The sequence below is a fragment of the Globicephala melas genome, chromosome 9 (assembly GCF_963455315.2).
Source record: "Globicephala melas chromosome 9, mGloMel1.2, whole genome shotgun sequence".
In the NCBI taxonomy this organism is placed as follows: domain Eukaryota; kingdom Metazoa; phylum Chordata; class Mammalia; order Artiodactyla; family Delphinidae; genus Globicephala; species Globicephala melas.
The window spans coordinates 57,380,025-57,524,203 of record NC_083322.1 but is presented as its reverse complement, the minus strand read 5'-3'; the positions used below and the strand labels follow the sequence as shown (position 1 = coordinate 57,524,203).

Below are 144,179 nucleotides of genomic sequence, written 5' to 3'. Positions count from 1 at the left end.
ATGGGTTGAAGATTTTCCTTGCTCAATTCTGCTTCCATCCCCTCTTTTCTTTCACAGCTTTGGCCCCAATAAACCTTTGCACTTGCAATTCCATTTCAGCATCTACTTTCCAGAGGCTCCAGTGGATCTCTATAGTATTGCTCTACATTCCCAATCACAAATGTGGATCAATGGTTCAAAAATGGTTCACTGAAGAAGAAAACTGACAACAATAAGCACACTATACCAATATGTACATGTACTATAATTCAAAATAATGCCATGAACATATGGAATGATTAGGGCTCCGACTGCAAATATAGAATATATGTCTCTATGTATGAGAATACATGATTTGGGGTGAGGATTTTACATAAGAGAAGCCCAAACAGAAAAGTGCTCATCTTAAAAAAGTGGATTTTATTGGATCAGAAATCTGTTCCCTAGTACCTCAGTAACTAGTTTGCTGTCTGTTTTTGCATCATTTTCAAACAATATGTAATTCCTTTTTTAATAAAAACAATTGGGAATGAAATTGATTGCTTTTATAGATAAATTCATGAAAGGTAGCAGTACCACGGAAGTATTGAATTAGTTTGGGTCCCCCCAGAATAGCTCGTTCATTTGGGAGGTAATCCCAGGAAGCCAGAGTATAGAAGCAGAAAGAGTGAGGCAGTCTGAAGGAAAGACAGTGAAGGTTATGTCATGCATCTGGCTATTATTCTGGAAAGCAGAACTTGGTCCTACTGCGGATTCTGTAATGAACTATGGAGCATAAACCTCAGAATTTTCCCTCCACGTGACAGAAGGTTTAGTCTTTCATTCACTGACTCACATACTTGTGGGCTCTGGCTGTGAGTAGGCTGGGTGAGATCTTGGTGCTCTGGAGAAAAACCTGGGGCAGAGAAGCTCAGAGATGCTATGGACACTTGAGACGAGAAGGAAAGAAAGAAAAAGAAAGAAAGCTGAATAAGCTATTAGCAAAATGTCTTGATCAAGGGGCAGTGCTGGATTTTGCATAGTATTATTGACATACAATGTTTAAAGGCAATTACTATCACTTGTATTTATTAGCTGACATTTCAGTCTGCAGTGAGATGAAATCATTGATGTACAGCATACAAGTCGACTTGTGATATACATGAGATTCATATATCAGGGAGAATGGCTTGATGACTTTTTTGCTCCATCATTGGAGTCTCATGCAGTGAGAGGACTGATCTTCATTTAGGGAAAAATTATGTTGTGAGCTGTGTTGATGCGACAAATGTATCCCTGAAATCACAGTGGCTTAATACAATGAAAGTTTACTGCTCACTAATATCACACTACAGTGCAACTATGTCAGCCTTCCTCCATTTTGTATACTATATGATTTGGAACACATGATATCCAGGATTTCTATGGAAAAGGAAATTAAAGCTGAAAGGTCATGTTGGTTGTTTTGTTTTTAAATTAATTTATTTATTTTTGGCTGCGTTGGCTCTTTGTTGCTGCGTGTGGGCTTTCTCTAATTGTGTTCTCTAGTTGCTGCGAGCAGGGGCTACTCTTCGTTGCAGTGCACGGGCTTCTCATTGCAGTGGCTTCTCTTGTTGCGGAGCACGGTCTCTAGGCGTGTGGGCTTCAGTAGTTGTGGCTTGCAGGCTCTGGAGTGCAGGCTCAGTAGTTGTGGCGCATGGGCTTAGTTGCTCTGCAGCATGTGAGATTTTCCCGGACAAGGGCTCGAACCCATGTCCCCCGCATTGGCAGGCGTTTTCTCAACCACTGCACCACCAGGGAAGCCCATGTTGGTTGTTTTTAAGAGATGGGCTTCGAAATGGCATCTCTCACTCTTATCTACACTCTGGTGGTTGGTAATGTCTTGTCACCCAGACATAATTGCCATGGATGCTAGGAAATGTAGTCTTCCTGTGTACTCAGGAAGAAAAAGTGGTGAACACAAGCATTGTCCCACAGATGTGGACTGGACAAAACATGTGATTGGTGCTTGTGGACTAATAGCTGTATGTGGAAATGAAGGACATAATTATGCAGATAAGTAGTTCTGTCATCCTCAATGACCTAATTTATCAGATAGAATTTTTAATTCAGTGGAATTAAAAACAAAAAAGAAAATGCCTAGATATAATAATTGAGCTAAATAAACACATTTTGGAGAAATGCTGCATTGAATTCTTGTAGAAAAATATATGATTTTAAGTTTACAGTCCCTTGTCTGCTATTTCCAAATCCAAAGATCTCAATTTTTTTCACAGCTTCATAGAAAATCCATTTAATGATAGAACTTGACCTGAACAAAAATGAGGATACTTATATTATCTTTCTTAATCCTACTTGGTATGATTTTTTTAATTTATTTATTTATTTATTTATTTATTTTTGCCTCTGTTGGGTCTTCGTTTCTGTGCGCAGGCTTTCTTTAGCTGCGGCGAGCGGGGGCTACTCTTCATCGCGGTGTGCATGCTTCTCATTGTCGTGGCTTCTCTTGTTGTGGAGCACAGGCTCTACATGTGCAGGCTCAGTAGTTGTGGCTCACGGGCTTAGTTGCTCCGCGGCATGTGGGATCTTCCCAGACCAGGGCTCGAACCTGTGTCCCCTGCATTGGTAGGCAGATTCTTAACCACTGCGCCACCACGGAAGCCCTGGTATGATTTTTTGCTATAGAAAGTTTAACATTGATTACAGGATATTGCCCTTACCTTATTGAATATGTTATATAAGGAACATACCTTGTATTAATTGCACTTACAGAATCTTAAAACAATTGAATATTAAAATATACCTGTTCTCAAGAGTTATCAGTAATGTATTGTGGACTTATGTTAGTAATTTTATAAATAATATATTTAATGATTTTTATATGACAAGCTTCTTTTTATTACCTAAATTTGGGCATCCATGTGTGTGCCTAAAGCAAATTAAGTGCTAAAACAATGAGGTAAGATTGAGATAAATTGGTCTAACAGAATAATATATCCCTGTTCCTTTTTTTTCCCCAAACCATCTCAAAATTTCTAATTGGATTTAGTATCAGGTCATTTTATTCATTCATGGAGTGAATATTTATTTAGAACCTGTTATGTTCTAGGCATTGAATTACGTTTGGTAAATAAAACAGACATAATGTGTTATGAAAGACAATAAACAAAGTCTAGTACAATGTCTGGCACTAGTTGGCGCTAAATAAATATTTGTTGAAGGAATTAATCTAATGTCAATAAGTAAAGGCTGTGAAGGTTAAACGAGTGTTGTAATAGGGACTGGAGAAGGGAGCTGCTTAGGTTAAATGATCAGAATAGGTCTATCTTAAGAGAAAACAAGGTAAAATTGGAAAGATGATCACTTGTCAGTCACCCTTAGCAATTTTGTCAGATGGAATAGCATGAGCGTGGACCCAGAACACCTTCTTGTGCCAGAAAAATTTAAAATGTCCAAAGAATAATGGAGGTTTACAAAAGAATTCAGGAGCCAGCTAGAAGGGGCTCACACTGGCCAAATATAAGACAATTTGGGTAACAAAATAAGTATAGTAATGTATTATAAACTGTAGATAAGAGTCCCTGAATCTGTACTGATATAAATGAATGAAATGCTTCCTTACAGTAGAATATCAGCTAATGTAGAAGATATGATGGAATTAGCAAATCATCATTTTGCAACCACCACGGAGAAAACTGTTTAACACAAGAATCATAAATAGATAATTAAGTAGAAACTAAGATCTGGGTACTAGATATTCTACAGTGTCATTGCTTCTAAGTCCTCCCAATAAACAGAGCTAGAAGATATATAGATGTATATATGTACACACACACATCTTCTATCTCTACAGTAATATAGGATATTTACATAGACTCAAAATATCTCTGTACAGTGTAATGATTAATTACTGTTTTAGTTTCCTAAAGCTGCTATAATAAAATATCATAATCTGGGTGGCTTAAAACAACAGAATTTACTGTCTCACAGTTCTGGAAGCTAGCAATCTGAAATCAACATGTCAGCAGGGCCCTGCTTTCTCTACAACCTTAGAGGAGAATCCTTGTCTTTTCCTAGTTTCTGGGGGTTTGCTGGCCATCTTGGCATTCCTTCGCTTGCAGTGGCAGCCCTTCTATCTCTGTCATCACATGGCCTTCTCTCCCTGTGTGTCTGTGTCTCTGTATCTCTTCTATTCTTCTCATAAGGATACCAACCAAATTGGATTAAGAGCTGACTCCATTTCAGTGTGACTTAACTATTACAACAACCTTATTTCCAAATAAATTAACTTCTGAGGTACTGGGAGTTAGGACTTCAACATATCCTTTTATTTCCCCATGTTTAAAGTATTTATATTGCCAAAATACTTTCAAAGAAGGTAATGTTTTCAATTTACATCCTAACCTATTCAAAGACAGGTTGTCAAAGATGACAAAAGTAATAATATTCATCGCTGGTACTGGTGGTTCTATTTAATACTTCTTTATCGCTAAAGATGAACATTTTTTACATAGTGTTCTGGCCATCCTGTTTTTTCTTCTTACTGTGGTAACAAAAACCACACATAACATCAAATTTACCATCTTAACCATTTTTAAGTGTACAGTTCAGTAATGCTAACTGTATTCACGTTGTTGTGCAAAAGATCTCTAGAACTTTGTCATCTTGCAAAATTGAAACTGTATACTTGTTAAACACTGATTTCTCCTCCCCCTTGTCTCAGTCCTTGGCAACTACCTTACTACTTTCTGTTTCTATGATTTTTGACTACTTCAGCTACATTTTGACTACTTCACTACTGTGAGTGGAATCATATAGTATCTGTCCTTTTATAACCGGCTTATTTCAATTAGCATAATGTCCTTGAAGTTCATCCATGTGGTAGTATATGACAGGATTTCCTTCTCTTTTTAAGGTGGCGTAATATTTCATTGTATATCTGTATCACATTCCTTTATCCATTCATCTGTTGATAGGCATTTGGTTTGCTTCTACCGCTTGGCTATTGTAAATAATGAAGCAGTGAACATGGGTGTGTAAATATCTCTTCAACATCCTGCTTTGATCAACATATCTTAACAATTACCTTGGCGAAAAACAGTAACTTTACTGTAAAGAAACCTGGAAAACACTACTTTAAGCAAGCAATCAAAGGTACCATCAGTAATGGGACAGGTTTATGCTACATGCCTCCTGTTATATGCATCAAAAGAACCACCATTTCTGTGATATTTCTGCCAAAAATGCATATCCTAAATCAAACAAGAAGAAACATTTGATAATACCAAACTGAGAGACATTCTACAAAATAACTGGCCTTATTTTTCAAAAGCATCAAGCTCATGGATCTATAGACTGAGGAACTACAGATTAAAAGAAACTAGAGACATTACAACCAAATGCAATGTGTGACCTTGAGCTGGAATTCTCAGCTCTTTTAGAAATAAATTGCATACATAGAGAGAGAGATATATAGATAGAAGTAAAAAAATCAAGTGTGATAAAATATTAACATTTGATAACTTTAAGTATATGGTACTAGTTGTAGTATACTTAAAACGTTTTGCAAGTCTGAAATTATGTGAAAATAAAAATTCTTAAAAATAGCACTCTAACAAAATATTAAGAATGGATAAAAGGGCAAGGAGTTAATGCAGAGGAAAGAAGAGCAACTTTTGAGAAATAGGATGAGGAAGAAAAAACGGATAGAACTATTTGTCTTTGAGAAATATTTTGTATATAAAATTGACAGGATTTGTTGATGGCTTGGAAATTTGGGGAAAGGAGGAATGAAAATAATTTCCAGAGTTATGGCCTTAGTTCCTGGGTATATTTTTGATCTATTTACTGAGTTTGAGAAGGCTGAGCAAAGAATATATATCAAGGATAAAACCAAGAGTTTAGTTCTGAACTTTTTTTTCCTAGTTACAGAGGCCAACTCTTACTAGGGCAAAGAGCAAGGTAGACGTGCAATCTGAGAAATTTTCTATGCCATTTGCCAAATTTTCGTGTATATAAGTTTGTGGTAAGCCTCTGAAACAAATTTTATTGGCTCCAACAGACAGTATTAGTAAAACATTAACTGGACATGTATACTAATGCGTGGTAATGTCTATATCAGTGCAGAGTGTTCAAAGGTTCTGTCATGGATACAGATAATGAAGTCCAGGGTTCTTGTTTCAGGTGAATGTGTAACACAGGGCTATCTTAGACAAACCTAAAGGAGAACAAACACATTTCAAAATAGAGTTATGGCCTAACTTATCTGTGGTGATTCCTCCTCTCTGAAAATTATTGAAAAATTGAAATGAATAATTAAAATTGCTTCCTCCTGTGTTCAGGGATCTGAATGTTGAGATTGTGAACTCCCAGGCCAAGCCAAATGAGTCAGGGTCATTGAGATAGAAGAATTCTTTATTGACTGCACATGGAATTTCTAGTGAGACATAACAGTGTCATTGGTGCTACATCTTTATAGTTGATAATCATGGATTAAACATGTGAGGTCTTTCTTAAAATAGCTTGGATCTATTATGTTGACACATTCTGCATCAGAGTGACTCACAAGCCTACTTGGTGAGAAATATTCTATTTTGTGAGAAATGCCAAGTGCCTAAAAAATTTTAAATTGGATGGAAGATGTATCCTTCAGCTAGATTATGCTAAGCAGCTTATGTCTTGATGTGTCATTTATCTACTGCTACAGTTCTGCTGTGTAACAAATTACCCCCAAAATAATAAGCATTTTTTAGCTCACGTTGGGTCAACCATTTAAGCTGGGTTTTATTAGAAGTTTCCTTCAGTCTCAGTTAAATTTCCTCATGTGTTGTGGAGTTGACTAACTGCTGATCTAGGGTGGCCTCAACTGGTATGGTGGGAAAACGTGGTTTCCTCCAGGTTTATTTCATTTAATTGGGCTGGCATGGGCATGTTCTTGTAGCATGGCAGAAACACAAAAGGGTTATCAGAAAATGTGCATCTTCTTTCAAGCCACTCTTTGTGACACAGTTGCTAATATGTCATTGATCAAAGCAAGTAAACTGACTGAGCCCTAAATCAGAGTAGGAGAAGAATATAAGATTACAGGTATACTAAATATGGGGCAGCTATTAACTGGGGCCATTAATTCAATCAGTCTACCATAGTCTGCACACTGGCCCTGATTGTTTATGTTCCTTCCACATGCAAAATACACTAAACCCTTTTCAAGACTCCAAATTCTCATCCAAACACAGCAACAGACTTAAAGTACAAGATTTTATGATCTACCTCAGGTTCAGATGCTTCTATTTGTGTGTGGTCTCTCTTGATATGGAGACATATACTAAACTATGAGTAATTTGCGTCATTCCCACAATTCCACATAAAATGATGAGATAGGTACTTGTTAAATAAATAGATACTTTTTAAAAGAGGGAAGCATTGGAGATGTATAACAGTCATTGATTTGTTTTCAATTGCTATGTAGAAATTATCACAAATTTAACAGCTTAGAACAACACAAATGTGTTCTCTCACAGTTTCCATGGGTCAAGTGGCTGGGTATGCATTAGGTGAGTCCTCTGTGCAGGGTCTCACCAGGCTGAAGTCAAGGTGTTGGCCTGAGCTATGATCTCATTTGAGACTCAGGGTGCTATTCCAAGCTCACTGGTTGTTGGAAGAATTCAGTTCCTTGTGGTTATAGTACTGAAGTCCCTGCTCTCTTGGTGGCTATAGGCTGGAGACAATTCTCACTTCCTAGACGTTGCTCTCAGTTCCTTGCCGTGTAGCCTCTTGCATAGTTCACAGCGTGGTATCTCCTTTTTCAAAGTCAGCAGGAGAATCTCTCTCATTTTGAATCTCTCCCTTTAGGAATGGCTCAGTCACTCTTTTAAGGGTTCACTTAATTAGGCCAGACTTGGGGACAATCTCTTTTTAATGAACTCGAAGTCAACTGATTAATAACCTAATCACCCCCTTTTCTTAGTCCCTTCTATACTCAATGAAAGGGGGTTATACAGGGTATAATTATACCAAAAGTTTGAATCGTGGAAGCTATCTTAGAATTCTGCCTATCACAGTCCTTCCTCTGATTCCCAAAGATTCACATCCTTTCCAAACATTTGCCCCTTTCCTAGGGGCAGTGTTCCCAGGAGTATCATCCTATTATGGCATCTGCTCAGAGTAAAAAAAATCTCATCATCTAAGTTTGAATTTCATGATATTATCGGCTCAAAGTCCAAAGCCTCATTGTCAAACATTATTTAAATCAGATGCAGATAAGGCTCCTGGGTGTCATCTGTTAAGTGAAGTTCTTGAAGTCTGATTTCTCTTAACCTGTGAACCTGTGATACTAAAGAAACAAGTTTTTCCCCCCAACATACCTTGGCTACAGTGGTGAGAGAAATGTAGGATAATAGTTACAAACATTCTGGTTCAAAAGGGGGAGAAAATGGTAGATAAAAAGGAAACATTGATCCATAACAGCTCTGAAATCCAGTTGGGCAACTGTTTTTTCCTAGATTAGGTTTCAAGGCTTGGGAATAATCTTACGTGACTCTTGGTTCCATCCTCTGAGTCACTCTCTCTTTTTCATGAAAGGTAGCATGTATCATCCTGCTTCCTGCCAGTAGATTTTGGGGGTGGGTGAGAGGTATTAAACAACGTCCTTTAATTTGTACGTTTGCCGTCATTTTCAGTCCCAGCTGGCAGAGTTTCCACTGGAACGATTTTCTCAAGAACTTTACGGGCTTTCTATGGATCTCACTGAGATCAACTTCAGTAGACAAAAGCCATCCCTAGATTTTTTGGAGATAATTCCTTCTCTGTCTCTGCCTCCTGCTGAGATGGCAGAGGGACAGCACCTTTATGTTTCTTAGAGGCCCTCTGGTTTGATTGGGAAGATCTGGGAGGCACACCCTTAATCTCTTGCCATGGTCATTTATGTGACTGAATAAATTAAATTTTAAAATTTTTAATTATTTATTTATTTTAGGATAGCAAAGGGAGGCGGTGTACCATGTAGGAGAGCACAAGACTTGGAAGTAGACACATGAGCTTAACGCTTTTTGGTTTTGGCCCGCCTCGTCACTAGCGGTGTGAGCTTCTATGAAATAGGCTGTGGGTCTCTGTGTCCTCAGCTGTAAAAGGGGCAGGATGAGCATCCTCTAGGGTGAAGAGGGAGGATCATTTCATGTAGTGGCTAAGAGTATAGACACTGGAGCCTGGTTCCCTGAGTTCATATCCCAGCTCAGCCACCTATTAGCCATGTGACCTCAGTTTTCTTACCTGAAGGGACAAGTTCCAACGAACAAAAGCCCAGGACCAGATGGCTTCACAGGCGAATTCTATCAAACATTTAGAGAAGATCTAACACCTATCCTTCTCAAACTCTTCCAAAATATAGCAGAGGGAGGAACACTCCCATACCCATTCTATGAGGCCACCATCACCCTGATACCAAAACCAGACAAAGGTGTAACAAAGAAAGAAAACTACAGGCCAGTATCACTGATGAACATAGATGCAAAAATCCTCAAGAAAATACTAGCAAACAGAATTCAACAACACATTAAAAGGATCATACACCATGATCAAGTGGGGTTTATTCCAGGAATGCAAGGATTCTTCAATATACGCAAATCTATCAATGTGATAAACCATATTAACAAACTGAAGGAGAAAAACCATATGATCATCTCAACAGATGCAGAGAAAGCTTTTGACAAAATTCAACACCCATTTATGATAAAAACCCTGCAGAAAGTAGGCATAGAGGGAACTTTCCTCAACATGATAAAGGCCATATATGACAAACTCACAGCCAACATCATCCTCAATGGTGAAAAACTGAAACCATTTCCACTAAGATCAGTAACAAGACAAGGTTGCCCACTCTCACCACTCTTATTCAACATAGTTTTGGAAGTTTTAGCCACAGCAGTCAGAGAAGAAAAAGAAATAAAAGGAATCCAAACCGGAAAAGAAGTAAAGCTGTCACTGTGTGCAGATGACATGATACTACACACACAGAATCCTAAAGATGCTACCAGAAAACTACTAGAGCTAATCAATGAATTTGGTAAAGTAGCAGAATACAAAAGTAATGCACAGAAATCTCTGGCATTCCTATACACTAATGATGAAAAATCTGAAAGTGAAATCAAGGAAACACTCCCATTTACCATTGCAACAAAAAGAATAAAATACCTAGGAAAAAACCTACCTAAGGAGACAAAAGACCTGTATGCAGAAAGCCATAAGACACTGAGGAAAGAAATTAAAGATGATACAAACAGATGGAGATATATACCATGTTCTTGGAATGGAAGAATCAACATTGTGAAAATGACTATACTACCCAAAGCAATCTACAGATTCAATGCAATCCCTATCAAACTACCGATGGCATTTTTCACAGAACTAGAACAAAAAATTTCACAATTTGTATGGAAACAAAAAAGACCCTGAATAGCCAAAGCAACCTTGTGAAAGAAAAACAGAGCTGGAAGAATCAGGCTCCCTGACTTCAGACTATCCTACAGACTACAGTAATCAAGACAGTATGGTACCAGCACAAAAACAGAAATATAGATCAATGGGACAGGATAGAAAGGCCAGAGATAAACCCATGCACATATGGTCACCTTATCTATGATAAAGGAGACAAGAATATACAATGGAGAAAAGACAACCTCTTCAGTAAGTGGTGCTGGGAAAACTGTACAGCTACATGTAAAAAATGAAATTAGAACACTTCCTAACACCATACACAAAAATAAACTCCAACTGGATTAAAGACCTAAATGTAAGGGCAGGCACTATAAAACTCTTAGAGGAAAACATAGGCAGAACACTGACATAAATCACAGCAAGATCCTTTTTGATCCAGCTCCTAGAGAAATGGAAATAAAAACAAAAATAAACAAATAGGACCTAATGAAACTTAAAAGCTTTTGCACAGCAAAGGAAACCATAAGCAAGATGAAAAGACAACCCTCAGAATGGGAGAAAATACTTGCAAATGAAGCAACTGACAAAGGATTAATGTCCAAAATATACAAGCAGCTCAAACAGCTCAATACCAAAACCACAAACAACCCAATCCAAAAAGTCAGAAGATCTAAATAGACATTTCTCCAAAGAAGATATACAGACTGCCAACACACACATGAAAGGATGCTCAACATCACTAATCATTAGAGAAATGCAAATGAAAACTACAATGAGGTATCTCCTCACACTGGTCAGAATGGCCATCATCAAAAACTCTACAAACGATAAATGCTGGAGAGGGTGTGGAGAAAAGGGACCCCTCCTACACTGTTGGCAGGAATGTAAATTGATACAGCCACTATGGAGAACAGTATGGAGGTTCCTTAAAAAACTAAAAATAGAAGTACCATATGACCCAGCAATCCCATTACTGGGCATATACCCTGAGAAAACCATAATTCAAAAAGATACATGTACCACAATGCTCATTGCAGCTCTATTTACAATAGCCAGGACATGGAATCAACCTAAGTATTCATCAACAGATGAATGAATAAAGAAGGTGCGGCACATATATACAATGGAATATTACTCAGCCATAAAAAGAAATGAAATTGAGTTATTTGTAGTGAGGTGTATGGACCTAGAGTCTGTCATACAGAGTGAAGTAAGTCAGAAAGAGAAAAACAAATACCACGTGCCAACACATATATATGGAATCTTAAAAGAAAAAATATTTTTAAAAAGGGTCTGATGAACCTAGGGGCAGGACAGGAATAAAGACGCAGACGTAGAGAATGGACTTGAGGACATGGGGAGGGGGAAGGGTAAGCTGGGACGAAGCGAGAGAGTAGCATTGACATATATACATTACCAAATGTAAAATAGATAGCTAGTGGGAAGCAGCTGCATAGCAAAGGGAGATCAGTTCGGTGCTTTGTGACCACCTAGAGGGGTGGAATAGGGAGGGTGGGAGGGAGACACAAGAGGGAGGGTATATGGAGATATAAGTATACGTATAGCTGATTCAGTTTGTTATACAGCAGAAACGAATACAACATTATAAAGCAATTATACTCCAATAAAAATGTTTAAAAAAATAAAAATCCAGAAGTCATAAAGGAAAAGACTGACAAAATCTTATATGTATATAAAACATCTACAAAGCAAAAACACCATAAGGAAAGCAAGCGACAGACTGAGAAAAAGTATCTGTATCTTATAGAAAAGGGCTACTCTCCCAAACGTGTAAAGAATTCCTTGAAGTTGATAAGAAAAGGACCAACAATAGATAAATGAGCAAACAGTATAGGCAAAGTATTCACAGAAATGGAATTAGTAACTGCTTTTAAGTATATGACAGGATGCAGTTTGATAACACTCCATCGGGGCTGTGGGCTGTAGGAGACAAGCACTGATGCGTTGTTGGTTGGAAGTATAAATTGCTAGGATCCCTAAGGAAAGCAATCTTGCTGTAAATATGAAAATTAAAAATGCATATACCCTATGACCCAGTAATCCCACATCTGGGAACTTATATATAGATTCATACTGGTGGAAAATGACCTTATAAATAAATCTATTCACTGTAGTATTATTTGTAATAGCAATTGGTTGGAACAAATTAATAAGAGAATGGTGGATCAATATGGGAATCAATAAAGGGATGGTAGATTGCTGTTGCCATATAACCCTATGCAGGCATAATAAACAGTGGGAAACTATACACTGATAGGGAAAGATCTCCAAGGAATATTGCTAAGTGAAAAAAAAAGTACAGAAACCTAGACAGGATAGTATATTTTACGTTAAAGAAATGGGAATATATATTTCTTTGTGCTGTATAAAGGGACTTTGTAAGAATACATGAAAAGCTAGTGTAAGTGGCTACGTGTCCTGGGGGAGTAGCAGTCATGAGAATTAGGCAGATGACGGACTGTGGAGGAAAAATAAAACTTTTCTTTTAATATTTTTTGAACCATCTAAATATATTCCCTATTTAAAAATAAATACATGAAAATAAATAATGAACGAAGTTGACCTTGAGAGAAGATGCTAGAGGACACGGCTGGCACCAGTATACATTCCTATTTCTGTTATCTCCACATATCTCCCCTGGTATTTTAAAGACGAGCAGAATGCTGAGAGAGAGGCTTACCAATCCTCTGGTGTCTTCTTTCTGATCTCTCCTTATAACTCCATTGGTATTTTCAAAGCTAGCACCTTGCCAAAAATGAAGTGTACACATGCTTCATGCGGGAAGTGATGGGCAATTTTAATTTTTGTTCCAATAATATGCCTGTTCCTTTTACATGTCCCCACTCAGATAAAATTAGAACTCTGAGGAAAGAAAGATAACCAGGGGTCTGGTAAAAGCAGGATATCAAAGGTTTAAATCTGTAGAAAAGAAAAAAAATTGGACGACTGCAATATGTTAGAAAAGAAAAATCAATCACAACAATAAAGAGTAATAAAATAATACAAAACAGGATAGAAGCAGTAAGACTAAAATTACAGTTAGCAGAATAAATGGGAAAGTGTAAAACCCCTCTGTCAATATCTGGCGTACAGCTATTCTGTCTGGTTGATTCAGAGTGCAAATTTAAATAGTAGCTGGCAGGGGACAGTGGGTTAAGGGAAACATTCTCTCTGCATCTTGAAAACCAGAAGAACCATGGTCGTGCCGCACCAGGATGAGTGGTGTGTGAGGGGTAGAGACTGGCCAAGATGCTCCTCAGGAACAAACTTGGAATTTGCTCTTAATCACAAACAGATGGGCCATTGAGGACCCAAGTTTCTGCTCCATATAGCACAGACTCAATAATTTTATTCTGTAGAATGTTTAAGGAAGGCGTAACCAAGAGCCCACTGTGGCACGTTGGAAAAAAAAAAAAAAAGGAAAAACTCAATAAAGCTCCCATAGAATGACCTGCTTTGAGCACTGTTGCTTCCTGATGTACCCTCCAAGTTAAACTATTTATGTAATGTAGCCAAAGTAATGGAATGTAGTGATATGCCACATGAAATCATAAACTACAAACCAGCCATCAGTTGGAGAAAATCTGGCTTTAAAAAAATAAAATTGTAAAAGTTTTTTTTATATAAGAATATTAAAAACAGGTCTACTCATTTTTAAAATATTTTTTTCAATTTGCCTTTCAATTTATTTATGGCATTTCTTTTGACCAAGAGAAATACTTCTTTTTTATAAATGAGTATCCCAATCCTGTGCATTTTGTTTTCTTCTTTTGGGTATATGTTTAAGCTATTCTTTCTGTATCAGAGAGTAGATTAAAATTAAGTTGTATTTTTTTCCCCTCCTTTCCTTGCTAATTTAAAATTCTGTGTTCACTATATTATGAATTGTCCTGTATATAAGACTCTATTCCCAACTTTTTCTTCTGCTCCTTTGATGTAGCACGTGAATTTAGTTGTAATTTTCTGGGTTTCTTTATTACTGTTGAGTACAACTACTTCCCTCATTATTCTTTGGGGTGACCATGGAGGTGTGCTGCTCAGATCTCCCCTCAAAACACATGAACCAGCATGTAAGAAGAGGAGTCACCATTTTGGAAGGGACAGAGGATCCTAATCAGCAATAGGAGGCGGGACTGCTTTTACACAACAGCGGATGGAAAGAATGTGTGTGGAACCCAGCCTGATAAGAGTATGATTACCAAGAACGCAGACCCTTCCAGAAGGAGAGTTCGGATCGCAACTCCAGGTAAGCCACGGAGAGCTGCATGGCTGGGGGCAAAAGGGATTTAGAATTGGCAGCGGAGGAGGGAGGTGTGAGCATCAGTTGTGGCCCGAAGGCTAACTGCAGATGCAAGGACTGTATTTTGTCCTACTCACCTCTCTTTTGAAAATTTATCTTTAGAAAAAGTGGTGGAAATCATGTGGGACAAATTTCCTGGAAATGTGTGGATACGGATTCATGTCCAACACCAGGGGTGAACTGTGATGGCTGTGGAGGTGCCCTGTTCACATCACCCTTCAAGAGAACCCGATGTGAAGGAGGCCATAGTGGACAGTCTGCAGATACAGCACCTTTGCAGCTGCCTCATTGTTCAGGCTGAGGTCTCCATCTCCCTGGGCTGCCCCCAGCCAACAGCAAGCATGGTGGGTGTCCATTAGCCGAGCTATTCCCCTCTGACACAGGACTCCTCTGAATGGGTGATCCTTGCTCCAGGTCTCCTCAACAGCCTGCCTGAGACTTCTCAGGGTTTCATGCACTCTGCAGCTCCTTACCCAAATTTCTATCCTTTCTCCTTTCCTTTCACAGGTATCACAAATGCATCATGGTTTGAGGGAAAGAGATGAATAAAAATGACATAAATTTTGAGCTTGAACATTTTTATGTAAAAAATTATAATCAGTCAAAATAGAAGACGAATGGCAACCAGGGAAAGTATTTGCAAAACTAGACAAAGGGTTGTCATCCTATTATACAATGAATGCTTACAGATTACTGAAAGGCAAGCTTTTAGTTCCATATGGATAAAGGAAATGAATAGGCACTTTATTAAGAAAAAAATTGAAAACTGAAAATAAATAATTATGACTTGATTCTCTTATCGGCCCAACCATCAAAAAAAAAAAAGGAAAACCCAACAAAAACACCTTCCCTCAAAGAATTCTTTAGCTATATATGAGTTTACCAGAGCTTAAATATGATCTTCTCAGAGAGGCCTTTTCTGACCTTTGCATGGAAGAGGCCTCTTTAACACTGACCCCTTTTAAAAAATATGGAAAAGGTAATAAGGAGGGAAGTAGTGTAACCTCCTATCTTGAATGGTCTACTCAACACCTCCTCCAAGTGCCAGGTTCTTCTTCCTCCTCTCTTCTCTGCCAAGGGTCACTCCTCACTTTGACACAGACTACAGATTGGGAATTCATGGGTTAGAGTCCCTCTAGAGATAATACTGCTATTTCTCTCAAGGCCCCTGTGTGTAGGGTGGGGATTGAGCATGGGGCAGACCTTACTCTCCTTTCAGTCAACATCACATCAGGTCGTTAGGGTGTCTTAAATTTTTCTGAAGGGCCAGGAAAACTAAAGCTACAAGAAACAGAGGAATCTTCCTGAATCCTCCAGCATCCTCTGGGATACAGGAAAAAGGGGGCAGTTGAGACTACATTCTAGTGGGGAGACAGCATCTGATTTATGGTTTAAAATGAAGTCACTTGGCCGGGGCCAGATGCTGTCAGAGCAGTAGCATAACGATGTTACAGTGAGAAGCAAGTTTCCACAGAAGAGGTCACTGCCCTTTCCTGAGGGCACATGTGTACCAACATCTCGAGGCTGTGGCCTGGCATCTGGTCCTCAGAGCAGTAACCTCCAGAAGGGAAACAGAGCTGGGAGTTAGGAAAGGAACCAGCACAGATACCACTAGAATTTTTGGTAATTAAAAAAAAAAAAAAGAAACAGTATTGGCTGAGAAGGAAGAAATAAGGTAGAGGGAACAGGAGGAGAACTCTCAGCCTTGTTTTTATGAAGAGTTAGATGGAGAACTGTGAACGCTTTGTGGAACATTTTATGAGCTGGGTATGCCTCTATTGCTATCCTGGGTGGTATGGTCTGAAGACAGTTATGACCACCACACTGCCTTGTTCGAAGAAAGGACATAAGATGGCTTACAGGGCTGGGCAAAAGTATAGTCAGATAACATCATTTGAAGTAGATGAGAGGGAAAAGGGGCCAAGAATGAGGCTAATATAAATAACAGAGACCAAAGTGCCCTGTATTCTGGGATGGAGCACAAATTTAGCTCTAGTTTTTTTATCAGCATATTTGAAAAGCCAACTCACAGTGTCCATAAGATAGTAGCAAATGAACTAACTGTTCAGGAGAAGCACAAATATCCAGTGCTAAGGCCAGAATGAAATAACTCTTGAGAGTCCATAGAAAGAGGCCATTGTGTAACGTAATCAACAACATTCTTACAGTGACGTGATGATAAATTTCATGTAATGGTTTTGTAGCGTGTCCTGCAATGCTGACCAAGGGCTTCAAACCAAAGGCAAATCCTGGGGGTACAGAAGGAAGCTACTGCACTGGTGGTCTTTTCTGGGTGCTTGCCTGACTTAATTCTGAGGTACCTTTTAAAGGATCTGAGGAAGTGGTAAAAACCAAATCTTTAATATTCCTTTACACACTTGGCCCAAGCCAAACCCATAGCTGATAGGTATTAGATAACTGAAAGTTCAAAACTGGATATCCTACACCTGGAGTTCTACTATTCCAGAGATCTAGGGAAAAAGTAGTAGCACAATAGGACATCGAGTAAGTGTAGGAGCGACACCTTTTGGGATAATTTAGGAGTCTAAGGATCAGGAGTTTCTGAGGGAGTACTCTAAAGCTTGGCCAAGATTCTCTTTAGAAAAAAAGAATGGAATATGTACTCTCAGACAGATGGGCCATTTAGGTTCCAGATTTCTGCTCAATATAACCTAGTCTTAATTAATATTAGTCTGCAAAATGTGTAAGAAAGGCAAACTAAATATAGTGGCCATTAAAATTAATCCTCCCCTCCCTCAACTCCCAAAAAACATCCATAGAAAGCCTAGCTTTGAGTACTGTGATTTCCTGATGTTCTTCCAAGTTAAATTATTTGCGTAATGTACATCAAGGTATCTGAATGAAGTGACCTTCTGTCTAGAATTAATCAGGAACCAACTGAAATTTGGAAAATATCTTGGTTTTTCAAAACTTTAAGAGCTCTATATATACACAGGACATTAAATTTTTGTCAAATACTCATGTTCTAAAATTTTCTGGCTTGTGTTTTTTCTATTAATATCTTTTGGCATATTGGTTTTAAATTTTTATGTAATGGGATGTAACAATTCTGTTTTATCTTTTGTTTCATTCTTAGTAGATCTTTTCTCATCTTGAAATATTTACTTGTAGTAGGGAAGAAACTTTGTATTCTATTGCAAGTGAATCACTAAAGGGATGTTGCCTATAAGCTTAAGTTATACATAAAGGCCCATATCTGGGAACCCTGCCTCCCAGGTAATACGCATTTAGCTAAAATACCTTTGTTTAGCTCAAACTAAACATCCTGACCAGGCCCACCTGTGAACAGCCGCAGGAGGAATAAATTAACACCCCCTCTGGGTTCTGCCTGGAACCAGGACGTTAACCCCTCCCCTTTCAGTATAAAAGAAGCCTGAATGCTGACTTGGGGAAGATGGTTCTTTGGGACGCTAGCCCGCCATGTTCTCTGTCTGCTGGCTTTCCAAAAAATTCGCTATTCCTTGCCTCAAGAGCTCATCTCTTGACTTATTGGCTGGTCGTGCAGTGAGCAGTACAAGCTTGAACTTAGTGAACAAATTTTGACGAAGCTAGCTAGGAGCCTTGCTGCTGGTGGGCAGCCATCCCCAGTTGGGGAATTTTCAGGTAAGGCCCTAGCAGCTGCCAGGACCACTTGTCCTGAGGGTCTTCCCTTCAAAATTCCCCGAAACGGAACTGGCTGACCCAGGGCTTGGCAGTTGGAGCAAGGAATCGACATCTGGAAGCTGATGGGCTCAATACAGTAGGGTAAGTCACTCTGGTTTGTACATCCAGAAACTCTTTTTCCTCTGTTTGGGGCTTTTTCCTCTGGAATGAGCTAATTTGTTTTGTATTTGAGTGAAGTACCCTGTTGGAGAGAGAAAATAGTTCTTGGAATTTTACCCGATTTGTGAACAAGTTTGTTTGTTTCTTTGAGTGCTAGCATCTGTGTGCACCATTTGTGTTTTGTTTGTCTTGTATTTCTGTCTTTAAAAAATGGGGAGGGGCTTCCCTGGTGGCGCAGTGGTTGAGAGTCCGCCTGCCGATGCAGGGGACACGGGTTCCTGCCCCGGTCCGGGAGGATCCCACATGCCGTGGAGCCGCTGGGCCTGTGAGCCATGGCCACTGGGCCTGCGCGTCCGGAGCCTGTGCTCCGCAATGGGAGGGGTCCCAGCAGTGAGAGGCCCGCGTACCACAAAAAAAAAAAAAAAAAAAAAAAAAAAATGGGGAATGTTTCAACTATTCCTAAAGCAAGTTCTCTGAAGCACATTTTGGTTAAGTGATGTGATTACAGCTATGAACCCATGACTGAGCGGAAGATTTTTTATTGTAACGATGTGTGGCCACAGTACCTGTTAGGATCTCCACAAGGGGTTTAGGATAGGTTACCTTGGGACCCTGTGCACCATGTACTGTCACCCTTGTTGTGTCAAGTACATCGTCTGTGGTCTCCTGTGTTGTTGGTCTGGATCCAACAGCTCTCCAAGGAGTCACATTGCCTTGGGGTTAAGTTGATGTTTCTTGTGATATGTAAAACCCTGAGACCAAACTTGAGGGTTTGTTGAGGGTTGTCTGTTTGTTCTTCGGGTTTTTCATTTCATTTTGTCTTGGTACCGTTTCTCCACTTACAGACTGATGTCAGTGGAGGAAAGGAACAACAAGAACAAAAAACCTGTCTGTTCTTGTCTGAAAGCGGGATATTCTCAGGGAGAAAAAGTTTCCACTGGGTTCCTAAAATCACCAAAATCACCATTCCAAAATTCAGCCTGGTTGGCTAATGTCAAGGGAAGAACGCATTCTTTTAATGGTTAGAGATGATCAATTGCTATTTATGGTTTTACGGTGGACTTTGAATGGCTCTGTAGCTATTCTGTGAAGGAGCCGGGAAGAATGATGATCCTCTGTGTGCAGCACTTGTGCTATTACATCAGGGTGAGGAAAAGTCAGACAGTCGTCACCTTTATGGTAAAAGAAACCAAGGGAAAATCTGTCATACAAGACGAAAAGAAAGGGAATGAGGGTGAGGATATGTTGCTCCAACCTCTGGTGGAGCTGACTGTCCCAGCTGCTCCAGCCATTATACTAATACATCCACCCCTTCCACTGCCTCTTGTTCCGACCCAGCCCCAATTCCCGGTGCTGGGGATCAGGAAGTGGTCAGACTGCCCCACCTTCTGATAGGGGCAACTAGAAAATCCTGTGTTAGTTCCTTGGGCGCAGGGACCTAGTCTGGTATTCCCATCTAAGCCCTCCACAAGGCACTCAGTTTGAACCAGGAGCCGCTTCTGGAGCAGGGCAATTTCCCTTGTGCCGATAGCCTCTAGGAGGCCTTAATGCAAATGGAAACCAGCTGGGTTTCCGTGGATCCATATTCCTTTCTCCACCTCAGGCTTATAAATTGGAAAGATCGCAACCCTCCTTAGAGGGAGGACATGCTTACAGGAGATGAACGAAGAATGGTTATTGATAAGGCCAGGGAAGAAGAGTACCATCTCTACCTAAGAGACTCAAATGATACACCTGAAGCCCACTTGGCAGTACCCACAGCTGAGCCAAATTGGGACCCCAGTGAGTGAGGAATGCCCTTATATGAGCTCTACCGTAAGTGCATCTTGGCAGGGCTTTGAAAAGGGGTACCAAAGCAAGAGTTTGAACAAAACTCAAGAAATTCAGCAAAAACCAAATGAAGACTCCTCTTTTTTTTTTTTTTTTTGAGAAAAGCCAGCATAAAAGCACTTTTATTGCAATAATAAAACTTGAAACATATGTAATGCAGGGGGTGGGGATAGGGGTGGGGGAATAGGCATCAGTTTCTCTCACCAAATCACCGCACAGGACAGCAAAGGTGAGAGAGGGGGGAAGCTGAGCATTAAAAACCAGGAGCTGCTGAAGCTGTGATGGCCAACATCACTTTCTTAAGACGATGGGATTTGTCATGGTGGCTGGGCTTTCATGGGTGGTAAGTGTCTACAAACAGCACCCTCAATTTAACTTTCAATTACAGTTTTTAAATTTTGGGAAGTGGAGCTTGTATAGCTGTGAGATTACAAGAGTCCTGAATATCCATTAGAAAAATCACAGGATGGGGGAAAAAAAACCAAAAAAGCCAGGCCATGAAGGTTTCAGAGGTCCCTGATGGCCTGGGGACAGATACCTGTAGTGTCCACCATCTCAGTGAAAACGATCTGCTGTCAAAGGCACAGGGTTTAAGGGGAGGGCAGGGGTGGGGCAGTGGAGGCACTGGGCATCCCATTTTAGTTTTGGGTAGGGCTTCTAATTCAACCCAAGGACATCTCTCAACTTGGAGAATAATTTGGCCCTTAAAAGCACCTCAAATCTGGTATGGCTTTGCAGCGCAGCAGCAGCAAGAATGTTTAATATATAATAGATAAAACTTTCATCCCCCAAAATAAAATAGATTCTTGAACACACTCCACCCCACCCCCATGCACCAGTTCCTATTCTAAAGTTAATCTATAACTTGTGCTGTTAATACTTGACTGATACTTAAATGGAAACCTAGATCCAAACGACTGAAACTCAATCTTCACCCCAAAACGAAAGCAAACTAAAATGAGTAACTTGAGGTTTATGGCGTATAGTTCAGGTCAACGTACATACGAGGAGAAAGGGGAAGAGCAAAGCCGGTGACAGAACACATTCAGTCAGGGAAGATGTTTACACAAAGAGTGTAGTGGAACATCAGGGAAAGCTCCCTGCAGACTCACTGTGTGCATCTGGAGGCACCAGATCCTTCCATGGCACATCCAAGGATGGGGAGCCATTCCTGTCATTCCAGTTTTAGAAGCTCCACTGGCACCGTAGGCATAGTCTGGGGAGATAGCTTGGCTCTGTGACCCACACTCAACTGGGCAACCCCTTCTTCCCAGGCTCAGACCACCTCCTGCTTGCCCAGCACAAACTTAAAGGGCTTGTTTAAGGGAGGAATCGAATTTCTTTCCATCTTCAAGCATCCCCGTGTCGTGCACCATGCAGGTCTGCCTGCACTTCAGGAAGGTGCACCGGACCCTGGGGGAGATGGTCTCCACCTGCACTCCCATGGCAGCGGGTGGCCGGCGCCACGGGCTGTGTGGACCGAGAGTGGGCTGGCAACGGTTCCACTGGTCTGCCTCTCTGAATTTTTGGAAAGGATTTATCAGGCCTACGGACGTTATACTGATGCAGATCCCAAGGCCCCTGAAAATATGAGAATGGTAAATTTGATCATTTTTTGGGCAAGGTGCCTCAGATATCAGGAGAAATTTGCAAAAATTAAATGGTGCATTTGGAGTGAACAGTTCTCAATTGGTAGATGTTGCTTTTAAAGTGTTCAGCAACAGGGAACAATGACAGAAAAAGGAAATTGCAAAGCAAAATGCAACTTTTTATTTTTTTCTGTTACTTTTTAATATTGAAGTATAGTTGATTTACAGTGTTGTAAATGTTTTCAGGTGTACAGCAGTGATTCAGTTATACTTCTATATATCTATTCTTTTTCAGATTCTTTTCCCTTGTAGGTTATTACAAAATATTAAGTATAGCTCCCTGTGCTGTACAGTGGGTCCTTGTTGGTTATCTGTTATATATACTAGTGTGTATATGTTAATTCCATCCTCCTAATTTATCCCTCCCCCTCCCCTTTCCCTTTGGTAACCATAAGTTTGTTCTCTATGTCTGTGGGTCTATTTCTGTGTTGTGTATAAGTTCATTTGCATCTTTTTTTTCCAGATTCTACATATAAGTGATATCATATGATATTTGTCTTTCTCTGGTTTATATCACGTAGTATGATAATCTCTAGGTCCTTCCGTGTTGCCGCACATGGCATTATTTCATTGGTTTTTTATGGCTGAGTAATAGTTCATTGTGTATATATATCACAACTTCTTTATCCATTCATCTGTCAGTGGACATTTAGGTTGCTTCCATGTCCTGGCTATTGTAAATAGTGCTGCAGTGAACACTGGGGTGCATGTATCTATTCGAATTATAGTTTTCTCAGGATATATGCCCAGGAGTGGGATTGCTGGGTCATATGGTAGTTCTATTTTTAGTTTTTTAAGGAACCTCCATACTGTTCTCTACAGTGGCTATACCAATTTGCATTCCCACCAACAGAGGTAGGAGGGTTCTTTTTTTCTCCACACCCTCTCCAGCATTTATTATTTGTAGACTTTTCAGTGATGCCCATTCTGACCAGCGTGAGGTGATGCCTCATTATATATATATATATATATATATTTTTTTTAACATCTTTATTGGGGTATAATTGCTTTACAATGGTGTGTTAGTTTCTGCTTTATAACAAAGTGAATCAGTTATACATATACATATGTTCCCATATCTCTTCCCTCTTGCATCTTCCTCCCTCCCACCCTCCCTATAGCACCCCTCCAGGCGGTCACAAAGCACCGAGCTGATATCCCTGTGCTATGCGGCTGCTTCCCACTAGCTATCTGTTTTACGTTTGGTAGTGTATATGTGTCCATGCCTCTCTCTCGCTTTGTCAACAGCTCACCCTTCCCCCTCCCCATATCCTCAAGTCCGTTCTCCAGTAGGTCTGTATCTTTATTCCTGTCTTACCCCTAGGTTCTTCATGACATTTTTTTTCTTAAATTCCATATATATGTGTTAGCATATGGTATTTGTTGTTCTCTTTCTGACTTCACTCTGTATGACAGACTCTATGTAGGTCTATCCACCTCATTACAAAGAGCTCAATTTCGTTTCTTTTTATGGCTGAGTAATATTCCATTGTATATCTGTGCCACATCTTCTTTATCCATTCATCCAATGATGGGCACATAGGTTGTTTCCATCTCCGGGCTATTGTAAATAGAGCTGCAATGAACATTTTGGTACATGACTCTTGTTGAATTATGTTTTTCTCAGGGTATATGCCCAGTAGTGGGATTGCTGGGTCATATGGTAGTTCTATTAGTAGTTTTTTAAGGAACTTCCACACTGTTCTCCATAGTGGCTGTACCAATTCACATTCCCACCAGCAGTGCAGGAGTGTTCCCTTTTCTCTACACCCTCTCCAGCATTTATTGTTTCTAGATTTTTTGATGATGGCCATTCTGACTGGAGTGAGATGATATCTCATTGTAGTTTTGATTTGCATTTCCCTAATGATTAATGAAGTTGAGCATTTTTTCATGTGTTTGTTGGCAGTCTGTATATCTTCTTTGGAGAAATGTCTATTTAGGTCTTCTGCTCATTTTTGGATTGGGTTGCTTGTTTTTTTGTTATTGAGCTGCATGAGCTGCTTGTAAATTTTGGAAATTAATCCTTTGTCAGTTGCTTCATTTCCAAATATTTTCTCCCATTCTGAGGGTTGTCTTTTGGTCTTGTTTATGGTTTCCTTTGCTGTGCAAAAGCTTTGAAGTTTCATTAGGTCCCATTTGTTTATTTTTATTTCCATTTCTCTAGGAGGTGGGTCAAGAAGGACCTTGCTGTGATTTATGTCATAGAGTGTTCTGCCTATGTTTTCCTCTAAGAGTTTTATAGTGTCTGGCCTTATATTTAGGTCTTTAATCTATTTTGAGCTTATTTTTGTGTATGGTGTTAGGGAGTGATCTAATCTCATACTTTTACATGTACCTGTCCAGTTTTCCCAGCACCACTTATTAAAGAGGCTGTCCTTTCTCTACTGTACATTCCTGCCTCCTTTATCAAAGATAATGTGACCATATGTGCTTGGGTTTATCTCTGGGCATTCTATTGTGTTCCATTGATCTATCTTTGTTTTTGTGCCAGTACCATACTGTCTTGATTACTGTAGCTTTGTACTATAGTCTGAAGTCAGGGAGCCTGATTCCTCCAGCTCTGTTTTTTGTTCTCAAGATTGCTTTGGCTATTCGGGATCTTTTGTGTTTCCATACTAATTGTGGAATTTTTTTGTTCTAGTTCTGTGAAAAATGCCAGTGGTAGTTTGATAGGGATTGCATTGAATCTGTAGAATGCTTTGGGTAGTAGAGTCATTTTCACAATGTTGATTCTTCCAATCCAAGAACATGGTATATCTCTCCATCTATTTATATCATCTTTATTTTTTTCATCAGTGTCATAATTTCCTACATACAGGTCTTTTGTCTCCTTAGGTAGGTTTATTCCTAGATATTTTATTCTTTTTGTTGCAGTGGTAAATGGGAGTGTTTTCTTGATTTCACTTTCAGATATTTCATCCTTAGGGTATATTAATGCAAGAGATTTCTGTGCATTAATTTTGTATCCTACAACTTTACCAAATTCATTGATTAGCTATAGTAGTTTTCTGGTAGCATCTTTAGGATTCTCTATGTATAGTATCATGTAATCTGCAAACAGTGACAGCTTTACTTCTTCTTTTCCGATTTGGATTCCTTTTATTTCCTTTTCTTCTCTGATTGCTGTGGCTAAAACTTCCAAAACTATATTGAATAAGAGTGGTGAGAGTGGGCAACCTTGTCTTGTTCCTGATCTTAGTGGAAATGCTTTCAGTTTTTCACCATTGAGGATACTGTTGGCTGTGGGTTTGTCATATATGGCCTTTATTATGTTGAGGAAAGTTCCCTCTATGCCTACTTTCTGCAGGGTTTTTATCATAAATGGGTGTTGAATTTTTCGAAAGCTTTCTCTGCATCTATTGAGATGATCATATGGTTTTTCTCCTTCAATTTGTTAATATGGTGTATCACATTGATAGATTTGCGTATATTGAAGAATCCTTGCATTCCTGGAATAAACCCCACTTGATCATGGTGTATGATCCTTTTAATGTGCTGTTGGATTCAGTTTGCTAGTATTTTCTTGAGGATTTTTGCATCTATGTTCATCAGTGATATTGGCCTGTAGTTTTCTTTCTTTGTGACATCCTTGTCTGGTTTTGGTGTCAGGGTGATGGTGGCCTCGTAGTATGAATTTGGTAGTGTTCCTCCCTCTGCTATATTTTGGAAGAGTTTGAGAAGGATAGATGTTAGATCTTCTCTAAATGTTTGATAGAATTCGCCTGTGAAGCCATCTGGTCCTGGGCTTTTGTTTTTTGGAAGATTTTTAATCACAGTTTCAATTTCAGTGCTTGTGATTGGTCTGTTCATATTTTCTATTTCTTCCTGATTCAGTCTTGGCAGGTTGTGCATTTCTAAGAATTTGTCCATTTCTTCCAGGTTGTCCATTTTATTGGCATAGAGCTGCTTGTAGTAATGTCTCATGATCTTTTGTATTTCTGCAGTGTCAGTTGTTACTTCTCCTTTTTCATTTCTAATTCTATTGATTTGAGTCTTCTCCCTTTCCTTCTTGATGAGTCTGGCTAATGGTTTATGTATTTTGTTTATCTTCTCAAAGAACCAGCTTTTAGTTTTACTGATCTTTGCTATTGTTTCCTTCATTTCTTTTTCATTTATTTCTGATCTGATTTTTATGATTTCTTTCCTTCTGTTAACTTTGGGGTTTTTTTTGTTCTTCTTTCTGTAATTGCTTTAGGTGCAAGGTTAGGTTGATTATTCGAGATGTTTCCTGTTTCTTAAGGTGGGCTTGTATTGCTATAAACTTCCCTCTTAGAACTGCTTTTGCTGCATCCCATAGGTTTTGGGTCGTCTTGTCTCCATTGTCATCTGTTTCTAGGTATTTTTTTATTTCCTCTTTGATTTCTTGAGTGATCACTTCGTTTTTAAGTAGTGTGTTGTTTAGCCTCCATGTGTTTGTATTTTTTACAGACCTTTTCCTGTAATTGATATCTAGTCTTATGGCGTTGTGGTCAGAAAAGAAACTTGATAGAATTTCAGTTTTCTTAAATTTGCCAAGGCTTGATTTGTGACCCAAGATATGATCTATCCTGGAGAATGTTCCATGAGCACTTGAGAAAAATGTGTATTCTGTTGTTTTTGGATGGCGTGTCCTATAAATATCAATTAAGTCCATCTTGTTTAATGTATCATTTAAAGCTTGTGTTTCCTTATTTATTTTCATTTTGGATGATCTGTCCATTGGTGAAAGTGGGGTATTAAAGTCCCCTACTATGAATGTGTTACTGTCGATTTCCCCTTTTATGGCTGTTAGTATTTGCCTTATGTATTGAGGTGCTCCTATGTTGGGTGCATAAATATTTACAATTGTTATATCTTCTTGGATTTACATTTTACATCTTGGATACCATTTACGTTTAAGGTAATTATCGATATGTATGTTTCTATTCCCATTTTCTAAATTGTTTTGGGTTCGTTATTGTAGGTCTTTTCCTTCTCTTGTGTTTCTTGCCTAGAGAAGTTCCTTTAGCATTTGTTGTAAAGCTGGTTTAGTGGTGCTGAACTCTCTCAGCTTTTGCTTGTCTGTAAAGGTTTTAATTTCTCCATCAAATCTGAATGAGATCCTTCCTGGGTATAGTAATCTTGGTGGCAGGTTTTTCTCCTTCAACACTTTCAGTATGTCCTGCCACTCCCTTCTGGCTTGCAGAGTTTCTGCTGAAAGATCAGCTGTTAACCTTATGGGGATTCCCTTGTGTGTTATTTGTTGTTTTTCCCTTGCTGCTTTTAATATGTTTTCTTTGTATTTAATTTTTGACAGTTTGATTAATATGTGTCTTGGCATATTTCTCCTTGGATTTATCCTGTATGGGACTCTCTGTGCTTCCTGGACTTGATTAACTATTTCCTTTCCCATATTAGGGAAGTTTTCAACTATAATCTCTTCAAATATTTTCTCAGTCCCTTTCTTTTTGTCTTCTAATTCTGGAAGCCCTATAATTCGAATGTTGGTGCGTTTAATGTTGTCCCAGAGGTCTCTGAGACTGTCCTCAGTTCTTTTCATTCTTTTTTCTTTATTCTGCTGTGCAGTAGTTATTTCCACTATTTTATCTTCCAGGTCACTTATCTGTTCTTCTGCCTCAGTTATTCTGCTATTGATCCCATCTAGAGTATATTTCATTTCATTTGTTAAGTTGTTCATCATTGTTTGTTTCATCTTTAGTTCTTCCTGGTCTTTGTTAAATGTTTCTTGCATTTGTCTATTCTATTTCCAAGATTTTCGATCATCTTTACTATCATTATTCTGAATTCTTTTTCAGGTAAACTGCCTATTTCCTCTTCATTTGTTAGATCTGGTAGGTTTTTATCTTGCTCCTTCATCTGTTGTGTGTTTTTCTGTCTTCTCATTTTGCTTTTCTTACTGTGTTTGGGGTCTTCTTTTTGCAGGCTGCAGGTTCTTAGTTCCCATTGTTTTTGGTGTCTGTCCCCAGTGGCTAAGGTTGGTTCAGTGTGTTGTGTAGGCTTCCTGGTGGAGGGGACTAGTGCCTGTGTTTTGGTGGATGAGGCTGGATCTTGTCTCTGGTGGGCAGGTCCACATCTGGTGGTGTGTTTTGGGGTGTCTGTGGACTTATTATGATTTTAGGCAGCCTCTCTGCTAATGGGTGGGGTTGTGTTCCTGTTTTGCTAGTTGTTTGGCATAGGATGTCCAGCACTGTAGCTTGCTGGTCGTTGAGTGAAGCTGAGTGCTGGTGTTGAGATGGAGATCTCTGGGAGATTTTCGCCTTTTGATATTATGTGGCGCTGGGAGGTCTCTTTTTGACCAGTGTCATGAAGTTGTCTCTCCCACCTCAGAGGCACAGCACCGACTCCTGGCTGCAGCACCAAGAGCCTTTCCTGCACACGGCTCAGAATAAAAGGGAGAAAAAGTAGAGAGAAAGAATTAGTAGAAGTAGAAAGAAAGAATGAAAGGAGGGAAGGAAGGAAGAAAGAAGGAAGGAAAGAAAGATAGGAGGGAGGGAGGGAGGGATGTTGGGAGGAAGGAAGGAAAAAAGAAAGAAAGAAGATAAAGTAAAATAAAATAAAGTAAAATATAATAAAGTTATTAAATTAAAAATAATTATTAAGAAAAAAAATGGACGGAAGAACCTTAGGACAAATGGTGGAAGCAAAGCTATACAGACAAAATCTCACAGAGAAGCATACACATACACACAAAAAGAGGAAAAGGGGAAAAAATCATAAATCTTGCTTTCAGTGTCCACCTCCTCAATTTGGGATGATTTGTTGTTTATTCAGGTATTCCACAGATGCAGGGTACATCAAGTTGATTGTGGAGCTGAGGCTGCTGGGAGAGATTTCCCTTTCTCTTATTTGTTCTCACAGCTCCCAGGGGCTCAGCTTTGGATTTGGCCTCGCCTCTGCGTGTAGGTCCCTGGTGGGCGTCTGTGTTTTGCTCAGACGGGACGGGGTTAAAGGAGCCGCTGATTCGGGGGCTCTGGCTCACTCAGGCTGGGGGGAGGGAGGGGCGCGGAGTGCAGGGCGAGCCTGCGGCTGCAGAGGCCAGCATGACGTTGCACCAGCCTGAGGCCTGCCGTGCTTTCTCCCAGGGAAGTTGTCCCTGGGTCCCGGGAACCTGGCAGTGGCGGGCTGCACAGGCTCCCGGGGAGAGGGGTGTAGTTAGTGACCTGTGCTCGCACACAGGCTCCCTGGTGGTGGCAGGAGCAGTCTTAGCGTCTCCCGCCTGTCTCTGGGGTCCGCACTTTTAGCCGCAGCTCGCGCCCGTCTCTGGGGTCCGCGCTTTTAGCCACGGCTTGCGCCCGTCTCTGGCGTTCCTTTAAGCAGCGCTCTTAATCCCCTCTCCTTGCGCACCATTAAACAAAGAGGGAAGAAAAAGTCTCTTGCCTCTTTGGCAGCTCCAGACCTGCCCGGACTCCCTCCCGGCTAGCCGTGGTGCACTAACCCCTTCACGCTGTGTTCACGCAGCCAACCCCAGTCCTCTCCCTGCGCTCCGACCAAAGCCCGAGCCTCAGCTTGTAGCCCCGCCCGCCCCGGCGGGTGAGCAGACAAGCCTCTCGGGCTTGTGAGTGCCGGTCGGCACCGATCCTCTGTGTAGGAATCTCCCCGCTTTGCCCTCCGCACCCCTGTTGCTGTGCTCTCCTCCACGGCTCCGAAGTTCCCCCCTCCGCCACCCGCAGTCTCCACCCGCGAAGGGGCTTCCTAGTGTGTGGAAACCTTTCCTCCTTCACAGCTCCCTCCCACTGGTGCAGGTGCCGTCCCTATTCTTTTGTCTGTTTTTTCTTTTTTCTTTTGCCCTACCTAGTACATGGGGAGTTTCTTGCCTTTTGGGAGGTCTGAGGTCTTCTGCCAGCATTCAGTAGGTGTTCTGTAGGAGTTGTTCCACGTGTAGGTGTATTTCTGGTGTATCTGTGGGGAGGAAGGTGATCTCCGTGTCTTACTCTTCTGCCATCTTCAGAACTCCCTCATTATAGTTTTGATTTGCATTTCTCTAATATTAGCGAAATTGAGCATCTTTTCATGTGCCTCTTGGCCATCTGTATGTCTTCTTTGGCAAAATGTCTTTTTAGGTCTTCTGCCCATTTTTTGATTGGGTTTTCTTGTTTAGTTTTATGAGCTACTTGTGTGTTTTGGAAATACATCATTTGCAGATATTTTCTCCCAGTCCATAGGTTGTCTTTTAGTTTTGTTTGTAGTTTCCTTTGCTGTGTAAAAGCTTATAAGCTTGATTAGGTCTCATTTGTTTATTTTTACTTTTATATCTATTGCCTTTGGAGACTGACTGACCTAAGAAAACATTTATATGATTTATGTCATAATGTTTTGCCTATGTTCTCTTCTAGGAGTTTTATGGTGTCATGTCTTATATTTAAGTCTTTAAGCCATTTTGAGTTTATTTTTGTATATGGTGTGATGGTGTGTTCTAACTTCATTGATTTACATGTGGCTGTGCAGCTTTTCCAACACTTGCTGAAGAGACCCTCTTTTCTCCATTGTCTATTCTTGCCACCTTTGTTGAAGATTAGTTGATTGTAAGTGTGTTGGTTTATTTCTGGGCTCTCTATTCTGTTCCATTGATCCATATGTCTGTTTTTGTCCAATACAACACTGTTTTGATTACTGTAGTTTTGTGCTATTGTCTGAAGTCTGAGAGGGTTATGCCTCCTGCTTTGTTCTTTTTCCTCAAGATTGCTTTGGTAGTTCTGGGTCTTTATGCTTCCATGTAAATTTTAGTATCCTAGTTCTGTGAAAAATGTCATGGGTAATTTGCTAGAGCTCACATTAAATCTGTAGATTGCTTTGGGTAGTATGGCCAATTTAACAACATTAATTCTTGCAGTCCAAAAGCATGGGATATCTTTCCATTTCTTGGAATCATCTTCAATTTCCTTACTGTTTTACAGTTCTCAGCATATAAATCTTTCACCTCCGTGGTCAGGTTTATTCCTAAGTATTTTATTTTTTTGATGTGATTTTAAAAGGGATTTTGTTTGTTTGTTTTACTTTCCCTTTCTGATATTTCATTGTTAGTATAAAGAAATGCAACCGATTTCTGTATGTTAATCTTGTATCCTGCTACCTTGCTGAATTTATCAGTTCTAGTCATTTTTGTGTGGAGTCGTTAGGGTTTTCTATATATAATGTCATGTCATCTGCATATAATGACAATTTTACCTCTTCTCTTCCAGTTTGGATATGTTTTTACTTCTTGTCTGTTTGCTGTGACTAGGACTTCCAATACTATGTTGAATAGAAGTGATGAGAGTGGGCATCCTTGTCTTGTTCCAGATTTTAGCAAGAAGGCTTTCAGCTTTCCACCATTGAGTATTATGTTGGCTGTGGGTTTGTTATAAATGGCCTTTATTATGTTGAGATATGTTCCCTCTATAAGGAGGGAAGAGTTTTTTTTTTTTTTAAATCATAAATGGATGTTGAATTTTATCAAATGCTTTTTCTGCATCTATTGAGATAATCATGTGCTTTTTTGTCTTTTGTTGATGTGGGGTAGCACATTGATTTATGTTGAACCATCCTTGTGGCGCTGGGATGAATCCAACTTTATTGTGGTGTATGATTTTTATGTGTTGTTGGATTTGGTTTGCTAATATTTTGTTGAGAATTTTTGCATCTATATTCATCAAAGATATTGGCTTGTAATTTTTTTTTTTGGTATTGTCTGTCTGGTTTTTGTATCAGGGTGATGGTGGCTTCATAGAATGACTTTGGGAGTGTTCCCTCTTCAGTCTTTAGGAAGAGTTCGAGAAGGCTCAAAAGAAGTTCTTTGTATGTTAAGTAGAATTCCCCAGTGAAGCCATCTGGTCCTGGACTTTTGTTTACAGGGAGTTTTTTTTTTTTTTTAAATTACAGATTGTATTTCACTTCTAGTGATTGATCTGTTCAAATTATCTATTTCTTTTTGATTCAGTTTTGATGAGCTGTGTGTTTCTAGAAACTTATGCATTTCTCCTAGACTGTCCAACTTCTTGGCATATAATTTTTCAAAATTTTTCATAGTATTCTGTTATTTTTTATTTTTTTTGCATTTCTGTTGTATCGGTTATTTATCCTCTTTCATTTCTTACTTTGTTTTATTTGGGTCCTCTTTTCTTCTTGATGAGTCTGGCCAGAGGTTTGTCGATTTTTGTTTACCCTTTCAAGGAACTAGCTCTTGATTTTATGGATTTTTTTTTTCTATTTTTAAACCTCTATTTCCTCTCTGATCTTTATTCCCTTCCTTTTGTTTACTTTAGAAAAAGAGTGACAAAACCTAATTCTTTTAGGTGGTAGGTTAGGTTGTATATTTGAGATTTTTCTTGTTTTTTGAAGAATGCCTGCATTGCTATTAACTTCTCTCTTAGGACTGCTTTTGCTGCATCCCATAGATTTTGTATTGTTGTGTTTTCATTGTGATTTGTCTAAAGGTATTTTTAAATTTCCTCTTTGATTTCATCATTGAGCCATTGGTTTTTTCAGTAGCATGTTGTTTGGTTTCCATGTAAGTATTTTTTCCCTCATTTCTCTTTCTGTGGTTGATTTCTAGTTTCATGCCATTGTGTTCAGAAAAGATGCTTGAAATAATTTCTATCCTTAAATTTGTTGAGGCTTGTTTTGTGTTCTAGTATGTGGTCAATCCTAGAGAATGTTTCATATGCATTTGAAAAGAATGTGTATATATCCAAAAAATGTCTGAGATGTCTTAATTGATATTTTTAAGTCTAACTATTCTATTGTGTAACTTAATATCTTTGTTGCCTTATGGGTTTTCTGTCTGGAAGATCTGTCCATTGATGTGAGTAGGGTGTTAAAGTCTCCTATATTACTGTATTCCTGTCAACTTCTCCCTTTATGTTTGTTAATCTTGCTGGGTAGAGTATTAATAAATATTATCATTTAGAATAGAAAGTGAGAATTTCTCAGACAAGCAAGAACTAAAAGAATACAGCAATACTAAACATATCCTAAAGGAAATAGTGAAAGGTCTTCTCTAAATAGAAAAGAAGCAAGAACCTATAGGAAAGAGAAAATAACAATTGGAAAGTAAATGACTTAAATAAGCCAGTATACAGATTTAAAAAGAAAATCAAAAAAGTTTTTGTGGAAGCAATGATAACTACAATGAAGAGCAAAAGGAAAACATGAAAATGTAAAAGAGGACAGCAAAATCATAAAATGTGGGGGAGGAGAGTAAGAAAATGTACTTTTTTTTTTTTTTAGAATGTGTTTGAGCCTATAGGACTACCAGTCTAAAGTAAATAGATATAGTAATGGGTTAACATACTTGAAAAGCAGGGTTACCACAAATCAAAAACATACAATAGATTCACAAAAACCGAAAAGAAAACACAAGCATAATACAAAAGAGAACCATCAAAGCACAAAAGGGAAAACAAAGAAAGGAACAAAGAATACAAAATCAACTGGAAAACAAGATCTATATTTGCCATTTTAAATCTATCAATAATTACTTTAAATGTCAATGGACTAAATGCTCCAATCAAGAGTGGCAGATTTGATTAAAAAACATAAAACAGAAGACTACAATATGCTGCTTACAAGAGACTCACTTTAGGGCAAAGGACACACATAGATTGAAAGTGAGGGGGTAGAAGAAGATATTTCAGGTAAACAAATGACAAGAAAGCGGGGGTAGCGGCACTCGTATCAGACAAAATAGACTTTAAAACAAAGGCCATAAAGAAAGATAAAGAAGGACACTATATAATGATAAAAGGATCAATACAAGAAGAGGATATTACATTCATTAACATATGCACCCAACATAGGAGCACCTAAATACATAAAACAAATATTAACAGAAATGCCACTCTTCTGGTAGTGGCGCTGGATTCCTGGGAGGCGAGTAACCTGAAGAGAGGTAAGCCACCACTGGGGAAGGAACAATGCGCTTACTGTAAGGAGGAAGGACATTGGATTGCCATAAGCTAAAACATAAGAACAATAAAAGACGGGAACCTCTCATATGGTAGAAAGAGAGGGACACTCTGATGAATGAAGAGGCCCAGGGGCTCCCTTGGACTTGAGGCATCTAATTCCCATTTCCCGATAGGAGTCCTGGGGAATGAGCTGATTGACTTTCTGATAGATACGGGTGCAACGTAGTCTGTGGTAGACATCAAAGTGGCACAGAAAACATCTCAATCCGTCCTGGTCACGGGAGTATCCGGAGGAGTATGAAATCATTCATTCTTACAATCTCTAGAATGCTAACTAGGAGACCTCACCCCGAAACAAAAATTCTTACATATGTCAGAGTTTCCAATCCCTCTTTTGGGCCAAGATCTCCTTTGTAGAAAAGGACAAAGAATGGGGTTTCACTCTTGATCACACCTTGCTTGGCTGGAAATGTAGTGCACAAGGAGTTGTTTTGATCCCTGAGACACTCTTGGACGCTGTGCTGCAGCACATTCATAATAGTACCCATTATGAGAGATGCCACCTTACAATGGACTAAAAAGTATATAATGGGGTCTAACCTACAAAAGATAATCCAGCAAGTCACTCAGAATTGCATGATTTGTGCTTAAATATAACCTGAAGACTGCTGTCAGACCTCCCCAGATGGGGATTCAACACAAAGGAACCTGCCTCACCGAGGATTGGCAAATAGACTTTACTCAAATGCCTTGAGCTGCAGGAAATTTCAGATACCTGCTAGTGTTTGGATACTTTTTCAGGATGGGTGGAGGTATATCCCACCCAGACAGAAAAAGCCTCCGAGTGATTAAAGTCCTCCTTATGGAAATTATTCCCTGATTTAGATTCCCTAACACCCTTCAAAGTGACAATAGGACTGCTTTTGTCTCCAGTATAATCAAACAGGTATCTAAAGCATTGCAAATTAATTGGAAACTATGTTCATCCTGGAGGCCACAATCAATAGGAAAAACCGAGAAAATGAATCATCCATTAAAAAAGAGCATTGCTAAAATGTCAAGAGACTACTTTAACTTAGGATAAGGCCTTGACAGTTGCCCTGATATGGATCAGAGTGGCTCCCAGAAGCAAGCTTAAATTAAGCCCCTTTGAAATATTGTATGGTAGACCATTCCAGGTGTCTGCTGGGTGGGAGAATCTATAAATGCTCTAAAGACCTAGCAGTTGTCTATTATGTTAAAACTTTGGGCACTATACTAACCCCTGTTCATGAATTTGCCTCCAACCGGTCTGCCTATCCAACGGAAGTAGCCTTACATCCTTTCCGACCTGGAGACTGAGTCCTCCTTAAAACCTGGAGAGAACAATGGCCTGAACATCAGCTGACTGCAAGGTGGACAGGACCACACGTGGTATTACTTACCGCACATTCATCTGTCAAGTTAGCTGGAGTAAAACCATGGATTTCATCACACTCAGATAAAAGCAGCACCACTATCATCCACTACATGACCACTGCTTCTCAGAAGTAGGGTCATTTTCGGATGATAGTCTTTAAACCCTTTAATCATCTTAAATATCTTTTAGTATCCGGAGTAAGAAAGGGAATTTACTGCCCCCACTCCCATAATTAAGCAATTGTCTGAGGACCATTTAAAGACTATGTCTATCTTTCCTTAGTAATGTGAAATCAAATATTACCTTACTCTAATTGCTGGAATTAAAATGTTTTTGTTTCATATTCTGTCAATCTATATATTCTTGCATCTATCCCACACTGATAACTGTAGCTTAATGTGTCTATACATCTAATTGTACAAGTCCTACCCGTTTCATTACTCTATTTGAATTCTTTTTTGGATAGCCGTGCCCATGTATGACTTCTCTATAGTTTCCATTTTTAATTTTGTAGTCTGTAAGTGCTCCAGCTCTGTGTCCCTTGTGTATGAATGTGTTTTGAAAGTGCTGGACCCGTTGGCCTTCAACCAAATGTTTTTCCATCATTTTTTTCTCTCTTAGTGATAGTGTTCCTAGGTGGGGGTGAGATGGAAGGAGATGAGGTAAGGAAAATGTGGGTTCTTAGTTCTAGTTTACTCTCTCTATACCAGAGATGGCTGTCACTATTTTTCTCCTGAATTACTTAGTTAAAACTAATCTTACCACTCCAAACATTAATATCTAATCTAGTCTCATAGAGGAGAGTCTAATTCTTTTATTAGCAGCACCTTGACCCTATGCCTTATCAGGCAAAACAAAACAAAACAAAACATACCTAGTTATGAAAAAGCTATGGTCAAAAGTCAAGAACTTTGACTAGACAGAAAGTAGAATAAAGAAGGTTAAGAATTAAAACAAAAAATAACAAAACACAACTGCCAGATAGAGAATCAAACCTTTTTATTTTTAATGTATGAGGGTGTAAGCCTTTAATATAATATAAACATTTATAATATCGGAGATATTTTAAATTAGAAAATGGAAAATTTTTTCTTTCTTGGTTTACCTTGAATTTGGAAAAAGAATCTTGGGTACCATTCTTTACTAAGATATAAAGTGTCAGATATTTCCATTATGATGCTCAGTAAAATTTTATCTTTGAATCCTTTAAAGACAAAGTATTTCATTTTATCCTGTTTCATAGTCCCCAAAATTCTTCATAATGGATCAAATACCTGTATAATAGCTTTTATATTTTAGGACAACTATTCCTAGTATTACATAGAATTCAGGTATTCCAAAATTTTGTCATATTTAGATTCTGATACCATATTGAATGGCAGCCATATAAATTCCACTTTTTTCTCATATCTCATTTTTACTATCACTATTAACATGAAAAGGTAAAACATATAGCACTTTTACATTTTATAAGATTTAAAACCAGAAAAAGTTTTCTAGAATTTAGTCGTCAACCCTATAATTTTGGGAATGTAGTTGCCAATCGTTCCTTCGCTGGAAACCATTTTTAGCATAAGAAAATGAACCAGAATAAATGTTGCCAAATACATTTCCCCAAATCACAATTATCCTGAGAATGAACAAATTGAGTCATATATTCAGTTTTGAATGTCTTTGCAGAAAAATATTCAAACTGGTAAGACAGATTGAACTGCCAGTCAAAATTGGCCATCTTTATTTCAGTCTTTGAAATTAGGCTAATGGTCATTTTCTCTTAAATTATGTATAAAATTTAATCTCTTTCAATAGGTCTAAAGATCTCTAAGTACAATGCCATCTAACCTCCGGTCATATAGCAGGTTCCCATATGGTACATCGAATCTATCAAACAAAACACTGACCTGTCTATAAGATAACCCACAAAACACTTCCAGTTTATGATATCAATGGCTATATCCAGAATGTATTCTATTTTTAAAATTTAGCATAAAGCCATTCCCAGGGAATGAAATGAGTGGACTTAAGTTCCATGTCCTTGCAAAACATCATTAATTTCAGTCTTATTTTGTAAGTCCATGGATCATCACAACAGCACTTTCTGTTATCATACTAATTAACTTTATTAATATTAGCCTATATCAAACTTTAAGATCTCCTCAATCAAATCAGTAAATCATTTTCTTGTAATGAACATGACATAGGTATGTTTCTGAGTCCGTTACATTAGAATTCTCAGTGTAAGCAAAATATAATTAACTAGGTGGTTTGCTGATACCTGTGCTCTCAACTGCAATAGAAAATGTCACAAATTACACTTTTCATAAACTTCCTCTATAAGTTCTCAGCCATATCTTGATATACCAAGGGAGATAAGTTTTCCTACTTAGCCTTCTATTTTCAAAAGCTTATTTTTTTGGCATGTAATTTCTGCTATATTCAATGGATATGCTTTTAAAACTTACCATCTGTTAAATGTTCTGGTACAATTTTTTCACTTAATATATATCTGAATTTCACAGCATTATCATTTTAAAAATTTTCATTAAAGTCCTGTTGAAATTTCAGGTTTCCATTTAATTAATTAATCTGATTTTACTTATACTGGCACTCATATATACATTTCTAGGTACTGGCAATAGTTTTTAATATAGTTTATTTCACAACGGTTTAAGTAGTATTTTTAAGTAGTATTTTATGACATAGTCACATTTTGTCTGAACACAGAAGAATATTTTTGACTTCCACAAAAAGCACAATCTTTTTTAAAAATACATGGCTTTCTTAGTTTATCTTTTCATTTTCCAATTTTGAAAGAGATAGGATTCCAAAGAAATAATTCTCTCTACTATAACAAATAGTATAAGTACAATGACAAATTGCAGTTGACATTTTCCCCCAGCATAAAGCAAAAAAATGAAGAACGGTAGGACTCACAGCGAGTGAAAGCTTATGTTCTACCTGGTATGGCAAGCACTCAGGTCTGCAAGTAGTTTGCATCCAGGACAGAAAGACTCTTACCCTGCTGCGGAGTCACAGGTTATGTGCCATGTGACTATTTAAACTCACTCTTTATCTGGCTGCATAAGTGGGTTAAATTTTTTATAACATTATTCAAATCAACATGCTAACAGCCAAATAAAGTATATCTGTAGCCTCCTGTCCAAATCACTAAGAAGGCAGTTGGGAAAATAATTTTCCTTTTCATCATTTGCAGGGCTGCCCACCTGCCTTGTATGGGGTTAGTACTTGACAGTTTCTGGAGCATTTATTTATTAGTTCATTCAGCAAATAATTGAGAGGTATTGTTCTAGGAGCTGCGGATACCATAGAGAGTAAAACAGAAAAATCCCTGTCCTCAGAAAGACTACATTCTAATGGGGGGAGATGGAAGATTAAAAAAATAGGAAAATAAAAAGTGTTAAGTATGTTGGAACTACAGAGAAAAATGAAGCTGACTAGTACCATAATCCAGGGAAGAGCTGGTGGACTTCTGGAACAAGGTGATCCCATAGGGGATGATGAAAAGTGGTTGAATTATTGAATTATGGATATATTTTGAAGATGAAGCTGAAAAGTTTTACTAAAATATAAGACAAAAAGTATGAGTCAAAAATTTTTTATTTGAGCACCTGAAGAATGTAGTCGCCATTTACTGAGAAAAAGACTGTGGGTGTTTTTGTTTGTGGCCAGTAGTGGGGAAGCTTAGTTTTGTTTTAGACTTGTTAAGTTTGAGATGTCTTTTAGATATTCAAATGGAGATGTTAAAGTACGCAGGTAGGTATCTGGATTTGAATTTTCGGGAAGAAGTTCAGAACAAAAATTTGGTAGACATCAAAATATAGATAATGTTTAAAGCCATGTGACAATTCATACTCACTCCTTAAGTAATATCACCTAAAGTTCTGAGAACTGACCTCTGGGAAATTGTTTAGAGACTGAGGGTGTGAAGAGGATCCAGTATACAGGACTGTGAAGGAATGGCTACTGAGGTAGGGAGAAAATGGGAAATGGTGATCTCCTGGAAGCATAGTGAAGGAGATGGTTGAAAAGGGAGGCATTAAATCAACTGCGTCAAATACTGCCCATAGGTCAAGTAGGGTGAAAACTCAGAACTCATCAATGGATTTAGCAGTATGGAAGCTCTTGCTGATCTTGACAAGAACAGTTCAGGTCTGGAGAAGATAAACGAAGCAGTAGCTTTGGGAATGCTAGAGATAGAGGAATTTTGTTTCTAAGATGGGAGAAAATAAAGCCAGAATCCGTTAGCTGATGGTCAAGCCTCTCTATACCTACTTTGTGTATAACACGTTACTATATCCATCTTGACTCTGGAGTTACAGTCTTACTGAAGGAATGGAAGAAATGACAACATAATGGCACCAGGTAACTAATGCTAGAATAGTTTAAAAGATAAAGTATTGGTGTCACAGAAAAGGCGGAGTTTAAATTCTATGTTAAAGAAGTTGGATCTAGGTAGATGAAGAGTGGGAACAAAGGAATAGTATATTTGGGGAACAGTAAGATTGGTCTGGCTGGAATTCATATTAAAAAGGCATAAACATGGAGAACTTTTACCACGTGCTAAATTCTAGTTTATTATTTTAGAAGTGGCGATTAAAAGAAATAATCCATCTGTGGTAGCTATAGAATTTTTAAAAATTTGTTAAGTTTTATGATCCTTTTAAGTGATTTTCATTATTAAAAAATTCTCTCAAATGTCTTCTATATAATAGGACCACTAGGTATTAGTGAAGTAAATGCTAATACAATCAGCTGAATTTAAATATCATAAAAGTTACTTTTAAGGATGAAGATTTTGCCTGCACATGACAAACACTTCTAGGTAAGCATAAATTTCCTTTTAAAATGTTGATCTACCCCATTTTTATGCTTTGGAATGGTATTTTAAAAAGTATTTTGTAAGTAATTGTGTACAGTATCACGTCATCTGCAAACAGTGACAGTTTTACTTCTTTTTAAATTTGGATCTTTTGTTTCTTCTTCTCTGATTGCCGTGGCTAGAACTTCTAGAACTATGTTGAATAAAAGTGACAAGAGTGAACATCCTTGTCTTGTTCCTGATCTTGGAGGGAACGCTTTCAGCTTTTCACCGAGTATGATGTTAGCTGTGGGTTTGTCATATATGGCCTTTATTATGGTGAGGTAGGTTCCCTTCATGCCCACTTTCTGGAGTTTTTCTCATAAATGGGTGTTGAATTTTCTCAAAAGCTTTTTCTGCATATATTGAGATGATCATATGGCATTTATTCTTCAATTTGTTAATGTGGTGTATCACAGTGATTGATTTGCATATACTGAAGAATCCTTGCATGCCTGGGGTAAATCCCACTTGATCCTGGTTTATGATCCCTTTACAATGTTCTTGGATTCGGTTTGCTAGTATTTTGTTGAGGATTTTTGTTTTTATGTTCATCAGTGATACTGGCCTGTAATTTTTTTTTGTGGTGTGTTTGTCTGGTTTTGGTATCAGGGTGATGGTGGCCTCGTAGAATGAGCTTGGGAGTGTTCCTTCCCGTGCAATTTCCAGGAAGTTTCAGGATAGGTGTTAACTCTTCTCTAAATGTTTACTAGAATTCGCCTGTGAAGCCATCTGGTCCTGGACTTTTGTTTGTCGGAAGTTTTTTAATCACAGAAATTTAAGTCTTATTTCTTAATGTTAGATGTATTATAGCTCATAATATGTTCATCTCTACTTTTGGAAAATAAGTCTCGTTTATACTACCTTACGGCTCTTTTACGGAAGTTTTATAATTCTAATTCATATAATACAAGATGCTAGGAGGGATTTCATTAAAAGACCAATACAGATTTAAACGTGCTTTTCAAGCATGAGTATCTTAATATTTAGAATTTTTGAAGTTGTCAAGATCAATTCTGCAGGAAACTACCCAAGTTGTTGTTGATGTTTTAATCAAGGGAAACTGTTACGTTGAGCCCTATGAAACTGCCATTTTTGTAGGTCAAAATGATAGCATATTAGCGATTTAATATTGTTCAACATAAAAATTCCAACTTGGCTCTCAAGTTTACTAGACTGCCTCTTCCTCTCTTATCAATCTAAAGGGGGAGAGGCATTCTCGTAGAAATTGCATGTTCTTTGACAAACTGTTCTTACTGAGTCTGTTTTATGAAGGTTCTGCCCTAGGTCCTATGGTTTATTTGTTTAGGCTTAATAGTTTATATATATATATATATTTTTGCGGTACGCGGGCCTCTCACTGTTGTGGCCTCTCCCGTTGCGGAGCACAGGCTCCGGACGCGCAGGCTCAGCGGCCATTGCTCACGGGCCCAGCCGATCCGCGGCATGTGGGATCTTCCCGGACTGGGGCACAAACTCGTGTGCCCTGCATCGGCAGGCGGACTCTCAACCACTGCGCCACCAGGGAAGCCCTATATACATATTTTTACAAGGTAGTAAAAAATATACATAATCAAACACAGACATGCTTATCATTAAAGTTAATTTTACCAAGCTCAAAAGCTTACTATGCTCACTAACATTTGAAATAATATTCACCCATCTTTAAAATTTTAACTGGTTAACTTATCTTACAATGGAATGGTAGGATATAAATGTTATCTTATACCAGCACCTAAAACAAATAATAGGATCCAGTTCATAGGTACAGAGAATGGTTTTAGGTGAAGGCTCTGAATTTTTAATGCTATGTTGGCTATCCATAAAAACGGGACCGTTTGACAAGGGAAACGGGGAAGGATTGGGTTAGAGTGAGTCAAGCAAGTACCTTTTGGGGCCAGATGATAGATTTTTCAACATGATTTATATTATAGAAAATTTGAGTTTTAGAGAATCTGTGGTTTTATCTAAATTTTAGCATATCTAAATATTCTGTTAAACATCTTTCTGAAGAATGGTATGATTAATGCAAATAATCACTATGTGAGTCAATGCAGAAAAAATATTAAAACATACCATAGATGCTATCATTGTGGTAACTAATACCACAATAACCTCTTATCCATAAAGACTCATTAAGAAAATCAAATATATTTTAATAACATGCATATTTTGATTTTAATTTTTATGTGCCACTGTTTTATTTTATACATATAAATTAAATGAGAACACTTGATGAAGAAATAGGGCTTACCAGTTCCAAGTTTTAGGAAAAAACTTTTTACTTGGCTATCACTATTAGAAGACATAAGTACTTTCAAAAACAAATAATGGTCATCTTTCTTTTTCAATTGTTTCATCAGGAGGAATCTTTCTCAGATGATAAAACTTACAAGCTAAATTAAAATGCACTCTACTCATTGGCAAGCCACACCAGCAAGAATAATGTGATCACAGTACTTGGAAGTTTTTGATTTATAACTATACTATTCTCTACTTATAAGCCTGCAGTCTCGGAGGCAGAGCAATGAATCATTACAATTGTCTATCTGGGAAATGTCAAAAGATTAAGTAAGGGCAGAAGAAGAGAGGAAAAAGAAAGACCACACATCTGTTTGAGAAATATTCCTCAATTAATGGAAATATATCACTAGCACATAAATCCAGTGCTAAAGAAATAAATTTTAAAAATCTTTAACGTGGGGGGCTTCCCTGGTGGCGCAATGGTTGAGAGTCCGCCTGCCGATGCAGGGCACACGGGTTTGTGCCCTGGTCCGGGAGAATCCCACATGCCGCGGAGCGGCTGGGCCGGTGAGCCATGGCCGCTGAGCCTGCGCGTTCGGAGTCTGTGCTCCGCAACGGGAGAGGCCATGACAGTGAGAGGCCCGCGTACTGCAAAAAAAAAAAAAAAAAAAAAACCCAAAAAAACCTTTAACATTACTAATAAAACAATGTTTTAACTCATGGGCAGAAAGGCAGATTATCCTCTGAAGCACTGATAACTAAATTATTCTTTAACTGTCACAGTGACTTACCCATATAAGCTAAGAGATTGAAAAAGTAAATTTAAGCTGAGGAAATGAATTAGACATTTGAACCAAGCATTAATGGATCCAGCTTTAAAAAAAAAACAGTTTAATTGATACTTTACAGTACAAAAATAAGCATCCACAGAATGTTTATTTACTGTTTAAATTACTCCATATTTTCATATACCGTGAACAAAAAATATTTTACCCCATACACAGTAACAGCAAACAAGTGCAATCTTTCAAACATTAAAATTTATAATCAAATCTGTACAACAGATAAATAAATTTATACCTCTAACAGCTTGTAACAAAACCAAAAACATACATCACCGGTTTACTTAAAATTCTACTTATGGTTATACATCTCACACATAACTTGAATCTTTACTACACTGCACAAGTTTAGGTTGATAAATATTTTTTTAAAAATAGGAGGGAGTAATAGGAAATACCAAAATGGTTATAAAGAGCTTCCAAACATTGGAAATAATATACGAAATTAGATGGGGGAAAGCATATTCAATGGATCCACAGGGTAACTGGGATTACACTGGTATAGCTTAAAGAAAGGAAACAGGTGAATGTTTGGACTAGAAAGAAAAAAACGGCCTTTTTATAAAAAGCTACAACAGTATCAATGACAAAACCCTGTCATGGAGCCTAGAACAAATTTGAGACAAAGTGTACAAAGATTTTAGGCTTATATACCTGAAAACCATAGTTAGGAAGAAAACTCATGTCAGGAAACATAACAATCAGAACATGAACACAGAAGACATACTGTTTGTCATTCCACATCATTGCACATATAAGAAAACAATATTGCAGTCTTTCTTGAGTAAGAAAGTTTTCAACGCAATAGGAAGTTCCATGATGAATATAGGTGCATACAATTTTATTACCACAAATTTAGTAAATATCAAAACACTCAGTGGTGTCACTAAGCTAATTATCTGTATTTTTTACTGGAAAGGTAATTATTTCCCTGCCTTCATAGGTTAACTTAAAATCACTTATAAAAGGAAATACAGATCCAGTAGAAAAGACTTTTCACATGCAGTCCTATACAATGCACTCTGCTTCAATTTTCTTCAGTATTTCAAATCATATATGTACATTTCCAAAATATACAACCACATATGTTGAACAGATGTCACTGAGCTATCTTCTTGTCACACAAATTTTTATTTACATATACATTTGTATCTTCAGATAGATGCTGTTCTCCTCCAGGTAGACACAAAGTTAATCTGAAGAGTTTAAGGTTTTAGTATCCTAATGTCTTGATTTATCTTGAACAGATGATAAGATGAGGAGTCCACAAAAAAATGCAGCTATACATGCCAATCTTTTCAACAGAGATGAGTTATCTTTAGGAATAATAATCTGTGCAAGATCATTAGTGATCTGAGAAATTTCATGTGCCACACAGACAAATATGAAAGTGCTGACAATGATGTTGAGCATAGGGTTTCCAGGTATGAGTACCAAGATACCCCTTGTGTCTGCTGCCAGCCATATGTGATACTGACAAATAAATAGCTGAAAGGAAAAATATGTCAAGTCAGATATGTTCAGAGGGTCCATGAATATATTACAGATTTTCCTAATTTAAACATGATAGCATAATTACGTCAGAAGGCTTTTCCAAAACCACTTAATTATGTTTCACTGTTGGCCTTGAAAAGTCTAGTGTCTAGTGTCCAGAACTCCTAATTGCTGAAGCACTGCTTCAAAGTCCCCAAGAAATGAACCACCAGGAACCTTATAACTTTAAAAACATTTCTTTGTCAGCTGTCTTCTACATCATGCAATGATATATGGACTTTTGTATTCAGACGCCAAATAAAGAATTACTCTGTGTGTGTGTGTGTGTGTGTGTGTGTGTACACGTCTGTACTACATGTATATTTGTGAATATACTTATGTATATGTGTATATGTATGGGAAATGGCATGTTTTTTAAGATGTCCTCGTGTTTGTTCTGCACCAGACAAATGTCTTGAATTGCATTTGAATGTTTCAAAAGTATATTTCAACTTCTATGTGAGTATACATATTAGAGGACACAATTACTACTTTTGATTGTGATTACAAATGTGGTTCTACCATCACATTGCTTCAAAATATCAAAGATTAGGAAAATGCTTAAGCTACTTCAACAAATATCAACATGCTGAAGAATGCTAAATTCTATACAATCTCTCTTTTAAAGGAGACTTAAAAAATAGGACATTCAGAGACAAGATGGCAGAGCAGAAGGACCTTGCTCTCAGGAGAACATCAAAAAATTAAAAAGACTGGAATCTTCCAAAACAAGATATTCTATTTCCAAAGACATAAAGAAGAAACCTGAGATAGTAGGAGGGACAGTCTCATGATATAATCAAATCCCATACCACCTGGGTGGCAGGACCGCAAACTGGAGAATAATTGTATCACAGAAGTTTTCCCACAGGAGTGAGAGCTCTGAGCTCCACACCATGCCTAGAGGTTCAGCATTGGGAGGAGGAGCACCCACAGCAATTGGCTTTGAAGGCCAGTGGGGCTCAACTGCAGGAGCTCCACAGGATTGGGGGAAACAAAGACTTCACTCTTGGAGGATGCACACCAAGACCCAGGGCAAAAGCAGAGACTCCACAGGAGCCTGGGCCAGAATTACCTGCTGGTCTTGGAAGGTGGCAGGCATAGCGGGGACCTACGTGAACTTTGGCTAGAGGCAGACATCTTGGGTCCTTTGACTAAGACCTGGTTGCACCCAACTGCCTATAAGCTCCAGGGCTGGAACACCTCAGGCCAAAAACCAAAAGGGCAGGAACACAGCCCCACCCACCAGCAGCCAGGCTGCCTAAAGACTTCTTGAGCCCACAGCCACCTCTAGACACGCCCCTTGACATGGCCCTGCCCACAAGAGGGCCAAGACCCGGCTCCACCCACCAAAGGAAGGCACTGGCCTTGCCCCCCCCCCCCCCCCAGGAAGCCTGCACAAGCGTCTAGACTGGACTAACCCACCAGAGGGGAGACACCAGAAGCAAGAAAACTATGATCCAGCAGCCTGTGGAACTGAGTCCGAAAACAGGTCAGAACTACCCTGGGACCAGCTGGTCCCTGGCCCTTGGGTGACGAGAGGGGAGTGTAGTGCTGGGACATACAGGACATCCCCTATAGAGGGCCACTTCTCCAAGGTCAAGAAACATAACTAAACTACAACATATATAAAAACACAAATAGGAAATTAAAATGAGATGGCAAAGGAATATGTTCCAGATGAAGGAACAAGATAAAAGTCCCAGAATAACAACTAAGTGAAGTAGCAATAACCAGTCTACCCAAGAAAGAGTTCAGAGTAATAATGGTAAAGACGATCCAGTAACTTGGGAAAAGAATGATGTACAGAGTGAGAAGTTACAAGAAGTTTTTAGCAAAGAGTTAGAAAGTATAAAGAACAACCAAACAGAATCGAAGAATATAATAACTGCAATGAAAAATACACTAGAAGGAATCAATAGTACAATAAATGAGGCAGAGGAATGAATCAGTGAGCTGGAAGACAGAGTGGTGGAAATTATTGCCATGGAACAAAATAAAGAAGAAAGAATAAAATGAGTACAGTTTAAGAAACCTCTGGGACAATGTCAAACACACCACCATTTGCATTAGAGGGGTCCCAGAAGGAGAAGAGGGAGAGAAAGGACCTGAGATAATACTTGAAGAGATAATAGCTGAAAAATTCCCAAACATGGGAAAGGAAACAGTCACCCAAGTCCAAGAAATTCACAGACCCATACAGGATTAACCCAAGGAGGAACATGGTGAGACAACAGTAATCAAATTGACAAAAATTAAAGATAATGAAAAAATATTAAAAAAAAAAAAAAGGAAAAAGCAACAAAAAACATACAAGGGAATCCCCTCAGGAGTATCAGCTGATTTTTCAGCAGAAACTCTAGGCCAGAAGGGAGTGGCACAATATAAAGTGATGAAAGGGAAAAACATACAATGAAAATTACTCTACTGAGCAAGGCCCTCAGTTCAAATTAGATGGAGAAATCAAAAGCTCCACAGACAAGCAAAAGTAAAAGAATTCAGCACCACCAAACCGGCTTCACAACAAATGCTAAAGGAACTTCTCTCGGCAGAAAAGGCCACAACTAAAACAAGAACATTATGAAATGGGAAAGCTCAGCAGTAAAGGCAAACATACAGGAAACACAGGAAATCATCTACACACGAACATGATATCTAAACCAGTAACTGTGAGAGAAGGAAACTACAGAAAAGTAATGCAGGATATTTGAAATGCATTTGATATTAAGATATCAGAAACTTAAAACAATCATGTATAGACAGGTATATGAAAACCTCATGGTAACCACAAACCAAAAAACCATAATATACACACAAAGAAATCCAAACATAACACTATAAAAATAGTCATCAAATCACAAGAGAACAAATGAGGAAAGGAAGAAAAAAGACCTACAAAAACAAATCCAAAACAAACATAATGGCAATAAGGACATACATACTGATAATTACCTTAAATGTAAGCAGAGTAATTGCTCCAAACAAAGACATAGATTGGCTGAATGGATGCAAACACAAGACCAGTATATATGCTGTCTACAAGAGACCCATGTCAGACCTAGAGACACATACAACTGAAAGTGAGGGGATGGAAAAAGGTATTCCATACAAATGGGAATCAATAGCAATACTCATATCAGACAAAACAGACTTTAAAATAAAGACTGTTACAAGAGACAAAGAAGGACACTACAGAATGATCAAGGGATCAATCCAGGAAGAAGACAGAACAACTGTAATATGCACCCAACACAGGAGCACCTCAATATACAAGGCAAAACGTTAACAGACATAAAAGGAGAAATTGACAGTAACACAAAAATAGTGGGAGACTTTAACACCCCACTTACATCAATGGACAGATCATCCAGACAGAAAATCAATAAGGAAACACAGGCCTTAAATGACACATTAGCCCAGAAGGACTTAAATGCTATTTATAGGGTGTGCCAATTGAAAGAGCAGTAGGATACACATTCTTTTCAAGTGCACATGGAACATTCTCCAGCATAGATCACATGCTGGACCACAAAGCAAGCCTGGGTAAATTTACAAAAACTGAAATCATATCAAGCATCTTTACTGACCACAACACTATGAGATTAGAAAATCAATTACAGGAAAAAAGCTGTAAAAAGCACAAACATGTGGAGGCTAAACAATATGGTACTAAACAACCAATGGATCACTGAAGAAATCAAAGAGGAAATAAATACCTAGAGGCAAATGAAAAATGAAAACACAACAATCCAAAACCTGTGGGAGGCAGACAAAGCAGTTCTAATAGGGAAGTTTATAGGAATACAATCTTACCTCAGGAAAAAAGAAAAATCTCAAACAACCTAACTTTACACTTGAAGCAACTAGAGAAAGAACAAAACAAAACCCAAAGTTAGAAGAAAGAAAGAAATCATAAAGATCAGAGCAGAAATAAATGAAATAGAGATGAAGAAAATAATAGAAAAAAATCAATGACATAGAAGCTGGTTCTTTAAAAAGATAAACAAAATTGATAAACCTTTAGCTAGACTCACCAAGAAAAAAGGGAGGGCTCAAATCAATAAAATTAGAAATGAGAAAGGAGAAGTTACAATGGACATCACAAATACAAAAGATCAGAAGAGACTACTACAAATAACTATATGCCAATAAAATGGACCACCTAGAAGAAATGGACAAATTCTTAGAAAGGTACAATTTCCTAAAACTGAACCAGGAAGAAATGGAAAATATGAACAGACAAATCACAAGCACTGAAATTGAAACTGTGATTTAAAAATTCTCAACAAACAGAAGTCCAGGACCAGGTGGCTTCACAGAATTCTAGCAAACATTTAACACCTATCCTTCTGAAACTATTCCAAAAAATTGCAGAGGAAGGAACACTTCCAAACTCATTCTATGAGGCTACCATCACCCTGATACCAAAACCAGACAAAGACACCACAAAAAAAGAAAATTACAGGCCAACACAAGTGATGAACAAAGACAAAAAAATACTCAACAAAATATTACCAAATCAAATCCAGCAATACATTAAAAGGATCACAGAATCATGATCAGGTTGGGATTTATCTCAGGGAGGCGAGGAGTCTTTGATATCCGTAAATCAATCAGTGTGATATACCACATTAACAAATTGAAAAATAAAAACCATATGATCATCTCAGTAGCTGCAGAAACAGCTTTTGATAAAATTCACCATCCATTTATGATTAAAAAACTCTCCAGAAAGGGGGCATAGAGGAAATCTACCTCAACATAATAAAAGCCATATATGACAAACCCACAGCTAACCTCATTGGCAAAGGTGAAAAGCTGAAAGCATTTCCTGTAAGATCAGAAACAAGAAAAGGATGTCCACTATCAGCACTTTTATTCAACATAGTTTTGGAAGTTCTAGCCATGGCAATGAGAAGAGAAAGAAATAAGGGATCCAAATTGGTAAAGAAGAAGTAAAGCTGTCCCTGTTTGGGGAGAACATGAGAGTATACATAGAAAATCCTAAAGATGCTACCAGAAAACTACTAGAGCTCATCCATGAATTCAGTAAAGTTGCAGAATACAAAATTAATACACAGAAGTCTCTTGCATTCCTATGCTCTAACAACAAAAGATCAGAAAGAGAAATTAAGGAAACTATCTCATTTACTACTGCAACAAAAAGAATAAAATAGCTAGGAATAAACCAACCTAGGGAGGCAAAACATCTGTATATTGAAAACTATAAGATGCTGATGAAAGAAATCGAAGATGACACACACAGATAGAAAGATATACTGTGTTCTTGGATTAGAAGAATCAATATTGTTAAAATGCCTATACTACCCAAGGTAATCTACAGATTCGATGCAATACCTATCAAGTTACCAATGGCATGTTTTGCAGATCTAGGACAAAAAAATGTTAAAATTTGTATGGAAACACAAAGGACCTCAAATAGCGAAAGCAATCTTGAGAAAGAAAATGGAGCTGGAGGAATCAGGATCCCTGACTTCAGACTATACTATAATGCTACAGTCATAAAAACAGTATGGTACTGGCACAAAAACAGAAATACAGATCAATGGAACAGGATAAAAATCCCAGAAATAAACCCACACACCTATGGTAAATTAATCTACAACAAAGGAGGCAAGAATATACAATGGAGAAAAGACAGTCTCTTCAGTAAGTGGTGCTGGGAAAACTGGACAGCTACATGTAAAAGAATGAAATTAAAACATTCTCTAACATCATGTACAAAAACAAACCCAAAATGGATTAAAGACCTAAATGTAAGACCGTATACTATAAAACTCTTAGTGGAAAATACAGGCAGGACACTGTTTGACATATATCACAGCAAGATCTTTTTGGATCTGTCTCCTACAGTAATGGAAATAAAAATAAACAAATGGGACTGAATTAAATAAATGCTTTTGCACAGCAAAGGAAACCATACACCAAGTGAAAAGACAGCCTGTAGAACTGGAGAAAATATTTGCAAACAATGTGACTGACAAGTGATTAATCTCCAAAATACACAGCCAGCTCATATATCAAAAAACAAAGAATGACTTCTCTAACATGGGAAACAGTCACCCAAGTCCAGGAAGCGCAGAGAGACCTGTACAGGATAAACCCAAGGGGGAACACTCCAAGACAAATATTAATCAAACTAACAAATATTAAATACAAAGAAAAAGTATTAAAAGCAACAAAGGAAAAGCAATAAATAATATACAAGGGCATCCCTATAAGGTTATCAGCTGATTTTTCAGCAGAAACTCTGCAGGCCAGAAGGGAGTGGCATGATATATTTAACGTGATGAAAGGGAAAAATCTACAACCAAGAATACTCTACCTAGCAAGGTCCTCATTCAGATTTGACAGAGAAATCGAAAGCTTTACAGACAAGCAAAAGCTAAGAGAATTCAGCATCACCAGACCAGCTTTACAACAAATGCTAAAGGAGCTTCTCAAGGCAGAAAACATAAGAGAAAAAATGAGGAAGGGAAGAAAAAAGACTAATTAAAACAAACCCAAAACAATTAAGAAAATGGAAATAGGAATGTACATATCATTATCAATAATTACCTTAAATGTAAAATAATTAAATCAATTATTACCTCAAATGTAAATGGATTAAATGCTCCAACCAAAAGACATAGAGTGGTAGAATGCATACAAAAACAAGACCCATACATATGCTACCTACAAGAGACCCACTTCAGACCTAAGGACACATACAGACTGAAAGTAAGGGGATGGAAAAAGATATGCAAATGGAAATCAAAAGAAAGCTGGAGTAGCAATACTCATATCAAAGTAGACTTTAAAGACAGTTACAAGAGACAAGGAAGGACACTACATAATGATCAAGGGATCAAGCCAAGAAGAAGATAGAACAATTCTAAATATATATGTACCCAGTATAGGACCCCTCAATATGTAAGGCAAATGCTATCAGCCATAAAAGGGGAAAATGACAGTAACACAATAATAGTGGGGGACTTTAACACCCCACTTACACCAATGGACAGATTATCCAAACAGAAAATTAATAAGGAAACACAAACCTTAAATGACACATTAGACCAGATAAATGTAATTGATATTTATAGAACATTCCATTCGAAAGCAGCAGAATACACTTCCTTCTCAAGTGCTCATGGAACATTCTCCAGGATAGATCATATCTTGGGTCACAAATCAAGCCTTGGTAAATTTAAGAAAACTGAAGTCATATCAAGCACCTTTTCTGACCACAATGCTATGAAATTAGGAATCAATTATAGGAAAAAAAAACTGTAAAAAACACAAACACATGGAGGCTAAAGAATGTTACTAAATAACCAATGGATCACTGAAGAAACGAAAGAGGAAATCAAAAAATACCTAAAGACAAATGAGAACGGAAAAAGACGATCCAAAACCTATGGGATGTAGCAGTTCTAAGAGGGACGTTTAAAGCAATACAGTCTTACCTCAAGAATCAAGAAAAATCTCAAACAACCTAACCTTACACCTAAAGGAACTAGAGAAAGAAGAACAAACAAAACCCAAAGTTAGCAGAAGGAAAGAAATCATAAAGATCAGAGCAGAAATAAGTGAAATAGAGACAAAGAAAACAATAGCAAAAATCAATGAAAGTAAAAGCTGGTTCTTTGAGAAGATAAACAAAATTGATAAACTTTTAGCCAGACTCATCAAGAAAAAACAGGAGAGTACTCAAATCAGTAAAATTGGAAATGAAAAAGGAGAAATGACAACAGACACCACAGAAATACAAAGGTTCATAAGAGACTACTAAAAGCAACTATACGTCAATAAAATGGACAACCTAGAAGAAATGGAAAAAATTATTAGAAAGGTACAACCTTCCAAGACTGAACCAGGAAGAAATAGAAAATATGAACAGACCAATCACAAGCACTGAAAATGTAACTGTGATTAAAAATCTTACAACAAACAGAAGTCCAGGACCAGATGGCTTCACAGAATTCTAGCAAACATTTAGAGAAGACTTAATATCTATCCTTCTAAAACTCTTCCAAAAAATCACAGAGGAAGGTACACTCCCAAGCTCATTCTATGAGGCCACCATCACCCTGATACCAAAACCAGAAAAAGATATAACAAAGAGAAAATTACAGACCAATATTGCTGATGAACGTAGACACAAAAATCCTCAATAAAATACTAGCAAACAGAATGCAACAACACATTAAAAGGAACATACCATGATCAAGTAGGATTTATCCCAGGGATGCAAAGACTTTTCAATATCTGCAAATCACTGTGATACACCACATCAACAAACTTAGGAATAAAAACCATATGATCATCTCAATAGATACAGAAAAAGAAAAAGCTTCTGACAAAATTTAACACTGATTTATGATAAAACTCTACAGAAAGTCAGCATAGAGGGAACCTACCTCAACATAATAAAGGCTATATATGACAAACCCAAAGCAAACATCATTCTCAATGGTGAAAAACTGAAAGAATTTCCTCTAAGATCAGGAATAAGACAAGGATGTCCACTCTCACCACTATTACTCAACATAGTTTTGGAAGTCCTAGCCATGGCAATCAGAGAAGAAAAAGAAATAAAAGGAATGCAAGTTGGAAAAGAAGTAAAACTGTCACTGTTTGCAGATGACATGATACTATACATAGAAAAACCTAAAGATGCTACCAGAAAACTACTAGAGATCATCAATAAATCTGGTAAAGTTGCAGGATGCAAAATTAATACACAGAAATCTGCTGCATTCCTATACACTAACAATGGACGATCATAAAGAGAAATCAAGGAAACAATCCCATTTACCATTGCATCAAAAAGAATAAAATAGGACTTCCCCGGTGGCGCAGTGGTTGAGAGTCCGCCTGCCGATGCAGGGGATGCGGGTTCGTGCCCCGGTCTGGGAAGATCCCACATGCCGCGGAGTGGCTGGGCCCGTGAGCCATGGCCGCCGAGCCTGCACGTCCAGAGCCTGTGCTCCGCAACGGGAGAGGCCACAACAGTGAGAGGCCCATGTACCGCAAAAAAAAAAAAAAAAAAAAAAAAGAATAAAATATCTAGAAACAAACCTACCCAAGGAGGTAAAAGATCTGCACTTCGAAAACTCTAAGATACTGATGAAAGAAATCAAAGATGACACAAACAGATGGAGAGATATACCATATTCTTGGATTGGAAGAACAGATATTGTGAAAATGACTGTACTACCCAAAGAAATCTACAGATTCAATGCAATCCCTATCAAATCACCAATGGCATTTTTCACAGAATTAGACAAATTTTACAATTTGTATGGAAACACAAAAGAACCCAAATAGCGAAAGCAATCTTGAAAAAGAAAAATGGAACTGGAGGAAGCAGGCTCTGTGACTTCAGACTATACTACAAAGCTACAGTAATCAAAACGGTATGATAGGGCTTCCCTGGTGGCGCAGTGGTTAAGAATCCACCTGCCAATGCAGGGGACACGGGTTTGAGCCCTGGTCCAGGAAGATCCCACATGCTGCGGAGCAACTAAGCCCGTGCGCCACAACTACTGAGCCTGCGTGCCACAACTATTGAAGGCTGTGTGCCTAGAGCCTGTGCTCCACAACAAAAGACACTGCAACAAGAAGCTGATGCACTGCAACAGAGTGGCCCCCGCTCGCCACAAGTAGAGAAAGCCCATGCATAGCAACAAAGACACATTGCAGCCAAAAAAAAAAAAAAAAAAGTTCCATAAAAAAACAGTATGACAGTGGCACAAAAATAGAAATATAGATCAATGGAACAGGATCGACAGTCCAGAGATAAACCCACATACCTATGGTCACCTAATCTATGACAAAGGAGGCAAGAATATACAATGGAGAAAAGACAGCCTCTTCAATAAGTGGTGCTGAGAAAACTGAATGGCTACATGTAAAAGAGTGAAATTAGAACACTCCCTAACACCATACACAAAAATAAACTCAAGATGGATTAAAGACCTAAATGTAAGACCACATACTATAAAACTCTTAAAGGAAAACATAGGGAGAACACTCTTTGACATAAATTGCAGCAAGATCTTTTTTGACCCACCTCCTAGAGTAATTAAAATAACACCAAAAATAAACAAATGGGACCTAATGAAACTTAAAAGCTTTTGCACAGCAAAGGAAACCATAAACAAAATAAAAAGACTACCAACAGAATGGGAGAAAATATTTGCAAATGAAGCAACCAACAAGGGATTAATCTCCAAAATATACCAACAGCTCATGGAGCTCAATATCAGAAAAACAAACAATCCAATCAAAATATGGGCAAAAGATCTAAATACACATTTCTCCGAAAAAGACATACAGATGGCTAAAAAGCACATGAAAAGATGCTCAACATCATTCATTATTAAAGACCATCATCAAAAAATCTATAAACAAATGCTTAGACAGGGTGTGGAGAAAAGGTAACCCTCCTACTCTGTTGGTGGGAATGTAAACTGGTACAGCCACTATGGAGAACAGTATGAAGGTTCCTTAAAAAACTAAAAGTAGGGCTACCATATGATCCAGCAATCCCACTCCTGGGCATATATCTGCAGAAAACCATAATTCAAAAAGATACATGCACCCCAAGGTTCACTGCAGCACTATTTAGAACAGGCAGGACATGGAAGCAACCTAAATGCCCAGCAACAGAGGAATGGATAAAGAAGATGTGGTACATATATACAATGGAATATTACTCAGCCATGAAAAAGAACGAAATAATGCCACTTGCTGCAACACGGATGGACCTAGAGACTGTCATACAGAGTGAAGTAAGTCAGACAAAGACAAATATGTGATATCCCTTATATGTGGAATCTAAAAAAAAGGGTACAAATGAACTTAATCTATAAAACGGAAATAGAGTTACAGATGTAGAAAACAAACTTATAGTTACCAGGGGCAAGGGAGGCATAGGGATAAATTGGAAGATTGGTGTTGACATATACACACTACTATATATAAAATAGGTAACTGATAAGGACCTACTGTATAGCACAGGGAACTCTACTCAATACTCTGTAATGGCCTGTATAGAAAAAGAATCTAAAAAAGAGTGGATATATGTATATGTATAACTGATTCACTTTGCTGTACCCCTGAAACTAACATTGTAAATCAAATATACTCCAATAAAAATTTTAAAAAAACCCATAAATGACCCAATGAAAAAATGGGAAGATCTAAATAGATGTTTCTCCAAAGAAGACTTACAGATGGCCAAAAAGCATATGAAAAGATGCTTAACATCACAATTAGAGAAATGCAAATCAAAACTGCAATGAGGTAGACCTTGGGAGAGGACTGGGGTTGGCTGCACGGAGACAGCCTGAAGGGGCTGGAGTGTGGTACGGCTGCAGTAGTGGGTGTTCGAGGAAGATGCTTGGGCCTGCCATAGAAACAAAGGGCTATTGTTAAGTGGTGCGTGAAGGATGGGGCCACCACAGCAGCTCATGTGCTGGCCCCTGCCTCACCTTATTGGCCTCCAGGAGAGCGTGCCTCAGCCGCCGTTGCCTTGGCAGGCTCCCACACCAACCGCCACCTTGGCAGGCCCTGGGAGGAGATGTCACTGTGTTGCCCACAAGCAGAGGTGGGGCTGAAACCACAGCTGAGCCCCAGGGGCCATGCAACTCAGAAAGCAGGGCTGAAATCTCTCCCCATGGCTGTGTGAGCCATGGATTAACACCTCTGCCGCTGGCTTTGTAAGTTCAGTGCCTGCGGGACATCTGAACAGATAACAGGTGCCCTGTGGCTGGGAGGTATCTGGCCTTAGCAGCTGTGGGCTTTGTGGGTGTGTGGGCGTGAGGGCTTGGCCAGGCCAGGGTGTGAACTGCCTCCATAGCTCCCACAGTGGATTCATATGTGCGAGTACTGTGGTCCTGGGACCTAACTTCAGTCAATCTGCACTGGTGGCCTTGTGAAAACAACACCTGTGGGACACCAGGGCTGATTGCTTGTATTCCCAGCATTGAGGAGGGGCCAAGGGCAGCACCAACAACAGTTTACTCTGTGAGCCCATACAGTAGGTGAAAGGTAACACAACAGAGCACATTCACTGGTGAACAGCTCCAGCAGCCGTGGAGGAAAACTCAGTGGCTCCTGTCCCAGTGGGAGTGCTCCAATCCTGACTATCTTGCACTGTAGCTCAGAAATGCAGGTCAGAAAAGGATCTGGGGGCTTCTACTCCCAACAACTAGGGAGTAGACCTTGTCCCAAACAGAGCTGTAGCAACCACAGAGCAAAGAGGAGGCCCACTGAATATCCAGTGCAGGCTCTGGTCACCACAACATCAGTCACACCTCCTGTCAAAGGGATAATGGCCAGCATACACTGAGGAAAGAGACAGCAGGCATCCATACTGAAAAGAGCCCTTGTACCAAAAAATATTAAACCCATGCAGGCTACAAAGGGATGTTCCCACATAAAAACAGCCCTCCAAGACCACAGCATATAATTGTTTCTCCTAAATTCATAGAGCAAGAGAAATATATGTAAAATGAAGAAGCAGAGGAACCACTCCCAATTAAAAGATCAAGAGAATTCCCCTGAAAGAACAAGCAATACAATAGACCTCTTCATTTAAACACACTCTGAGTTCAAAAAGGAGATAATGAAAGTACTGAAGGAATTAAGAAAGGCTACCAACAGAAATGCAGAGTACTGTAAAAAGGAATTCGAAACTAAAAGGAGGAGACAAGGCAAATTAGAAAATTCATTTGCAGAGACAAAAGCTGAGCTAAAGGCAATGAAGAGCAGAATGAATAATGCAGAAGACAGAATAAGTGATCTGGAAGACAGAATAATGGAAATCACCCAATTAGAACAGCAGACAGAAAGCCAAATGAAAAAAAATGAAAGCAATATAAGAGACCTACGGGATAATATAAAGCATGCCAATCCACACATAATAGGGATCCCAGAAGGAGAAGAAAGAGAAAAGGGGATTGAAAATGTATTTGTATTGAATGTATTCTGAAAATTTTCAGAAATCATGGCTGAAAATTTCCCAAACGTAAAAAAGGAAGCAGATATCCAGGTACAGGAACACAAACAGTCCTGAACAAGATAAACCCAAACAGACCTACACCAAGACATGTAATTAAAACGGCAAAAGTTAAAGAGAGGATTCTAAAGGCAGTAAGAGAAAAACAAAGAGTTAATTACAAGGGAACACCCAAAAGGCTATCAGCTGATTTCTCTGCAGAAATGTTGCAGGCCAGAAGGGAGTGGCAAGGTATATTGAAAGTCCTGAAAGGGAAAAATCTGCAACCTAGGATATTCTACCCAGCAAGATCATCATTTAGAATAAAAGGAGAGATAAAGAATTTCTCAGACAAGCAAAAATGAAAAGAATACAGCAATACTATACCTATCCTAAAGGAAATATTGAAAGGTCTTCTCTAAATGGAAAAGAAGTAAGAATCTATAGGAAAGAAATAATCACAATTGGAAAGTAAATCTCTTAAATAAGCCTGTACACAGATTTAAAAAAAAATTAAAAAATTTCTGAGAAAGCGATGATAACCACAATGAGCAGCAAAAGGATGAACATGAAGATGTAAGAGAGAACATCAAAATCATAAAATGTGGTGGAGGACAGTATGAAAATGTAGACTTTTTTTTTTATAATGTGTTTGAGCCTATATGGCTACCTGTCTAAAGCAAGTAGATACAGGAAGGGGTTAACATACTTGAGAAACAGCACAATAGCAAATCAAAAACATACAACAGATTCAGAAAAAACAACAAGAAGAGAACATAAGTATACAAAAGAAAACCATCAAACCACAAAAGGAAAAAGAAAAAGAACGGGACAAAGAAGAAATGTAAAACCAACAAGAAAACAAAGTTTAAAATGGCAATAAATATGTATCTATCAATAATTACCTTAAATGTTAATGGACTAAATGCTCTAATCAAGACACAGAGTGGCAGATTGGATAAAAAAAGAAGAGCCTACAATATGCTGTCTACAAGAGACCCACTCTTGGGCAAAGGACACTCATAGATTGAAAGTGAGGGGATGGAAAAAGATATTTCATGCAAACAGAAATGAGAAGAGAGCACGGGTTGCAATACTCATATGAGACAAAAAAGGCTTTAAAACAAAGGACATAAAGATAAAGAAGGACAGCATATAATGATAAAAGGATCAAGGAGAGGATATTACACTTGTCATATATGCACCCAATATAGGAGCACTCAAATACATAAAACAAATACTAACAGACATAAAGGGAGAAATCGAAGGGAATACAATAATAGTAGGAGACTTTAACACCCCACGCATATCAATGGACAGATCTTCGAGACAAAAAATCAATAGGGCAACAGAGATCCTAAGTGATACAATAGAACACTTAGACTTAATTGATATTTTCAGGACATTACATCCCCAAAAAGCAGACTACACATTCTTTTCAAGGACCCATATGATCCTGCAATCCCACTCCTCAGCCTATATCTGCAGAAAACCAGAGAAGATACACCCACCCCAAAGTTCATTGCAGCACTGTTTGCAATAGCCAAGACATGGAAGCAACCTAAATGTCCGTCAACAGGTGAATGGATAAGAAGATGCAGAGTGTGTGTGTGTGTGTGTGTGTGTGTGTGTATGTGTATAGTGGAATATTAGTCATAAAAAAGGATGAAATAATGCCATATGCAGCAACATGGATGGACCTAGAGATTATTATACTAAGTGAAGTAAGCCAGACAGAGAAAGACAAGCATCATATATCACTTATATGTGGAATCTTAAAAAAAAAAAAAAAAGAACTTATTTTCAAAACAGAAAGAGATTCACAGATATAGAAAACAAACTTATGGTTACCAAAGGGGAAAGGGGGTGGAGTGATAAATTAGGAGGTTAGGATTAGGATTAACACACTACTATATATAAAATAGATAACCAACAAGGACCTACTAAATAGCAAAAGGAGCTATACTAAATATTTTGTAATAACCTATAAGAGAAGAAAATCTGAAAAAGAATGTATGTGTGTGTGTGTGTGTATAACAATCACAGAGAAATTTTCCCAATTTTAAAGACAACTTAATAAATATTGTAACTCTAAAATGTACCTTTTATGATTATAGTATGAATTCTTCTGTTTTAAAATGTTCTATTTCAAATAATAAAACTCAGAATACTCAGAATGTATTTCATAACCTACTTTAAACGGATTCTGTAGATAATTTCGTATTAGGTATTGCACACAAAATAATGAGTTTAAAAATTTTCCCCAAACTTCCAATCGTAAGAGTGAATTTTTTTATAAACATCAATAAACTAAATTCCAGTACTATAATATTTAATTATGAATGAACAAATCAAAATCCTCTCAACTTGATTTCATTTTTGTCTATTTACAAATTTCATTTATATCTATTTCATTTTTTTCTCTTCTGATCTCAGCATCTTGTTGTACTTGAAAGCTTAAGACAATGTAAAGAATATTTGAAAGTCATCTGTGTCTAGCCATTTAAATAAGGCTTTAAATAATGTAATGTCTAGCCATTACATTCTATAATACTGCTGTTGAAGTTCTAAATTTCTTTCCTATAATTTCATAAATAACATAGCTTTGATTAAAAAAAATGTCAGACTTACACACCTATATACTCATTCACATACACACCTGCATATAACACTTGGTTGTGTAAGACAGACCAAAATATTAATGTACCAACCTCTAATGAAATTTTTCCAAACCAAGCAAAAAATGAACTGTAAACTGAACGGGCATATCCAGGGATATTCCTTATTAGGATGAAGGCTAAAATCTAAAGAAAAAACACAGAGGCAAATATTAATAATCCACTTATTAAAATAATTTTGCTTTCTTTCAAGTAATAACTTTATTATTTGTTATTGAACTTGATACATCGACACAATGGTTTTCTTCAACAGATAAATTTTTTTTTCAAGTTATTTTTATTTTTTTTTTTGCGGTATGTGGGCCTCTCACTGTTGTGGCCCCTCCCATTGAGGAGCACAGGCTCCGGACACGCAGGCTCAGCGGCCATGGCTCACGGGCCCAGCCGCTCCATGGCATGTGGGATCCCCCCGGACTGGGGCACGAACCCGTGTCCCCTGCATCGGCAGGCGGACTCTCAACCACTGCGCCACCAGGGAAGCCCCTCAAGTTATTTTTGATCCAGAGTCTACTCTAACTGGATTTCTCAGCATGTGGTCTGTATACTGCAAACAAGTGCAGGTTTTACATAGTACATGGCTGAACAGTTTTATTTTATGTATATTAGAAAAAACATAAACTCATCTTGAAGCCCTTTGTGTAGAAAATGATGTATTTATGTAGCAAAACTTAATAAAATTCCACAATACAATTTTGTATTAATGTACTAATCCATAAAGTATTTGCTTTTTTAGGAGCCGCCCACCCCCATCTTTTTGCTCTCTTCAAAAGTCTCCTTCTACTGGCAGCAATGTAAACGTGGGAAAAAAATAACTAAGGAAAGATGAGCATGTGGAGTGACTAGGAGAAGAGGTGGTAAGGCTCAGGAGTGCTCAGGAGTGCTTGTGTTAGTGTTATTCTATGTGCAGTCACTCTCTTCCTTAGCTCCCCTTATATTGTTCAGTATTAGTGCACTGTTAGTGGAACAACCCCCTTCCTTTCATGTCATTACAAAAATGACATCAGATATGATATACAAAGTGTTATATCTGGTTGTCTGCAGAAGTCATGAAAATGTTATATGAATATAGTACAATGTTTAAAATGTCATTATCAATTGTGTTTGGAGAGTCTGTCATATGCTTGGTTCTACTGACTATATAGAGGTTTAAGAGGGATAAAATAGTTTCTTCATTGAAGAGAACTTAAAACCTAAAACAAGATCCTCCAGAAATCCTCCCTGTTCCTCTTTGTTGAACTACTCATTTTTTAGGCCTCGGCTTAGACATACTTTCTCCAAGAACCCTGCTCTGGTATCAAGATGGGTTATGAAGAAATCCCATGTGTTTCCAAAGTATCCTGTACTTGACCATCACTACACTAATCACAATACCTTATGATTACCTGCAACCAGAGGTATCTCTGTAAAAGGTAAATCTGATTTGGGTTGCCCCTAGCCTCTGCCCACCTCCTAGGCACTGCGACATACTTCTCTCGACCCTGGGTCTCTGAGCCCTAGCCCCAATGGCCTTCATTAAGTTCCTTGAATGTGAATATGCTCTTTTCTACCACAGGGCCTAAGTTCTCACTGCCTGCCTTCATTCCTCCATTCTCAGCCTAATTTTATGAGGGAAATCATCTCTGAACCCTAACTACCTTCACTCCAACTCTAACTAGATCATATCCTGTATTATATTCCCTTGTAGCATCATGTACTTCTATTTATAATTACATGGTGATTATATGATTACTATCTCTAACAGAAGAATATAGGCTCTGTGAGGGTAGGGACCATGTCTGATTTGGTCACCACTATATCCCCCAGCATAATATCTAGCACATAGTAAGTATCAAATATTTGTTAAATGAATTTTAAAAATTGTTAAATGGGGCTTCCCTGGTGGCGCAGTGGTTGAGAGTCCGCCTGCCGATGCAGGGGACACAAATTCGTGCCCCGGTCCGGGAAGATCCCACATGCCGTGGAGCGGCTGGGCCCGTGAGCCATGGCCACTGAGCCTGCGCGTCCGGAGCCTGTGCTCTGCAACGGGAGAGGCTACAACAGTGAGAGGCCCGTGTACCACAAAAAAAAAAAAAAAAAAAAATTGTTGAATGAATGAATGAATGTTTACTGATCCATATGTCTATTAGACTGTAAGTTCTGTGAGGGCAGGAGCTACATGTACTTTTTACATGTAGCATGGTTCTTTTTTTTTTTTTTTTTTTGCGGTACACGGGTCTCTCACTGTTGTGGCCTCTCCCGTTGCGGAGCACAGGCTCCAGATGCGCAGGCTCAGTGGCCATGGCTCACGGGCCCAGCCGCTACACGGCATGTGGGATTTTCCCGGACCGGGGCACGAACCTGTGTCCCTTGCATCGGCAGGCGGACTCTCAACCACTGCGCCACCAGGGAAGCCCAGTAGCATGGTCCTTAACACATAGTCTCATAGTTTTTAATGATCTTCTAAGTAAAAAAGTAAATGAAGAAATTTGAATAAATAAATGATGAAAAAGCAAACAAGAGAAAAGAATTAACATTTTCTGAGTGCTTATTAAGCAACAGACACTGATCATTTCCATACATTTAATAACCACCCTTTAAAAGAGATTTTTAATATCTCTGTTACAGTAGAGGAAGGTAGGCCTTAGGAAGATTAAGTAATATACCTACATTTAATAGAGTTTAATCTCAAATCTCGCTGCCTCTAAAGACTCTGTTCTTATCAAAAATTAAGAAGAAAACTTTCTCTAAATAAAGATAATTACCTGTACCACAGAAACAGATGGGTGGAGTTCATTGCACTCTGCTTTGTTTTTACAACTGCTAGCCCAGATGGAATAGGTCTAAAATAAAAAATATATGCATCAGTTCACAAAAATATATATGCCTTAAAGAGGAAGCACTCAACTTTAAAAAGTTTTATTTATAACATTATACTTCATTATGCTATTAAAAAAGCTTCAGTAAAAACTGTCCACAGGTTTGCTCATCACTCTTTTTGGTGTGCTCAAATATCAGAAAGTAGAAAGAGGGGAACATAAGTCTGTGATTTTCTGGAAGTAGTGATCATAAGGCAGTGATGGCTCTTCCTGTCAAACACCTTATGTTATATTTTTTCCCAAACTTATTACAACTTTTAAAATTCTATTTCACTGAGATCTCAGTTATTCTTCATATTTAACATATATATATTCTCTTTAGAATTTATGTTCAATTAAAAAATAAGGAGAAAAAGAATTTCAAAAGTAAAGATTTTATTTACTAAAAACAAATGATTAAACTCCTATCTCTTAGAAGTTAATTTTCTGTACTGTGGATTTGGGAAATTTAGAAAATTACATTTTGAAACTTACCAAGAAAGAAACTACTGAAATAAATAATAGAAAATTTGAAACTTTGTTTGAAAAAAGAGGTTCACCCTTTCCTTCAGAAAGTACTTGGCGCTTCTGTAAAGCCAGATAAATGAAAGCAAACAACATCCCATGAAAGACTACCTAAAAAATAAGGAGAGAAAACCTGTTTTAAACAGCTACTTTTCAATAAATAGCAAATGTAATTGGTAAAGGAGAACAGTATGTATAAAAGTATGTAGGTAAAAAGCTTAAAGGTCCAAAGTTTCTATGAAGAACTTAAACTTCAAGAAATGAAGTCAATGATTGTTGGAAACAATTTGCAATAGACAAGCAAACATCTCTTGCAATGACACAGATAAGCTGGTTTACTCCAAGCAGTCTCAGCAGCAAGTGAAGAAATAAAGACAATTTATATATCTGGAGAAAACCATAATTCGAAAAGATACATGCACCCCAACGTTCATGCAGCATTATTTACAATAGCCAGGACATGGAAGCAACCATCAACGGGTGAATGGATGATGAAGATGTGGTACATATATACTGTGGAATATTACCCAGCCATAAAAAAAGAACAAAATAATGCCACTTGCAGCAACATAGATGGACCTAGAGATTGTCATACTGAGTGAACTAAGTCAGACAGAGAAAGACAAATATCATATGATATCACTTATACATGGAATCTAAAAAAATGGTACAAATGAACTTATTTACAAAACAGAAATAGAGTCACAGATATAGAAAACAAATTTATGGTTACCATGGGGGAAGCAGGGGAGGGAAAAATTGGGAGATTGGGATTGACTTATATACACTACCATATATAAAATAGATATCTGGGACTTCCCTGGTGGTGCAGTGGTTAAGAAGCCACCTGCCAATGCAGGGGACACGGGTTCGAGCCCTAGTCCGGGAAGATCCCACATGCCATGGAGCAACTAAGCCTGTGCGCCACAACTACTGAAGCCCACGTGCCTAGAGCCCATGCTCCGCAGCAAGAGAAGCCACTGCAATGAGAAGCCTGCGTACCGCAACGAAGAGTAGCCCCCACTCGCCGCAACTAGAGAAAGCCCACGTGCAGCAATGAAGACCCAACGCAGCCAAAAATAAAATAAATTAAATAAATTTTTAAAAATAATAAAATAGATAAATAATAAGAACCTACTGTATAGCACAGGGAACTCTACCCAATACTCTGTAATGACCTATATGGGGAAAAAAATCTAAAAAAGAGTGGATATATGTATATCTGATTCACTTTGCTGTACAGCAGAAACTAACACAACACTGTAAACCAACTATACTTCAATAAAAATGAAAAAATGATAAAAACTATTCTGAAGACACATGATAAAATTCAAATGTACTCAACCAAGATAAAATATATTTTATATTGGTACTTTCAAGCAAATAAACAGTAACATTACCAAGAGCATACTTTGAAAAAGCAGTATATGCACATAAGAATGAAAAAAAATGGTGGATCAGAAAGCACAATAGCTTTCTTTTCTTTTTTTAAAAAATTATTTATTTATTTTTGGCCACGTTGGGTCTTCATTGCAATGTGCAGGCTTTCTCTAATTGCAGCAAGTGGGGGCTACTCTTCATTGCGGTGCACGGGCTTCTCATTGTGGTGGCTTCTCTTGTTGTGGAGCATGGGTTCTAGGCACACAGGCTTCAGTAGTTGTGGCACACAGGCCTGTGTGGCATGTGGGATCCCGTGGCATGTGGGATCTTCCCAGACCAGGGATGGAACCCATGTCCCCTGCAGTGGCAGGCGGATTCTTAACCACTGCGCCACCAGGGAAGTTCCAGCTTTCTTTTTTAAATAAACACTTAGCATGAGCTATCGTAGTAGACTGCCCTAATGAGAAAGTTGAGAATTAAAAATTATTTTATGGCAAGGCTTTAACATAGCTTTTTATTCACATATGGTTTTGAAATGGAATGTACGATTAGAAAAATAAAAATAATTTTAAAAGTAAATATTTTATTTATTAAGAATAACTGGAAAGTGCATAGGTATTAGAAACCAGGAATAGCACAGAAAAGGCACTAAGAAAATATTTGTTGAATGAAAAAAGGGAAGAGTAAAAAATGGAAGTTAAAGGGAAAGAGTGAAGAGGGGTAATTAATATTTATTCAGTGTCTATTATTTTCCAAATGCTGTGCTAGATGTTTCATATTTTCTTGGCCAATTAAGTCCTAACCCGCCTTCAAGATAAAATTCATGGAATAATCCATGACATTGCTCTCTTTTCTTTGCACACTTCTATTACAAAATCCATACTGCAGAGTTTAGCACTAATTATAAGCAGTAATCCAGAGTTTTTGGGGTTTTTTTAGTAATCCAGAGTTTTAAACTAGATTATAAGGTTTAGAAGCCTGGTGGTATGTCTTCTTTCTCTAAAATATATCCCTCATAACACCAACATCTAGAGCATATATTGGAGCTTAATAAGTATTGTGTTGAATGGCTGAAACATATATATGAGATCATCTCTAAGTCAAAATTATGACTCAAATAAAGGTCACTTTATAGATAACATTTTTATAGTATTTTCCTACTGATATATGTACACATGCATACCCTTTCTCCACTATAAAAACAGGGGAGGGCTGGACTGCTTTGATTTACCAAATCAACATGTTTCCTTATTCCAAAACTAAATAGATTAAAATTTTCCAAATAATTTTTAAAAGTATAATTTGAAATAGCAAAAGATCACAAGGTAAATACATACGTAACGATCTAACCTCCATCTGAACCACCATTCATATACATTGCCTTTCAGTTCGAAACACTTGGACAATGGCCAAAGAGAAAAGATCTTCTCAAATGCACCCTGAGAAGAGGAATCCAGAAAATAAATTAAGATGGTACAAGTTAATACTTGCCTTGCAATTCTATTACAAACTGTCATTTTCTAAAGTTAAAATTATATAAGGGTCATTCACAATTTTAAAATTCTACTTAAATATTTCATTTGAAAATGCCATTTCATTTGAAAATAAATATATTCTACTAAAGGCTATGAAAGATGATTTAAAACATTTTTGTTAACTTACTTTCACTGCATATGAAAGGCTACTGAGACTGAAAAATAAGACAAACAAACAAACAAACCAAGCTGGTAACTGGAAAATTATTCCATTTAAGGTTTTTAATCTAGTATACAAAAGAGTTAATATTTACTGATCAAAACACAAAAATACAAAATACTTCAGCCAACACAGTATCAATAACCTAAAGGATGATGGTTAAAGTTATAGTTTTTCTTTATCTAAATGTCCTTAATAATCTATAATTAACCATTTGAGTTAAAAGAATCCTCTGAATTAGTCACCTTACTCAATCAACCATACCCAAATTCCATTACTAGCCTTTGAAACAAAGTTTACAATTTTACTCTGGTCGAGTTAGTGAATGTACCCCCTTATTAATCTGACAGCCTGGAAAATCTGGGAATGAAGGGGCAGAAGTCTTGGGTACATTCCTGCACATTAATGAAGTCTTTCAAAAAAAAAGAGAACAAAAACCTCAATTTCCAGACTAAAGAATGAAGACAAACTCTATTAAGGAAACTCCATTATTAGACATAATGCCACAGCATAAAAAAATGTTTAACATCACAACTTTTAAAAAGGCTAATAAAAATCAAAGCAAAATATGAAAATAGTATATTTTAGGTAATACCAAATCTTTAGGTCAGAAGAACTTTATTAACAAAATGCAATATTCTCCATTTAACCGCAGAATTTAAAATGCTAATAGCTTATAAAAATAGGTTCTATTAAAGCTTTTGCCTCAGAAAATTAACGATGATTATTACCAAGACTTGCAATGTAAGGTATATACCTATTATATCATATTTCTATATTTTATCTATATATATTAGAGATACATGGCCCTGTAGATCATATATCACATAATGATGTATTTATAATTTAAAAATTTATTTCTCATTAAAAATTATTTTTTGATTAATAATCAAGTATTTAATGAGCACCCATTTTGTGAAAGACACTGGGCTATGTACTTTTTTTTCTTGTCCAGTGGTCAATACTGATCCTAAGCTGGAGAAATCTTCTTAATTCTTTCTATTGAACTGTTGGTCCGTGTTCCTTTCTCTCCCTCAGATGAACTAGGGGGTGTTGGGAATTTTAATGAATAATTATCAAGTAATGTGGCAGTTACCTGGCTATTTCTTTATACATTTGCCTATTGCTTATTATTTTATATATTTCCTGCAAAAAACCTTGGAAATCAGGCAGAAATAAATATGCTTTATTTCTAAGTATAAAAATAAATAGGAAAGCCTATAACACAAACAAAAAAAACAGCTTTATAGGACTACACACACACACACACACACACACACACACACACACACACGCTTATATGGCATTTTTACCTGGCACAGATACAAGACAGAGAGTGTTGGAGATGGGAGTAAACTACAGAGTATCTCACAACTATAGGCATTCAAATTACAATATTTTGTTATAAATATCATGCTGACCAAACAATATGTCTGTCTGAAGGACTGACCAGCAGGTAGCAATTTGCCATCCTGCTAAAATAGCTGAGAAAAACCTCAACCATCATAATAGGGGGACAAAAGTTTAGAGATAAGAAAATGACCAAAAGTTTTATTAAGTTAAATGTACTACATATATACAAACCCTTCACTCTGAAGCTGGTTTTATTAACAGCCAAAATTTTACTCTATGCAGTTATGGAAAAATCAAGTTAAATTTTGGTGCCATGAATAATGCACAAAACCAAGTTGCAAATTCTCTCAAGAGAATTTTGATCTTCACTTAGTGTCTTAGAGGCATTCAATAAAAATTTGATTGATCAAAGTCAACTAAAATGGATTTTGAACAATTGCCAGAGGAAGAGCTTTAAATTGCTCTTACAACAATAACAGTGGTAACAAAAGTAGACAGGTCTCAAAAGAACCACACTGAGTAGTCAGCTACAGAGTGACACTTTTATTACAGTCATTAAAAAATGAGGCTTAAAAAAAGCTCTGACTCGTCTCTCATACTTTAATAGATTTGAAATTTACAATAAAATAGAAAATATAAACCGAAAAGACTATACAAACCTGAGAATATGCCAAAAAACATATACATAACAGCAAGAAGGCTAGTTTCAACAGTAAGCCAAAATGCCAGAAACAATTTCCTAAGAGAGAAAATGTTTAATTTACTAAGAAATGTAAATTTACATTAGAAAACACATTAAATATCTCTATTTAACATATTAATACCCTGCATAGCTCTTAAAAATAATTTAAGGCTGCCTACAGGATACAAAAAATATATCTAAGTAGTATAAATTACAAGTAGGACACGAAGAAAAGGTGGAGGGTCCTTACTAGGAATGAGGCTACAACATTAACCTGATACCCCATATACCTGCTATTTATCCACTATTTTCAATATATTTGAAAATACCTCCTAGATTCAATTATACTATTCATTATTGAAAGTTACAACAAAATTTGGAACAATAGGTTCAATGTAACTCTAACAAACACTCACGTTTAATATAACTTAGATAATACTGCTTAAACATTAAAGTTCTAAGGAGAGAGCTTAAGAACTCCCTAGTGGATTAATTTAACCATAAGATGTATTTTAACATATGCATATTTTAAATTATGTGTTCACAGTTTATACATACTGATTATCATTTTATTAATATGCTGGGTTTGTGTTGAGGAATGAAACTACAGAGCCTGTCCAAAGACACAAATGGACTTTATTGAACCCTTTCCTGAAGAATTATTTGATATTATAATAAAGTCAACAGAAAATGTTTTTTGATATACAATAGTTGATTGAAAGAGTTAAGTTAAATACATTATTAAAGATAAAAAATTTTCTTTTTCTAAAAAAGGGAGGCTTTTATTTTAATGACATGATCTTGAGGGGAAAAAGCATTAAGATAAACGACTGTGACCTCACTTTGAACATTATCAGACCTGGCTATGTGAAATCTGAAGATGACACCTTCTGGGTACTTAGGTTTCCTTAAACAAAAAACAGGTTTATAATAACTGCTTAAAGGGTTGTCTAGAATATAAACTATATTAGTGATTTTTAAGCTTGTTTGACATAGTGTTTACTCAAAATCTCAATATATATATAAGAAATCAAATAAAGCAGAACTGCCAAGATTGAAGCAGGATGTATGGCCCTGGAGCCCTGTTTGGCTTTCCTCTCTTCTGGCTCTCTCCATTCTGACTCCATACAAGATAGTTTGAAAACGGCTGCACTAGTAGATATGTAAAATGGCTTTGAAAATTTAACTTTAAAAAAGAGAAAACACATACAATATAAATGCAAACTATTGTTCTGCACTGTTATACTACTTGAACTACTTAACTGTAAAATTTTAAAAACATAATTTAAGAACAAAATTTCAAAACGTCAATGCTACACATAAATTTAACCTGTCAACATGTCTCAATAAAAATAATAGCCCCTAGCAACTGAAAAGGAACTTACATTGAAAGAATATATTTATTAACATTAGTAAGAGAGTATATTTACCGTTTGCTTTCTTTTGGATTATCTGTGGCCATAGTGCTAAAGTAACATATATGACCATGAACCATACAGTGACCAAGGGGACAAAGTAATAGAATTGATAAGGCCGATCCATTACTATACATAACACCACTACCAGGAAATTGAGACGAAATAAGACCTATTAAAAAGGAGAAGAAAATGGTTTTCATTCCAGGTATGCATGAAAAGCAGACAGATTCTGACAGAGTATAAATGTTTATTTAAGACTAAAATAACTGTACAAGTATGTTTTACTAATCCCTAAAATCACATTTGTTTTAAAAATCATTGTAAAGAGTTGAATATAAAATATTTATGCATCATTATATTAACTGAATCCCAGCAAAGCACCAACCTGAGCTGTCCTTTGGCTACAACTGCCATCTTGTTAAATGCAGCAAAAGAATTATAAACCTCCTTCCTAGAGCTGCAGTTCATAAACAGAGATTAGATTACCTCAACAAAAGGGTGTCCATTTCATCTCTGTCTGATGTTGATTTACCTCATTTGGTATTAAATTGAACATTTTAATAGGTACAAAATAATATTACTCAAATTAAAAATTGTCTTTGAAAAACAAAAGTATCTTTGGGACTTTTGTAACAGTCATTTCAGACAATGTGATGTCAAAGAACACGGAATTTGAGCAGATTAATATTAGAGCTTTATCACTTACAGTGTGACCTTAGGCAATATTTAACCTCTCTGAGCCTCAGTGTCTTTGTCTGTAAACATAAAGATCACAACTCAGGGTTGTAATGAAGGGTAAATAAAATAATGTTTACAAACTTCCTAGCACAAGGTAGAAACAAAAAATATTAATCCTCTTCTTAGAGAAAACATAGCATGTTTTAACAATCCCATGTAACTGTACATTTCTACAAAACTAAAGTGAATCAGCAATGTTCTCCCTTTTGCTTTTATTATACATTCATCTAAACTCTATTTTTTCATCCCTCAGTAATGGAAATAACAAAACTTTAAAGTGCTATTTCATAAATTCAAATTATCCATGGCCTTAAAATGGATATATTTATAGATTCTCCACAGTTAGGCACAAAAGCATGTTGAAATGAAAGAAAACAGATAACCGTGCATTCCTACCTGACATACTCTATGGATTCCAAAGTCTCCTTTGATCCAAAAGTATGAGAAATGCCCATACCCTGTCTGAAATAGATACGCAGCAACCAGAACCCGAATGTGCATGTACACAGGCAAAAACTGTTGACAAAAATAAACAGGTGAAATACATGCTGACACTAACTATACCTAAATTACCATAACCAGTAAATTTAACCAAGATAATGGAGCATCATTATTACTCAGCACTGGCGCAATGAAAAGATTTATTCTCGAAAATTAAGCCTTGTAGCAGGGGTTAAAAAAAGTAGACTTTGGAATTAGAGACCTAGATTCAAATTCTGGTTCTGCCACTCATTAGCTATGTGACTTTAAACTTAAATTTGAGTTTCTAAACTGCAAAATGAGACTATCTTCTCCTTCCTCAAAGGGTCTTGTGAGGAATGAATGAGTTAATAAATGTGAGGCGCTTTGTACATTTCATCCAATTTGAATTAAATATATTATATCCATAATTATTAATCACCATATATATGCTGAATACAAGGTCACTCTGGAGTTCACATTTTCTCAAGAAGATAAAAAACAAAACAAAGGGCTTCCCTGGTGGCGCAGTGGTTAAGAATCCGCCTGCCAATGCAGGGGACGTGGGTTCAAGCCCTGGTCCGGGAAGATCCCACATGCCGCAGAGCAACTAAGCCTGTGCACCACAACTACTGAGCCTACACTCTAGAGCCCACAAGCCATAACTACTGGGCCCGCGAGCCACAACTATTGAAGTCCTCATGCCTAGAGCCTGTGCTCTGCAACAAGAGAAGCCACCACAATGAAAAGCCCGCACACCACAACGAAGAGTAGCCCCCGCTCGCCACAACTAGAGAAAGCCTGCGTGCAGCAACAAAGACCCAGTGCAGCCAAAAATAAATTTTAAAAAAAATCCTAAATAATTAAAAAAAAAAACGCCCCCCAAAATCCTACATTCTTGGCCCCACTAAATATACAGAATTTAGACTTGTAAATAAAATCATCACATGACTACTTAAAATATTTGATTATTCAGCAAAAATTACATTTAAAAAACATGCACGCTTAATTCAGAAATATTATTTCCCTTCTAATCTTATTTTATAAAACAATTTTATTTTACACTCCTGCATGTGTTTCATCTTCACCATGAGCTTTCAGAGCATCACATCTTCACTTCTATCTAAGTTGAAAGAAATACAACATATTTCTAATCTATATTTTATGGGAGTCACTGGAAATATTATTTACAAGTCCTAACTCTCCTAACCTTAGAACACTGTCATGTGTTCTCCCCACCACCTATTAGTCCTTTAGGTGTATAGTCACGATCTCTACAACACAGGCAGTGTACTGCTTTTTAAAATGATCTTTAACAGGCTTGTTTAGTGACATCCAACCTTTGTAATTATAAAGCCATTCTTTTAGGAATAATTACTAAGTCTATGTAAACATTTTTTTGGCTTCTATTTTATAGACTCATCTGATCACCTCTGTAATTATCCAGCATTAACACTGGTTATGGCCATTTTAGTTTAACATGTCTTCCCTAAGTGATACTTTGTAGGATAAAATTACTTTATAAGGCCTCGAACATATGCATCTTTTGTATATATCCTCGAATGCATTCTTGAACACATCTTTTTCTTTTCTGAGGGATAACATTTTTTTCTGGAAGGAAAACTCCCTGAATTATAATGTCATAAGTTCTTCAACATAGTCTCCACTCTAGCCAAACTGTTAGATTCTCTGTCTCCTAAACTGGTCTTTCTTGTACTTTCCTGTCACCTCTCCTTTGTTTATCTGTTCTTTATACCCTGGAATGTTCTCCTAACCACATTTTGTTTATACAAATACTATCCTTCTTTAGAGCCCTGGTCAAATTTTCCATTCTTTTACTCTCAGATGAAAGTCATTTCTACTTTTGAGTTCCTTTAAGCACCAACAATCTATATATTAGAGTTTATATTTATTGCTTTTCATCATTAGTTCTTTTTAAATGTCTTATCTCATCATTAGATCAGAAATTTTCAATGAAGGTGTAACATATTAGAATCACTGGGATGAAAGTGGGAATACAGTATTGAAATAGCCTCAAAACTTATCTAACCTAAACCTGTATCTTTACCTCATTCTTGAATGCACTCTAAAATATTCCCTTCAAGGGCCTCCCTGGTGGCACAGTGGTTGAGAGTCTGCCTGCCGATGCAGGGGACACGGGTTCGTGCCCCAGTCCAGGAAGATCCCACATGCAGCGGAGTGGCTGGGCCAGTGAGCCATGGCCGCTGGGCCTGCGCGCCCGGAGCCTGTGCTCCGCAACGGGAGCAACAGGAGAGGCCACAACAGTGAGAGGCCCGCATACCATTAAAAAAACCAAACCAAAACAAAAATTCCCTTCAAGTATTTGAGCACCTTTTAATAGCAGAAAACACACGAATTCCCAAGGCAATCCATACCATTTTCAGATGGTCATTAATTGCTATAAAGTTCCTTTTCATGAAAAGTTGAAATCAAACTCTATGTAAAAGCTACCAAATTAAGCTGTCTAGGGCAGTGCTGTGTGATGAAAATAAACTGTGAGCCACATGGTAAATTTTTAATGTGGCTGCCAGACATTTAAACAATTAAAAGAAATAAGTGACTGCCAGGTTCCTGGGATCCAGGGACAACTTCCCCCGGAGAACGCACAGCGAGCCTCAGGCTGGTGTAACATCACGCTGGCCTCTGCTGCCGCAGGCTTGCCCTGCACTCTGCGCCCCTCCCTCCCCCCCCCCCCCCGCCGCTGGCCTGAGTAAGCCAGAGCCCCCAGATCAGCGGCTCCTTTATCCCTGTCCTGTCTGAGCAAAAAACAGATGCCCTCCAGCGACCTACATGCAGAGGCGGGGCCAAATCCAAAGCTGAGCCCCTGGGAGCTGTGAGAACAAAGAAGAGAAAGGGGAATCTCTCCCAGCAGCCTCAGAAGCAGCGGATTGAAGTTCCACAATCAACTTGATGTCTGTGGAATACATGAATAGACAACGAATCATCCCAAATTGAGGAGGTGGACTTTGAGAGCAAGATTTATGATTTTTTCCCCTTTTCCTCTTTTTGTGAGTGTGTATGTGTATGCTTCTGTGTGAGATTTTGTCTCTATAGCTTTGCTTCCACCATTTGTCCTAGGGTTCTATCCGTCCTTTTTTTTCCTTAAATTTTTTTCTTAATAATTTTAATAACTTTATTTTATTTTACTTTATCTTATTTCTTTCTTTCTTTCTTTCCTTCCTTCCCTCCTTTAGACAACGAATCATCCCAAATTGAGGAGGCAGACTTTGAGAGCAAGCTTTAGTCCCCTTTTCCTCTTCTTGTGAGTGTGTATGTGTATGCTTCTGTGTGAGATTTTGTCTGTATAGCTTTGCTTCCACCATTTGTCCTAAGGTTCTATCCGTCTGTTGTTTTTTTTAAATTTTTTTCTTAATAATTATTTCTTAATTTAATAACTTTATTTTATTTTACTTTATTTTATCTTACTTTATCTTCTTTCTTTCTTTTTTCCTTCCTTCCCTCCTTCCTTCCTCCCACCGTCCCTCCCTCCCTCCTTCCTTTCTTTCTTTCTTTCCTTCTCTTTCTTTCCTTCTTTCTTTCTTTCTTCCTTCCTTCCTTCCCGCCTTTCTTTCTTCCTACTTCTACTAATTCTTTCTACTTTTTCTCCCTTTTATTCTGAGCCGTGTGCAGGAAAGGCTCTTGGTGCTGCAGCCAGGAGTCAGTACTGTGCCTCTGAGGTGGGAGGGCCAACTTCAGGACACTGGTCCACAAGAGACCTCCCAGCTCCACATAATATCAAATGGTGAAAATCTCCCAGAGATCTCCATCTCAACACCAGCATCCAGCTTCACTCAACGACCAGCAAGCTACAGTGCTGGACACCCTATGCCAAATAACTAGCAAGACAGGAACACAACCCCACCCATTAGCAGAGAGGCTGCCTAAAATCATAATAAGTCCACAGACACCCCAAAACACACCACCAGACGTGGACCTGCCCACCAGAGAGACAAGGTCCAGCCTCATCCACCGGAACACAGGCACTAATCCCCTCCACCAGGAAGTCTACACAACCCAATGAACCAACCTTAGCCACTGGGAACAGACACCAAAAACAACGAGAACTACGAACCTGCAGCCTGCAAAAAGGAGACCCCAAACACAGTAAGATAAGCAAAATGAGAAGACAGAAAAACACACAGCAGATTAAGGAGCAAGATAAAAACCCACCAGACCTAACAAATGAAGAGGAAATAGGCAGTCTACCTGAAAAAGAATTCAGAATAATGATAGTAAAGATGATCCAAAATCCTGGAAATAGAATAGACAAATGCAAGAAACATTTAACAAGGAAGTAGAAGAACTAAAGATGAAACAACAATGATGAACAACGCAATAAATGAAATGAAAAATACTCTAGATGGGATCAATAGCAGAATAACTGAGGCAGAAGAATGGATAAGTGACCTGGAAGATAAAATAGTGGAAATAACTACTGCAGAGCAGAATAAAGAAAAAAGAATGAAAAGAACTGAGGACAGTCTCAGAGACCTCTGGGACAACATTAAACGCACCAACATTCAAATTATAGGGGTTCCAGAAAAAGAAGAGAAAAAGAAAGGGACTGAGAAGATATTTGAAGAGATTATAGTTGAAAACTTCCCTAATATGGGAAAGGAAATAGTTAATCAAGTCCAGGAAGCACAGAGAGTCCCATACAGGATAAAACCAAGGAGAAATACGCCAAGATACATATTAATCAAACTGTCAAAAATTAAATACAAAGAAAGCATATTAAAAGCAGCAAGGGAAAAACAACAAATAACACACAAGGGAATCCCCATAAGGTTAACAGCTGATCTCTCAGCAGAAACTCTGCAAGCCAGAAGGGACTGGCAGGACATATTTAAAGTGATGAAGGAGAAAAACCTGCCACCAAGATTACTCTACCCAGCAAGGATATCATTCAGATTTGATGGAGAAATTAAGACCTTCACAGACAAGCAAAAGCTGAGAGAGTTCAGCACCACCAAACCAGCTTTACAACAAATACTAAAGGAACTTCTCTAGGCAAGAAACACAAGAGAAGGAAAAGACGTACAATAACGCACCCAAAACAATTTAGAAAATGGGAATAGGAACATACATATCAATAATTACCTTAAATGTAAATGGAGTAAATGCTCCCACCAAAAAACAGAGATTGGCTGAATGGATACAAAAACAAAACCCATATATATGCTGTCTACAAGAGACCCACTTCAGACCTAGAGACACATACAGACTGAAAGTAAGGGGATGGAAAAAGATATTCCATGCAAAAGAAAACCAAAAGAAAGCTGGAGTAGCAATTCTCACATCAGACAAAACAGACTTTAAAATAAAGACTATTAGACAAAGAAGGACACTACATAATGATCAAGGGATCGACCAAGAAGAAGATATAACAATTGTAAATATTTATGCACGCAACATAGGAGCACCTCAATACATAAGGCAAATACTAACAGCCATAAAAGGGGAAATCAACAGTAACACATTCATAGTAGGGGACTTTAACACCCCACTTTCACCAATGGACAGATCATCCAAAATGAAAATAAATAAGGAAACACAAGCTTTAAATGATACATTAAACAAGATGGACTTAATGGATATGTATAGGACACTCCATCCAAAAACAACAGAATACACATTTTTCTCAAGTGCTCATGGAACATTCTCCAGGATAGATCATATCTTGGGTCACAAATCAAGCCTTGGCAAATTTAAGAAAACTGAAATTCTATCAAGTTTCTTTTCCGACCACAACGCCATAAGACCAGATATCAATTACAGGAAAAGATCTGTAAAAAATACAAACACATGGAGGCTAAACAATACACTACTTAATAACGAAGTGATCACTGAAGAAATCAAAGAGGAAATCAAAAAATACCTAGAAACAGATGATAATGGAGACACGACGACCCAAAACGTATGGGATGCAGCAAAAGCAGTTCTAAGAGGGAAGTTTATAGCAATACAAGCCCACCTTAAGAAACAGGAAACGTCTCAAATAAACAACCTAACCTTGCACCTAAAGCAATTAGAGAAAGGAGAACAAAAGCCCCCAAAGTTAGCAGAAGGAAAAAAATCATAAAAATCAGATCAGAAATAAATGAAAAAGAAATGAAGGAAACAATAACAAAGATCAATAAAACTAAAAGCTGGTTCTTTGAGAAGATAAACAAAATTGATAAACCACTAGCCAGACTCATCAAGAAAAAAAGGGAGAAGACTCAAATCAGTAGAATTAGAAATGAAAAAGGAGAAGTAACAACTGACACTGCAGAAATACAAAAGATCATGAGAGATTACTACAAGCAACTCTATGCCAATAAAATGGACAACCTGGAAGAAATGGACAAATTCTTAGAAAGGCACAACCTGCCAAGACTGAATCAGGAAGAAATAGAAAATATGAACAGATCAATCACAAGCACTGAAATTGAAACTGTGATTAAAAATCTTCCAACAAACAAAAGCCCAGGACCAGATGGCTTCACAGGCCAATTCTATCAAACATTTAGAGAAGAGCTAATACCTATCCTTCTCCAACTCTTCCAAAATACAGCAGAGGGAGGAACACTCCCAAACTCATTCTATGAGGCCACCATCACCTTGATACCAAAACCAGACAAGGATGTCACAAAGAAAGAAAACTACAGGCCAATATCACTGATGAACATAGATGCAAAAATCCTCAACAAAATACTAGCAAACAGAATCCAACAGCACATTAAAAGGATCATACACCATGATCAAGTGGGGTTTATTCCAGGAATGCAAGGATCCTTCAATATATGGAAATCAATCAATGTGATAAACCATATTAACAAATTGAAGGAGAAAAACCATATGATCATCTCAATAGATGCAGAGAGAGCTTTCAACAAAATTCAACACCCATTTATGATAAAAACCCTGCAGAAAGTAGGCATAGAGGGAACTTACCTCAACATAATAAAGGCCATATATGACAAACCCACACCCAACATCATCCTCAATGGTGAAAAACTGAAAGCATTTCCACTAAGATCAGGAACAAGACAAGGTTGCCCACTCTCACCACTTTTATTCAACATAGTTTTGGAAGTTTTAGCCACAGCAATCAGAGAAGAAAAGGAAATAAAAGGAATCCATATCGGAAAAGAAGAAAAAAGGTGTCACTGTTTGCAGATGACATGATACTATTCACAGAGAATCCTAAAGATGCTACCAGAAAACTACTAGAGCTTAGCAATGAATTTGGTAAAGTAGCAGGATACAAAATTAATGCAGAGAAATCTCTGGCATTCCTATACACTAATGATGAAAAATCTAAAGTGAAATCAAGAAAACACTCCCATTTACCACTGCAACAAAAAGAATAAAATATCTAGGAATAAACCTACCTAAGGAGACAAAAGACCTGTATGCACAAAATTATAAGACACTGATGAAAGAAATTAAAGATGATAGAAATAGATGGAGAGATATACCATGCTCTTGGACTGGAAGATTCAACATTATGAAAATTACTACCGAAAGCAATCTACAGATTCAATGCAATCCCTATCAAACTACCACTGGCATTTTTCACAGAACTAGAACAAAAAATTTCACAATTTGTATGGAAACACAAAAGACCCCGAACAGCCAAAGCAATCTTGAGAACGAAAAACGGAGCTGGAGGAATCAGGCTCCCTGACTTCAGACTATGTTACAAAGCTACAGTAATCAAGACAGTATGGTACTGGCACAAAAACAGAAAGATAGATCAATGGAACAGGATAGAAAGCCCAGAGATAAACCCACACACATATGGTCACCTAATCTTTGAAAAAGGAGGCAGGAATGTACAGTGGAGAAAGGAGAGCCTCTTCAATAAGTGGTGCTGGGAAAACTGGACAGGTACATGTAAAAGTATGAGATTAGATCACTCCCTAACACCACACAAAAATAAGCTCAAAATGGATTAAAGACCTAAATGTAAGGCCAGAAACTATCAAACTCTTAGAGGAAAACATAGGCAGAACACTCTATGACATAAATCACACCACGGTCCTTTTTGACCCACCTCCAAGAGAAATGGAAATAAAAACAAAAGTAAACAAATGGGACCTAATGAAACTTCAAAGCTTTTGCATAACAAAGAAAACCATAAACAAGACCAAAAGACAACCCTCAGAATGGGAGAAAATATTTGCAAATGAAGCAACCGACAAAGGATTAATCTCCAAAATTTACAAGCAGCTCATGCAACTCAATAACAAGAAAACAAACAACCCAATCCAAAAATGGGCAGAAGACCTAAATAGACATTTCTCCAAAGAAGATATACAGACTGCCAACAAACACATGAAAGAATGCTCAACATCATTAATCATTAGAGAAATGCAAATCAAAACTACAATGAGATATTATCTCACACCAGTCAGAATGGCCATCATCAAAAAATCTAGAAACAATAAATGCTGGAGAGGGTGTGGAGAAAAGGGAACACTCTTGCACTGCTGGTGGGAATGTGAATTGGTTCAGCCACTATGGAGAACAGTATGGAGGTTCCTTAAAAAACTACCAATAGAACTACCATATGACCCAGCAATCCCACTACTGGGCATATACCCTGAGAAAACCAAAATTCAAAAAGAGTCATGTACCAAAATGTTCATTGCAGCTCTATTTACAATAGCCCGGAGATGGAAACAACCTAAGTGCCCATCATCGGATGAATGGATAAAGAAGATGTGGCACATATATACAATGGAATATTACTCAGCCATAAAAAGAAACGAAATTGAGCTATTTGTAATGAGGTGGATAGACCTAGAGTGTGTCATACAGAGTGAAGTAAGTCAGAAAGAAAAAGACAAATACCGTATGCTAACACATATATATGGAATTTAAGAAAAAAAATGTCATGAAGAACCTAGGGGTAAAGCAGGAATAAAGACGCAGACCTCCTAGAGAACGGACTTGAGGTTATGGGGAGGGGGAAGGGTGAGCTGTGACAGGGCGAGAGAGAGTCATGGGCTAACACACTAACAAACGTAGTAAGGTAGATAGCTGGTGGGAAACAGCCGCATGGCACGGGGATGTTGGCTCGGTGCTTTGTGACGGCCTGGACGGGTGGGATGGGGAGGGTGGGAGGGAGGGAGATGCAGGAGGGAGGACATATGGGAACATATGTTTATGTATGACTGATTCACTTTGTTGTGGGGCAGAAACTAACACACCATTGTAAAGCAATTATACCCCAATAAAGATGTTAAAAAAAAAAAAAGAAAAAAAAAAAGAGAATATGTGGCTTGAGACAGTTTTTCAGTCGGATATTAGGACTCTGTTTCTGTTGGAGATCACAACAGAAACAAAAATATCATTGCCTCCTGAGGCCTTTGCAGACTTGGATCTGTAAAGATCTAAGAGAATTTAGCATTTTAAAAATCCTACAAAAGTTGATTGCATTATTCACTCCATTGGAAACAACCACTGCTGTAGATTTTGTTGTATGTTTTCCAAAAATATGGCATTAAACTCTAATTTGAACACTGAAAAAAAAATTTGCAAATGAAGCAACTGACAAAGGATTAATTTCCAAAATTTTCAAGCAGCTCATGCAGCTCAATAACAAAAAAACAAACAACCCAATCCAAAAATGGGCAGAAGACCTAAATAGACGTTTCTTCAAAGAAGATATACAGACTGCCAACAAACACATGAAAGAATGTTCAACATCATTAATCATTAGAGAAATGCAAATCAAAACTACAATGAGATATCATCTCACACCAGTCAGAATGGCCATCATCAAAATATCTAGAAACAATAAATGCTGGAGAGGGTGTGGAGAAAAGGGAACACTCTTGCACTGCCGGTGGCAATGTGAATTGGTTCAGCCACTATGGAGAACAGTATGGAGGTTCCTTAAAAAACTACAAATAGAACTACCATATGACCCAGCAATCCCACTACTGGGCAGATACCCTGAGAAAACCAAAATTCAAAAAGAGTCATGTACCAAAATGTTCATTGTAGCTCTATTTACAATAGCCCGGAGATGGAAACAACCTAAGTGCCCGTCATCGAATGAATGGATAAAGAAGATGTGGCACATATATACAATGGAATATTACTCAGCCATAAAAAGAAATGAAATTGAGCAATTTGTAATGAGGTGGATAGAGCCAGAGTGTGTCATACAGAGTGAAGTAAGTCAGAAAGAGAAAGACAAATACCATATGGTAACACATATATATGGAATTTAAGAAAAAAAAATGTCATGAAGAACTTAGGGGTAAGACAGGAATAAAGACAGACCTACTGGAGAACGGACTTGAGGATATGGGGAGGGGGAAGGGTGAGCTGTGACAAAGCGAGAGAGAGGCACGGACACATATACACTACCAAACGTAAAATAGACAGCTAGTGGGAAGCAGCCGCATAGCACAGGGAGATCAGCTCGGTGCTTTGTGACCGCCTGGAGGGGTGGGATAGGGAGGGTGGGAGGGAGAGAGATGCAAGAGGGAAGAGATATGGGAACATATGTATATGTATAACTGATTCACTTTGTTATAAAGCAGAAACTAACACACCACTGTAAAGCAATTATACCCCAATAAAGATGTTAAAAAAATAAATAAAATAAAATGCCTATATGAAAAAAAAGAAATAAGTGAAATTAATTTTAATAAACACATTTAATTTAATTCAATATATCCAAAATATTATCATTCTGACATATACCATGATATTTCATATTCTTTCATACTAAGCTTTTGAACTTTGTATGCATTTACCATAATTAATCATACTTAATCTCATATATATTTCACATTTACCGCACATCTGAATTCTGACTAGCTACATTTCAAGTGCTCAATGGCCACATGTGGTTAGTGGCCACCAAAATGGACAGTCTAACTGTAGAGCCATATGCACGCAGTTAATCACTTTTACATCTGATAGTTCTATGAACAGCTGAAAACAGATGTCAACCGAGGCTAACCATTCCCAATTACTTGAACCACTCTCCATAACGCATGCTTTCGAGCCCCTTCAAGACTGGGTCTGGGCCTACAATGTTGAGACTTGGTTATATTTAAACAGTAAATACAACCATTTAAATTGAATTTAAACACTATCAGAACAATTTGCCAAGTTTCTACCAATGTTGGATTATTACAAATTTCATGTAATAGTTCTCCCAAGTTTTTAAGATATTTTAAACCAACAGAAAAGTTGCAAGAATAGTACAACGAACAACTATTTACCATGCTGAACTATTTAAAAGTATTTGCAGACCATGTGTCTGCAAATTTAGACCATCATCCCTAAATATCTTAGCAAGTATCACCTAAGAAGAAAGAACAGTTTCTTGTATAGTTCTTATATTATCATTATAATACCCATGAAATTAAATATAAATAAAATAGTATCTACTGTATAATCCATATATGAATTTCCTTGATTGTCCCAGTGATATCCTTTATGATTAAAAAAATTTTTTTTTCATTTAGGAACCTTGAACCAAGAATCACACATTGCATTTAGTTTTCATTCCGCTTTAGTCTCCTTTAATTCGAATTGTTTTCCTTTTTGTCTTTCAGGAGTCAAGTATTACTTACAACAAAATTTTAGTATTAAAAGTGTATTGAGAATCCAATTTCATTAGAATTAATAGGCTGACTGCTGGTTCTCTTCTTTTTCTAGCCCCAAATATTTTCCCTTAAGACCTTTTACTTAGGTCCCTTCATGGAAGTTATTTACAAACTCTCAAAGGAGAAAAAGCCACATGGAACACAAAATCATCTACTGTATATACCTAACTTGCTGCACTCTCTGTATTTAATTCACAATATTTTATTCATATCTGATATAAGTTATGTTTAAAAGAATGTTTACACCAACAATTGCAATCTACCAGACCATCTGGATTATTTTAATAATTCTCTGTAATTTTTGACATAGTTTCTATTTTACTATAAAAACATGGCACAACTAAAGTCTGACATATTTTACTCAAAATAAAAAAGCATTAAGATTAGGTAATTAAAATAATCATGACCATTAAAAAGTTTTTAATGAGGGTAATCCCACAAATATCCAAGAATCAAGTCCTCAAATACATTATAACCCATGCTAATAATGCTTTGCCAGTGTAGATACAGGTAATTTTTAACCACAAAATTCTATATAAACGAACAGGGATATGTTAATTAATTATAACAGATCTGTTAATGAAAAGTATGTCCTTCCAGAATATAGATGTTTTTAAACTGTAACTTAGAATGTATTGGGATATAGTCTAAGATGTATTAGAATGCTAACTTGAGAAATAATTATAATAGAATGCCAAATTGCTTTCATCCTTTTATGATCCAAATCTTTTCTGGAATCAATGAGTTAAAGAACTGAATCTGCCATTAATTCTTTCTGATTTTTTTTTTTTTTACACAGTACTATTACCCTTTATATGTCAGCAATTAATTATGTCTTAAGTGGCATTCTCTTAAAACAAAACCCTCCCCCACCCCCTTCAAATTAAACTAATCTTTCTTCATATGTCAGAGATATTTCTATGATTCAATATTCATCTTTACTTTTTAGAAAATCTGCTAAATTTATCCTACAAATTCTGAACTGGGCTTATGAACTAATTCTTACTATCTTCATCTCTCCTTGCTTTGGATCTCTTTTATTGTCTTGGTTCTTCCACAGTTACCTGAATTCACTAGGTCCCCTTCAGCTGCAGTGTCACAGGAGTTTTACTGTTGTCACAAATATACATATCATAGCCATACAATATCAGTAAAAATTATACCTCTTCCTCTGCCTTTTGCCCTTCAAACGAGCCATCCATGAAATCACCAGTAATTTTTGAAAATAATAAAGAGACTTAATGAAGAATAACGTTAGTATTTTCTAATTGTTAGAGATATCTGAAAAACCCTAGTATTATTCATCTTCTTAACTGCTGCAATGGAAATTTCGAAATACTCCTTTCTGGGCAACACTCCCCTATTATCTCAACATTGACTCAATGTTAAATGGAATCACTGATTCTATGTTAAGTTACTGTTTACAGATGTGTACTTTATATAAGCAAATAAAGCAATAAAAACCAGTTCAGTAGTTCCCAAATTATGAAAGAACTTGTTAAATTTTTAAAACATATTTTATAGAAATCAGTTTGTACCTTCCCTATAAATAAACTTGTGTGAAAGTGGTTATTAGATATCTAGGTTTACTCTTAAAAGCTTGTTTTAAATGTATGTAGCTGTATGTTACAATTCTGAACACATTTTTTCTACCCCTACCAAATCCAAGATGTCCCCAAATCATGAGAATCCAAAGTCTAAAAGACATAAAAAGACACCTACGGCTAAGGGAAAAATGATTTTGTCTAGGTACAGAGGGCACTAGGTGAGCAAAGGAAGGGTCCTCCATCTCATGGAAGTGGTAATACTTATGAAGTATGGCACATAATACATGGTCAACAACAGCAGACCATGGGTATCTGAGTACTCTGAATACTGGGGCAAGAGAGTTCTAAGTTTTTAAACTTTAAAAATATAAAAATGGTTGGTCAAACTTCCTAACATACAGTGAAGGATAGAATATAAAATATAATCATCTAATTTGATTTCTTTTAATAGTAACTTGCCTATTCTAAATCCTTTGCAATTAAGTATCATCTAGAAAGTTTCTTGATAACTTTAGTTGTTCAGAAGGACATGAAACAATACCCTTAGATTATCAGCTGTTCCTACTACCTTAAAATTAAGGCAAAGTAAATACAAATTATTGCTTTATCTTTTAAAAAATAATTATTTTGCTTTTAAGACTATACATTCTCAAAGAGTCAGATGGTAGGAGAAAAATGGGAAGACAGAAAAACTGGGTGGGAAATAAGAAGGGTCTCCAAATGGTAGAGAATATAAAACACAAAAGAATTGGTGCCCTTAAGGAAACATTAAAGTGACATTATTTCCTATATTTTCAGAACTTAAATTCAAAATACTTACTGTACTTGCTCCAGAGATATGATAAATCAAAATCACAAGTTGCATCCAGCCTTTCCATTCATCTGTTTGTTCTCTATTTAACACTTTAGTCTGTGTAAAAGAATCAAAATTTGCTTTAAAATTCATCATGAAGCTATTATTTGGACAGTATACATTAAATATGTTAACATTTTTCTCATAGGATATAAAGCTAATGCTTCTTTCAAAAGAACGTTGGGGGAAAATCAGTTAAAGATTGTCATTTTATTTCTTGATAAAAGAGATAATAAAACTATTTAAAGTATAATATGAATTTGAAAATGAACATAAAAGAGACTTTAAATATTTAAGTTGATACTTACGGTTTTATATTAAGATTACTTTTAAACTATGACAGATATGTTTGTAAATCTAAAAAAATGGCATTTAATAATTTTCTTTAAGAGAATCTTAGAATTTCAGTTAGAAAAGATCTTACAGTTCTTTTATACTTTATTGTGGAAAAAAAGCTCCTTTATTATACTTTATTTTCTCTAGAATATTCCCACTGGAAATGAAGACCTGATTAATCATCCTCATATGAAAGTTATGTCTTACAATAGAATTTATTAATTCAAATAAATGACTTATAAAGGAGTTATATTAATATTCTGAGCAATTACAGTAATACTAAAATAGGAATTCAGAATATTGTGAACAGTGCCCACATTATTATGTAAGTTCTAATTTGTGTGTACATGTCTGACTATATAAACATATAAATATAAAAAGTGTTTATTAGTATAATTATATGTTTTTAACTTATAAATGATAATAGTATCTCATGTTTGAAGACCATTACAAAATTGGGAGCACCTCAACTTTCTCCATCCTCAAGCAGGCAAAATGACACCAAGTCATGATATCTTTTTCACAGGTCATTATTTTCCAACTTTTCAACAATCTTTATGAAACTATGAACTTTCTCCAAACTGTTTCAAAAAAGCAACAGTTAAGAGTCCACTAAGTGAAGTACAGCTGCAATATTCCTTCATCCTCTTCTATATATGTAAATGTTTGTATATTATGGCATGATAAATGATATTATTTCATTAATCTACACTTTGTAATGAGATGAAAAGGATAACATGAACTAAAAAGAAAATGACTCTTACCTCCTTAGTATTTTCATTGTAAAAGACTCCCAAAACCAAGATGTAGATAATTGGAATAAAGAAAGTTGAATGTGTATAAAATTTGTTTTCCTTCATAAATAGATTTGCACGGTCACACATATAGAAATAAGCCATGATCAGGCCAAGTTTGCAGAAAGACTGTAAAAGTATTCCTAATGGAGACACAGGGGGATTGATAATATTTTTCTTTTCTTCTCCACTTTCCAAATCAGTACAAGGCTTATTCTTCCGATGAGCGTTATGATGAATTATATAAAAAATTAAATATCCAATAATAGATAAAGTGAAAAAACAAGCAGCTAGCTTCTGTAGGAGAGTAAGAGGAGGCCGAGGTTGACAACAGGAACCATCTACAGGCTTCAAAATCCTATTGCAATACACGTTCATAAGAATCATTGCACTCTGTGAAAAAATCAAGTTATTTCATTATTATCTTGTCAGTAATGTATTTCCCATTAGATTTTCTCCTGTGAATACTACCGTTTCAGCACTAAAACCAAAATGCTTTTGTACTTTTTGCTACCATTTCCCAAACACTGATGTAAATAACGGTATTCCTTCAATCTGTAAATAACTAGTTCAGGGTTTTTCCAACTTCTTGGGTTATTAACCGTAATGAAATGCGTGTGCAGACACGCATTTTTCTTCAGGAGAGGAATACAACCATTACTTTTAATCAGATACAGGGTTATGTGATCCTCAAAAAGGTTAAGAACAACTGCTTTATAAGAAAACAATAACTCTAAGTAACATCTATTGTACTATGTGTGAAAATTTATAATTATGCAGCTCTCTTTTGTACTTAACCTAAAATCCTTTTCCACTCATCAATCTGGATTTGTTCAGTATCTACTTTGTACATTGAATCATGTTTAGGGTATCAGAACTAGAAGGAAATAATAAAGATCATTCTACATATTAAAAAAATGTGCTCTTCACAGAAGTTGTTTTTTTTTTTTTTTTTTTTTTTTTTTTTTTTTTTTTTACGGTACACGGGCCTCTCACTGTTGTGGCCTCTCCCGTTGCTCCCGTTGCGGAGCACAAGCTCCGGACGCGCAGGCTCAGCGGCCATGGCTCACGGGCCCAGCCGCTCCGCGGCATGTGGGATCTTCCCGGATCGGGGCACAAACCCGTGTGCCCTGCATCGGCAGGCGGACTCTCAACCACTGCGCCACCAGAGAAGCCCTTCACAGAATTTTAATCTTGTAAATTTAAGGTTCAAGGCTAAGAGAATATAAAGCAGTAGTTTTCAAACACGAGTGTGCTGAGAACTTACAAGCTTTATATGAAACAAGGGATATTAAAAGAGTAACTAGCACTCACTAAATGAAGTCGCATTTCCTCCCTTCTGTAACTTTCTCCCTTAGAGTATACTAAAACTCTCACTTATATTTTCAGCTAAGTGATGGAAAGCAAAATTATTTCTAGATCTATGTTTAGACAGAATAACTGCAACTAATTAAGACTGCAATTAAATTATTTGTTACATTACAGTGACATACAGCTATAACCAATTAGATATTACAGTCTGTACTGACAGACACAAGAATTCTTACAGTTTCTCTGCTTGATTCAGGAAGATGTAAGCCATCCAAAGATTCCATGATGGTTTCTTGAGCAATTAATTTGGAAACACTGAACATCTTAACATTCGATTTAGAATTTCTGGTGCTGCTATTCAAAATACTGATTGCAGCTTCATTGTAGGCATCTATCTTCTCATTAGTGATCATTTTCCTATTTTCACTTAATAGATCTTCATAAACAGGATCTGCACATGAAACATATTTTTTTAAATACCCTTAAAAATCCCTACTGATAGAAATTATAATCATGCAAGTTAGTTAACTGCATTTCATATTTTGTTGTTAAAGTTCAGAGAATTCCAAGCACTTAATAATTCATTTTAAAATAAAGTTGGCCAAGGTTTGCAATAGATTTCCTATCCTGTATTCAATTTTTGAATCAATCCATAACCCTCTTAAGGTTAAAGAACTTTTATACCTCTTCTCTCTTAGATACATAGCTTTCAGGAAACATTTTTATGTTCTAGCATGTCTTAAGAGTTTAAAAATTTTGGATGCTGGGTTATAGCAGGTAACCAGAGTTTAAAACTGGATTATGGAAGATGGCCTAATTAAGAATAGCAGCCAATCTTTTTTTCCTCCTGTTGCTGATTCATTTTGCAAACTTTGTTCACACAATTAGGAGGTAATGTTATTAAGGATCGAGGTCTTTTATCACTTACCATAAATCATTTAAATTTAACTTTTTCCTCACTTTAGTAATAGAAAGGTTAACAATGAGTCTGTAAATGAAATAGGGATTTTGGAAGAGATTATCACCACCGTGTTGTTTCTCTCAGCTTGACATTAAACTTGGAAACAGTCATAAGAGTTTCTGACAAACAACTTGAATTGCTAAAATACCCAAGGCATTTCATATTGTGCTAGGCATTAAATAATGGACATTCAATAAACTCCTGAAATGACTTGATCTAATGTCAACTTTCTCTTAAAGAATTTCATTACCAAGTATAAACTAGCTGGTTTGAATTTAAATATATTGTCGATTCCAAAGAATATTTACTTCCAATGAACCTAATATTATGAACCAGACAATTATTTCTCTATTTCCCAATCACAATAAGTATACTTGGTAAGAAATTAAAAAATCAGAGGCAAACATCTTATTTGCCTTTAGGACTTATTCTCTTTGTCATACTCTGCAGCTGTTCTACCTGCTAAGGTTCCTTGGAGAATCTCTTTATTTATTATTAATTTTTTTTTTACTTATTGTATTTATTAGTCTGTCTATTCCTTAAGTTCAAAACAGGAAAGCAAATAGCTCAAATTTATTCTAATTTTTCAAACCTTATTTCAAAATTTATTCTCATAAAGTAGTAATTCTGCTTCTTGAAATAGAAAATAGAAACCTATACCTCAAAATATATACAAAATGACATTTTTCATTACTTATCCCTTACCTTGTAAGACCCAATACACATCACTAGTCTTTGCCAATTTTTCTAAAAGTGGTGCTATGGAGGTAATGTTCATTTTATATTGGGAAAGTGCTTCGTTGCTGCCATTGTGAATTTTAATAGACCACTAAGAGGAAGTAAAAATTAAACATTAATGATTTGTCACAGAAAAATTAAAGTATGTAATTTCCTCTGTTGTAACAAAGGTTATTTTAAGATAATTCCCATTCTTATTCAATATTAGAATAAAGTATGGTCAAATTATTTCATGAAATATATGAAGGCAGTTATAAAAAGCTGACATAAAATTAGACTTTCAATGTATAACGTTCAAGAAGAATGTAATTTTAGATATAAAATAGTATTGACATTTACCATCAAATTTCCTAAGTTCATTCAGATCTTTTAAAAAATTATCCATCTAATTAATACAAATAGGAATTAAAATATAAGTATAATCAAGAATTCTATATAACATAAGTTAATTTTCTCTTAGCATGTTAAGTATGAAACAAAAATCATTATGTAAGAATACAGATAATAACTTACTGTGGCAGCTCCTGCTACAACCACATGGGGCTTTGCAACAGAATCCTGAAGAAAGAAAAATCTTTATAATAGTGTTATATTCAGTTCAGGAAATTAACGCAAGTAATATCCCTTAATTTTTTCCCTTAAATTTAAGTTCTTCTTCCATTTAAATGCATTTTAATTTTCTAGGGTTCCTTATCAGATTCTTGTTACAACAAGATGGACACCCCATGCCTAAAACCTTACATGGTTATATGACTATACAGGATGGCATGAGGCTTGTATGGCTAATTCTTTGGTGTTCTTTAAAACAAAAACAAAGACAAAAAAACACTACTGAAATCTAACACAGTCTGAATTCTGAGTAAACTGTGTAAAGCTCTAGTATATTATGTAGCCAATTAAAAAGTATTCTTGGAAGCCTAAAGGGTATACAGTTTAAGTGTTAAATAAAATGCAGTGCTCTAAAGAAACATGATATTTTGGGAAAGCCAATCTAGTATGTATTTAACAGTAGACTGATAATTATTACAGACCATAATGTGGAAAAAAATGAGAAATTTGGTAAAGATCCTCACCTAGTGCAAATTATACTATTAATAATACTATCAGTTATATAGTACTTAGTAATTTACTAAGTATTTCTCTTAAATTAGCTCATTTTAATATAGATTCTTGCCACTTGTTAGATAGGCAGGAAGATATTATACAAATCTTATTTAAAAAAGGCGATAGACTCAGAAAGGTTTATAGCTATTGCTGAGGCCTGGCAGGAACAAAGCCAGAACTTAAGTCTTCCGACTACTGGGTTCAATGCATCTTCCACAACATAGAAGATCTGATAATACAATCATGTGCACAAGAAACAATTAAAAACAAGAAATCAGAAAAAGTCCAACCCATATATAAAAATAGAAATGACAGTTACTGTCTCATTATGAAGGTAAAACATGCTCAGTGGAGAAAACTATGAAAGCAGAGAAAATAACAAAATTAATCTATTTCTCGTCAGAGATATTCCAGTTTCCAGTCTAGCATGCTCCATTTTACATTGCTACTTTAGTGAAACTTTCCTCATCTGTAGGTGGCTCCCTTTCTCACCCTTCACAGTGGTTATCCCAAATCATTTTTTCCTTACACAGGTCCCTCCTGTCCTCCTCACTTTTGGCATAAAGCTTAATTCTCGAACTTCACAGAGAAAACAGAATTCATCTGGCTTGTGTGCTCTTGCCTTCCTTCCTCCATTCTTACAACTTTGTCCATATGCTCACCCAGTCTACCTTCCTCTGACAGGAGAGTAAACAAAATATGTTCCTATTCTGCTTAATGGCTAACCCATTGCTCTGCATTTATACCTCCTCCCTTTTTACTTCTGGAGCTATATCCATAAGTTATCTCCTCAGACTCCTGAATTATCCATTTCATCCTTCTCTACTCTTCTTTCTTCCTTCAATCCACAAAATGTTAAATCATCTTTATCCTCAAAAAATGCTCCTTCAATCTCGTCTCACTCTCAAATTCTTCCCGTTCACACTCTTGACCAACAGATTACTTGGAAGAGCATTCCACTTTCACTATGCTAATTTCTATCTCTCTCATTTATGCCTCAACTTACCATGTTTTGATTTTGAATTAACCATTCATTAAAACTGCCCTCAGAGCCCATTAATGAACTCTGAATTGCCAAGTCCTGTAGTTTCATTCTACCCTATATAGTTCCTAAAGTGACACTATCCACTTTTTAAAACTCTTTCCTTCTCTGTGTGTGATATTAGTTATTCTTCTTCTGCTTTTCCTCTTACCCCTTTTACTACCTCCTCTCATAATCTTTTTTATAGTTCCATTCCTACACTCTCTTCTTTAATCTATACTTGCTGCCTATTCAATTATTTCTATTCAAGTCACCTCAAATATCAACTCACTCCATACAAAGACTCCCCAAATCCATCTAAGTAGCTCAGACTTAATGACTACTGTTCACCTACAGAATTAAATCTAAATTGCTGGTTTCCTTAATTACCTATATCTGCCACTCACCTAGAAGCTCTTTGAGGAGAGGAACTCTGTTATGTTAACCAGGGTATCAACGGTGTTTAGCCTGGTGCCTAAAATATGGCAGCTGATTTATAAATATCTGTTGGATAACAGTAGAGTTGTTTAAATTCAACTTTGCTTTTATGCCTGTAAGTCTATTTCAGTTCATAAGTATATCTTTCTAATCCACTGTTCTTCTAGAAATATTATCTCCTCTGTAAAGCTTTCTTAGATCCTCACACTACTCTAAACCACCCTCATCCTAAGTGCCTCTATCCATGGTGCTTTCGTAGTTCTTTGTGCTCAGTTCTATTGTTACCCTTCATATTATCATACCTTTATTCATAAGAAAGTCACTATCTACTAGATTGCACATTCCTCAAGGCCTGAGACTGGGGCTAATTCCCAGTCACATTCCTAATACCTAGAACAAAGCTAGTAATAGTACATACATAATAAAAATATACAACTTTGTATTCTCAGGATCTAGCAGCTTATTATGGAAATATTAAAACATAAATATATAAATACATGCATACATACATACTCTTTGATTGAAACCAATGAACTAATCAATCTCAGGTAACTACATGGCCATCTATCCAAATAAGTTGAATCTTTCCTCTCCCCCAATAATCATAAGGAGTTTTACAACAGAATCTAAAGCTCCAAAAACTAGTGTTAGCAAATTATTAGAACAGAAGATCTGAATATGCAATATATCTCCAGGTTAGTAAATAACAAAGGCTTTTTGTGATCTTGCCTGACTTATAAATTACATTACACTGATGTTTGTTTAACTGTGAATTTCTACTACTTTAATGGATATACTTTCAGATCCAGCACAAAGGTAAAACACATGTTTAAATCATCTGAAATATACTCATAACATTATACTTCTGGACATTTAAAAACATATCAATAAAAACAAAATTATGTGAGATCCCAATTTTCCAGAAAGGTGAATTCTAGAGTTGTCTGCATGTTTGTTTTTTGAAAACTTAAACATTTTCTTAAAGAAACAAAGTTAAAAATGTTGACTAGGTTCTCACTGTATCCTACCAAAGTCTGTTTGGTTGCCGTACTAAACACTTATTGGGAAAAGAAGCAAAGAAAAATATCATTGCAACACAAGTAATTAAGCAAAACAAGGTCAACAAAATTGAATATTGTTTTATCCATCCCAAATGCAAATACCTTTGGAAAAGAATACAGGTTTAAATAAAGGACTGATAAGGAGCTATATGGAGAGACTGTGGAAGTTCTAAAGTGGACTTGTGAGAAGTTAGGGGTTTTCTGATGTTAACAGCATACTTGCCTTATATCTAATTTAACTCCAAACATTACGAGCCAAAACAAATTAGGCTCAACTTTTAGGTCACAAATATAATGATAAAAGGGAAGAAAACAGGATATTAAAAAAAAAAAAGTTTCCTGAAGTTATCAGTACATGAGTTTGCAGAACAAAGTGGACAAATGCTCAAGAGAATGTATATAGTGCTAGAAAGATGATCTGAGTTTGAATTAACTGAGCTACAACAGTAACAGAAAGTTTTAAATCAGTAAAGTGTGGTATAAGCATAATCACCATAGGGTTAGAATGGTGATAACAGAGGCATTGGATCAAAACTTTGTTTTCTCAGTAAAGTGATAATCAACCCAGCATGGTCGAAATCAAAAAGGCTGGTATAAAGTACAGGAGAGTGGGACAGGTGAGTATGGGAGAATGCGTTTTCAAAATGTGATTGCTCAAAACCAGCAAGGCCTATATTTTCAAATACAGACCTCAGTCCACACTTTGATACACTGTTTCATAGAACCATTAACCTCTGGATGCCACAGAAAATCCTAAAAGAGAAATGTAAGAAAAGAAGTCAAAGAAAATATTGTATGCACCATTCAAAATAAACTTTAACATATCTCTTATAGAGTACTTAAAAGTAAAACACTACCTTATCTACAATATCTTCATCTCTCATCCCATTTTGGTAAGAGTCTCACAATAGTTCTCCTTATGTCCACTTTTGCTTTTCTCTAAAATATTCCCCACATTTTAGTCAGAGTAATGTTTTAAATTTTTAAATCTGATCTTGCCACACCCCTGCTTAAGTATTCAAGGACTTTCAATCAGTTGCCCTGAGAATAAATTCCAAAGTCCTTAAAATTCCTAAGAAGTTGCAGGATCTGGCCTCTGCCTAGACATTCTGTCTTTTCTCCTGCCATTTTCCCCCTTGCTAAGTGTCCTTTTGGTTCTCATTCAGCTCCTGCAATGCTCTATGTGCTCCTTTTTCTCCAGGGCTTTGTTCCTGTTCCTTCTGCCTATAATGCTCATAAATTCTCCCCCTAAGCCTAACTAGCTTGAAGCCTCAGTTAAAACATTATTTCCTCAAGGAGAAAAACTACTTTTAATAATTCCTTGTTCTATACATTTCTAATGCCCCACTTTTTCCTTTTTGCTATCCTTATCCCATGTTTAATTGCACGTAGAAAACTATAATCACTCATACACTCCATTAGATCTAGGACATTGTTGTCTTGATCCCCATCTGTATTCTCAGTATCTAGAAGTCACCTGTGACTGGGAATTCAAGAAATTAATATATGTTCTTTTATGAACTTTGATCCTAAATACACACTGGTTTCAAATTAACGTACAAGATTATTTTTTCCTGGATAAAAATCTGAGAGACCAAATTTTCTATGTTATTACACAAAATAGTGCACACATTTATGAAATTATCTTACTCTACTTATCTACTCCAATACACTGAAACACATTTAGCACGTTCAAAGCATTAGCTGATCTGCAAATAAATTAACCAATGAATAGTTTCAACATTATAACATTTAGCTTACTGTTATATGAACTTACCACTTTAACTGATGCAGTCTTGTCTTCAAAAGGAATGTTTTCATGCTGCCATAAAAAAGGGGGAGAGACAACAGAGAAATATTAATGTGTAGATTAACTGTATGTAAATAATTCCTCCTTTAGCTGCTTTTGTTGACTCATTTATACACCATATCCCAATTAACTGCATTCAACCTGAAGGGGAAAAGACCTGCATAGACTGCCAAAAAATAAGTGATATTAAACTGTTTATATGTGATCTTCAACATCTAAGATGTAAAGATAAAACTCTAACTATGAATAAGCAGGTATGTGAAAATGCCTATGTAAATTATCTTTTTGCCAAGCTTCCCATGATTCAAATTTAATCCTAGTATTATTATCTATGGTAGAGACTGACCACTGCCAATGTAATATGGCTAGATGTAATATGGGTCATTTCCAGGCTGAAGTTCGCAGGGAAATTCTAGTCTCTGCCTTAACCTGATACAGAGACTGATGAGGCTGAATGTCCCAAATGGTACAACTAGAAAATAGTAAAAATTCCAATAGCAAAAATCGCTGAATGACTGCATGGAGCAAAGCCCCTTGCCAAACCACCTAGGACAAGCAGTGCTAAGTATTAAGATTGTAGCATGGTTTGCTGCTGCAACAACATCTAGTCTATTCTCACCAATATACTAGTACAGGCCCTGTCTAAACAGGAATGGACATATATGACTCTAGTTTATTGTAGATTTCACTTAGAAGACAGTAAATAGTCCAGTTGTAGAAAAAAATTAAAATCCAGAGACTACAACTTCTTGTAACTAAGTATTCCATAAAAAGAATAAAAATCCTTTCATAGTTAAATATCCGGGATGCAACAGGGGTGGTTAATAAGAAGCTAATTCTCTTCCTAAAACCAAGGTTGAAATGTTTTCATTAATTTAATCAGACAGTATTTGTTTTTAAAATGAAATAACGTTTGCTTTTATCAACAAGCTAAATTTTAAAATTCTTATTAGTCCTGCTTAAGTATCTTTTCCCAAAATGATTTTTAAAAAAAAATTTTTATTGGAGTATAATTGATTTACAATGTTGTGTTAGTTTCAGGTGTACAGCAGTGAATCAGTTATACATATACATATATCCATTCTTTTCCCATATAGGCCATTACAGAGTACTGAGTAGAGTTCCCTGTGCTATACAGCAGGTTCTTATTAGTTATCTATTTTATATATAGTAGTGTGTATATGTCAATCCCAATCTCCCAATTTATCCCTCCCCACCCTATTCCCTGGTAACCATAAGTTTGTTTTCTACATCCGTGACTCTACTTCTGTTTTGTAAATAAGTTCATTTGTACCCTTTTTCCCCAAAAGGACTCTTGAGGCCATTAATTCAACAGAACTTTAAGGTATGATATATGAAAAGAGCTTTCTTGGTCAAATAAGTCTGGGAAATACTGGGGCAGAGAAAAATCATATAGGTGTTCTCCTCCTACTCCATCTTAACCTTTAACAAATTCTTAAAGAAATAGTGTGTCATGAAATTTTTTTCCTTTTTGCATAGCACAGTTAATTCAATCAATTCAATCTTTGTTTCCTTTATTATTTTAATATAACATTTGCTATATACAAAATAATATATCACATATATGTAAGTCACAAGGCACACTAAAAATAAATAAGCACTTGTGAACCCATGGCACAAATCAGAATGCTACCAACACATGGAATGACCTATATGGCCCTCTCCCTCTCAAATTCCGTGCTTTGCCCAAAGAGAACAACCATCTTGAATTTTATTTTGCTTTCTTTTTTATTATACAGTTCTGTCACATATATATGCATCTTCAAACGATATACTGTTCCGTTGTGTTGGCTTTCACTTCAACTTTTAATTTTGAAAAATTTCAGACTTCTTATAGCAAAGTTAATACCCTTTACCAATGGTTAATATTTTCTACACTAGCTTCACGTGTCTCTACGCACCACATGTATTGGGTGGGCCAAAAGGTTAGTTCAGTTTTTTCCGTTAGGTGGCTCTAGTAGCACTTAGTTGTCTTTAACTTCATTCGAAACAATTTTGTTAGATTCTATGTGACAGCTATCATATCAGCGTGCATTTAAAAAAAGACATCTAGGGGGACTTCCGGGAAGATGGCGGAAGAGTAAGACGCGGAGATCACCTTCCTCTCCACAGATACACCAGAAATACATCTACGCGTGGAACAACTCCTACGGAGCACCTACTGAACGCTGGCAGAAGACCTCAGACCTCCCAAAAGGCAAGGAACCCCCCACGTACCTGGTTAGGGCAAAAGAAAAAACTAAACAGAGACAAAAGGATAGGGACGGGTCCTGCACCAGCGGGAGAGAGCTGTGAAGGAGGAAAAGTGTCCACACACTAGGAAGCCCCTTCGCGGGTGGGGACTTCGGGAGGCGGAGTGGGGGAGCTTGGGAGCCGCGGAGGAGAGCACAGCAACAGGGGTGCGGAGGGCAAAGCGGGCAGATTCCGGCGCAGAGGATCGGGCCGACCGGCGCTCACCAGCCGAGAGGCTTGTCTGCTCGCCCGCCGGGGCGGGCAGGACTGGGAGCTGAGGCTCCGGCTTTTGTCGGAGCGCCGGGAGAGGACTGAGGTTGGCGGCGTGAACACAGCCTGCAGGGCGTTGGTGCGCCGCGGCTGGCCGGGAGAGAGTCCGGGGAGGGGTCTGGACCTGCCGAGGAGGCAAGAGACTTTTACGTCCCTCTTTGTTTCCTGGTGCACGAGGAGAGGGGATTAGGAACGCTGCTTGAGAGAGCTCCAGGGACGGGCGCGAGCCGCGGCTAAGAGTGCGGAGCCCAGAGACGGACATGGGACGCTAAGGCCGCTGCTGCCGCCGCCAGGACGCCTGTGTGCGAACACAGGTCACTAGCCACACGCCCTTCCGGGGAGCCTGTGCAGCCCGCCACTGCCAGGGTCCCGGGATCCAGGGACGGCTCCCCCGGGAGAGCGCACGGCGCGCCTCAGGCTGCAACATCACGCAGGCCTCTGCCGCTGCAGGCCCCCCCCCCCCCCCCCCCCCGCACTCCGTGACCCTCCCTACCCCCCCCGGCCTGGGTGAGCCAGAGCCTCCGAATCAGCGGCTCCTTTAACCCCGTCCTGTCTGAGCAAAGAACAGACGCCCTCCGGCGACCTACACCCACAGGCGGGGCCAAATCCAAAGCTGAGCCCCTGGGAACTGTGAGAACAAAGAAGAGAAAGGGAAATCTCTTCCAGCAGCCTCAGAAGCAGCGGATTAAAGCTCCACAATCAACTTGATATACCCTGCATCTGTGGAATACCTGAATAGACAACGAATCATCCCAAATTAAGGAGCCCTGTGGATGAAAGGCTCTTGGGGCTGCAGCCAGGAGTCAGTGCTGTGCCTCTGAGGTGGGAGAGCCAACTTCAGGACACTGGTCCACAAGAGGCCTCCCAGCTGCACATAATATCAAACAGCAAAAATCTCCGAGAGATCTCCATCTCAATGCCAGCACCCAGCTTCACTCAACGACCAGCAAGCTACAGTGCTGGACATCCTATGCCAAACAACTAGCAAGACAGGAACACAACCCCACCCATTAGCAGAGAGGCTGCCCAAAATCATAATAAGTCTACAGACACCCCAAAACACACCACCAGACGTGGACCTGCCCACCAGAAAGACAAGATCCAGCCTCATCCACTAGAACACAGGCACTAGTACCCTCCACCAGGAAGCCTACACAACCCACTGAACCAACCTTAGCCACTGGGGACAGACACAAAAAACAACAGGAACTACGAACCTTCAGCCTGCAAAAAAGGAGACCCCAAACACAGTAAGATAAGCAAAATGAAAAGACAGAAAAACACACAGCAGATGAAGGAGCAAGATAAAAACCCACCAGACGTAACAAATGAAGAGGAAATAGGCAGTCTACCTGAAAAAGAATTCAGAATAATGATAGTAAGGTTGATCCGAAATCTTGGAGATAGAATGGACAATAGAATGGACAAATTGCAAGAATCAGTTAACAAGGACCTAGAAGAACTAAAGATGAAACAAGCAATGATGAACAACACAATAAATGAAATTAAAAGTACTCTAGATGGGATCAATAGCAGAATAACTGAGGCAGAAGAACGGATAAGTGACCTGGAAGATAAAATAGTGGAAATAACTACTGCAGAACAGAATAAAGAAAAAAGAATGAAAAGAACTGAGGACAGTCTCAGAGACCTCTGGGACAACATTAAACGCACCAACATTCGAATTATAGGGCTTCCAGAATTAGAAGACAAAAAGAAAGGGACTGAGAAAATATTTGAAGAGATTATAGTTGAAAACTTCCCTAATATGGGAAAGGAAATAGTTAATCAAGTCCAGGAAGCACAGAGAGTCCCATACAGGATAAATCCAAGGAGAAATACGCCAAGACACATATTAATCAAACTGTCAAAAATTAAATACAAAGAAAACATATTAAAAGCAGCAAGGGAAAAACAACAAATAACACACAAGGGAATCCCCATAAGGTTAACAGCTGATCTTTCAGCAGAAACTCTGCAAGCCAGAAGGGAGTGGCAGGACATACTGAAAGTGTTGAAGGAGAAAAACCTGCCACCAAGATTACTATACCCAGGAAGGATCTCATTCACATTTGATGGAGAAATTAAAACCTTTACAGACAAGCAAAAGCTGAGAGAGTTCAGCACCACCAAACCAGCTCTACAACAACTGCTAAAGGAACTTCTCTAGGCAAGAAACACAAAAGAACGAAAGGACCTACAATAACGAACCCAAAACAATTAAGAAAATGGGAATAGGAACACACATATCGATAATTACCTTAAATGTAAATGGACTAAATGCTTCCACCAAAAGACACAGATTGGCTGAATGGATACAAAAACAAGACCCATATATTTGCTGTCTACAAGAGACCCACTTCAGACCTAGAGACACATACAGACTGAAAGTAAGGGGATGGAAAAAGGTATTTCATGCAAATGGAAACCAAAAGAAAGCTGGAGTAGCAATTCTCATATCAGACAAAATAGACTTTAAAACAAAGACTATTAGAGGAGACAAAGAAGGACACGACATAATGATCAAGGGATCGATCCAAGAGGAAGATATAACAATTGTAAATATTTATGCACCCAACATAGGTGCACCTCAATACATAAGGCAAATACTGACAACCATAAAAGGGGAAATCGACAGTAACACATTCATAGTAGGGGACTTTAACACCCCACTTTCACCAATGGACAGATCATCCAAAATGAAAATAAATAAGGAAACACAAGCTTTAAATGATACATTAAATGAGATGGAGTTAATTGATATTTATAGGACATTCCATCCAAAAACAACAGAATACACATTTTTCTCAAGTGCTCATGGAACATTCTCCAGGATAGATCATATCTTGGGTCACAAATCAAGCCTTGGTAAATTTAAGAAAATTGAAATTGTATCAAGTATCTTTTCTGACCACAACGCCATGAGACTAGATATCAATTACAGGAAAAGATCTGTAAAAAATACAAACACATGGAGGCTAAACAATACACTACTTAATAATGAAGTGATCACTGAAGAAATCAAAGAGGAAATCAAAAAATACCTAGAAACAAATGACAATGGAGACACAACGACCCAAAACCTGTGGGATGCAGCAAAAGCAGTTCTAAGGGGGAAGTTTATAGCAATACAAGCCCACCTTAAGAAGCAGGAAACATCTCGAATAAACAACCTAACCTTGCACCTCAAGCAATTAGAGAAAGAAGAACAAAAAAACCCCAAAGCTAGCAGAAGGAAAGAAATCATAAAAATCAGATCAGAAATAAATGAAAAAGAAATGAAGGAAACAATAGCAAAGATCAATAAAACTAAAAGCTGGTTCTTTGAGAAGATAAACAAAATAGATAAACCACTAGCCAGACTCATCAAGAAAAAAAGGGAGAAGACTCAAATCAATAGAATTAGAAATGAAAAAGGAGAGGTAACAACTGACACTGCAGAAATAAAAGAGATCATGAGAGAGTACTACAAGCAACTCTATGCCAATAAAATGGACAACCTGGAAGAAATGGACAAATTCTTAGAAATGCACAACCTGCCAAGACTGAATCAGGAAGCAATAGAAAATATGAACAGACCAATCACAAGCACTGAAATTGAAACTGTGATTAAAAATCTTCCAACAAACAAAAGCCCAGGACCAGATGGCTTCACAGGCGAATTCTATCAAACATTTAGAGAAGAGCTAACACCTATCCTTCTCAAACTCTTCCAAAATATAGCAGAGGGAGGAACACTCCCAAACTCCTTCTACGAGGCCACCATCACCTTGATACCAAAACCAGACAAGGATGTCACAGAGAAAGAAAACTACAGGCCAGTATCACTGATGAACATAGATGCAAAAATCCTCAACAAAATACTAGCAAACAGAATCCAACAGCACATTAAAAGGATCATACACCATGATCAAGTGGGGTTTATTCCAGGAATGCAAGGATTCTTCAATATACGCAAATCTATCAATGTGATACACCATATTAACAAATGGAAGGAGAAAAACCATATGATCATCTCAATAGATGCAGAGAAAGCTTTTGACAAAATTCAACACCCATTTATGATAAAAACCCTGCAGAAAGTAGGCATAGAGGGAACTTTCCTCAACATAATAAAGGCCATATATGACAAGCCCACAGCCAACATCATCCTCAATGGTGAAAAACTGAAAGCATTTCCACTAAGATCAGGAACAAGACAAGGTTGCCCACTCTCACCACTTTTATTCAACATAGTTTTGGAAGTTTTAGCCACAGCAATCAGAGAAGAAAAGGAAATAAAAGGAATCCAAATCGGAAAAGAAGTAGTAAAGCTGTCACTGTTTGCAGATGACATGATCCTATACATAGAGAACCCTAAAGATGCTACCAGAAAACTACTAGAGCTAATCAATGAATTTGGTAAAGTGGCAGGATACAAAATTAATGCACAGAAATCTCTGGCATTCCTATATACTAATGATGAAAAATCTGAAAGTGAAATCAAGAAAACACTCCCATTTACCATTGCAACAAAAAGAATAAAATATCTAGGAATAAACCTACCTAAGGAGACAAAAGATCTGTATGCAGAAAATTATAAGACACTGATGAAAGAAATTAAAGATGATACAAATAGATGGAGAGATATACCATGTTCTTGGATTGGAAGAATCAACATTGTGAAAATGACTATACTACCCAAAGCAATCTACAGATTCAATGCAATCCCTATCAAACTACCACTGGCATTTTTCACAGAACTAGAACAAAAAATTTTGCAATTTGTATGGAAACACAAAAGACCCCGAACAGCCAAAGCAATCTTGAGAAAGAAAGAAGGAACTGGAGGAATCAGGCTCCCTGACTTCAGACTATAGTACAAAGCTACAGTTATCAAGACGGTATGGTACTGGCACAAAAACAGAAAGATAGATCAATGGAACAGGATAGAAAGCCCAGAGATAAACCCACGCACATATGGTCACCTTATCTTTGACAAAGGAGGCAGAAATGTACAGTGGAGAAAGGACAGCCTATTCAATAAGTGGTGCTGGGAAAACTGGACAGCTACATGTAAAAGTATGAGATTAGATCACTCCCTAACACCATACACAAAAATAAGCTCAAAATGGATTAAAGACCTAAATGTAAGGCCAGAAACTATCAAACTCTTAGAGGAAAACATAGGCAGAACACTCTATGACATAAATCACACCAAGGTCCTTTTTGACCCACCTCCTAGAGAAATGGAAATAAAAACAAAAGTAAACAAATGGGACCTAATGAAACTTAAAAGCTTTTGCGCAGCAAAGGAAACCATAAAGAAGACCAAAAGACAACCCTCAGAATGGGAGAAAATATTTGCAAATGAAGCAACTGACAAAGGATTAATCTCCAAAATTTATAAGCAGCTCATGCAGCTTAATAACAAAAAAACAAACAACCCAATCCAAAAATGGGCAGAAGACCTAAATAGACATTTCTCCAAAGAAGATATACAGACTGCCAACAAACACATGAAAGAATGCTCAACATCACTAATCATTAGAGAAATGCAAATCAAAACTACAATGAGATATCATCTCACACCAGTCAGAATGGCCATCATCAAAAAATCTAGAAACAATAAATGCTGGAGAGGGTGTGGAGAAAAGGGAACCCTCTTACACTGTTGGTGGGAATGTAAATTGATACAGCCACTGTGGAGAACAGTATGGAGGTTCCTTAAAAAGCTACAAATAGAACTACCATATGACCCAGCAATCCCACTACTGGGCATATACCCTGAGAAAACCATAATTCAAAAAGAGTCATGTACCAAAATGTTCATTGCAGCTCTATTTACAATAGCCCAGAGATGGAAACAACCTAAGTGTCCATCATCGGATGAATGGATAAAGAAGATGTGGCACATATATACAATGGAATATTACTCAGCCATAAAAAGAGACGAAATTGAGCTATTTGTAATGAGGTGGATAGACCTAGAGTCTGTCATACAGAGTGAAGTAAGTCAGAAAGAGAGAGACAAATACTGTATGCTAACACATATATATGGAATTAAAAAAGAAAATGTCATGAAAAACCTAGGGGTGAAACAGGAATAAAGACACAGACTTACTAGAGAATGGACTTGAGGCTATGGGGAGGGGGAAGGGTAAACGGTGACAAAGCGATAGAGAGGCATGGACATATATACACTACCAAGCGTAAGGTAGATAGCTAGTGGGAAGCAGCCGCATAGCACAGGGAGATCAGCTCGGTGCTTCGTGACCGCCTGGAGGGGTGGGATAGGGAGGGTGGGAGGGAGGGAGACGCAAGCTGGAAGAGATATGGGAATGTATGTATATATATAGCTGATTCATTTTGTTGTGAAGCTGAAACTAACATACCATTGTAGAGCAATTATACTCCAATAAAGATGTTAAAAAAAAGAAAAAGAACTCAGTAAAAGTAAAAAAAAAAAAATAAAATAAAAATAAAAAAAGACATCTAAATTGGTGAATTTTTGTGTAGCCATTTTTTTTTTTTTTGCGGTACTCGGGCCTCTCACTGTTGTGGCCACTCCCGTTGCAGAGCACAGGCTCTGGACGTGCAGGCTCAGCGGCCATGGCTCAAGGCCCCAGCCGCTCGGCAGCATGTGGGATCTTCCCGGCCCTGGGCACGAACCCGTGTCCCCTGCATCAGCAGGAGGACTCTCAACCACTGTGCCACCAGGGAAGCCCCTTGTGTAGCCATTTTAACACTGAAGATGAAGAAAAAAAGCGACGTTTTTGGCATATTATGCTTCATTATTTCAAAAAGCAAGTGAAATGCAAAAAAAGATTTGTGCAGCGTATGGAGAAGGTGTTGTGACTGATCAAACATGTCAAAAGTGGTTTGTGAAGTTTCATGCTGGAGATTTCTTGCTGGACGATGCTCCATGGTCAGGTAGACGAGTTGAAGTTGATAGCAATCAAATCAAAACAGTAATTGAGAACAATCAGTGTTATACCACACAGGAGATAGCTGATATACTCAACATATCCAAATCAAACTTTGGAAATCATTTGCACCAGCCTGGTTATATGAATCACTCTGATGTTTAGGTTCCACGTAAGTTAAGACCTTCTTTACCATATCTCCGCATGCAATTCTCTATTGAAATGTAATGAAAATGTTCTGTTTTTAAAACAAATTGTGACGGGCGATGAAAAGTGGATACTGTACAAAATGTGGAATGGAAGAGATCGTGCGGCAAGCGAAATGAACCACCACCAACCACACCAAAGGCCGGTCTTCATCCAAAGAAGGTGATATTGTGTATATGGTGGGATTGGAAGGGAGTTCTCTATGATGAGCTCCTTCGGGAAAACCAAATGATTAATTCCAACAAGTACTGCTCCCAATTAGACCAACTGAAAGTGGCACTTGACGAAAAGTGTCCAGAATTAGTCAACAGAAAAATGCATAATCTTCCATCAGGATAACACAAGATCACGTTTCTTTGATGACCTGGCAAAAACTGTTACAGCTTGGCTGGGAAGTTCTGATTCATCTGCCGTATTCACCAGACATTGCACCTTTGGATTTCCATTTATTTAGGTCTTTACAAATTCTCTTAATGGAAAAAAATTCAATTCCCGAGAAGCCTGTAAAAGGCACCTGGAACAGTTCTTTGCTCAAAAAGTTAAAAAGTTTTGGGAAGATGGAATTATGAAGTTGCCTGAAAAAATCGCAGAAGGTAGTGGAACAAAAGAGTGAACACACTGTTCAATAACATTCTTGGTGGAAATGAAAAATGTGTCTTTTATTTTTACTTAAAAAACCGAAGGCAGTTTTTGGCCCACTCTATACATAGTTTTTCTCCTTTGCTGAGCCATATGAAAGTAAACTGCAGACATAGTAACAATTTCACCCTTAAACACACATCTCCAAAGAATATGTACATTCTCTTACATAACTGCAATACTACAGTCCCACCTAAGAATTTGACATTGATATTATCTAATTTAGTATACAGTGCATGTTCAACTTTCCCTAATTGCCCAATAATGTCTTCTCTATAGTTCTTATATTTTAATCTAGAATTCAATTAAAACCAGGTATTGTGCACCCGATTGGAGACAAGATGGTGGAGAAAAAGGATCTTGAGCCCACCCCCTCTCACAAGAACATCAAAATCACAACTAACTGCTGAACAACCATGGATTAAAAAAAGACTGGAACCTACCAAAAAAGATATTCTACACCCAAAAACATAAAGAAGAAACCCAACAAGACAGTAGGAGAGGCACAGTCATGATATAATCAGATTCCATATCCTGGGTGGGTGACCCACAAGGAGAATAATTATATCACAGAAGTTCTCCCACAGGAATGAGAGTTCTGAGCTCCATGTCAGGCCCCCAGCCTGGGGGTCCAGCATCGAGAGGAGGAACGCCCAGAGCATTTAGCTTTGAAGGCCAGCGGGGCTTGACTGCAGTAGCTCCACAGGAATGGGGGAAACAGGGCACACACAAGGTCTTGTGAGGGCATACTTAGAGGGCACACATAAGGTCTTGTGAGCACCAGGACCCAGGGCAAAAACAGTGACTTCATAAGAGACTGGACTGGACCTACCTGCTGGTCTTGGAGGGTCTCCTGGGAGGCTTGGGCATCTGTAGCTCTCTCTGGGGTCATAAAAGCTGGTGGTGTAATATCGGGGAGTGTTCCTCTACTTGAACTCTTGCTGGAGACAGACATCTTTCTTGGGTAATTAGCATCAAGACCAGGTCCCACCTAACAGCCTGTAGGCTCCAAGACTGGAACACCTCAGGCCAAACAATCAACAGGCTGGGAACACAGCCCCACTCATCAGCAGACAGGCTGCCTAAAGACTTCCTTAGCCCATAGCCACCTCTAGACATGCCCCTTGACATAGCCCTGCCCACCAGAGGGCCAAGACCCAGCTCCATTTACCAGTGTGCAAGCACCAGCCTCTCCCACCAGAAGTCTGCACAAACATCTAGACCAGATTAACCCACCATAAGGCAGACACCAGAAGCAAGAAAACTACGATCTGGCAGCCTGTGGAACCAAGTCTGCAAACGCAGGTCAGAACCTACCCTGAGACCAGCTGGTCACTGGACCTTGGGTAATGAGAGGGAAAGTGTACTGCTGGGACACATAGGACATCCCCTATAGGGGGCCACTTCTCCAAGGTCGAGAAACATAACTAAACTTCCCCATACATAAAAATACAAATAGAAATTTAGACAAAATGTGATGGCAGAGGAATATGTTCCAGATGAAGGAAAAAGAAAAAAACCCAGAAGAACTAAGTGATGCAGAGATAGGCAATCTACCTGAGAAAGAGTTAAGAGTAATGATTGTAAAGATCATCCAAGAAATCAGGAAAAGCATGGATATACAGAGCAAGAAGGTACAAGAAGTTTATAGCAAAGAGGCAGAAAAATATAAAGAGCAACCAAACAGAGATGAAGAATACAGTAATTGAAATGAAAAATACACTAGAAAGAATCAACAGCAGAATAAATGAGGCAGAAGAATGGATAATTAGGTAAGTGAGCTGGAAGACAGAGTGCTGGAAATCACTGCTGTGGAAAAGAAAAAAGAATGAAAAAAAAAACAAGGACAGTTTAAGAGACCTCTGGGACAATGTCAAATGCACCAACATTCACATGATAGGGGTCCCAGAAGGAGAAGAGAGAGAGAAAGGTCCTGAGAAAATATTTTAAGATATAACAGCTGAAAATTTCCCTTAATATGGGAAAGGAAACAGTCACCCAAGTCCAGGAAGCACAGAGAGTCCCATATAAGATTAACCCAAGGAGGAACATGTCCAGAAACACAGTAATCAAACTGACAGAAATTAAAAACAAAGAGAAAATATTAAAAGCAACAAGGGAAAAACAACAAATAACGTACAAGGGAATCCCCATAAGACTATCGGCTGATTTTTCAGCAGAAACTGTACAGGCCAGAAGGGAATGGCATGATACATTTAAAGTGATGAAAGGGAAACACCTGCAATGTTTTGGAGGGTCTCCTGAGAGACCTTTACCCAGCAAAGCTCTCATTCAGATTTGATGGAGAAATCAAAAACTTTACAGACAAGCAAAAACTAAAAGAATTCAGCACCACCCAATCAGCTTTACAACAAATGCTAAAGGAATTTCTTTAGATGGAAAGAAAAGGCAACAATTAGAAACAATAAAATTATGAAATGGGAAAACTCACCAGTTAAGGCAAACATAGAGTAAAGGTAGCAAAACACCCACATGCAAATATAACACCAAAACCAGTAACTGTGAGAGAAGGAAAGTACAAATACAGGTTATTTAAAATGCATTTGAAATTAAGATATCAGCAACTTAAAACAATCATGTATATATATAGACTGCTATCAAAACCTCATGATAACCACAAACCAAAAAACTATAATAGATATACATACAAAAAAGAAAAAGGAATCCAAGCACAACACTAAGGATAGTCATCAAATCAGAAAAGGAGAGAACAAAAGAGGGAAGGAAGAAAACAGATCTATAAACACAAATCCAAAACAATGACAATAAGAACATACATATCGATAATTACCTTAAATGTAAACAGAGTAACTGCTCCAACCAAAAGACGCAGACTGGTTGAATGGATACAAAAACAAGACCCGTATATAGGCTGTCTGAAAGAGACCCACTTCAGATCTAGAGACACATACAGAAGGAAAGTGAGGGGATGGAAAAAGGTATTCCAAACAAATGGAAATTAAAAGAAAGCTGGAGTAGCAATACTCATATCAAAGAAAATAGACTTTAAAATAAAGAATATTACAAGAGACAAAGAAGGACACTACAGAACGATCAAGGGATCAATCCAGGAAGAAAAGATAACAATTGTAAATGTATATGCACCCAACACAGGAGCACCTCAATACACAAGGCAAATGTGGACATAAAGGGAGAAATTGACAGTAACACAGTAATGGGGGGACTTTTAACACCCCACGTATGTCAATGGAAAAATCATCCAGACAGAAAATTAATAAGGAAACACAGGCCTTAAATGACACACAGACCATTGGATTTAATTGATATTTATAGAGCATCCCATCTGAAAGCAGAAGAATGCACATTCATTTCAAGTGAACATGGAACATTCTCCAGGAGAGGTCACATACTGGGCCACAAATCAAGCCTGGGTAAATGTAAGAAAACTGAAATCATAACAAGCATCTTTTCCAACCACAATGCTATGAGATTAGAAATCAACTAACAAGAAAAAAAAGTATAACAAACACGTGGAGGCTAAACAATATGCTACGAAACAACCAATGGATCACTGAAGAAAACAAAGCGGAAATCAAAAAATACCTAGAGACAAATGAAAATGAAACCATGACAATCCAAAACCTATGGGATGCAGCAAATGCAGTTCTAAGAGGGAAGTTTATAGCAATACAAGCTTACCTCAGGAAACAAGAAAGATCTCAAATGAACAACCCAACCTTATACCTAAAGCAACTAGAGAAAGAAGAATAAACAAAACACAAAGTTAGCAGAAGGAAAGAAATCATAAAGATCAGATCAGAAATAAATGAAAGAGATGAAAACAATAGAAAAGATCAATGAAACTAAAAGCTGGTTCTTTGAAAAGATAAACAAAATTGATAAATCTTTAGCCAGGCTCATCAAGAAAAAAAGGGAGAGGGCTCAAATCGATAAAATTAGAAATGAAAAAGGATAAGTTACAATGGACACCACAGAAATACAAAGGATCATAAAAGACTACTGAAAGCAACTATATGCCAATAAAATGGACAACCTAGAAGAAAATGGACAAATTCTTAGAAAGGTACAATTTCCCAAAGCTGAACCAGGAAGAAATGGAAAATATGAACAGACCAATCACAAGCACTGAAACTGCAACTGTGACTAAAAACTCCCAACAAAATCCAGGACCAGATGGCTTCACAGGTGAATTCTGTCAAACAGTTAGAGAAGAGTTAACACCTATTCTTCTGCAACTCTTCCAAAAATTGCAGAGGAAGGAACACTCCCAAAATCATTCTATGAGACCACGATCACCCTGACACCAAAACCAGACAAAGATACCACAAAAAAAGAAAATTACAGGCCAATATCACTGATGAACATAGACGCAAAAATATTTAACAAAATGCTAGCAAACTGAATCCAACAATACATTAAAAGGATCATACACCATGATCCAGTGATATTTATCCCAGGGATGCACAGACTGTCCAATATCTGCAAATCAATCAGTGTGACACACCACATCAACAAATTTAGGAATAAAAACCATATGGTCATCTCAATAGATGCAAAAAAAGCTTTTGATAAAATTCAACACCCATTTATGATAAAAACTCTACCGAAAATAGGCATAGACAGAACCTACCTCAACATAATAAAGGCCTTATATGACAAACGCACAGCTAACATCATACTCAATGGTGAAAAGCTGAAAGCATTTCCTCTAAGATCAGCAAACAAGACAAGGATGTCCACTCTTGCCACTTTTATTCAACATAGTTCTGGAAGTCCTAGCCATGGCAATCAGAGAAGAAAAAGAAACAAAAGGGATCCAAATTTTTAAAAAAGGCAGTAAAACTGACACCATTTGCAAATGATGTGATACTACACATAGAAAATCCTAAAGATGCTACCAGAAAACTACTAGAGCTCATCCATGAATTTGGTAAAGTTGCAGGATACAAAATTAATACACAGAAATCTCTTGCATTCCTGTGCACTAACAACAAAAGATCTGAAAGAGAAATTAAGGAAACAATCCCATTTACCATCACATCAGAAAGAATAAACCTACCAAAGGAGGCAAAAGATCTGTACTTCGAAAACTGTAAGATGCTGATGAAAGAAATCGAAGATGACACTAACAGATGGAAAGATATATTGTACCATGTTCTGGGATGGGAAGAATCAACATCTTCAAAATGACTATAATACCCAAGGTAATCTACAGATTCAATGCAACCCCTATGAAATTACCATAGGCATTTTTTGCAGATCTAGAACAAAAAAATCTTAATATTTGTATGGAAACACAAACGACCCCGAATAGCCAAAGCAATCTTGTGAAAGAAAAATGGAGTGGGAGGAATCAGGCTCCCTGATTTCAGACTATACAACAAAACTACAGTTATCAAACAGCATGGTACTGCCACAAAACAGAAATACAGATCAATGGAACAGGCTGGAAAGCCCAGAAATAAATGCAGCATCCATGGTCAATTAATCTACGACAAAGGTGGCAAGGATATACGATGGAAAAAAGACAGTCTCTTCAGTAAGTGCTGCTAGGAAAACTGGACAGCTACATGTTAAAGAATGAAATTAGCACATTCTCTAACACCAAACACAAAAGTAAACTTAAAGTGGATTAAAGAACTAAATGTAAGACCGGATACTAATAGGTCTTAGAGGAAAACATAGGCAGAACACTCTTTGACATAAAGTGCAGCAATATCTTTTGGATTTACCTCCTAGAGTAATGAAAACAAAAATAAACAAATGGGACCTAATTAAACTTAAATGCTTTTGCACAGCAAAGGAAACCATAAACAAAATAAAAAGACAACACACAGAATGGGAGAAAATATTTGCAAATGATGCAACGGACAAGGAATTAACCTCCAAAATATACAAACAGCTCATGCACCTCAATATAAAAAAAAAAAAACCCAATCAAAAAATGGGCAGAGGATCTAAATAGACATTTCTCCAAAGATATATGGACAGCCAAAAAGCACATGAAAAGATGCTCAACATTGCTAATTGTTAGAGAAGTGCAAATCAAAACTACAATGAGGTATCACCTCACAACCGTCAGAATAGCCATCATCAAAAACTTTACAAACAATAAATGCTGGAGAACGTGTGGAGAAAATGGAACCCTCTTATACTGTTGGTGGGAATGTAATTTGGTACAGCCACTATGGAGAACAGTATGGAGGTTCCTTAAAAAACTAAAAATAGAGCTACCATATGATCCAGCAATCCCACTCCTGGGCATATATCCGGAGAAAACCTACATGCACCCAGTGTTCATTGTAGCACTATTTACAATAGCCAAGACATGGAAGCAACCTAAATGTTCACTGACAAAGCAGTAGATAAAGAAGATGTGGTACATATATTCAATGGAATATTACTCAGCCGTAAAAAAGAATGAAATAATGCCATTTACAGCGACATGGATGGACCTAGAGATTAGTATTCTAAGTGATGTGAACCAAAGACAAATATCATACGATATCACTTATATGTGGAATTAAAAAAGTGATACAAATGAACTTATATACAAAACAGAAATAGACCCACAGGCATAGAAAACAGACTTAATGTTACCAAAGGAAAAAGTGGGGGGAGGGATAAATTAGGAGTTTGGGATTAACATATACACAGTACTATATATAAAATAGATAACCAACAAGAACCTACTGTATAGCACAGAGAACTATACGCAGTATTAATAACCTATAACGTAAAAGAATTCTAAAAAAAAATATATATATATATTCACTTTGCTATACACCTGAAACTTACACAACATTGTAAATCAACTATATTTCAATAAAAAAGAAAAAACAACATGTATTGCATTTAGTTGTCACGTCTCTTTAGTTTCATTTTATATATCAATTTATTTTATCAATACACATCAAATATTATATTCGTTATTTTTTTTAGAATCTAGGTTAATTGATACAATGCACCAAATCTAGATTATAAACAGCACTGATAGTTACCCTCTTGAACATCTCTTTACATGAGTCACTTTCTGTAATAGTTCTAAATGTTCACAGACTATACAAATGTTCACCTCACATAATAATGCAAATTATTTTTTGAAGTGTTTGTAACAATGTACCCTCACTAGTGGTTTGAGACACTCTCTAATACATCTTGTTAGGCTTCATATTTTTTGCCATTGTCAAACTTAATTTTGCCACTAAAGTAGGTATAAAATGCTATCTCACTATGGTCTTAATTTGCATTTCCCCTATTACCAATGAGGTTAAACATCTTTTAGATTTACACTGGGATTTATATTTCCTCTTCTGTGAAATGCCTGATCATGCCTTTCCTCTTTTTATTCTACTGGGTTGTCTTTTTTATTAATTGGTTCCTTTTATCTCTTGGATATATGCAACAAATATCGTCTCCCAGTTTATAGTTGTCTTTTCCCTTTAAGGTATCTTTTTTTTTTTTTTTTTTTTTTGCGGTACGCAGGCCTCTCACTGTTGTGGTCTCTCCCGTTGCGGAGTACAGGTTCTGGACGCGCAGGCTCAGTGGCCATGGCTCACGGGCCCAGCCGCTCTGCGGCATGTGGGATCTTCCCGGACAGGGGCACGAACTCGTGTCCCCCGCATCGGCAGGTGGACTCTCAACCACTGCGCCACCAGGGAAGCCCTAAGGTATCTTTTGATGAACACATAATCTTAAAGACTGTGAATCCCGCATTCATCTTTTATTTTACGGTTAGCATTTTTTGTTTCTTATGTACGAAACTTATCCCTACCTGAGGTACCAAAGATATTCTATATTTTTTTCTAAAGGTTTCAAAGTTTTGACTTTCACATTTAAGTCTAAATTCACCTAGAAATGATTATACTTGATGGTGTGAGGTAAGGGTCCAATTTCACTTTTTTCCATTATATAACCAATTGACTCAGCATCATTAATTGAAAGACTTTCCTATCCCTATGGATCTTCAATGGCATATCTGTTAAGTTTTTTTTTGTATATGATTGTGTCTATTTTAGAGTCGTATATTCTGCTCCATTGGTTTCTTTGTTTAGGTCTCCCAATACCACATTTTCTTAATTAAAAGATGTCTAGTTAAAATAGGTCTTGATATTGGAGAAGTCCTTTCTACCTTGTTCTTTAGATCTCTTGCAGTTATTTTTGGTCCACTGCCCTCCATATAAAATTTGGAATGAACTGGTAAAGTTCTATAACAAATCCTGTTAGAATTTTTTTTTTTTTTTTTTTTTTTTTTTGCGGTACGCGGGCCTCTCACTGCTGTGCCTCTCCCGCTGCGGAGCACAGGCTCCGGACGCGCAGGCCCAGCGGCCACGGCTCACGGGCCCAGCCGCTCCGCAGCACGTGGGATCCTCCCGGACCGGGGCACGAACCCGCATCCCCTGCATCGGCAGGCAGACTCCCAATCACTGCGCCACCAGGGAAGCCCCTGTTAGAATTTTTTGAACCTATAGATTAATTGGAGAATAACTGACATGTTTACAATATTGAGTCTTCCCATTCCAGAATACAGTACATAACTTCCATTTAATTATATTTAAATTGCCTTTTAATAAAATTTCATGAGTTTTCTGCATATACACCTTCCTTAGTTACTATGTTTATTCCTATGTACTATGTGCTTTGTTATTATTGCACACAGTATATTTTAAATAACATTTTTGAACTCTATATTCCTGACAAGTAGATATGCAATTAATTTTTAACAGCTTTATTGAATTACAATTAATTTTCATATATTTACCTTATAATCAGCTATATTATTAAAATTTTTATTACATCTAGTAAATTTTCTATAGATTCTTTGGGATTTTCTGTGTAGATAACTGTATTATAAAATATCAAGTTTATTTCTTTCTAATCCTTACATCTTTATCTTTCTTTGGCTAAGGATCTCTAATACAATATTGAACTGAAGCAGCAATAATGGACTTCCTTGTTTTCTTCCTGAGTTTAATGGAAATGTGTCTAGCATTTTACCATTGGAACATTTACTGTAGGATTCTAGAATTTTTATCAGAATAAGTTAGAATACAAAGGAACTTACCTAACAGAGAGAGAATGATACCAATTCTCTGATATTGTCAGGACTTGGTTAATGGGCCAATATGTGATCAAAAAGAGTTCATGTGTGCTTTGAAAAAATATATTCTCTGATATGTTAGTGTATGCTTTAAGTATTGAACTATAAGTTCATAAAATCAGCATATTAAGTCTACTCTATGTTTACTTATTTGCTTGCACTATTATTAATTGCATGAGCAGTGAGTAATTCTCTCACTGTGGTAGAAAATCTGTCAACTTCTCACTGTAATCATGTTAACTTTTGCTTTATATATTTTAGGGCTAATTTATTAAATGCCTACAATTCAAAATCTTCCTAATGATTTGAATCTTTTGTCACTAAAAAGTATCCCCAATAATGCTTTTGCCTCTTAATCTATTTTGTCTTATATTAATACAACTTATCTTTTTTAATAAATATTTGTCTGGTAAATCTCTTCTCATTTTAAATTAAATCCTTCCTATGTCCTTTTGTTTTAGGTATCTTTTTAAGCAGCAGAAAATTCTTTTTAAAATCAATCTGAAAATCTGTGTTTAGCTGACAAGTTTAGACTACTTACATTTATTTTGATTATAAATGTTTCTATTATCTTACTTTTTGATTTCTAGCTCCCTAACACATACACATATTTTTATATACATATGAAAAGTAAACACTGATTTTTACATGCACATATAAATGTTCATATATATATGTATGTGTGTGTATCGGAGTATACATATGCATGTGTGCATGTGTATGTACATGTGTGCATTATATTTGGTATGAGATGAGTTTGGTTTTAATTTTTTTCTTCTTCTGGTTTGGAATTACCCACCTTAATTCTATCCTTTTAGTCCTTGCCCTTGGACTAAAGGGCATCATTAACTTAAGTTCTAAAGTAAGATAATACCTGGGGACTTCCCTGGTGGTCCAGTGGTAAAGAATCCGTCTTCCAATGCAGGGGATGCGGGTTGGATCCCTGGTCAGGGAACTAAGATCCCACATGCCATAGGGCAAGTAAGCCTGCGTGCCACAACTACTGAGCCCATGTGCTCTGGAGCCCGTGCGCCACAACTAGAGAGAAGCCCGCGCACCACAACTAGAGAAAAGCCCATGTGTTACAAGGAAGAGCCCGTGCACCACAAGGAAGAGCCCGTGCATCCCAAAAAAAGATCCTGCATCCTGCAATGAAGATCCCACACACCACAATGAAGACCTGATGCAGCCAAAAATAAAAAAATAAAATAAAATAAACATTAAAGTGTATTGTGTAGTTTGTTGATGAATTAAAAAAAAAAGTAAAATAATACCTTAAAGAGTAAAGAGGACATTAGAACACTTTAATTGTGGTCATCTCTCTCTGATTTATATGCTATTGTACTTTTTGTAAAGTGTAAAAAGACATTATTATTTTACACAGACACTGTTTAGATTTATATACAAGTTTACTATTTTCTTTAACCATTGTTTCAGATCTTTTTTTTTTCTGAATTATTTCTCTCCTTCTTGAAGTTTATTCTTTAGAAAACCCTTTAATTTAAGTTTAATGTGGCAGTAAACCCTCATAGTTTTTGTTTATCTGAAAAATGTCCTATATTTCAAGAACAGAGGAATCTGTATGCTAGGGATACAATTCTAGGTTGAAACTTACTTTCTATCAGAACTTTAAAGTTATTAGTCTACTGTCCTCTGGCTCCCAATATTACTATTGATAAATATGCTGGCTCAAAGCTTAGTTTTCTACATATAGGGTATTGCAGCCACTGGCATCTGTCTTTAGGGCAACCTGAATCTCTATTGCACGCCTACTGTTATTGTTCCCATCTCTGGTTTTGCCTCACAGTTTGTTCCTTTTTGGGGGTGTGTCTCCCATTTAGAAATACATCAACAAGTATTTTTTTAATCTAGGATCTAGTTGGTTTGAAGTGGAAGAGGCCCCCAGAGTATCTACCTTGCCCTCTGGCTGGAAGTAACACAAACAGGTTTCTTTACAGCAAGACTTTTCAAGTTTTTAATATCCTAGCCTAAATTAAAACCATCTAAGAGGGGGATATGATATCTGGCTCTGTCCAAACTTATTTGACCAGAGCTTCGTACAGAACTAGTCTTCCACAAAATATAATTTGAAAAAAGAAAATCCTGCTCTAAAGCTTCCTTTTTAAAAAATTTGCCCCAATACAGAAAAGAAATAAATTCAAAAAAATATTATCTTCAATACTCCTATTCCACCCAAAGAATCCCATTACCAAGGCTAAAAAAAAAAAATTAACTTTACAACATGCCAGGCACAAGAAACATATTCAAAAAATAATGGTACACAATCTCTGTCCTCAAGGTGTTCAGAGACAAGAGAATAAGTAAAATACAATTTGGCAAATGTTCCACTAGCAGTTTAATCTAAATAGTTTCACAATAACTGTCTCTTTAAGACTGTGACAAACTGTCTTTGTTTCTTTTTAAAATGCATATAAAATAACATGTATCTTGTCTGATAATTGTGGGATAAATAGGAGCCGTTAGGAAATAAAAATTGGAAATGTAGAGCTCAGAAACAACGTACCATATTGTACCTACTTTTGGCTATAGACTAAACCATTACAGATTTTTTTCAACTAACTGTTGCCAAATACATTATTCCAATTTTCAAGAGTCACACTATTCTAGGCCTAGAAATACTAAAAATGTTTTTTTAAATCAGACATCTGTTTTTTAAATGTTTACTAAGTTTTTTACTTTAAACTGTAAGAATCTCAGGTCATTAAATAGTTTCAACTCTTCTGTATAATTTTGTATGTATAAATACAAGTGGAAAATACATTTATAGATACCAAATAAAATGAAAGGTTGACTTTGTTATTTTCTATTATTCAGCTTTAAAATCTATACTAGCTTTTCCTGGTAGACAAAATCTCTAATAGCCTATAGACTCTTCTCACAAGGAGTAGTTCCTAAAGAGTTAGTATCCATTACCATCATCACTGTGAAACTAGCTACTTAAGCTGTTAAGTCCCTGATTTTTCAACTCCTTGCCGCCGGGCAAGTTGATGTGTACAGGTAGATTTTCATCATAAATTCATGAGATATTACCCCAACAATTCTGAACTTTTTGTACTTTACTCTTTTCTTCTTGCCATTACCCACTCCCAACCACATGCAACTGAAGGCAGGGATTAGAACCTTAGATCACTTAAAAATGTACAAACAGAAAGATATGATAATTCCCCCCAAATTAACTAATTAACAAATTGATTAACAGAAAGATGTTCATTCTTGTTAGCTTTTAAAAAAAGACATATTTTTAAAATGAGAAATTAAGAAGAGCAGAAATTTGTTACACTGTCATTTTAACTATATAGCATGAATGCCTAGTGCCAGAAAGGTTACAGAAAATTAGGTCCCAATGTACATTGCTACTTACAGTATAGATTGAAACAGTTTAACAATATAATCAATAATTTTAAAAGCATTTATATTCTTTAAACTAGTATTTGCATTGTAAAGATTCCGTCCTAAGGAAATAATTTAAAAAGCAAAGTTTTCACACAAAAATGTAATAAAAATGTCCGTTTTTAAATTGTAAAATAAAAAAAATTAGAAAACTACAAAAAGTTAAGAAAGGGAAGATTATATAAAATCACATTATATCCATTCAATAATATGTTGCCATTATGAAGATGCGTACATTGACTGTATAATATGGTAAACTGTGATAAGTGGTGGGGATAGAAGCAAGATATAAAATTGTACATGCTAAACTATTACAATTTTGTTTCCAAAAGAGTCTGAAAAGCAATATGTCAAAATATTAAAAGGAAGATAAGGGATATTTCTTCTTTGTTCTTTCTACAATTTTTTAAAAAGTTTTCCATGGAAAGGATTTTAATATTTCTGAAAATGAAAAGTTTAAGTCAATGAAAAGCTTGCCAATACCTTACCCACCACTTCTTTTTCTTATGTTCCCCATTATGGCAAATTGTCCCTGTTTTCCCCCTCCACCTTTCCTAAAACCAAAGTAAAATTTTATAGTTCCTTTTGTTAATGTGAAAGGGCACATTCCTCCTATAACTATTCAGTTGGCTAACTTCTAAAACAATACGCTAATGAAATGAATAGACAAAATTTACCTTATTTCCTTCTTCTTTAAATTGGGGATTAATTATTTTTACAAAAGAGTAAAACAATTGACGAATTCTGGAATCTCCAATAAATGCAATATGTTTATCTACAAGGCAGTTCTTCGCTTCACTGAAATCAACAAAGACATCAATTAGAATAAGGAAAATCAGCATACTAGCACTTTTCAAAGCACATAATTTGTGAAGAAAGTAGTACAGCATTATTACATACACAGTTATGTTGCTTTAGAAATAGGTGGCCAGGTTTGTTTAACCTACCAGTCCGTGTATGATCGACTAACTCTCTATAATAACAGCCCTCATCTAATAAAAGTGTTTCAGATGTACTCTAACCATAGTAAGTGCTTTATATCCATTGTCTCAGAATAACTCCATGAGGTAGCTATCCAAGTCCCAAAGCAAGAGTCCTTCATTCACGGGCAATTGCCCTGGGCCTGGTTATCTCTCACCTGAGATAAAGCAGATTGGTCCAAAGCTTTCCCTAATGCTTTAGAGTGAGAATATTCCTTTGGACTCACCTCTAACTCCTACCCTGTCAGCAATTCTCTACCATCACATAGAGAGGTACCATCTATCACTTTCCCTGATTCACCAACACTTTTCTACCAGATATTAAGACCCATCTTAGAAAAGAAAACAAACAAAATGAAGAAACTACCTGATTTTGTACTTATGCATCATACAGCTGTGAGGTTGCCAAACTTTCTCTCCAAGAAATCTGCCACTTGAGAGAAGGTATTCACATGAATCATTTCCTATAGTAATTAAACACAATAATGTTGTAAACAATAGTTAAATTCTTATATGTTGGTTATTTGACCCCATTTAAGCCTTTGAGATGAGGGAGTACAGAGTTTTCTATACTTCACTATACCCTCTAGGTACATATCACTCATCCATGAGAAGCAAATATTAATATATTAATATTAAAGAGGATAAGAGCCACTAATGACAGATTCTTTACCTAGAAAATACTTCATCCCCAAAGCTACATTCACTGCTTTGGTAGTTCCTTCTGCTTCAGGTTTTCCTTCCAAGGACATCACCTTGCCTCAAACTAGCCTTTATATCTGTTTATCACTCCTACTTCTAGTTGGGAAAGAAGAGTTTAAGGGATAAAAGAGAAGACTTTGGAAATGACTTCCTATTCGACTATTATAGTACTCAGTGCATTAGCATATCTGGAAACCTAGTAAATACTGAAGTATTTTATAAATCTACTCCCTAATTTTCACAGCCTCCCTGGAAGTGGGGTATCCCTATTCTGTAAATGTGCCAAGGAAGACTTATGCAAGAACTTCTGAAAAAGCTCAATAAAATTTCATCCTTTTGCAATCTCACGAAGATAAGACTTAAAACTATGTTAGTCAAATGGTGGCTGAAGATACACATGATCAGTACCAGTAATGAATGCTGTTGTTAATATTTAGCCCCTCCACTTCTCTCGATTGTCTCTTGCCTCCGTTAGGATGACCAACCAACTCCTCCCAGTGCGGTTGGGACTGCCACAGTTTTAAACAGAAAATTCCACATCTGCAAAACCCCTCAGTCCTGTGTAAACTGGGACAGATGGCTACCCTGCTTCCTTTGGCCATTTTACCGTACATTAGCTTAATGTACATGGTCAATGTACGTGGTTAAAAAGGGGATTGGAGACATTAAAAAAGTTCAAATATGTCAAATGGATGAGGGAAAAACGAGATGTGTACATTAACTGTGGGGTTATGATAAAATACATGTGTTTTTAAATTTGATCTCTAGTTCTTTATTAACAGTCAACAGCGATCTCTATTTGTTTTGCAAATAGTTAAGGTCAGGATAGGGCATCTGGTAAAAACACTACAGAACAAAATGGTGGGGATAGGGAAGACCCAAAGATATTTAAAGTAGAAGAACACATCTCTTTTCTCAATCCAGTTATCCATTTATCTGGTCAACATACAGATAACAGTGATACAAATACAAGACAGGTATGTATAAATAATGAAAGTGTTGATACCACAGTGTCATAAATTCTAAAACAGAACAGGAAGGAAAAGTGAAAATACTGCATTATTCTGTTGGTGAAAAACTGGATAAGGAAAGTAGAATACCAATTATTACATTTTTGCAGTTACATATGTGGCCTGAGCAGTTTTTTCTGTATTTGAAAGATTTTTTAATAACATCTAAGGAAACTATAAATAATCAGTTAATTCTTTCCAATTCTTAAAAACTAATTCTAGTTCTAAAAAATTACACTATATAATCAAGGAGGAGTAAAAAAAAAAAAAGGACTAAAGGAACACACCATTATTTCCTAAAAACAGCACTCCTGCTGCATTCTTTTATAATGGCCATATAATAAAATCCTATTAAAAATCTAGTAAATGTTTAAAATTTGGATGAAAATTCCATATTTATAGCACCTCTACCTCTTTAAATACATCTATTAAACTAAGTGAAAAGTTAGTAACCCATCTATTTTCTAAAAGTTATATGAAGTTGTAGATAACTGGTATTAATTCTGTGAAGTTTTTCTTCCTTTTCTTTCTTCTTTATCCCTTCTTTTTTTTTTTTTTTTTTTGGTGGTGTTGTTACTTGATTTTTGTTCTTTAATAGAAGCCTAAACAGGAACACACGTTGATCAGTCTTCAGTGTGTGGGACTATACTCTTTGTTAACCATGTCTATGGATTATCAATATGATTTTGTGGAGACTGAAGTACCATACCAACATCTTAAAATAACCAATTTTCTCCACCAAAAAATGTGTTTTAAAATGCCAAACTCTTCTTCCTCTCTTCAATACTACTACTCAGACATTATTTTTCAGTAGTTCAGCTAGTAGAAAACAAAAGCTCTAATCTCAAGAACCCACATTAGAAAAACCTCATAGCAAAACAGATTTGAAGTTGTCACCAACCAAAAGACACTATAAACACAGTACTGTAGAGACTACTAGTCTTTCCAGGGAAGAAGTTCTTAACCTGGTAGTGAATGCTAGTTAATGGTTACTCTTCATAATATATTTTATATTGCAAATTAAAAAAAAAAAATCCTTGTATCTGAAATTAATAGTCTCTGTATCACATCAGTTAAGGTCCATTCAAAAGACAGAAACTACACCAGCTATTTTAATAGAGAGAATGTAATATGACGAACTGTTAGGAAAGTAAAAGAATTGCTAATTAGATAACTGACAAGGCAAGAGGAGACTGGCTTTTATATATCTGTCAGCAAAATAATGGAAGTAGTAGTAATAATAAATACTATTATTATCTGATTTTAAAAAATTAACCGGATCTAAAAAAGAAAACTCCACAAAATTCCATACTCTAAAACTAGTTCTCTTTTCCTGGGAAGGAAATATTTTTAAAATCAAATCACTAAATGTAAATCTAAATGTTAAAATAAGTTAATGTGCCACATTTTTATTATGTATACTAACTACATGTAAACATCTGCTGGCACATTAGTTTCCTTTCAAAATTTACCCAGAAGCACCCCAAACAAAAGAAAAAAAAACAAAACGCAGTCATTGTTTTCAATTGCTTCATATAATTTTGATAGCTACTTTAATACAACCAGCGTGAAATGAAAGTTGCCAAGTGCTCAGATAAATCAAGCTACGAACACAATTAAAAAAAAAAAAAGCAACTAAAGGGATAGAATTATCTACTTCAACTATCTCCAATACAAAGATTATCTAGATGAATAGCTGTCTTCCTCTTCATTCTGTTATCTTAAGCATAAGCATTCTGGTTTGTCAACCTAAAGTCTGAGGTTTTCATGCATGATTTTTCTATAATAGAAAAATACTAAGAGCAAACAAAATAAGTAAAAAGACAAACAAGTTTTAAAAAAACTGAAAAACAAAATAGAACTAAAGAAAACATCTGATGTGCTAAATAAACCGTAGCTTTTATTTTCCTTTGAATAGAATACCTCTGGCACATTGAAACTTTAGACTTAATCATCCTGCCAAGGCTGTGCGTTTCTTACTATCCACCATGAAAATACCAGATCATAGAGTTTTACAATATGATCTGCAGAATATTTTATTTGCCTAAAATTCAGCAAGTTATACTTTCGTCTGTGCTGAAAAATCACAATTTACATTTTTCTTTAGATAAGCTAGGAGTGCCTCATTACAAGTTGTGTCATGTAGATCAGGATCTTTCTAGCAGTCAAAGAAAGAAAAGGCTGAGAGACCTAGAGCTACTTCTTTCTTGCTTTAACTTCTGAAGTTTTGAACTTATTTTTCTCCAAAACATGCAATAATATTTAACATTTAACATTTAATATCCCTAGTGATAGAAAGGAATTAGATTAGAATTAGATTTCAACAAAATTAAGACGTTTGAAGCAAGTTAACTTTATTAAAAAATTCAAATTCATCTAGGTTGGAACTACCCTTAAGGCTACAGATACTGGCTTCTTGTCAGAGAAATGATGTTTTTAGTCTGTAATCACAGTATTAATGGACATTTTGTGATTCAGTAATGTTAAAATTTAGAAAAAATAAAATTAAAAGAATATTTTTTAAAAGGTCATTCTATTATATTTTGTGAAAATAATATTAAGAATGCAACCCCCCCCCAAAACTCTACCTTCTAAAGTTGAGATCAGAACATGCTATTAGAACACGAAATTAAATTAAAACCAAAAGAACGAAATGCAGGGAGGAAAAGAGAAGGAAATGAGGACTTTGAAAATCTATTTCTTCAATAAGTGTTTATGGAGTTCCTACCGTGTGTTAAGCTCTGATGATTTAAAAGATGAATAAAATACCCTTGGAAGCTCAAAGTTTGTGTGGGGCTGTCAGATACAAATTATTATAATACAAAATGATAAGGATGTACTAGTTACTGTAGAAACACTGAATTCCTAATTCCTACTTCTGTGCTGGTGACATCCGAACCAGGACTTGAAAGAAAAATCTGTACTTTCTTTCAAGGAGAGAGACAGGTCATTGCAGGCAGAGCAAATCAGATATCTGTGAGATATGCAAAAGGGCAAAGCATATTTGGACTGTGAGCCTGGAGTTCCAGAAGAAAGAAGAAAGATAAACGTAGGTAATAAAAAGTAAGCTTTACACACGCAACTTTTAGAAAATCACCATTTACTGGAAAAAGAATAAGAAAACTCTTGTCTGGCACTGTGAGGCTGAATTGGTATTTTTAAATGGTTTAACGCATGTCCCGCTGGAAAATGCTTTCTCACTCCACCTTTTATACATCACCACTGTCTAAGAGGCTCTGAGAAAAGCAGAATATAACATAATGACATGAGGCAGACTAACTGGGTTTTAAATCCTAGCTCAGTCAGATTAACTGTGTATCTTTAGGCAACTTAACCTCTCATGCCTCATTTTTAAAATGTAAAAAAAAAGGTTAAAATGTAAATAATACTGTAATTAGCTGAATCTAAGACCACTGATTATAAAATACACCATTATTTTAGATAACAGTAGGAAAAAATGTTATCAATTAAACTTTGACATGCAATCAAAGTTTTAAAAACTCATCTTGATTACAGAGATACTAAAAAAGGTGGGGGAAAGAAGAGGGGAGGATGAAATCTGGTAATTGTATCTACCTCATCGACTGGTTGTAAAGACAAAATGAGTTAAAAGATGTAAAACCTTTAGTAGAAGAGCACCCGGCATATAATAAGTGCTCAATGATAGCATGTAGTTTTGCCAAGCCTTACTTCCTGTAGTGTGTAATGTTTTACTTTCTGTAGTTCGTAAAGCAAGAGATACTGAATATGTGTATTCCAACTGCATTCAGTCTACCTTGCCTGAGGCAAACTCATAAGCATGCATTGAAGATTTTAATATATAGCCTAAACCTCTATATCTAATATAAGGTCCTTTCTTATTCTGAAGATTTATGATACTATGATTCAAGCGTATGGTTATCCTTGTGTGAAAGGCACTGCATCTGACTCAGTTTCACACTGCCAAAGCATGAGGTTGGCTAAAAAGTGCCTGGTAAGATCGTTATTTTCCCCAAACTGTCTCTGGCTCAAGTTCTTGACATTCAGTATGGGCATGTACACACACCAGGTGTACTGCTTCACACTCAAGACACTAAAGCACCTACGAAAGCTGATGACTAGCTTCTGGAGGAGGCTTTATAAACAATCCCAGATTGCTACACTGACTCATAAGTTTCCATCTGACATTCTATTTTCCCTGCTAATGAGAGAACTTGAAAGGATGAAACATATAATCTAAATACAATAATTAGGGTCCAAGCTTATCAAAAGATAAAAGCACAGTTTTAAAAAGGGAGGTGAGGGGCACTAGATGTTTACATTTAGGACCATAGCATCACAGTTATAAAATTTATCTCCACTACCACATAAATAAAATTGAGTTAGATTACTGTCGTCTTATACCAAAATAGCATAAAATGATAGCAGTCAGAAAATTTTCTTTAAAATTACCACAAATTAATGCATCAAATTGCTAGTTTTATTTTGTGTATATAAGTGTTGGACTTGTTACAGCAACTGCAGATGAAACAAAGTCTTACCAGGTCATGTGGCGGTGATCTATAGGAGGCTGGAGGAGAAAGGCCAAAAGGGTATAAATAATTTATCTTTTTCAATCGATTTAGTGTATTTATATAAAGGGCTATTCGTCCAGTATGGTACTAGAGTATAAGAATTTTAATTCTCAAGCATTGCAGAAACAAAACAGCAGAATTGATCAAAATGTCCTTCACTTTGAAAGATTCCCTAAAATGAGAAGAGTTCAGATTCCAGTGGCCTCTTTACTGGATATTTTGCCAAAGTAGGTGTGAAGTTAAACTGGAAATGCGTTAAATGCGCACCTGTTACACATTACATCTTGACCAATTAATCTCACAATCACCAAGAGCTTTCCAGATAATGGCTTCGATAATACTAAGAGCCACAAATAAAAGATCCTATCGTTATTAATTTCCCTCAGCCTGTCAAATTCTAACCTAGTAGCATTTTTACAGAGAAAATGAAAAAAAAAATCAATCAACAAGGACAAGTAAATGCCCCTTATGACTGAAGAATAATTCGTTCTGAAACAAGGAGGTCGTATTTCCTTTTCCTCTTTACACCAGTCTCAAAACCCACACCGAAGACCTCCTCTCAAACTGCTTCCAACTTGTTTTCATAGCCCAACTCAACTCCTGTCAACCTGTAACTTCTTTCCAAATATCTGTCCCAGTGGCTTTACTCTGTAAAAAGTGTGCAACCAGAACGCTTTAAACGTTTCTGAATCACAAAGCCTGGGTGACACCTCCTCCACTTGGCCAAGAGCATCTTTTGCCAGCTGTCACCCGGCGGCAAAGGAAAATGGGGCGGCCCATGCCGCTGTCAAACAGCTTGGCCCCGCTGTTCCAGGGCAGAGGCCGGATAAAACAAAAGCTAAAGAGCTGATCCCCTAGGGCGCAGAATGGGTGACCCTACTTGGGGCGGAGGTGCCCCATTGCAGGGCGGCCTTGGCCTTCACGCGCCCGGGGGTGGCCCCGGAGGGCCGCCTGCACGCCTCCTGCACGCGAGCCCCGGGCCTGGCGCGTCTCCCCCGGCGCAACCCGCGCAGGAGCCGGGACCCCAGCAGCCACTGGGCCAGGCCCGGGTAAGCGCCCCCGTCCGCAGCGCAGGCTGCTCGTGGGGCGCAGGACCATGGGCTCTCTACCCGTGGCCGCCTGTACTGGGGTCCGCTCGGTCGGTCGGGGGCGCCTGGCCCGCCGCCCGGGCCACCTGGGGGCACCTCCTCCCCCGCGGGCTGGGCGCGCCGGCGGGCGGCCGCGTGAGCGTGGGCGTGTGTCGGGCGACGGGGGCTGCCTCCAGCCTCCGCGTCGCCTCCTCCCCCAGCCGGCCCGGACAGGGGGAGGGCCCGCTCACCTCGGTAGCGGCGGGAGGCGAGGTGGCACAGTGCGAGCAGCAGCACGGCCACCAGCGCCAGCACCTTGGCGCTCCTCACGCTGAAGTAGTGGTTGATCTCCCGCTTGCCCAGGTTGTAGGCCAGAGCCGCCATCTTGGTTCCTCCATGACAACGGCGCGCGGCGGAGCGGGGAAGGGGCGCCGCACAGGGGCAGCACTGGAGCTGCCGCCGCCACAGCAGCCAGGCGAGGAGCGGCCGCCAGTCCCCGCGGCCGCCACCCGCGCCGCCCGCCGGGGAGCCTGACCCCGCGATGCCCCCGGCCTCTACCTGCCCCTCCTCGGCCGCGACCGCTTCAGCGGCCTCCCCCCAGCCCCGCCGCCGCTGCTCCGCCGTGCCGTTTCCCCAGGCGCCCTGGACGCCTGTCTCCTCCCCTTCCTCCTCCTCCCCTTTAGCCTCCTGTCTTAATAGCGGCTGCGCCTGCGAGGGGTGTCCGGATGCCGGGTGCTCCGGGGTCACGGGCCCCAGACGGACCTCCGGGGTCACCGGGTCACGGGCGGCGGCAGGCGGCGGCAGTAGCGGCAGAGACATGGGGATGTAAGGAGAGGGGAGCAGGGTTCCACCCCGACCCGAGCGCGAGCCTGGGGCTTCAATTAGCTTAGTGGCCGCTACCTGAGCCCAGGTGGGGGCAATATAAGCACTGTTTCGGAAGACAAGTACACATCACTCCACTGCCTCCTTCCGCAACACACCTTTTCGTGAACTTTCTACTTCCCGAACCTGCCCAGCAGGATGCGAAGGCCACCCCAATGTCACCGGGGCTTATCGTCAGGCTATCTGGTCAGTCTGGCTGCCCCCCAGGCTTGCCAAGTGTAGAGACTGCTGGTAGCCTTAGCACCCAACCTACGGGTAAGACCAGTCTTAACTCTTAACTCGTTGCTTAAGCCCATTTCTCTTGCAACTTGAAAAAAGTCCTCGGTTTGCCCAGTTCCAGTGGGTGAAACTCTACCAAAGTACAGAGTAGAAGGTACAAAGAGTACAGAGTAGAAGCTTAGCTTAGTGTAGGTGTTGGTGAGAAAAGAACCCCACTCTTAATTTTTGTTTACACAAGGGTTGGCTAGGATGGGCCAAACATGAAAAAGCGTCTCAGGATAGTCATTCCTGCTCCCGGAGTTGGTTAATGTTCCGTGGTTTTCAAAACAGGCAGCACACCATTGCCTTGGTTAAGAGCTTGTTATTCCCTCATGTTTTGTTTTCTCCTTTTGGTTTCTCCCTTGCTGCCTTCCAGGTGGGAATGGTTATTTACATTGCTTCCCTTTCTACTTGTTTAGAGTGAGTTATTGATTAGTTAGGGTGTTTTCAGGTGTTCTTTGCAACTTTCCCATTTAGCCATTCCTGAACTTGTGTTTATAGGCCCCTCTTAAAATGATAGAATGTTAGATATGAAGGGACTGTACAGATCTTGTCATCCCAATTTTTTCATCTAAGGACTCTTTTTATTATGTTTTTATCCGTGGACCCCATATCTTGAAAGATTTTGTCACTTAAATGAAATCACATACATCACTGTCATGGATGTAATGCTAATAAGCAATAAAGCTAAATAAGTGTACAAACACTAGGCACTGTTCCTTGGAAATGGTCGCTTAATTTTGGCTGTCATTCTTCTGATCCAAGGTTCCACATGCTGGAAGAATTAAATCTGATATTGTAAAAAACAGATAAATAACTCTGCTAACAGTATATGGTCTACCAATCACATCCTAGAAATTTCTATGATGTCATCAACAGCAAATTAGAATTTCTGATTAGCGTACGATAACCAATGTTAGCTTGCAGGGTTGATTTAATGCCTGCCAAAAGTAAAGAAACTTGACATTTTATTTAATTGGAATTTCCAGAAGGCTTTCTGAAATGTTGTAAATAGCTTGTGGACCTCCTTCCTTCCCACTAGTTTAAAGCTAATCCCTCTCCTCTGCTCTGAATCTCTTTCTGTCCCCCTTTCTTGGGGGTGTTGATGATTCCATCAGTTATCCCCATGTCAATCATCCTCTCTCTGTGTCTTCCTTAAACTTTCCTTTCTCTTGGATGTTTCCCTTCCACCAATAATTTTATCTTGTTAGTGAAGCTCATCCATGGACTGTGTTTCTGTGTGTTTACCTCTCCATCTCTTTCCTTCTCTGACAAGTTCTAGAAAGAATAGTGTTGTCTTTTCAGCCTTCACTTGTTCCACTTCTATTCTCCCTTCTAAATAACTCTCAAATCTGTTGCCTCCTCTCCATTCCCTGGTTGTTGCCTTGGTGAAGGCATGATTTCTTGCCTGAATTTTTTACCCCTTAAAATCATCTTCCTCAGGTTTGGCTCAAAAATTCAATCTTACAGCTCCCTGCCATTCTCTAACCAGACGGAACTTTCTTAAACTCAAATGTGATGATGCTAAAAACTAGTTAGTGGCTCCATGCTTATTTGTCTATCCCTAAACCGTCCAGAATGTTAACTAATGCTCAGCAGGTTACGTCAACCCTAATAATCTGAGAAAAAGAGAAACCATTTTATAGGAAGTCTTTCAACCATGCATTACTTAAAACAAAGCAAAACAAAAACAGACAAAACAAACAAAAAAACCTGACTACACCTTATTCCTTCCCTTCTTCTTCTTTTTTTTTATTAACCAAACATCTATTTCCTGTTGTACCACAGGAGGTCATGGGGATAAAGAAGACAGGAAAAAGGACTGAAAAGGACCAGCCAGCACAATAGGAGGAGCTCAGTTTTGAGGTGAGAATCTTTTGGTATAAACTGTTCCTGCTCCACTGTGTCCATTTCATTACTGTTTATACTGATGGTATTTTAAAATTTGGGTATAACTGACATATAACATTACATCAATTTCAGGTGTACAGTGTGATTTGATATTTGTATATATTGCAAAATGATCACCACAGTAACTCTAGTTAACATTGGTCACCATGCATATATACCTAGTTACAGAATTTTTTTTCTTATGATGAGAACTTTTAAAATCTACTCTCTTAGCAGCTTTTGAATAAGCAATACAGTATAATTAACTATAGTTCATTTCTGACTTGAAAAATTCTTCCTCTTCTTTCCCAAAGCTGTCTTTCATCTGTGTCCTTGATTGTGTCAGTAAAATTTCATTTGAGAACCTGGTATCATAAGCTTCCCTTCTTTATTTCTACCTTCGATTTCTCCCTCTTCACTGTTTGCCCAACACGTAAGCTCAAATGCTTCCTATTTAAAGCACCTTCCTTAATTCACCACACAATCTGTCTTCTCCTTTAACTATCAGACTTCTTGGAGGAACAGTCTATGGTTACTGTTGCGATTTTTTTTGGTTACTTATTGGTTCTTTAAATACTTGAAAACTGACTTCTGCTCCTATTCCGTTACCTAAACCACTGTTTCAAATGTCAACCACATCCTAAATTACCATATCCAATGTCTTTATCTTAGCTTTATCCTTCATGACTGTGCAGCATTGTTGACATATTTGCTTTCTTAAAATCTTCTCTTTTGACTTCCATACCACTACACCCTCTGGCTCTCTTTTTTTCTTTCCCATGCATCTCCAAGAAGAGTCAGTCCTCTTGCTTTTTCAAACCCTTATATGAAAGTGTTTGCCTGCTTTTCTTCTTGGGAAACCTACACTACAGCTACCACACTGCATCCACGCATGTAACCTGGATTCCTGTTATGTGCTCCAGACCTCTTTCACGTACCTCAGAAACTGCTTCATTGAGTGTCTTGTGGTACCTCACACTCAGTGTGTTGGAAACCAGTTTTATTTTCCTTCCAAAACCATTCATCTTGTTATGTTTACCATTTCATTCCTTGCCACCACTATCCTTCAAGTCATTTCTACTACTCTGACTCATCTTCTTTCTCCTCTGCCATATCTAAAGTATGGGTTTCAGTGGGGAGGTGTGTTCATAAGGTAAGCCAGTGGATAGTGAGAACAAATTACCAAAGCTTCTATTTATAGTTAATTCCTGTTAAAAAATGATTAAAGAAGACATTTTAGGTGATACAAACTTTATTTAACACTTCATGAAGTGGATAGTCTCCTTTCAGAGAACAGTAAAATGGGGTGGAAGCTTTTATAGGGTAAAGAATAAAGAAAAAGGAAGAGAAAAATAGAAAATATCTGGTTGGCTGAGGCCACATAGTCATCCTTGTTTGGGATGAGAAGAAACAAGGAAATAAGGATAGAGCTTAGAGTTGGCTTGCTGTTTGGGGGTTGGCTGACTGGATATACTGCATTTCTGCTCAAGCAGAGCATTTATAGAGATATGAAAGTTTTCTAAGTTTTGGTTTGCTGACATGGCATGACTAAGCAGGAGCAGATCCATCATGAGCCCAGCAAGTTATTTCAGCATTCCTAGATACAATAAAATAAGGCTTCATTAATATTTAATATAAGGACCTCCCCTGGTACTCTGACTTGGTCTATATGTAGAGTCATGTCAAGTGCACTTGAAGAGGAATTCTGAGGGGAGAGTGGGAATTCACACATGGGGGAGAGAGATGAACAAGAGCTCCCTTATTTGTTGACTTTCAGCACACTGTGCCTATGAGCCTATCAAATGGATTCACAGATTGTATTATCTACTCTTACTTCAACTCACAAAATGGAAAGTGGCTTTAAAAATCCCCATGGGGGATGTGAATTGAAGATTTTCTAACCATATAAGCACTATCAAACAAGAAGAATATACAGCATGGAATCTTCTCCTAAAATAAACTCTTCATCAGCTGCATGGTTAAAAAAAAGAAGTGTGTGTATATATCATAATATATACCTGACACAGATTATATGCAGATTATATAACATACAAATATCATCCCTGACATATATACATGAACAACGTAAATCTGTAATAAATCAGGAAAAATTACGAAATTATCGAGATTAGTTGAAATAAGAATTTACATCCACTCATTGTAAACTATGGATCTTGCTTGTAAATGTATAGTGCTTTGAGATGAGAGTTACTACAGATATGAAGCCATCAAAATTAACAAGCCATTTATAAATTAAGCATCTGAACATGAATTAAACCTCTCTCTTTGAGAGAAAAGAATTTGTGAATATGTATGACTGTTTCAGATTACATGGATTAGTTCATTGGTAGAGCAGTGCATATTTTATAACTAAATAAATATGCTCTAATTTTTAACTGATATGAATGCACAGTCAAAAGCCTAGAATCACTTAGTGAATAACTGTATTCTGTTCGTTAACTCTTTCCTCAAAACTCTTTCCTTCTGCCCAGAATGCTCTGGTTTAGGCTCCAACCTGATCATTGCAACACATTTCTACTGGCCTCCTTACCTTTAACTTCTCACTTTTTCAATCCCTTATTAACCAATTGCCTCTAGAATTATTTGTCTAAGGCTTTATTTGATCTTATCATTTCCCTGCTTGAAAACTTTGGTGGTTCTCTACTGCAACAAAATGAATTCCCAGCCTCTTAAAACGTGTAAGGTTGTCTGTGATTTGGCCTAAGTCTCCATTCCTTCTCTTTAGTTCTCATTTTATCCAACCATGCTAGAGTACAAGCCATTATATATCTGTTGCTTTTTTTCTTACTATTCCCTTAGCTTGAATACTTTTCCCCCTGTACCTCATATGCTACTTATTTAAAATCTTTCTTCTTTTTTCCCCCCTCCAGGCTTAATAAGGTATAATTGACAAATAAATTGTTTATAGTGTACATCGTGATGATTTTTCACATATACCCATACTTTGTGAAATGGTTACCACGATCAGAAAAACTTTCTCCTTTAAAGACCTGATACATTTTGCCTCTTCCATGAACTAAGCCCCATGGCTCCTTGTGGGAATGTAACTCTTTCCCTCCTCTGATTTGTCACGGTACTTTGTTTCTGTCTATGCTAAGTATGCCTTCAACACAAAGCAGCACCCAATCAGAACAGATACCTTCCTTCCTTGTGCATATTGTGTGTATTGGGAAACTATCAGTTCTTTTGGGACATATCCCACTGTGCCTTGTAATCTACTCAGTTATTATGTTTATCTTCCTCTTCTTCATTCCTCTCCCTCCAGATTTTATGCATTGGGGCACAGGGAATTAATACTTTTTGTATTATTTGTAGGGAAAACTTGTGAAAGACTTAGAAATAGACCAAGGTATTATGGTTGTCTTCAGTGGGAAACTGGGCATTGTCCAGATTATCAGATTCTATCGGGTCTCTGAATCTTTTATTGTCTTTGAGTTATTTTACATTGCTGTAAGTTATATAATACTTATAGTAATGCAAATGATTCTTGTCCATAGAAATGCAAATTGTATCTCATTGGGATTCAGTTGATTATTGCTCTATGGATACTGAGCAGTTTTGAAGTTTTACATTTGTTAAGCAAATTTATTTCACCATTCCCAATGCCCATATATATGTGATTCTTTGAATTCTCCTTTGAACCAATTGTAATATCTTTCTGGTTCCCTCATTAATTAATGAATTAAATAAAAGCTTTGACACATGTTCATTTTATATCTGTATGAAAGTCATGCCATATACTCTTCTAAAAATTATCTTTTAATACATGAATATGCCTTGAACTGAATAAATATTAATATTTCTTAGGTTCAGATTAAAGATCATTTAATGAAAAACACTGGAGAAAATTGAGACACTTTTCTTCCTAGAATTTTTAAGATTGTGGGATAGAGAAATATTTTCCAAAGTGAATTTGACTTGTTTGAACAAGTGAACAGTTTCCTCTACAAGACTGAAAAAACTTGTTTTTATTACCATGAATTTGAATATTGGCCTTTGGATTTTTTGATCAAGTATACCCAAAACAAAACAAAACAAAACCCAAATATCTGATTTGTATGTACTCAAATGTCAAAAAAACTGATACAAAAGAGTAAGAAATTATAAAGTATTACTCAGTTATTTTATTATATGCTTTTAGTTTAGTTTTTTTTTTTTAATCTGGAAGATTTCACCTTAAAACATGATACAGAAATCTCAGTAATCATTTGGAAGTTGTATAAAGTAAAAGTTTATACATGATATTATAGTCTCCAGTATAAGAAACACATCCTGAATTCACAGTCTGTTCACACCTGTCCTTCTTGTCTTCAGATTGGGAAACACTTGGGAGTCAACCTTAGGTCTCTGGTCCTTTCTGTCTAAATTCTCTGCTTATCCCAATTGTATTCTGCTTCTCCCACCTTTTCAGCTTCTCTTCTATCTCCTTTCCTTCTGCTACCAATTGTAGTTTTTCCCGAGTATCTGTACTTTTGAGAAAGCTCTTCACTCCCTACCCTCATTCACTTTACTGTTTGGACAAAGGTGAAAGCAGAAGAGATGGAGAAAAAAGTGGACAGATTAGAGACAGATTTTAGTAATAAAATGGACAGAATATGCTGATGGAGTTGCATGTGAGAAGATAAGGGAGAAGGAGAATCAAGGGTGACTTCTGTTTCTGGCTTGAGCAACTGGTGGCTTCAGGGACCGCTTACTGACATGGGAAAGACTGGAGTGGGGGGTAAAGCTTGGGAAAGATTATCCTAACAGTTCTTCAGTTTCTTCTTGTTTACATCAAAATATGTTTAAAAATTAAAGCCCAGACAATCTAATACCTATTTAATTTTCACATGTGAAATTCTGCCCCACCCTGCCACCCTCAGTACCCTTTCTCCAAGACAGAAAAATGCATCTTCCACTTTATTCCCAAATTACACGGGTTTTTTTTCAGGTGAAATCAACATTTCCTATCAACAGTTAACAAATCAAGGGGGGAAAGGGATAATAGCATAGCAATTATTTTGCCCTGGGTCTTCTTCAACGGCTGAAACAAATTCTCCTTTCTGTAGAATAGTTGTTTTTAATTAGCTGGAAATTCACAGTTCACAGCTTTGAAAAAACCCCTTAAGGAAGGCAAATATGAATATCTCCCATTGTTTCTAAGGTGAAGGATGTTAACCGTTGATCAGATCAGAGTTGCGCAACTTGAAGGGGAGAAAAAAATTCTAAATGACCTGTCTGGTTTCACACAGCCCTCTGGCCCAAATGGTACTGACATTTTCATTAAACAGGTTAAGGAAAACAATAGAGGTTAATTGACTTAGTGGTGTTTCAGCTGAAATGGCCAAAACTGCCCAAGGCCTCAGGTAAGTCTAATGTTGTTAGCAGCATCTTGGCCTTCCACTTTATACTCTGTCACCTTTGAACGATCTAAACAAATTAGGATCGCTTTTTGTATAACACTGTGTATCTCACAGGGATGTGTGAAAATGTATTAGGTAATGTCTGTAAAGCACTTTAAATGATTTATTCTTTAGCCAGTTTTTCCTGAGGGATACTTTGTCTCACACGCTTCTAATTGCCATCTAGCTAGATGATAAAGAGCAATCTTCAACTGAACACTTAGTGGGTTGCAGGAGGTGACTCACAGATCTTTTACTCTATGCACACAGAACATACATTTCCCATCATGAAATTCTGCCTTTCTAACTAGCATATTTTTGGGGGGTGACATTTAGATATCATTTTCGGTTTGCAGAAGTGGCAGGTATAGCTTTGTGGTCATTAGTAAAAAGTTTTTACTACGGGGGTAGAATAATGTAGTAAAAAAAAGCGTAGGCTTTGAAAGAACATTCTGGGTTTGACACTGGGCTCCACCATTTACTAACTAAATAATGTGGCAAATCGTTTCACCTGTTGAACTTCAGCTTTACTTTTTTTTTTTTTTTTTGCGGTACGCGGGCCTCTCATTGTTGTGGCCTCTCCTGTTGCGGAGCGCAGGCTCCGGATGCGCAGGCTCAGCGGCCATGGCTCATGGGCCCAGATGCTCCGCCGCATGTGGGATCTTTCCGGACCGGGGCATGAACCCGTGTCCCCTGCATTGGCAGACGGACTCTCAACCACTGCGCCACCAGGGCAGCCCCAGCTTTCTTATTTGTAAAATGAGGATAATAAGACCTATCACTCAAGGTTGTTTTTATGACTAAATGAGTAATGTATAGTTTTTGACACTTAGGTGATGCTTAATAAAAGATTCTTTTTTCCTTCGGAGTTCACTGTCACTGGTAAATTCACCAGAAGTTTTCCTAAATTTCCTCTCTACTGGTTAATATGTGTGTCATGGAGACTGGGTGTTTAATTAATAGAAAATAGCCAAGTCAAACATAGATACATTCCTTTAGATAATTAAATAATCCTTGGTTTAGTCTGTTAAACAATACTCTGGTATGATATTGAAATGTCCTGTCATCTACCTTTTGCCTTATTTACAAGTTTTAAATAATTTTGCTTAACAGTCCATTCTTTTGATGGTAAATAATCTCTAGAGATTTATTTATTTATTTGTTTGTTTAAATTTTTAAAATTCTTGGCTGTGCTGGGTCTTCATTGCCGTGCGTGGGCTTCTCATTGCCGTGCGTGGGCTTCTCATTGCGGTGGCTTCTCTTGTTGCGGAGCACGAGCTATAGGCGCACGGGCTTCAGTAGTTGTGGCTTGAAGGCTCTAGAGCGCAGGCTCAGTAGTTGTGGCGCACAGGCTTAGTTGCTCCACAGCATGTGGGATCTTCCTGGACCAGGGCTCAAACCCGTGTCCCCTGCATTGGCAGGTGGATTCTTAACCACTGCGCCACCAGGGAAGCCCCTCTAGAGATTTATTTTTGATCACACACACAAAAGGCTGGTTTCATTATGCTTTGGAGTGATTATTTACACAGTTTAGCAAAAGTTATTAACCGTCCGGGTATGCCTCCTTGAGCGTTCAGTACTGAGCAACTGTAGAGCCCAAAGAATTAAATTCTGCTGAGTATTGTCATTAAGAAGTATAAGATTCAATAATGTAAAAGGATCTATTATTTTTTTCTATCCCAAGATTAGGAAACCAAGCCCAAGAAAATCTATGCACCAGGATTTCATCTCATTTCTTATAGATTCTGGTGAACTCCTTTTCACTTCAAGTCCCCAATATGCTGAGGTTCCTGGCCAGCCAGTAAGTGATGTTGCTTTTGACCTGTGAGGCTTTAACCATAAAACAGGTACCAGGCTAGTTTTTTCAGGTGGGATTTGTAGGCATTGCTTTCACATATAAAATACAACACTTACTTGTTAATGATGGGATTTCCTTATCTGATTAAATGTCCTTTATTTTCCAATATGACTCCCAGGTGTAACCTTTTATGACGATGTCAAAATCTTCTCTGTTGGGGTGCAATACACAGTTTTCTAAATAAGAATTCGACACCTGGTGAAATGAAGACAGCTTCTTTTTAACCCTATGCAAGTAACTTTGGAGACTCATTAAAGATATTTGGTTATAAATTCTGAAGGAGACACTGAGAGTTAGGAGCCATTTTTTTAAATGTTTCATTCGTTGTTGAGAGTTACATTTGATGTTGAGAGTTAGAGATGAATTACCAAGTAGAGGACTTCTTCATCAAGCATCAGAAAATAGACAGTTCACAAATAAATGCCATCAGTATTCCAAACCAAATAACTATAATTAAAATTTTCTTATCAATTTATTTATTTATTTACTTTTGGCTGTGCACGGGCTTTCTCTAATTGCGGCGAGTGGGGGCTACTCATTGTGGTGGCCTCTCTTGTTGCAGAGCATGGGCTCTAGGCACGCAGGCTTCAGTAGTTGTGGCTTGCAGGCTCTGGAGTGCAGGCTCAGGGGTTGTGGCACACAGGCTTAGCTGCACGCAGGATCTTCCCGGACCAGGGCTCGAACCGGTGTCCCCTGCATTGGCAGGCGGATTCTTAACCACTGCACCACCAGGGAGGTCCCCATTTAGTTTTATGTATTTATTTCTTGTTCTACTGCATCTTGGGTCATCAGCCTTCTTTCACGAAGTCATCTCCTTCTGAACTAAGAAGAGTCCTGAAAATCCCAAGTCATTCCCAAATATATCTGACAATTGTGCAAGCAATGTTATCTTTATGCTCCAGAGTTGTTACTCATGAGGCTATTCATTGAACTATCAACAATTAAGAGTATACGGTATGGTCCTTTCCATGAAATTCTGAGATCTTCCTTTGTAGAAGATTAAAATTTTAACCTGTGAGCCTTTTGACAAGCACTAAATGATTAATATATTGTGGTAACTAACAATGTCAAACCTGAAGACAGTAAAGTTCTCTATTGAATGCAGTACATAATTTTTTGTAAGAATTTGATCAGTGTTTTTCCTGAGAGTAAGAACATATTATGGACAAGAGCACTGACAAATCTCCAGGGCCTTCCAATTCATTTTATAATGTGTACAGTCTCCAAAACATATATGTAAATAATATTTTATCTATAAAATTTACCCTTTAATTTGACCACTCTTTTGATCAGTGCTTACACTAGAGTTGAGCTAATCTAGAAATATAAAACATGTCAAGAAAACAGTTATTTGGGGTATCACCTCTTTTATAAGGCAAGAGAACAAATCTTCATGAATTTCCAGGGACCTTAAGGGAATTTCAAAGAAGTTTTATGTGTAAAGAAAATCCTGAAAATTTTATTTTTCTGAATGTAAGATATGATTGTGGAAAAGCAAAATCAAGAGAGTTACTTTAGATCATTTATTAAGACAGGATCAGGTGTGCCTGAGAAACAGTAAATTGGCTACCTGTTAATCAAAGTGACAATACAGTATTCTAAATAAGAAGAAGGTAACACAATTGAAAGGAATTTTAGCTTTTTCAGAAATGAGGAACTTTATGTTTTTGTTGCTTAATAATAAAGTGCTTGACAAAGTTGTCACAAAACACAGAAAACAGTTTTGTTAGGATATGGAATCCAACATGCAAACAGATCACACAGAATGTAAAAGAATAACTATTTACTACCCCTTGTTAAGAGAAGACAAAAGAGTTCAAGATAAACTGTCATTTTAATATATAGAAAACCAAATTCGAGATTTGCATTAATATCACATTTAGCAGTAAAGGGTTCATGAGCTCCCTGCCCTACTTTTTAAATTATCTTATAAATAAACCCATCAAAACGGAGTGAACTTTGTCAAAATTTGAGTCCATCTCATTGCTTCTTTTCAGGCTTATTATTTATAGCTTGAGGCAAATACAATTTTTCCTGCCAATCTATAATTTTCTATATTTATTCAAGATTTGTCTTACACAATCCTTTTTCATATTCAGGAAAAACCAGAATCTTTAAGAAAAGACTACTCTCCTTTCCTTGAAAACAAAAATACATTCCATTATCTTGCATTCATCATTGTACTTTTCTGCTACTATTGCTTTAGCAGTCTTTGATTACCGGTATGATTAATAACTTTCAGTCAAATTAATTAACTTCTATTTCATAGAGGAAACTAGAAAGGAGTGTAGAAGAATCTGTCATACACAGTAAAACAACAAAACTCATACATACACACATAAAACCTTCTATGGTCACATACATCCATTTTTCACCTTTTTAAGTGAGCAAAATGAACACAATCATTATCATGACCAATAAATATATCCACGATAAGAAACACACATGCACACATACACACACATATACACACATATATAAAATATGTTGGGTGACCACATTTCAGATTTATATTTCACTTAGAAATCATCTAGGTATCCAAGGTTCTGCATTAAATAACTTGATTTAAGAATAGTCCAAGATTTTACTACTAGAGCTAACCAATGAATTTGGTAAAGCTGCCAGATACAAAATTCATACACAGAAATCTCTTCCATTCCTATACACTAACAATGAAAAATCAGAAAGAGAAATTAAGGAAACAATCCCATTTACCATTGCAACAAAAAGAATAAAATACCTAGGAATAAACCTACCTAAGGAGGCAAAAGACCTGTACTCAGAAAACTATCAGATCCTGGTGAAAGAAATCAAAGATGACACAAACAGATGGAGAGATATACCATGTTCTTGGATTGGAAGAATCAACATTGAGAAAATAACTACACTACCCAAAGCAATCTACAGATCCAGTGTAATCCCTATCAAATTACAATGGCATTTTTCACAGAATTAGAACAAAACATATTACAATTTGTATGGAAACACAAAAGACCCTGATTACCCAAAGCAATCTTGAAAAAGAGAAATAGAGCTGGAGGAATCAGGCTCCCTGACCTCAGACTATACTATGAAGCTACAGTCATCAAGACAGTATGGTATTGGCAGAAAAACAGAAATATAGATCAATGGAACAGGGTAGAAAGCCCAGAGATAAACCCACGTACATATGGTCACCTTATCTTTGATAAAGGAGGCAAAAATATACAATGGAGAAAAGATGGCCTCTTCAATAAGTGGTGCTGGGAAAACTGGACAGCTACATATAAAAGAATGAAATTAGAACACTTCCTAACATCATACACAAAAATAAACTCAAAATGGATTAAAGACCTAAATGTAAGGCCAGGCACTGTAAAACTCTTACAGGAAAACATAGGACACTCTTTGACATAAATCGTAGCAAGATCTTTTTTGACCCACCTCCTAGAGAAATGGAAATAAAAACAAAATCAACAAATGGGACCTAATGAAACTTAAAAGCTTTTGCACAGCAAAGGCAACCATAAACAAGATGAAGAGACAGCCTTCAGAATGGGAGAAAATATTTGCAAATGAAGCAACTGACAAGGGATTAATCTCCAAAATATACAAACAGGTCATGCAGCTCAATATCAAAAAAACAAACAACCCAATCCAAATATAGGTCGAAGAACTAAGTAGATATTTCTCCAAAGAAGAAATACAGCTGGCCAACAAACACATGAAAAGATACTCAACATTGCTAATTATTAGAGAAATGCAAATCAAAACTACAGTGAGGTATCACCTCACACCAGTCAGAATGACTATTATCAAAAAATCTACAAACAATAAATGCTGGAGGGCTTCCCTGGTGGCACAGTGGTTGAGAGTCTGCCTGCGATGCAGGGGACATGGGTTCGTGCCCCGGTCCAGGAAGATCCCACATGCTGCGGAGCGGCTGGGCCCATGAGCCATGGCCGCTGAGCCTGCGTGTCCAGAGCCTGTGCTCCGCAACGGGAGAGGCCACAACAGTGAGAGGCCAGCGTACCGCAAAAAAAATAAATAAATAAAAATGCTGTCTCGAGAGGGTGTGGAGAAAAGGGAACCCTCATATGCTGTTGGTGGGAATGTAAATTGATACAGCCACTATGGAAAACAGTATGGAGGTTCTTTAAAAAACTAAAAATAGAACTACCATATGACCCAGAAATCCCATTACTGGGCATATACCCTGAGAAAACCATAATTCAAAAAGACACATGCAGCCCAATGTTCATAGCAGCACTATTTACAATAGCCAGGGTATGGAAGCAACCTAAATGTCCATCAACAGAGGAATGGGTAAAGAAGATGTGGTATATATATATGCAATGGAATATTACTCAGCCATAAAAAGGAATGAAATTGGGTCATGTTTAGAGATGTGGATGGACCTAGAGACTATCATACACAGTGAAGTAAGTCAGAAAGAGAAAAACAAATATCATATATTAACGCATACACGTGGAATCTAGAAAAATGGTAGAGATGACCTTATTTGCAAAGCAGAAATAGAGACACAGACATAGAGAAAAGTATAATATTGCTTATATGTGGAATCTAGAAAAATCATACAGATGAGCTTAGTTACAAAGCAGAAATAGAGACACAGACATAGAGAACAAATGTATGGATACCAAGGGGGAAGGGGGGTGGTAATAATTGGGAGATTGGGATTGACATATATACACTACTATGTATAAAATAGATAACTAATGAGAAACTACTGTATAGCATAGGGAACTCTACTCAGTGCTCTGTGGTGACCCTTATGGGAAGGAAATCTAAAAAAGAGAGGATATATATATATACGTATAGCTGATTCACTTTGCTGTACAGCAGAAACTAACACAACATTGTAAAGCAGCTATACTCCAATAAAAATTAATTAAAAAAAAAAGACTAGTCCAAGGTTTTAAAGTTAAATAAGGATCTTGGTTAAGTTGACATATAACAACTTAGAAAATCATTTATCAGAATTATAATTTAAGAATTTATTTAGACCATTTGTATTCACATAGCTTAATTATTGGGACTGAGAACTGAAATTCCCTGTATGAATTTGACTTAATATTTGTTCCAGGAAATTCTTGCCCAGGAATATAAAACTGTAGCCAATCAACAATTCCACTATTTGCTTCAGGAAATTCCTGAAAAGCAATTTATCCATATAGTTTGTCCTTCTGGCCAAACAGCTCTATCTCCTGTCAGGATAATAGATTGTTAACTTCACCAAATAGGTAGCTCATTAAAAAATTTACTTATCAAGACTCATGTCAAGAAGCTGACTTTTCTTTGTCCCTCAATCCTCAACTATTATGTCAAGGACTGTCCCCCATCACAATTAGTTTTCTTATCTTGACAAACCTACCTTCAGCCACTTAAGCCCAGATCCCCAAGCCCTTCCCCAATCTCCCCATTTGAGACATTAGTAGAATCTCTCAAGGTAGTGTTCTCCCTTAACTGCAGTAGGCCTAATAAAAGTAGCTTTGATTGATCAACAGAAACTCTGAGTTAATCAATGTGTATTGCTTTAAGCTGAGAAGTTTGTGCAATTATTGTTATGCAGCAATAGTAAACTAATAGGACCACATTGATAAAACCAGGGAACAATTATTGCTGTCTTCAGACCAAAAGTTATTAAGCCAGCCTAGTTTGTAAAAGATTAAACTTTATTACATGAACTTACGTTTCATACTGACCTGCTTCTGATCCTGAGCTTATGTTTGATTTCTTTATTTCCTGAGAAATTTGGGAATATTAGAGTTATATAAGTGCTTATTTTTCTTTATGAATCAATTAGAATGGAGCTATTTGGATTTGAGAAACTATTTTATTTTATTTATTTATTTATTTATTTTGGCTGCGTCAAGTCTTAGCTGCAGCACGTGGGATCTTCATTGAGGCATGCGGGATATTTTGTTGTGGTGCGTGGGCTCTTCGTTGCGGTGCAGGGGCTTCTCTCTAGTTGTGGTGTGTGGGTTTTCCCTCTCTAGTTGTGGCACGTGGGCTCCAGAGTGCGAGGGCTCTGTAGTTTGCAGCATGCGGGCTCTCTCGTTGAGGCCTATGAGCTCCTTAGTTGTGGGGCGCAGGCTTAGTTGCCCCGTAGCATGTGGGATCTTAGTTCCCAGAACAGGGATCAAACCCACATCCCCTGCATTGGAAGGCAGATTCTTTGCCACTGGACCACCAGGAAAGTCCCGGATTTGAGAGACTTTATAATTTAATTAATTTATATATTCTAGAGATAGGAAAACATCAAACACAATGAGAGGTAAATATTTTTCTCAATTACAGATAAACAGACTTGCTAAGAGCTTGCAGCTTTAGTTCTACAACCTCAATCATAGATTAACATTAAATGCAGAACCATAAACACTAAAGCAGATCTCAAGGGATGTTGTACTTACAGTGAGCATAAAGTGTTTTCTTGACTGAGTTGTGTTTACATATAGTCAAACAAAGGCTAACAAACCAGATTCTTTATCATCTCTCACCTAACTGATCCCCATTATATTCTGACAGAGATCACCTAATGATTAGATCATAAAACCAAATTCCCAAATAGTCCTGTCACCAATGAGGAAAAAATTGTTGATTGTGCATAAACATACACAAGATGCCTTCCTGACTATGAAATCAAGACTGTCCCAGTGGTCCAGTGTATCCACTGGTCCATGGGTCCAGCTGTGGAGTTAGACAAGACATGAATAGATGAATAGACTTGGCGAAGAACCAGAAAAAAGAAACAAAAGCTGCTATGGTTTACTCAGAGAACAATGATTTAGTCTGTTTTGGTATCAAAGAGTGGGGAGTAGGATGGCCAAAGGGGCTATATTAACTGATGACCTTGAATGTTAAAAAGTGCCATTGTGGGGAGGACCTTCAAGTTGGGGGAGGAGTAAGACATGGGGATCACCTTCCTCCGGACAAATACATCGATAATACATCTACATGTGCAACAACTCCTACAGAACACCTACTGAACGCTGACAGAAGACCTCACACCTCCCAAAAGGCAAGAAACTGCCCACATACCTGGGTAGGGCAAAAGAAAAAACAGACAAAAGAATAGGGACGGGACGTGCACCTCTGGGAGGGAGCTGTGAAGGAGGAAAAATTTCCACACACTAGGAAGCCCCTTCACTGGTGGAAACGGGAGGTGGGCAGGGGGGAAGCTTCAGAGCCACGGAGGAGAGTGCAGAAACGGGTGCAGAGGGCAAAGCGGAGAGATTCCCTCCCAGAGGATCGGTGCCGACCAGCCCAAGAGGCTTGTCTGCTCACCTGCCCCAGGTGGCTGGGGGCTGGGAGCTGAGGCTTGGGCTTCGGAGGTCAGATCCTAGGGAGAGGACTGGGGTTGGCTGTGTGAACACAGCCTGAAGGGGGCCAATGCGCCACAGTTAACTGGGAGGGAGTCTGGGAAAAAGTTTGGAACTGCTTAAGAGTCAAGAGACCATTGTTTCCGGGTGCGCAAGGGGAGGAGATTTAGAACACCGCCTAAATGAGCTTCACAGATGGGCACGAGCCGCGACTGTCAGCGTGGACACCAGAGATAGGCATGAACCACTAAGGCTGCTGCTGCAGCCACCAAGAATCCTGTGTGCAAGCACAGGTCACTATCCACACCTCCCCTCCCGGGAGCCTGTGCAGCCCACCACTGCCA

At 37.4% G+C, this 144,179-nt stretch overlaps 1 protein-coding gene across 1 annotated transcript; it reads right to left on the bottom strand.

Annotated features, from left to right (window-relative positions):
- Window positions 1-43,229: 43,229 nt before the first annotated feature.
- On the bottom strand, window positions 43,230-126,989 carry CASD1 (CAS1 domain containing 1). Its single transcript, XM_030857251.2, has 18 exons — window positions 126,475-126,989; window positions 119,259-119,355; window positions 118,589-118,709; window positions 95,091-95,135; window positions 94,004-94,066; window positions 90,203-90,247; window positions 89,657-89,780; window positions 88,227-88,441; window positions 86,650-87,072; window positions 85,517-85,606; window positions 71,445-71,564; window positions 70,323-70,479; window positions 68,870-68,949; window positions 66,500-66,601; window positions 63,753-63,893; window positions 63,165-63,242; window positions 60,457-60,549; window positions 43,230-44,691 (listed from the first exon to the last, which is right to left on the bottom strand). Exons 1-18 carry the CDS (start codon window positions 126,605-126,607, stop codon window positions 44,425-44,427), a joined length of 2,394 nt encoding a protein of 797 aa, XP_030713111.2. The 5' UTR covers window positions 126,608-126,989; the 3' UTR covers window positions 43,230-44,424.
- Window positions 126,990-144,179: the final 17,190 nt, after the last annotated feature.

Excerpts from the sequence above, each read along its gene's own strand:
- CASD1 (XM_030857251.2), bottom strand. The coding sequence starts at position 126,607 with ATGGCGGCTCTGGCCTACAACCTGGGCAAGCGGGAGATCAACCACTAC. Across the intron at positions 85,607-86,649 it reads ACAATGAAAATACTAAGGAG|ACTAAAGTGTTAAATAGAGA; the intron begins GTAAGAGTCATT and ends TCTTTTACACAG. Across the intron at positions 68,950-70,322 it reads AATCCAAAAGAAAGCAAACG|GAAATTGTTTCTGGCATTTT; the intron begins GTAAATATACTC and ends TTTCTCTCTTAG.